Source organism: Cervus canadensis, chromosome 6, assembly GCF_019320065.1.
Source record: "Cervus canadensis isolate Bull #8, Minnesota chromosome 6, ASM1932006v1, whole genome shotgun sequence".
In the NCBI taxonomy this organism is placed as follows: domain Eukaryota; kingdom Metazoa; phylum Chordata; class Mammalia; order Artiodactyla; family Cervidae; genus Cervus; species Cervus canadensis.
This window is the reverse complement of record NC_057391.1, coordinates 28874977-29019155: the sequence shown is the minus strand read 5'-3', so window position 1 is coordinate 29019155 and position 144179 is coordinate 28874977. Positions and strand designations below refer to the sequence as shown.

The 144179-nt window shown below is 36.9% G+C and overlaps 2 long non-coding RNA genes across 2 annotated transcripts; one reads left to right on the top strand and one right to left on the bottom strand.

The window, feature by feature from the left end:
* Positions 1–34631: 34631 nt before the first annotated feature.
* Positions 34632–132043, top strand: LOC122443352. The gene is made up of 3 exons (XR_006269987.1): positions 34632–34736; positions 122247–122385; positions 131984–132043. It is a non-coding gene; the product is annotated as an uncharacterized LOC122443352 (long non-coding RNA).
* On the bottom strand, positions 107852–125451 carry LOC122443353. The gene is made up of 2 exons (XR_006269988.1): positions 125408–125451; positions 107852–107951 (listed from the first exon to the last, which is right to left on the bottom strand). It is a non-coding gene; the product is annotated as an uncharacterized LOC122443353 (long non-coding RNA).
* Positions 132044–144179: the final 12136 nt, after the last annotated feature.

Genomic DNA, 144179 nt, shown 5'->3' with positions numbered 1-144179 from the left:
AACTTTTCTGAATTGAGGTATAATTGAAATAGTATACATTAGTTTTAGGTGTATATTACATTAGGTGTATATACATGTATTGATTCAGTATTTGCATATATTATGAAATAATACCATAATAAATCTAGTTAACATCCAACACCATGCATAGTTAGAAAATTTCTTTCTGGAGGTGAGAATTTTTAAGATCTATTGTCATCACAACTTTGAAATACACAATACAGTTGTATTAAGTATAGTCACCATGCTGTGAGTGTACCCCCTGACTTATTAATCTACCTGAGAGTAAGTCTCCATTATCAATGAGCTCTATTGTTGTTGTGGGAGTGGTGATGATGATTGTGAACTTGTGTTTTAGATTCCACCCATAAGTGAGTTCATACAATATTTATCTTTCTCTGTCTGACATTTCATTTAGCATAATTCCCTCCAGTTTTATCCTTGTTGTAAATGGCAAGACTTCTTGCTTTATTATGGCTGAATAATAAATGTGTGTATCCCACATTTTCTGTATCCATTCCTGCATTGATAGACACATGTGGCTTCCATAGTTCGTCTATTGTAAATAATGCTGTAGTGAATATAGGGGTGCATATCTTTTTGAGCTAGTATTTTCATTTTCTTTGGATAAATATCCAGAAGTTGATCATACAGTAGTTCTATTTTTATTTTTCTGAGGAATTTCCATACTGTTTTCCATAGTGGCTGCTTCAGTTTACATTTCTACCAGTGGTTGAGGGTTCCATTCCTGGCACATCCTTGCCAACATATGTTATTACTTGACTCTTTGATAATAACCATTCTAGGTTGTAAGGTGATATCTCACCGTGGTTTTGATTTGCATTTCCCTGGTGATGTTGAGCATCTTTTCATGTACTTTTTGGCCATCTGTATATCTTCTTGGGAAAAAATGCTAATTCAGATCCTGTGCCCATTTTTTAACTGGATTGTTTCTGCTATTGAGTTATATGCATTTTAATATATTTTTGATATTAAGTTCTCATCAGATATAAGATTTGCAAATATTCTCTCCCACTCCATATTTACCTTTTCATTTAGCTGATGGTTTTGTTTTCTGTGAAGAACTTTGAAGTTGTCCCACTTATCTATTTTTGCTTTTGTTGTCTTTGCTTTTGATGTCAAACCTAAAATATCCTTGCCGAGACCAATGTCAAGGAGCTTACCACCTTTGTTTTTTTCTAGGAATTTCATGATTTCAGGTTTTACACTCAATTCTTTAATCCATTTTTTTGTATACATTTGGTGTGAGGTAGTAGTGAAGTTTCATTTCTTATATGTAGTTGTCCAATATTCCCAACACCTTAATTGGAGATACTGTCCTTTCTGCATTTTGTATTCTTGATTCCTTTGTTATAAACTGATTATGTATGTGGGCTTATTTCTGAATATATTCTTAATAAAAAGTTAAATTTTTATTTAACATTTAAGTTAAGCTTTTAAATTTCAAACTCCTTAAGTACGGATAGTTCTTATAACAGCTTGTAAGTATGGTTCTTAGGAAGTGGTATGCCTGCTTTACAGATAAGTAGGCACAGCAAATGTCTGGGCTTCTGAAACTTTTATCTGCAGACCATATTTAATATCAATTTTTATTACATAATCAACAGTAGGAAGTTCTAAAACCAGTAACCACGTTGTGCTTTTTGTTCTTTTGACAAGGTACAGAAAGCGCTGCAAGCTGAATAAAAAAATTGGTGGAGGGTGGTACTCAGTAGTCAGGCAGAATTGTATCTGAGTCCTGGAGTGTATATGCCTTTGCTCCCCCCTACGGAGTCCGCCGTACTCTCTGGTGAGGTCTGGCTATCTGATTTCCTCTTTTAGTCCTGATCGTCTCGCTGTGCGCTCTGGCTCTACTATGGCCTAAATGTTTTTGTCTCCCCCAAAGTCATAAGTTGAAATCCTGATGTCCAATGGGATGATATTAAAAGATGGGACCTTTGAGAGGCTCTTAAGTCATGAGAGTGGATCCCTCCTGAGTGGGGTTATTGCTTTTATAAGAGAGATCCCATGTCACTCCCATCCCTGTTTTTAACCACATGAGGTCACGGAGAAGTTGAGAAGTTGGTAGTGTGCAACCTGGAAAAGGGCCTTCCCCAGAATATGACTATGCTGGAAATCCGATGTAGACTTCCAGCCCCCAGAACTATGGGAAATAAATTTCTGTTGTTTATAAACCACCCAGGCTGTAGCATTTGGGTGTAGTAGCACGAACAGAATAAAGAAGACTCACACTTCTAGTTATCCTCAGTTTAGATAGCTGCCAATCTTGACACTCAATTACTGGGCTCTTGGGCACAGGCTTTCCAAGTGTTAACCTGTATCTGTTCTCAGCTGGAGCAAATGCATTCCTCTCCTATCAGTACAAGGTAAGACACTTAAGTAGGCAACAAAGTAAATCTTGTATAAAACAACACTAACTGGTCATTTCATTCTTTTATAATACATTTAAAATTCTAAAAGTTTGGAAATTGTAAAAATCTGAAGGAGTCAACTTTAAATCAGTACCATTTAACATCTCTGTTACCTAAAATGCAACTTCTTTGAGCACAGAGACTATGGATATTCTGCAAGGTGTGTATAGAAATATAAATTAACTGGAACTTATAAGTGTTTTCTAATGCTTATGATAATATATGATCAAGAGCTGAGTAGTAAATTTCAAAACTAGTAACTAGACAGTAAAAATTAAAGATTTGCATTTACAACTTAAAAATATATATCAAAGGAAAAAGAGTGAAGTCTTTAAACCTCTGTGGTCTTCACTACTAGTACTTATATGGGATTTTAGTTATACATTTCCTTAACTGTATCCTCTATTAAAAAATTAATGAGAATTTGGGTTTGTGTCATATTTGTATTGCTAGAAGATAGTGTAACAACTAGAACACCAAAAGCAAGATTAAAAATAAAGCCAGATAAATGAAAGTATGTATGGATTAAAGAATAGGTGAATCAATAACATATTATTAAGAAATAGGAAAGCTCAGAATGGAGATGAGTAACTAATAGCGATCTCCTTTTGTGTTCATTCACTCAGTCATGTCCAATCCTTTGTGACCTCATGGACTGCAACATGCCAGGCTTCTCTGTCCCTCACCATCACCTGGAGCTTGCTCAAAACTAATGTTCATTGAATTGGTGATGCCATCCAACCATCTCATCCTCTGTCATTCCCTACTCTTCCTGCTATTGATCTTTCCCAGCATCAGGGTCTTTTCCAATGAGTTGGTTCGTTGCATCGGGGTTGGCCAAAATATTGGACTTTCAGCTTCATCAACAGCCCTTCCAATGAATATTCAGGACTGATTTCCTTTAGGACTGACTGGTTTGATCTCTTTGAAGTCCAAGGGACTCTCAAGAGTCTTCTCCAATACCACAGTTTGAAAGCATCAATTCTTGGGTGCTCAGCTTTCTATACAGTCCAACTCTCACATCCATACATGACTACTGGAAAAACCATAGCTTTGACTGTATGGACCTTTGTTGGCAAAGTAATATCTCTGCTTTTTAATACACTGTCTAGGTTTGTCATAGCTTTTCTTCCAAGGAGCAAGCATCTTTTTTCATGGCTGCAGTCACCATCCACAGTGATTTTGGAGCCTAAGAAAATAAAGTCTGTCACCGTTTCCACTTTTTCCTCTTCTATTTGCCATGAAGTGATGGGACGGGATGCCATGATCTTAGATTTTTGAATCTTGAGTTTTAAACCAGATTTTTCACTCTCCTCTATCACTTTTATCAAGAGGCTCTTTAGTTCCTCTTCACTTTCTGCCATAAGGGTGGTATTATCTGCATATCTGAGGTTGATACTTCTCCTGGCAATCTTGATTTCAACTTGTGCTTCATCCTTTCCAGTATTTCTCATGATGTTCTCTGCATATAAGTTAAATAAGCAGGGTGAAAGTATACAACCTTGACATACTTCTTTCCCAATTTGGTACCAGTCCATTGTTCCATGTCTGGTTCTAACTGTTGCTTCTTGACCTGCATACAGGTTTCTCAAGAGACAGGTAAGGTGGTCTGGTATTCCCATCTCTTTTAAGAATTTTCCACAGTTTGTTGTGATCCACACAGTCAAAGGCTTTAAAGTAGTCAATGAAGCAGATGTTTTTCTGGAATTATCTTGCTTTTTTATGATCCAGTGGATGTTGGCAATTTGATCTCTGGTTCCTCTGCCTTTTCTAAATCCAGCTGGTACATTTGGAAGTTCCCAGTTCATGTACTTAAGCCTAACTTGGGTTTTGAGCATAACCTTGCCAGCATGAGAAATGAATGCAATTGTGTGGTAGTTTGAACATTCTTTGGCATTGCTCCCTAATTGATCTTAAATTTGTCCTGTACATCTGTAAGCTGGTTGTCCATAACATGCCATAATGACCTACACCAATTCTAACTTGCTTCCTCATTGGTTAGCATAAAACTTACCGGCCTCAACAAAGATAATTATTTAGATATCAGATCTAGGTTTTAGGAGAATATTTTTTTTAATGCAGGTAGAGTTGAGTTACAATGTTATATAAATTTGAAGTGTACAACATAGTGATTCCCAATGTTTAAAGGTTATACTCCATTTATAGTTATAAAATATTGGGTATGTTCCTTGTACCTTATAATATATCCACACAGTTTATTTATTTTATATGTAGTACAGTTCAGTTCAGTCGCTGTCATGTCCGACTCTTTGCGACCTCATGGAATGCAGCACGCCATGTTTCCCTGTCCATCGCCAACTCCCGGAGTTTACTCAAACTCGTGTCTATTGAGTCAGTGATGCCATCCAACCATCTCATCCTCCGTCATCCCCTTCTCCTCCTGCCTTCAATCTTTCCCAGATTCAGGGTCTTTTCCAAGGAGTCAGTTCCTTGCATCAGGTGGCCAAAGTATTGGCATTTCAGCTTCAACATCAGTCCTTCCGATGAATATTCAGGACTGATTTCCTTTAGGATGGACTGGTTGGATCTCCTTGCAGTCCAAGGGACTCTCAAGAGGCTTCTCCAACACCACAGTTCAAAAGCAGCAATTCTTCAGCGTTCAGCTTTCTTTATAGTCCAACTCTCACATCCATACATGACTACTGGAAAAACCATAGCCTTGACTAGATGGACCTTTGTTGGCAAAGTAATGTCTCCGCTTTTTAATAAGCTATCTAGGTTGGTCATAACTTTTCTTCCAAGGAGCAAGCGTCTTTTAATTTCCTGGCTACAGTCACTGTCTGCAATGATTTTGTACTTTAATCTCTTGCCCCTATCTTGCCTGTCTCTTGTTCTCTATATCTGTGAGTCTGTTTCTTTTTGTGAAGTTTGCTAGTTTAATTTTTTTAGTTCCACATGTGATATCATGCAGTATTGGTTTTCTCTGTCTAACTCATTTCACTAAGCATAATACCTTCTGAGTCAATTAATGTCTTTGTAACTATCAATTTTATTCTTTTTTATGTCTGAGTAGTATTTCAATTCTAATTATTAAGGAATCAGATCTAGGTGTTAGAAAAATTTTAAAAAGCTATTCAATCAGTAATATCCTTTTCTAAAAGTGCTTTTAGTATGTATACCAGAACTTATAATATTGTTGTGAAAATAGTGTTGCAACAGAACTAAATATACATTATGATTTTAGTTACTATATACTATAAATTAAATCTGTAAGATTTAACCACCAGAAATAATGTAGTGTATAGTTGTTCCCTTGCTGTGTGCTGTGCTTACTCACTCAGTCATGTCCAAGTCTTTGCAACCCCATGAATTGTAGCCTGCAAGGCTCCTCTGTCCCTGGGGATTTTCTAGGAAAGAATACTAGACTGGGTTGCCATGCCCTCCTCCAGGGAATCTTCCAAACCCATGGATCGAATCCAGGTCTCCTGCATAGCAGGCGGATTCTTTACCATCTGAACCACCAGGGATATCCAGGAATACTGTCACAGCTAGCCTATATCTTTTCCAGAGGATCTTCCTGACCCAGGAATTGACAGAATTGAGTATATACAAAAACTTTATGCACATGTATAGGAAAGGAAAAGGAAAACTACTAACTAAACTACTAAACTACTAACACTAAACTACTAACAGTAGTTGCTCTGAGATGGTGGAATTATGGATAATTTCTGTGCTTTCAACACTAAGCACATAGTCCTCATAATCAGTTTAAAACTTAATTTTAAGAAAAATTTTGAAAATGCAATGTCACATAAAGTTCTAGTTAGTTTGGTATCTGCTGACCACAGGAAAACTGGCTTCCAAAATAAAGCAATGATGAAAATGATAGATTTTAGTCTGCACAGATGAGAGACTTCTAGTGGAAGTGAGTTCACGCCTTAATGAGAAGGCAAGAGGGCCATTCAATATGCACCAGAGTTTTTGGCTGGATTCACTCCCTTGACTTATGGTCATGCTGGCATGTCTATTTGCTTTGTATAACATGGACCAATTCAAGCAAGTTACTTGAATTTGGTCTCACATTTCAAGCTTGGGAGATGCCACACAGAGAATAAAACTTACATTTCTTGTTTCTCTTGAAAATCAAATACATGGCAATACTTAATCCATATCTGTGCATGGCAATAACCTAGAGCTCTTAAGTAACATTAGTTGCTCACTCTTTCTTTGTTTTGGTTTCCCCTCTTCATCTAGCTCACTTCACCCTTTTATTTAGCCTGCCTGGGGCCTGGGGAGGTGTCTGAGGATATGACTTTATTCTACTTCTTTTTCCTTTTCAAATGAAGAAACTGAAATTTGGGGGAAAATATAGATTTATTTTGCCTTTCTTTTCTTTATATGGTTTCTTTTCTGAATTTTATGTGAAGAGTGGGCATGAGAAGGGAAGGATGTTGATCTTTAAGATTTAATCAAAATATGTATAGTTGTTTCCCTAAAATTGAGTATGTACAAAAACTTGAAATTCCACATCATAGACTTTGTAAGTGGCTGAAATTTTAGCAAAGACATAATTTTTGAAACTAATTCCAAATTCACCTTTTTTGGATATTAATATTCTAAAGCAAAAGTGACAAATTTGAGGGATGATTTCTGAAATGACTGATTATATTTAGAGGTCCTTTGGGGCCAAGATGGGTTAAATATAACTATTAAAGACATACATTTAAATTATGCCAGATTGGAAAATTGAGGCGTCCTTCCCAATGGAAAAGATGAATTTACCAGGGAGTAATCTGAACTTTACCTGGGCACACTCAAAAATAACTCTGTCTCCCGGATAGTGGGAGTGAAGGAGGAGAGGGAGAAGGCTGAGCAAAATTAATGGCCTCTGGAGCTCCCAGATGTGTATGACTCAGTTTTCTTTAATATTTGGAGAAGGACAAATACAGGTGAGATGAAAATAGCCAACATATGTGTCTCTTCTCTCTGGGGGTGTTCATCTCTCACGACCCTCCAAAGATGCTGGCGTTGCACATGTGCAGCTGGAGCCCCGGCCTGAACTGCCGTGAGAATCTAACTCAAACCTTATGATGGGTGTTTCTGATCAAAAGCAAGGTAGCTTCATTCTAACTGGCCTCCATCCTCAAACATAGTGATGGAGAAAAGTAAAATCTTTTCTTATTTTTAACATCATGATATGTTCAAAGGGTTTTTTCTTTCCATTTTCCAATTATGGTTAACTCGCATTTTATTTTTTTTCTTATCTCCTTAGTCTATGTCATGATCATTAGGTCTCCTCCCATGTATAAATCTGACACATCAGACCGCAATTTGCACTGTCAGCTCCTATGAGTGAAATCTATTGCACTTGCTGAGCTGTCCCGCTTTTGCCTTTGTAGCAACTTTTAGACCACAATAACCATCATCAGTTTAAAGCAGGCAGATCCATTACATTTCCTCTGTTCCTACAGCCCCACATTAAGCTAATATTATCTATTTCCCAAGTGAAAAGAGTCCTTCCAGTCCTATCAATTATTAATTCCTTGCTTGCAGCTAATGTTTTCTTTGAATTATTTAAATGCATCTTCATTTATCAATAAACATAAAATGTTAAACAAAGAATACTGATGAAGGGCATTATTTAAGCTATAACATTTTATGAGATTATTTCAAGCGCCTTTTCTGATTTATTAACACAATATGTTTTATAATTATTTTTCCATTTCTAAAAAAAATTATTCTGGGTATTATCCAGAGATTTGGAAATTTTGTGAGTGCTCTCTTCAACTTCTATTGTGATTTTGACAAGTTTCTTTTAAAATATTCTCAGTGTATGTATATGTCTGTATGCCTTTCTCTCTCTCTATATATATATGTACGCACACACCACATACAAATGTGGATGTGTAAAATAACAGGAGTGTTTTTGTTTACTAATATGCAAGTTCATTATCCCTGATAATGTTCTTAAAGTATTAAAGACACCATTATGTTTAAATTTTCTGTTGTGAATTCCTATAGCATTATATTCAGCAAAGTATATTTACAGGTTTTACCAGAATATACACACATACATGTATTAGGCAAGTAGACAAAGAACAATAGCTTTTTAAAGATAAAACCTTAGGTATGAGACAAATAGACAACACAATTGCCTATTTTGTTGGCTATTATTTTCTTTTAAAATCTTGGCAGTAACACCCAAATGTGCACACACACACAAATCAATCCTACTTACCAATGTTCTTTTTCTCTTCCAAATTTTGTAACCCAAAATAAAATGCAGGCTATTGAGAAATCCAGCTTTAATATGAGTACACTTTATCCTGTCATCTTCTGAGATAGAGTAAAACTGAGTATTCTGAAGTAAATGTTCCAAGTACAACAAGTGTATACTTGAAAAAATTAAGCAATTAATGTAACTGTAATATAATCCAATCCATACCACTCTTTGGCCCTTTTCACTGACATTTATTTTTAAACAATGGTATTCTTCAGACTTTATGAAGGTGGTATCAGTGGATTCAGTCATTCTCCAATTTTGAGAGCTCTGAATTTTCTGCTGATCCAAATTATCCAAAAAAGAAAATATCTCCATAAGCTTGTAATAATGCTCTGTGATAAAAGACAGATGTATTTTAATGATAGTTATAAAATTAAATATTCAACAATATGCTTCAAAATATCCAAGATTAATTCATAATCCTCAAGAATTCAAATAATTCATCATATATTATCCCAGCAATTCATTTTGGAAGCAGAAAAAGATCTTGGAAGTCATATAATCCAAGCCTTGCTCTCTAAAAGTGAAGAAACAGAGATCTAGAAATGTTATGGGCTTGCCCATAATCATAAACCTAGTTACACTCAACTGCTGAAGTTCAGAGATACATGTTAAGTTTTAAAGGAAAACTGTGCATTTCAAGTGGTGTTTATGGTCTATCGAATTTGTTTTAAGCTGAGATTCATACATTTTTAAAATAGTCGATGGCAAGAGTTACCTCTCAATAGATAAGGTTGTAATTTTGTGAACAAATACTTGCCTAGGAAAGTGTATGAAAGTTCAGGTATTGTTAGCAAATCATGGACTTCATTGTGATCATTCACAAGTTTTAAAATTATATGTAACATAAGGTTCTGTAAATTATTAAGTGACATAAACTCAGAATGAGCCCTAGGCAGAATGTGAACTAAGGAATGTACAGTAGTTCTTTATGCCCTAGTCTCTTCTTTTTAAACAGTGACAGGTCTCTAAGGCAATCGCTGATGATTGTTTACACTTGTTACCTCGCATTTAAGGTATTTTAAAAACTAGATATCATTTACTATCCTAGACACTTTAAATAGGATGTTATAACTTCTTGTGAAAACAATCATTTCAGCCAGACATTATGTCTGCTCTCTAGATGGGAGAACCCATACTCAAAGAAGTGAAAGTGATTTAGCTGGTAGGAAAACCTTAAAGCCCATTTTTTTTCCCACTAAAATCCTTGGATTTTATCACATGAGAACTATGGAGAGCCATTGGAGAGGTTTTTGTAATTTTTTTTAAACAGCTTTATTAACGTTATTAGTGACTTGTAAAGAAGTGAAGTGAAAGTCACTCAGTTGTGTCCAACTCTTTGTGACCCCATGGACTACACAGTCCATGGAATTCTCCAGGCCAGAATACTGGAGTGGGTAGCCTATCCCTTCTCCAGGGGATCTTCCCAACCCAGGGATTGAACCTAGGTTTCCCACACTGTAGGCAGATTCTTTACCAGCTGAGCCACAAGGGAAAATTTTTTCAATGCTTTTTCTATGCCTAATAAGAAGATCATAGTAGTTTTTCGTGTCTAGCCTGTTAATACAGTAGATTATGTTGATTTTTTTTTTTAGTATTAAACCACACTTGCATTCCTGAAATAAACCCTACCTTTCATGATTCATTTTATCCCCTTTATATATTTTTTGGATTTGAATTGCTAAATTTGTGTTGAGAATATTTTTATATCTTTGTAATTTTAGATCTATGTAACTTTAAACATATCTTCATGTAAATGAAGTTATTGGTATAATTTTCTTTTCTCATACTGTTTCTTTCTGGTTTTGGTATAAGGGCAGTGATAGACTCATAAAATAAGCTGGGAAGCATTCTTTTAATTTTCTGGTAGAATTTGTGTAGAAATGGTATTTTTATCTCCCTTAAATATTTGATAGAATTCATCAGTGAAGCCATCTGGGCCTGAAATTTTCTTGAGAAAAAAATATTTTAAACAGAAAAACCGATTTCTTAATGGATATACAGGTGTTCAGGTTATCTATCTCTTCTTGTATGAGCTTTGGTAGTTTGTGCTTTTCAAAGAATTTGTTCATTTCCTCTGAATTATTGAATTTACTGGCATAGAATTATTCACAACCTTTCCTTTGTATCACTTTAATATGTCAAATATGTAGTGAACACCACTCTATCATTCCTGATATTGGTCATTTGTGCTTCTCTCTTTTACTCCTGTTCATTTTGACTCAAAGTTTATCACTTTTGTTGATACCGCAGAAAGAGAATTTGGTTTCATTGATGTTTTTGTTTTCTATTTATTTGATTTATGTTCTGATCTCTGTTATCACTTATCTCCTCTTTGGTTTAAATTTGCTTTTATTTTAATGGTTTTTTAATTGAAATATTCTTTAAATTCTGTAATGCTTTACCGTTTTCAAAAGTTGCACACACATGATTTCATGTAATCTCATAATAACTCTTTTTTCCCCCTAATCCTGTACTGCCCTCCTTTCTTCTCCCACTGGTAATCGTGTCTGTCCCTTACATCTGTCAGCTGGCTTTTCTTTGTTTTATTCACTAGTTTGTTGTATTTTTTTAGATTCCTCCAGTTCTGTTCTTTATCAAGATTGTTTTGACTTCTCTAGGGCTTTTGTGTTTCTCTTTTTATGGTTTATTAAAGATGCAGTCATTAATTTGAGAGTGTTCTTCTGTTAGAATATAAGTATTTAGTGTTATATGTTTTCCCCTCAGTACTGTTTAAATGACATCCTACAAATTGATAATATTGTGTTTTTATTTTCATTCAGTTTGAAGTACTTTCTAATTAGAAGAAATTCATATACTGTTTCATCTGATATGTATGTAGTCATCCCTCTGCATCCATATAGGATTGGCTCCAAGATCCCTCAAATACCAAAATGTGTGGATGCTTAAGTCCCTTAAATAAAATAGCATGGTATTTACATATGACCTACACACATCCTCCTGTATACTTTAAATCATCTCTAGATTACTTATACCTAATATGATGTAAATGCTATGTAAATAGTTGTAAATACACTGTAAATACTATGTAAATCATTGCCAGGCTGGCAAATTCAAATTTTGCTTTTTGGAACTTTCTGGACTTTTATCTGAATGTTTTATATCTGTGGTTGAGTCCTTGGACGTGGAACCCAGCAATACTGAGGGCTTACTGTAATTAGGTCTCAAATAGTGGTGGTGGTGAAAATGAAAGTGATTACAGATTCAGTAGGATTTACTGACCTGCTTTGAAGGCCTTGGAAAAGTAAAAAAGAAAAAAAAAGTTAATGAGAATAGAGTTTGTTTGGGTGGAATGATACTTTTGGTTTTAATATGTGAGTTTCCATGTCAGCAAACACTTGGAAATAGTTTCAGCATCCATTTGGAAATTTGAACTAGTATTTAGAAGAGCTATCAGAGATAAAATGTCTTGAGAGAAGATACTGGATTAGGTACCTAAGGAATACAGTGACGGAAGTGTTGACTTAGCCATGTATGGAGCTAACTATTTGCCAGGCATTATTGTAAGGACTTGGCATACATGAACTAAGTTAGCAGTCACACAGCCTCATGAAGAAGGTGCTATTATTATTTGTATTTTATAAGTAGATGAATAAAGACACAGATAAGCTAGTTAAGTAATAGAACAGGAATTTGAATCTAAAGTGCTGGCTCCAGAGTTCATGTTTAAACTATTACACTGGACAGCCATTCTCCCTCAAATGATATACAACATAATATCTAAAACAAGTGTATAGACATTGTGGCAGGATATGTTTTTAAGATATGAACTTGTGCTTTCACAGTTGAGAGGAATAAGAAAGAATAAGTGCTCTCAGACATCTATTCCCTTTTCCCTATTCTCTCATTTAAAGAAAGTAGCTAAGGCCTGTGTGTTCGCTTTCCTCATGCAGTGGTTGTGTTCTGGGGTCTAAAGCAGAAGTCAGCTGAACAAAACTTGACTCTTGCTTGCCTTTTCGTTTTCTGAAAGTGTCAGCTCATTAACTCTATGAAAGGGTTATGTTGAGGGGAGTGGTAGAGGCAAGTTCTAGCTTGACTAGGGAGGAGATGGGCTCTGAAAGAGAGTGTGTATATTCCCCAAGAACAAGTGTTCTACAGGGGCAGAAACTCAGAGGGGGATGACCAAGTCCTGCATATGGTGCGTGACTCTGGGTACTAGATTTCTCAACCTCAGGAAAGCTGCCCTGTTGAGGCTTGACACAATTAGCAGGATGACCTGTCCACATGGACATGTAGGTTGGACAGTGGAAAAACCTAAGGCAGCCATAACAGAGTTTAAAAAGAGAGTTTATATTCTGTCTGCCAACTTTTGTGCACCTCATAAAATTTGTAGATTTGAGGACTTCCAAAATGACGAGATTAAATTTATCACCAGTCCAAAAGGATGGAGACTTGGAGGAAGATTTAATATGATCAAAATTGATTTAGAAATATAATAAATGAAATTTACATGTCTTTTACATCTGAATTTTCAGAGAAAGATATTAACCTCATTTTAGAAACACACTCATTCATTCACACTTACCTTAAAGTATATTTAAAGCTCTTATGTGCCAGATGTTTATATAAGGTATGGGATTCCAAATAAATGTTTATAAGATATTCTCCTTGACATTGAAAATGGCACAGTTTGGTAATTACAATTGCAATTGAATGGAATAAGCAATAGGACAGATTTATATGTGAAGCATTAAGAGAGAAAAGAAAATGAAGCAAATTTCATAAAAAGAATTGTATGAAATATAGGTGCTAAAAGCTAAATATAAACAGATTAACAGGTAGAATAGGAAAAACGGACACAGATATTACAGAAAGAAGAAAATCCCCTTGAAAAGAGCATACCAGTGCTGACAAAAAGCACTTTTGAGGAACACCAATCAGCATGGTATCATGGAAAGACCGTAGAGGCAGGTAGATCTCAGGTTGAATGCCTCCTCAATCATTTAGGAAATATGGAATGGAACTCTTCTGAGCCATGGTTTGTTGTTGCTGTTTCATTGTTAAAATAGAAATTAATAGCCTCTTCATGGAGTTCTTGTAGAATAGGAGGAGACAAGACACACAAGACCCTGCATAACCCTTGGCCCTTTACAAATATTTAATTCCTGCCTTCCCAGACCATTCTCAGTGTAAACTTTTGTTATTTGTTGTTATTTAGTCACTCAATCATGCCTGACTCTTTGGTGACCCCGTGGACTATAGTCTTCCAGGCTCCTCTGTCCATGGGATTTTCCAGGCAAGAATACTGGAATGGGTTGCCATTTCCTTCTCCATGGGTTCTTCCCCACCCAGAGATCAAACCGTGTCTCCTGTACTGGCAGGCAGATTCTTTACCACTGAGCCAGTATAAACTACTGAAACTCCAAATGTGACTAGAGGAAAGAGAATGAGTTTCAATGCCATGATATGAACTTGGAAGTGTGTTTGGGGGATGGATTGGAAAAGACCATGAGTATTACCCTAAGGACTTCAGAGTTAATCCTATGCTGAGCAACTTAAAGATCCTAAGCAGAGGTATGATGTAATTAAATAACTGTTTTTGGGTGGGGAGGACATGAAAGAGGGAGGGGAGCCTGGAAGGCAGGGCTAATTCAGGAGCTACTGGATAAGATGAATAAAAAAATGAGAAGACAGAGGCCCTGGAGGTGGGAAAGAAAGGAAATATTCAAAAGGGATTTTGCAAGTGGAAGTGATAGCACTCCAGATGCTTACAGTTAGGAACTGAAAGGTAGTCATGATGGAATAAGACCTCTAGCCTTGCATCACTGGGACAGTGCCACCATGGAGGACTTTCATAGGGAACAGAGGAAAGTGTTTGAGGATCTCCAGTTTTTAGAGGTGTCAAATTTGAGGAGCCTAAAGAGGATCCATGAAATTATAAACTTTTGGGAAGTTATACATGTATATAATTGAAAATTAGGAGAACACTGACCCAAAGGAGAAAAATATTTTATCCCTCTCTTTTATCCCTCCTTCTATTTTGTTCCTTAATATATCAAAATCTATTAGAGGTATGAAAAGGAAGAGGCCTGATGTTTAGTAGCATGACTTTATAGCAACACCTCTGGTCTGTCACATCATGTCACAAGCCTTAGTTCTAATTATTATTAGTTTTTCAGTTTTATAGATGGAGAAATCATAGATTATATCAGGAAGAAACATGCATAAGATTTTTCTCCTAAACATAACCATCAGAAGAAATACTTTTTTTTGGAAAAGATGAAATTAATAGTAGTGTAACCTTACACTGGGCTGCAGAGACTTGTCTGAATTAGAAAAAGGGTGACATTAGGGATTACTAAGAAAAAAAGATGAAGAAATTGTAAAACAGTCAACAGATTGAAGACGTATGCTGGAAAATATTATGTGAGCACTTACTGTTGTGCCTAGTATGACATAAATCTTAAAATGAAAGATTTATATTCAAGCATATTGTTAACATACTTGTTCATGTATTCAAGTAATTTGCTCATTTAACATTTTTGAGTTCTCTACTATGTGGCAGGTGTTCAGTTAAGTGCTGAGGTTAGAAAGAATAAATAAGAAATACACCTAAGTGTTGAGTAACTCATGTTTAGGGGAAGAATGGAAAAACGGTCATTTGAGACATTCCAATAAACTTGCACCCAGAAATTTCAGAGGGCATAGAAATGAGTCAGGGGGAGGAAGTAGCAGAGAAGACTTCCTGGAGGAAGGGATGCTGGACTGGAATTTTAAAGTAGGAGGAGGAAGCTAGTCTGTGGATTGGAAAGAAGGGGGTTCTAGGCAGAGAAGTTGACATGAACAAAGCAAAGAAGAGAGAAACAATGTGATTCACTTGAGGAATTCTGAGCTGCTCCTTTAATGCAAGCAGTTAAGAGATAAGTGAGGTGAGTCAGATTGTGCTGGACCTTATTCGCTTCTACAGCCCCAAGTGTTTGCCAGATCAGCCAGCTGTTGAGTTTTTCCAATAAGATGGTGGCCTGCCCTAGGGCTAAGACAGCAGGAATGGACATTGATCACGTTTTCCTTGATTTCTGAAGCACTGACTCTATTGAATTGAGATTGTTTTTGCCTTTTCAGAAGTGAATCCTATTACACATTTGAAGAGATTGGACTAAAGTCATTCCAGAAAAGGTTCTCAAATTCAAAATTGGAAGTCAGGCTTTATTGCCCTACTTGTTCATCCCCCTCGAACTCCTTTCAAGAAATGACAGGCACCATTAGGGATTAGATTCTATTCCGAGAAACCTGACCGTGCTGCCACGCTGCCCCAGCAGTACGTATTTCCTGGAAGAACATTTCAACGTCAGAAGTGCTGACTGACTCAGACAGCCCTTGTGCCAACCAGGAAATTTATGAGTGAGCCCTCAGTATAATTCCCCCTGGTTCCATACTCAGGTCGAGAGCATGTCAGATGTTTCCTTCTTCCCTTAAAATCTTTAAAAAGCACTTGTTAGGTAACTAAGTTAGAAAACAAAATCTATACTGTGTTTCTATTCTAGAGTGAAATTCTTGTTGAAGCCTGCATTACAGTCACATTAATAGCACATTAGCTCTTCATGATTAATATTAGTGCAATGAATGAATTAATAATGATTAGCCGCTAAGGTTTTTCCTTTTCCCCACCATGACATGAAGAGCATCTAGGGCATTGATTATCACAAATATAATGGATTGATTTATCATTTATGGGAAAAGAGTTTCTCTTCCCATAAAGCTTATTTTTTGCTCCCCCATTCCCCTGTCTCATGGAAATATATCTTTGGCAGCAACTCAAAAATATCCACAGATTATTCACTACAGCCAACAATTATAATTAAGAATGATGATTTGAATACTAGTTCTGAATGAGTAACTGGATCTCACACAAATGAATTGTCCTGTAGAAGTGCTACCCAGAAGGAGGCTCCTTTCCTCCCCTCCCTCTCCCCCTGAATAAAAACCATTGGATAGCATGGTTGTCTTCTGAATAGGATAAGCAGTTACCCTGTTGGCCTAATTGTAAGGGAAATATTATCTACTGTATTGCCTACTGGAAACCTCAAAACCTATTTAGGAGGCAGTATCTTTACATACTTGATTCTATGGCTACTCATCTTTTCAGCAGGTGTGCATTTACTGAATTAACTGTCCAATTTATTCCTTGAGTTTCTTCTTGGGCTTGATATTCAACATCCTTGTTGGAAAGAGTTATTATGCTTTTGTCCTCCTAATAGAAAAACATTTCTCTTCCACAATCTCTTGTGATTAAAAGCATAGCTTTCAGGATTGCACTCATACTAGGACCTTTTGATAAGATGATACAAACTGAATTTTCACTATTATCTAACTTGAGCTTACTGCAGCAATTTGACACAATTACATCTTTAATTGCATTTTAAAGATATGGGTTCATTCTTTCCTATTGATATTTTATCCATATATTAAAATCCAGCATTCACCTCAAAGTTTCTACACCTAGGCTATACATTAAGATGATGTCTGTATATTGCCACACTTCACATTGTATTGTTGCCTTTTAAGTATCCTCCAGTTGACTAATGAGCATTTATGGTTTCATAAAGAAATGGTCCATATTTTTCCCTAGGACTTTGGGTAAATGGTCTACAAAAGTGGCTGTGTTTTATACATGCATAAGTGTGAAGCAGCGAAAATTCAATGTGAGCACACACTAGTTCATTTTGACAAGCATCTATTGAGGGCCTGCTGTATGCTAGGCTCTGCATTGTTCAGGGCATTGAGATTTACAAAAACAAAAGACAACCTCCCATTTTTTTTTTAGGGAAAACAGACATATAAAATCATTTCAGTGCCATATGACATATTGAATAATGAGTATTTTTATACATATGATATAGAACCAAAGTAGGGTCAAAAAGGAGGTGATAGCTGAAGAAGCTTTAGGCCAGGAGGGACCCATGATAATCCTTATTTTCCTTCTACTCTAGAAATAGAGAAGCTGGTAGAAATTATACTACCACCAAGTACCAGCAGGCTTTAGTTTTGTTTATCCAGGGTTTTATGATTTGTGTAAAGGCATTAGGCCTTAATGATTTATTAGAGTCCTTTTATTTAATATATACCTCTACCAAAGAAATCCACGTGATATATATCTTAGTTTTATGACATCATAAACTCATCCCTTATTGTCTGTGAGCTAGTCATAATCCTAAACTTGAAAAATTAAAATAACTGACAAGAGAAAGCTCTGTGAAAGGCAGTCTTCCTCTGTTGATAGTCTCTAAAGATGTAGTAAGAATTGAAATAGAGCACCCCTTGTTTTGGGGTTTTTGTAATTCAGAAGTGGCCTACTCATTAGAGATTAAAACAAAGCACATAGATTTTCCTTGAAGAGCAAGTTTATGATCAAGTCAAGGAAAAGAGTTTGTTAGTAATTACATGGTATGCTACAGGAGAATTATTGCTTATGTCATCTGGCTTTTATAAGCTAGAGTTGGATTCACGATTCTGATTTTTGTTTATAAACTTATTTTTAGATTCACCTATATATAATGATATCTCATTTCACATATTGCTTTTAAAGAACTGATGGAAAAAATTTATTCCATAGTATTTGGGACGTGCAAAGCATGACAGTTTGTATGTCATTTTTTACATGTAAAGATCACTCTCAAATTAATAAGTACATACATTTTCTTTGGCCGAAATATTGAAAGTAAAGAGAGTGATATTCGTTATTACTACCACTCCTGTGGTAGACAAAGAATTTTTCATTTATGATACAGAGCTAAAGGTTTTTTAAAATTGAAAGAGAGGGGGAGAGAGATGATTTGAAGGCCAAGGAAATATATAATCTCACTCTTTCTGTTGTTTAATCTGTCTGCCTACTATTTATTTGTTTTTGAAAGGAAAAAAGTTGAAGCTGATATACCTCTGCGCTGTGATTTCTAGCTACATTACATCTCTCAAACTCAACATTTCTAATCTACATCTTTGTTAAAAACCCCTTATTTAAATTTTCCTTATTTTTCATACGTTCTTCTACCTCTTCTTTCCTTATAACAGTCTCTTCTTCAATCTCCTGTCAGATAGTCTTTCTAAAGTTTATATCTAATTATATAATTCCCCATTGCTTACCAAATTAAATGCAGTTTCCTTGCCCAACCCTTTGAATCCAAGCAGACTGAATTCCTACTAAACTTTCCTTCATATAGCTGACAATCCTCTCTTACTGATCGATTCATTTTTCCACTGAAGCCCCATAGCCTTATCCTGGGACTTTATGTTCATTCTCTTTTCTCTGCATAGAACCTTCTCCCTACTTTCCAATCTCTGCTAATGGGAATTCTACCCATTTTGAAACCTATCCTCAAGTGTCATCTGTCACATGAGAGTTTTATTGCTTGTTGTTTGTATCCCTCTTATTTGAACTCCAATGGTATATGGTACATCTCCCATGGTGTTTATTTCCATACACATGTTGATGTAATCTAACTAGAAAGAAGTGTCGCAAGTAGTGAGAAATTAGGGTTAAGTCCAAGATTCTGACACGGTTCCCTGGAAAAGGCTGGGAACACACATAAGTGCTCTCAATACAGTGTTGATAAGTATCGTGGTGAGTCCAGAGCCCGAGGAGAAATAAAGAATAAAGGAAGAAGACAAAACCCTCAGACTCAATGATTTGGGAAAGACATACTGAAGCAAATGGTAGGACAGTGAAAGTCGCTCAGTTGTGTCTGATTCTTTGTGACCCCATGGACTGTAGCCTGCCAGGCTCCTCTGCGGTGGGATTCTCCAGGCCAGAATACTGGAGTGGGTAGCTGTTCCCTTCTCCTGGGGATCTTCCAACCCAGATATGGAACCAAGGTCTCCCACATGGCAGGTGGATTCTTTACCATCTGAGACCCTAGGGAAGCATAGGGGCGGGGGGTGGGGGTGGGGGGGGGAGGTGTGCAGGGAGGAGCTTAACATTTGTATAGAAATTATCCAGGCTGGAAGGAAAAGGGAGTTTTAAGCTATGTTAGTGCAGAAGGCATAGAGGTGGGAGCAGTAGGATGCTGAGCTGGGCTGTGCAGCCTGACAAGAGTTACTGTGAAATATTCAGGAACTTGAAGAGCTACTTGTTCAACTGTTGATTGTTTGAAAGCCATGCTGAGAGTATATATATCATGGATATTGACAAACATTACAAACCAGAGGTTTTTAATTTATTTTCAGAAATCAAGTTAACCAGGATGCCTGGTTGTAAGAGAACATGCAAGGTTCGGAGAATTGCAAGTAATTTAAATTTTACTCTAGTTGGGAATTTGCACATGAAAAAATAACCCTTGGATTAGATTCTAAGCTTCCAGAAGGGAGGAATGTTTCCTTATTCATCTTAAAATCCTCTTATTGTGCCTCTGATAAAAGTAGGTAGGTAGTCAACTTAGTCAACTTAGATTTATCCTAGCTTAGAGAAGAATGAATCACTTCAGACAAAAATGTGCTTCTTAAATTTTAGTTAAATGTATTTGCCTTTTACTGCTTACGATTACTTTCTCTCTCAATGAAAATAAACAGCTCTTAAAGTATTGGGTTTAGAAGCAGTTATCTGCCAGAAAGGACACTAGGGAATTACAGTGGTATTTATACGAAAGGTTTAGTTTTTACTTGTATCTATTTAGCAGGATTTTCTAATAATCCTTTTCTTAAAACATTTTGCTTAAGGTTGAGAAATAATCAGTTGTCCAGATTAAGAAATGTTATGACATTGAGAAAGGAGCTTTTAGAAAAGATAATTTCAAGGAGAACAGAAAGTTCTCTTACATTCAGTTCGTTTTCTGCTCATTTACTTATATTCATGCCTCTGCCAACAATTGGCCCAGTTGACTCTAAGAACCAGTTGTAATGATTGTTAAATGGATGGATAAATTATTTTTAAAATAACCAATATTTATCAAGTATTTTCTTGGTGTCAGGTACTGTTCTAAACCTTTGCATAATTATCTCATTTGGTGCTTACAAGACCTAATTTCCTTTTATAAATTAGGAAACTGAGACTATCACATTTGGTAGGTCTTAAAGAGCTTTCTAATAATGAATGACCAAATGTCTGATGTAAATAATAAATTCTCTCACACTTGTATGAATATATGCTAACCTATTTCTGTTAGGATTTAGGAACATAAAATTAGATTAACTAGAAATTTAGGGAATAGAGTTGTTGTTGTTTAGTCACTAAGTTATGCCCAACTCTTGTAACCCCATGGACTGAAGCCCACCAGGTTCCCTCTCTCCATGAGATTTCCCAGGCAAGAATACTGGAGTGGGTTGCCATTTCCTTTCGCAGGGGATCATCCTGACTCAGAGATTGAACCCACGTTTCCTGTGACTCCTGTATTGGCCGGCAGGTTCTTTACCACTGAGACACCAGGGAAGCCCAGAGGGAAGAGTAGCTTATTGCATTTTCTGATTAACTGTTAAAACTCATGCTTGAAAATAATTCCTAAAAAGTGGCTTCAAATTTTCTGAAGCAGATCTGCATCTAAATTCCTCTTTTAAAGTAATATAGATTATACATATGGTTCCTGGGGAATTTTCATTTCTTTCTATTTTTTTTTTCCCCCCACAGCTAGGTCACCACTATCTAGTGTAGTGTAGATGGAGGGAATTTAGGTGAATTTCTAATAAACTAAGACAACATGCCAATTCCTTCAACATATTTTATTACTTGCTTTTTTTAACCTGAAATTTAGGCAGAGTAAAATATATGTTTATTCAGTATTTCAATTCATTAGGTTATAGCTAATTAAGTCTTTATTATATATTTTGTTCTTTCATTTTTTTATTTTTATTTTTTATATTTCATTCTTTTAATATTAGCATAGCCTAGACTGTGGAGTATATATCATTCAACTTGACTAGGTTAAGTCAGTAGTCTGACTTGGTGACTGGAACTCATCTGAGCTTACCTGAACTTCCTTACTCTCAGAAGTACCCTTTAAATGACATAATTTCCAACAGCAAGCAAAAATTACTTGTAGATTCATCAGATATTTTCTTTGTTTTAAAGTATTTTTTAAAAAGTTGTTCCTAATATCTCGGTTGTTTATTTGCCCATCTCTATCTCCATAGCCTGTTTTGAAATTTGTGTGTCCAGTTGTTAAAGTCAAGATGATTCTTTCTTGTTCACATCCAAAGTTTCCATTGTGGAAGATTATGTTGCTATCCCCCAACACTCTCTCTCCTCCTTGTGAAAGCATTACTCATCCCTGTCCATTGCTGTGTGATCCTTAGTACCTGCTGTGAAGATGCAGCTATATGTTGACTAAATAAGATGCACACCATGACAGTTGTGAGTTAAGTTAAGTTGTGAGTTAAGTTTTATTTGGGGCAAAGTGAGGACTGCAGCCCGGGAGACAGCGCCTCAGTTGGTTCTGAGAGACTGCTCCAAAGAGGCAGTGGGGGAAGGTCAATATATATAAGATTTTGGTGAAGGGGGAGTTCAATACAATGAAGTGCTCATTTTACAAAAGATTTTCTGCTAGCCATGAGGAGCTGATGTCATCATGAAGGGATTTAGTGCTTTTCTAAATATGAAGAGCAGCAAGGATTGGGATTATGATATCAGTTCCTGAGAATAGCTATCTAAAGTCAGGTCACACCGGATTCCCTGGAGCACAGAGTGCCTCACTCCATCCTGAACCCCCTCAGGAGGTGCTGAAGGTCAACAGCTGCAGCAGTACCAGGTCCAGTCTCCATCCAGGCAGATGGCAAATGCCCTTGTTGTTCAGTTGCTGGCAATTCTCTTGACAAGCGCCAGTTTGTAGTTGACATATATGACTTACTTGGACAATGAAATGAAAGCAGAAACCTCAAGAGCCACCACATGGTTTTGCTAGTCCTCTGCAATAAGAAGGCTTACCTCCAACAGAAACTGCTCTTTCAGCACAGACCCAGAAGGAAGATACTTCTCTGAATAGAGTTGCTGAGCAGAGATCGTCAGCTATCTCCAGCCAACATCTAACCTAAGCAATCACTGTTTTGTTGGTATAAATCTCTGATATTTGAGAGGTTTGTTACTTCAGTGTAACCAAGAAAAGCTGAATTGTACATCATGTAACATGTCAAGAAAAGCTACATGAAATTAATCAAGGAGAGCAGGTTGATTTCTCTCTTTGATACTTGCCATGTATACTTGGTCACGTTGAGCCATAATTAGAGTTTATGATTCTTTCCTGGTATGAACTTTTTGCTGATTCTTTGCAAATATGTTTGTAAGTTCCACAATGATGGTAGAAAATATTCCATGTCCCTAGGAATAGATGGAATTGTCTCAAAGTCCTTAGGGCATAAGCTTTCTCATGAGACCTTCTTGTTTCCTTCAGAGACCTTATTGCACACACCCCAAGAAGGCAGTGATTCCTCCTCTTGTCTCATTTCCAGAATAGTCCCTTAGTAATATATTGGCCTTAATTTCATGAGTATAGACTTCTTGCTTCTACTGACTCTAGATCTAGTTACTGCATCTACTCCCTAAGATATTTACCCCTTAAGACTATTTTCCTGTTTGGAAATTATTGCTATAAACTGATTAAGGAAGCCACCCTCTCCTTTCTTAAAGATAGGCTTAGTTATTACTTCAGAAGCAATGTGATTACACAAGATTAGTTAGATTAATCAATGCTTTACAAGGTTAGTGAGCTCTCCTAAATTGGATAGTGCCTTAGCCACTTCCTCATTTTGACCACTGCCAAGATAATTCAAATGTTTTGCTTTTTTTTTTTCTCCTCCTAAGAGGATCCAATCCTTATTACTAAATGTGACACCCCCCCTACCCCCACACCCTGCCACCAGTGCAACTTGTGAATGAGAAGGTTGATATTTTCCCTGTTATGTCCTGAAAGAATTGGTGATGTAGTTATTTTGTCAGAAGAATGAATGCCATTCCTCAAAACTTGGAGCTTTCTCTTGGTCATTGGAAGACTTTTTGTTTTGGTTTGCCGTCACTAAACTTTCAGTCACAATCCAAGCTGATAGGTCTCAGGCAGAGTCAATACTACAGCTTGTTAATGACACTCCATCTATTGACCTATGAGGGTTTACCACAGAGTAAACTCTGCTCTGTGAAGCAAATTTTGATCACCCTTGAACTTAAGAAGGGTCAGAAACTGCTAGAATAATAACAAACAAAATGAGATCCATTTTCAGCTTTGGTCTTCATCACCCCCCACCCCAAGCATCTGACCCAGGAGTCACTTTTTACTAATAGGATTTTCTCACACATTTCCCTTTGAATATACATTGTACTTTGCTTATGATTGTGATCTGCTTCAAGAAGCCACTTGTAAGAACCTGTTACAATACGCTGCCTATATAAAGACACATTTTATTTGATAGAAGTATTGCTTAATTTTTAAGAGGAGGTTTCTTTCTTTCTTTCTAAGACATTTATCTTTTATTTTTATTTATTCTATAAACCAGGCAACTTATTTTGGGAAATACCAGCAAAGCTGGATTTTGGAATCCTATTCCTTCACATATGGTATTAATATATCTCTGTCTTTGCGTTCATGCAACACAGCAACAGATGTCTAACATTTCTGGTTTTTAATAGTCATCTGATCTTGGGAAGGTCCTTTTTTGGAATAGGCAGTGGTATATGTTTTTAAAGCTACAGCTCATTTACAAGATTGTGTTTTACAGAATTTGTTTTTACTAATGATATAGATTTCACCCTCATTCTGACATTTTCATTAAACATATAAGCCAGCAGTGAATTTGCTTGGTGTGCAGATGAACACTTGCATCATTAATATCCTTAAAAGGAAAGATTGGCTTTAACTCTACCTGGAAGTAGAATACTATGACCTGTGGTCATGTGCCTTTAATTGATACAGCCTATTTTAACTTTTCACAGATGTGCTATTGGCGCAGCTCTTTAACATACGTTCTGACAGCTTTGGTCAAATAGTTCTGGTTTAGAATCTGTAGAGGAGATAGTGGAAGGGTAAAGAGACTTGTTTAGTGAAAAGTTGAATTTCATTTTCACCATGGGACGTCACAGTGAAGACTATCACTAATTTTTAAATTTTTTTATTATAGCATTTCAGACCTGGTTGAAAAGATTATGAACCATGCAGGGAAACTTTAGTTCACATGTGGTCTGAAGGGTTAGTCTATAAGGGGCAACATATTTGTTTCTATTAGTAAATGCTATAAGGAGCTTTATTAGCCTGATGATAATTTTATGGTGATATACTCTTTAATCTAGCTTTCTATGATTATACTGGGTTGATCAAAAAGTTTGTTTGGGTTTTTCCATACCATCCCTCAGAAAAAAACCCAGACAAACCTTTTGACCAACCCAGTATCATATTAAAACAACAACAAAAAATGCTACCAGTATTGGAAAACATTTTGATTAACCAATACAGTATTCAAACTTGAGATTATTTTATAGTTGTATTCAAAATGTCAACTACAGAGAACAAATGAGAATACATTTGAAATTCATCATAATGACATGTGAGATAAATTTACTGGCACCTGTAATTTCTATATGAGGATGAATTGAAAAAATTGTAAGGTAAAAAATCTAATCAATGCCTCATACTCAAAACATTTTAGGGGAAAGACTAGCTTTTCAGAAAGATACTCTTTTAGACTATTTACTCAATGTTCCTTAGTTTTCCAGTTTTTAATTAAGTAAGAGAAGCAATCAAATTTAAGTCTTTTGCACTTAATATTTCGATGCCTACTTTAAATATGAAATTGCTAGTTTAATAGAATGTGAAATTTTGGACAATGAGGAAAAAAGATTGAGTGTATGTGTGTATGTGTATTCTCCACTATTCACCTCAAAACAGGAATACTATAGGAAAATCAGCATAATAATTTCTTATTGCAGAAAATCATGACAGTAGGGGGTGTAGAATATTTGTATTTCATTCAGGAGAAAAATTGCTTAATCGAGGATCAAACAGTGTAGAGCTGAAAGAATAGCCAGATTCAATCTGTTCTAATTTTTAGACCTCCTATCATCAACCAAGATTTTAAAAAATGAATTAAATAAGACTATAAGGGAGATAATTATATCAATCTACCTTGGTGCAGAAAGCAATAAAATAACCTCACAAAGTTTATATGTTGGTTTGTAAAATTCTATTTGCCTTTATTAACAAGTGCTTAAGGCTAATTTCTCAGCCTAGATCATAATTTTATCCATTTCTCATGCTGTGCTTTCATCAGGGTTACACTGAGAGGCTGAGAAACCTCATTCTTGGGAAGGCTATAAGGAGGCTGCTATTTTGATTGTTTTTGATGGAGTGCCTTAATTAGGTCACCAAAAAAAGTGTATTTTAATAACCTTTGTCATTATCACACAAAAGGGATTTAAATTCTACTCTAAAGAGCTTTCTTTAGTGTCAAACATCTGTTCTAAAACTTATCATGGCAATATAGTCACTGAATTGCATGAACAAATTCGATTAGCATCAACTTCTGGGAATGGTTTCTAGCTGATTGACCTGGGGACCCTATCTTTAAATATTGGCATTGTATGGATTAACCAAAATCCAAGAGAATGTCAGATATTAAGACACATAATTGCAGGTTAATTGGAAGATAAAGATACTTAATCTAATGTTGAGCTGGGGAAATATTGATGGTATTAACTTATTAGCTTGGCTGAGTAGAATAATCTTATTACCATAAGGAGAACTAAGGTAACATTGTCTTTGTGTAAATGTTTCTTTCCTGAAATTTCTGTAATAAACAATTTGGGGTTCTGACCCTAAGTGATTGTTTTTTTAACTGGTGCTCCCTGCCACATAGTAACCAGCTGTATGAATAAAGAAATTTCAGATAAATTAGAATTTCTTAATTTTTAGAGAAACACAAATAGTGGTGCCTGTACAATGTAATAGCTCCCTTTCTAGTTGATATTTAAGGAACATAGTATATATTACAACGTCTAAGAAAAATATTTTGGATATATTCACAAATTTATTGAATCCCAAATGGCAAAAGGATTCTAGTTTAGGGAAATGGGAAGAGACATGGAGACAAAACAGTAACTCTTGAAATGTAGGGGAAGAGGTTCACTGTTTTAAATCTTCTGCTATGTTTTTGATGCTTTAGTTTTAAACTGCCTTCAAAAACCTGCATCCAAAGCTAAGATTTATTTATACAAGACTGTTGCTCAGAGGTAAAGGGAGGTTCCCAGAGGCTTCCTAGGTGACTCAGTGGTGAGGAATCCGCCTGTCCATGCAGGAGATGTCGGAGACCTGAGTTTGATCCCTGGAGAAGGAAATGGCAACCCACTTTAGTGTTCTTGCCTGGAAAATTCCATGGATAGAGTAGCCTGGCAGGCTACAGTCCTTGGGACCTCAAAGAGTCAGACACAACTGAGTGAGTGAGCATAAAGGGAGGGTTTAGAGAAAAAATCAGCTTTTTCTAAGCACCTGATAGAGTAGCCACTTTATGACTTGGGTGGGTGAGGAGTGGAGTGTCATTAAAGATCTTTTCAGGCTTTCAAGTTTCTTTCAAGTCAGGTAACTCCCTTGAGGTCACACAAATGTAAATGTGAAAGTGATGTGGAACCCAGGGTTTCCTGGTTTGAGAATTCATGATTCCACTTGTTATGTTACACCTTTATGTGTAAGAATAAATTGCTTATGTGTCCAAGACACATCATCTCCAAATTCCTTTCTCTATCAGGTCTGTTCACTCTTGTTGGCTTCTATTGGGACATAAATGACAAAACAGAATAAGCAGTGCTGGTAAAGTGATGATCAAGGAAGCCTTATAGTAATGGCCCCAAGTGAGGAAGGCAATTCTATTTCAGTTTTAATAGGTTTTTCTTATGATTATGGCTCTGATGTGAACTAGTGATGTGAAGTTAGACAAATGTAGTAACTTTATTTCATGTCCTATAAAATTGTAGAGGTGGTAATAGGATGGGCAGTGGGCTTTAGTGTAATCAGAGGAGAGTGCTAGAATTGGGAGGATGATTCTCTACCAGAACCGGCCAAGTCCCCAGATGATGCTGAGGCACCAGTGGTTTTATATAACAATTAAGAAGGATAATTTCCTAGATCAGCTTGATGTTAAATCATAATTCTAGTTTTCATTTTTTGTAACAAAATTCTTTGTACCAGATTCAATGCATCAGCTCAGCTCTGGCTCTTGTCAGTCTTAAATCCATGGCAAGGCCACACTGGTAAGAGGAGGAAGGAGATACAAGGTGACTATTCTGGATTTATAATACTTCAAAATCTGACATAGCTAAACCACTTCAAAAATGCTGGAGACTCAATGCACCTAACTGTAATCGTATAGGCTTTTCTGATATGTCTCCATCATTTTTGAAAACTTCTTTTTCTCTGCCACAGTGAGACATTTTAAGTTCATTTTGTACTTCCTCAGCCCTGAAATCAGCCCATCCTCAAAGACAGCCTCTTTTCTTTAGTGAAGAGAATGATACTTGGAAACAGCTCTGAGCACAAGGAATGCTTTTTGCTACCAGTTACTATTAGGACTCTTGGTGAACAGAACTAGGAAATATATGTGTGTATACACACATATACATATGTATATCACATAACCACCTACACAGCCCTTTCTCTCCTTATGTGTGTGCAAATCCATATACACACATCTATTTCGCTATCAATCTATATATATAGTGGATAGGCACATAGGTAGATTGATAAATAGATATGTATGGATAGACATAAGTGCAAATGTAGTTGCACAATTGTGTCCAACTCTTTGTGACCCCATGGACTATAGCCCGCCAGGCTCCTCTGTCCATGGAATTCTCTAGGCAAGGATACTGGAGTGGATCACCATTCCCTTCTCCAGGGGATCTTCCCAACCCAGGAAATGAACCTGAATCTCCTGCATTGCAGGCAGAGTTTTTACCATCTGAGACACCAGGGAAGCCCCAAGGATGTATATGGACATATATAATTCAGTGTATATGCACAGATATGTAGTTCGTTATGTATTATATGTATACACACACATATAATCATGAGTTCATTCAGATAACTCTAATCTCAACCCAGTTCTGCTGGGTTTATCTCAGCTTCTCCCCTTCCATACATATATTTTCCTTTGGACAATGAGCTATCTGTCTTTCACTGTCCACAGTATATTTACTTATTTTACTAAATCCTAGATTATATAGAAAGTAATTTCAAAATCGCTTATTCATAACTCTGTAGGAGAAAAGAAGATTACCAAGAGGGTTTAACATTTGTTTATAATTCTTTTGTTAGCAAATACTATTGCAGAAATTCTTGTGTCCCTCCCCCCCTTCACTGTAGTTATACTATTAACCTGAGATTGCGTTTGGTCCATTTGGTCTGTTTGTTTTATTTTTCATTTTGGAGATTTCTCCCTCATCCTTTCAGGTTATATATATTTATGTTAGTTATATTTGTAACATGATTCCAAAAATAAGAACTATGTAAAAATGTATACTCAGAGAAATGTCTCTCATCCCCTCTTCATTTCTTCATGCCAATACTGCCCATTCCATCCATCTCATGTAGGTCATCTATATCTTTAGTTTTTAATTCACCCCTCAGTTTTGCATATATGAGCAGACATAGGCATATTTTCTTATTCCACCTTTTTTTCTTACATATCTTCTTTCCTTTATTATGTTTTTTCTTATCGTAGCATTATAAAATAATACAGATATTTCTCATTCTTTTACACAGTTGCATAATGCTCTCTTGAGAAACAAAACACAATCATGTTTATTCAACAACTATCCTATGTATAGGCAATCACATTGTTTATAATCCTTTGAAATAACAAATAATGCTCAATAAAGAGCTTTGTACATGCAAGTGTGTGTGTGTGTGTTTGTGTGTTTAGCGATGTATCTTTAGGCTGAATCCCAGAATTGGCACTAGTAGATTAAAGTTAAATAGTTTTGATGGTGGTGGTGGTGGTGGGGGTGGTGCTTTAGTTGCTAAAGTGAAGTGAAGTCGCTCAGTCGTGTCCGACTCTTTGCGACCCCATCGGCTGTAGCCTACCAGGTTCCTCAGTCCATGGGATTTTCCAGGCAAGAGTACTAGAGTGGGTTGCCATTTCCTTCTCCAGGGGATCTTCCCGACCAGGGATCGAATCCAGGTCTCCCGCATTGTAGTCAGACGCTTTACCGTCTAAACTACCAGGGAAGCCCTGGTTTAGTTGCTAAGTCGTGTCCAATTCTTGCGAACCCACAGACTGTAGCCTGCCAGAATCCCTTTCCATGGGATTCTCCAGGCAAGAATACTGGAGTGGGTTGCCAGTTTCTTCTCCAGGGGATCTTCCCAACCCAGGAATTGCACCCAGAAATGGCAACCCACTCCAGTACTCTTGCCTGGAAAATCCCATGATTGGAGGAGCCTGGTAGGCTGCAGTCCATGGGGTCACTACAGTCGGACACGACTGAGTGACTTCATTTTCACTTTCACTCCTGCATTGCAGGCAGATTCTTTACCAACTGAGCTATGAGGGAAGCCCATGTAGTTTTGGTAGATATGGCAAATCTTCTATAAGAAAACTTGATCTTTTCACTAGCAAATTATGAGTGCCTGTTTCTTCACAGCCTTTCTCTCGAAGAGTGTATTTTCATACTTTGAAATTTTTGCTAATCTGATTGTTTCCTTGTGATTCTAATTTACTTTCTCTTGTGAGGGTGTTTGTATCTTTTCATATATTGAAGAGCTATTTTAGTAGCTTTTAAGATATTGTCTTGTTTATATCTTTGGCAGATTGGTCTATTAAGGTTTTTAGTTCTATTTTCTTCTATTTTAAAGTTTTCTTAAAATGTTAGAGGTCAGTCCTTTACCTATAAGATATATTACAAATATTTTTATTTTTAAGTCTGTTTATAGTAATTTTGGCATGAACATAGCTTTTAAAATTATTAATTCAACTTTATCATTGTTTCTTGTATCTGTGTTTTGAGCAGTTAGGTATGGAATGTTCTCTCAAGCCTTTTGTGTGTCCTTTGTCCCTTTGGTGTTCCTCCTCTGTTCCAAGTCCTCTCAACCATGAAATAATTACTATCCCTTTTTTTGGGGTTAATGTAATCATTTTTTGTGATTTTTACCACACATATTACTAACCTAAACAAGGTATTATTTATTGTGTATTTTTGAACTTAGGATAACTGTAAACACACATTGTACCATGTATATCTTTATCAATCATATTTTGTGATTTACTGTCATTCAATACTATCCTGCTGAATTATTTATCTTGTTTCCCATAGCTTTGCTGCTGTATAGTATTCTATTGCATAAATATTTTAGAGCATTTGAGTCATTTCTAGACTTTATTTTCCTACTATAAAGGAATATGAATTATATGAATGTTTCTTACACATACAGAAGTTTCTCTATATTCCTATATCTATATTCTATATATATTCCTTTATCTAGGAATGGAATTTCTAAGTCAGAGGTGAGAGTGGTTTTCAATTCCAGTATATATGCCAAAGTGCTTTTTATTATAAAATTGCTAGTACCCATTTATACTCCCACCAGCAGTGTATAGAAATTTCTCCTCAATCACATCAGAAACAATATTTTCTAGTTATTTATGAATTTGTTCATCTTTTTAAAGCATGTTGGCTTTTTTGCCTTTCCTTTATAGGGAAGTGCCTGTCAAAGTCTTTTGCCTTTTTTGGATTGCCTTTTTTCTTAATGATTCACTAGCGTTCTAGATCTGAATCATTTGACTGTTTTGTGCTATTAATACAAGTTATTTCCTCCAAGTCTACTCACTTTTTAATATAATTTGATGAACTAGAAGTTTTTAATTTTCATGTTGTTCAAAATATCACTTTTTCCTTGCCTTGAACACTTCTTGTATCTTGCTCAAAATATACGTCCCTACCTTGAGGACAGAAAAACATTCTCTTATTGTTTCCTAAAATTTTCATCAATTTTGCATTCAGAATTTAAGCTTTAATTCACCTGTAGTTGATTTTTAGTTATGGAATGACATAGGAATCAAGTTTCTTTTCATTTGTATAGCCAAATGTCTCTCAAGTTATTTATTGAAAAATGTATGTATCTCATATTTATCTGCAGTACCAGCTCTGCCATAAATCATATATTCATAGCTCTACCCTATTGCAAGATTTTTTGTTCTGTTTAATTGTATACCCCTGCAAAAGTACCACATTATCTGAAATAGTACAGTATTATTTTAAGGTTGTATGTCTGCTAAGACAATTCCCCTAAAAGTCATCATCTTCAGGAACAGTGTGTTATTTTTGTCCCTTTACTCTTCCTCATAAATTTTAGACCAGTTTTCAAGTATTTCCCAGACTCATTCTCTCTCTCCTCTCCCCCACACATACACCTTATTGGCATTTTGATTGGATCAACTTGAATCCATAGATCAATTCGGGGAAAATTAACATTTTTCCAATATTAAGTGATGTAATTTCAGAATATATCTCTATTTTTAGAACCTCTTACAGTAAAATGTATATTTTTCCATAATGGGTTGCACATTTTAAAAATATTTATCCTTTTGTTTATTTTTTATCTTTTATAAATACTTGCTATTTTGTGAATTAATTCTTTGCATTTTGTAAACAAATGAAATTGATTTGAAATCTAAGAAATTTGTTATATATAAATTTTAATTTTTACAAATTATCTATTGATTCCTTTGGGACAGTCAGTGTTGACAATCAAATTATTTGTCAATAATATTCTTTTTCTTCTTTTCCAATACTTACCTTTTATGTTTCTTTATTTTCTGCATCAAGTTTGTTCTAGTTTCATAAAATATGGTGGAAGTTTTCTTTTTCTGTATTCCTTAATTGTGTGTGTAACTTTAGAATTATTTGTTTCTTCATTACTAGATAGATTTAGAAAAATCTGAGCCTAGCGTTTTCTTTTTTGGGAGGGTTTTTTTGTTTATTTTTGCTTTACTAGTATTTACATATATGCTAAACTTGACCTCAGTCTTAATATCTGGTTAAAAGTCACTATTTAGCTTCTTCCTCAACCTCTGGAAACCTGAGAAGACAAATACTACTTTGAAAAGAAATGTGCAAAGTAGAATTTATGCATGATCAATGATCATGTGGTCATGCACCATTTCCATGCATCTAGTGAGGAAAAACTGTCTCAATACAAACAAGTTGATATTCAATTTACTATTAAAGTACAAATCTTCATGTAAATAAGCATTCTAGAAGTAGTATATATTTCTTCCTTGTATATTAGCTATTTTTTCTCTTAATATGTTTATATCTATTTGAACATTTATATTAATGATGAATGCTAAAACAACTTTTAGACCCATCCTAGCATTCACCATCAATATAAACATTCAAATAGTTAAAAACTAACATATATTAAGATATAAACATATATTAACATATAAAAAAAAGCCACTATATAAATTTAATCAGACCATTTTGAGCCAAATTATGCTTCTAAAAAGTTAAGTATTAATATAAGGGGGAATAGTAGATATTGGATTACATTTTAATCCTAAACTTGGAAAGTTATTTATTTTGTCATAATTCCCATCAACAAATGGATTATTAAATAGAATATAAATGTTATAAGCTAAATACTATGAAAAAGAAAACTTCAATATAACACAACATTTAATCCATGAGTCATTAAATGTACACATAAATAAACATAAATAATATGAAGAAAATAATATGCTAGAGAAATTTTATTCTTGCTAATAAAACTTGGCTTGGATGTAATTTAAGATGATTCTTAGGGTTTTAATGGAATCTAAAAATGTAAAAGAAAATACCTGTAAAAATGACAGCCATGGATTCATAACAAATTTTAGCAGCTAAAAGTATAAGAACTTCTTTAAAAGAAACAAAAAGATTTATCCAATTTTTAAATTCCACATGTGAATTTACTACTAGAAAATATTTTATGAAAAACTTTTTCCTCTATTGTATTCAGCGAGCTATAAAGAAGTTTGTTATGTTTTTAAATATGCCAGTTGAATAAAAAGCATATTTGGTATCACTACTATACAATAGCTTGGCTACATGGCCACTGACCCTAAAAAGAAATTACTGTTCTTTAGCCAATTATGAAAGTTAGACACTGTAATTGCTATCAGAAACAAATATTTCAAATAAACTTTAGATTTACTACTGTATTCCAGAAATTTATTCTGTGATAATTTTATTTGAATTTGGCCTTGGCTTTGATTGAATGTTTAATATTTGGCAATAGCATATGACCAAAGTGAACTTTTAGTACAACTCTAATTATATAATTCTTCAGATTTTCTATTTCCTCATTAGTTTTTCTAAAAATTAATTTCATCTATGTTCTCAAGCATATTGCTAAAAAGTTATATTTAATGTTCACATTTTCTCTTTTAAATACTTACATCATCTAAGTTGTATACTCTTTTTCTTTTTATCTTAAAATTGCTTTATTTGTTCTCTCATTTTTCTTGGTCAATCTACTTTAATGCTTGTATATTTCATTAGTCTGTTTAGAAAAACGTAACTTGTGGCTTTACTGTCTCCATTCTAGATTCATTTTTAAATTAATTTTTATTGGAGTATAGTTGCCTTGCAGTGTTGTTTTGGTTTCCACGGTAGAGCAAATGAATCAGCCGTCCGTGTGCATAGACCCCGCCCTTTGGACTTCTTTCCGTTCACCAGAGTGGACTGAGTTCTCTGTGCTTTGCAGCATGCTCTCATTAGTTATCTGTTTACCCGTAGTCTCAGCAGTGTGTATGTCTCAATCCAAAATTGTCATTGTTTTCTTAAGCCTTTCTGTTGAGGTATAGCATGTATACTGTAAAGTGCACAAGTCTAAAATGTGCAGTCAAATGAATGTTACAAATGAATGTATCTGTGACACCACCATCCAGGTCAAGAGACAGAACATTTCAGAGTTCAGTTCCCTTGTGCAGTTAACCTTTTCCAGTTAACCTCCTCAGAGGAAATTTCTGTCATTTTTATCACTGCTCATTCATTTTGTCTGCTCTTGAACTTCATGGAATAAAATCATACAGTATATAACCTTTTGCACCTGGCTGCTTGTAATCAACATTGTGTCTATGAGAGATATCCAGATTGTTGTGAAGTGATAGTAAGTAGTTTGTTCTCTTTTTTATTGCTATGTATTATTCCTTCTTTTAATCCCCACCCCCACTTCTTTTCCTAAGATTTAAAATGTAAGTAATTAGCTCACTGATTGAGACTTTCTTCTTTTCTTTTATGAAAAAGTACTAATTCGGCTGTATTTCATTAATTATATTAAGTATTTTCAGTATTCCATTCTGAATTTTTTTAAAATCCAGTGATCTAACTCATGAGTTATTTAGGAAGGCACTCATTAATTTTCAAAAGTACAGTGTGGGTTTTGTTTTATTACTATCATTTTCTTATTAGTTCTAATTTCCTTGTACTATGGTCAAACAAGTTTGTTAAGATTTCTTTAAGGCTACGTTTATAATCAGTTTTCATAAATATTTTATGTGCTTAGAAGGAATATCTGTTACTGGTATAGTGTATAATTTTCTTCTAGTTTTCTTTTTCTATTTTTAGTATATAATTTTTTTATGTGTCTGTAAAAATCAAGGTTGCTTGTTTCTTCAGATTCTCTATATTTCTGATTTTTTTTTGGCCTATTTTATCCATAAATTAGGGCTTCCCTTATAGCTCAGTTGGTAAAGAATCTGCCTGCAGTGCAAGAGACCCGGGTTCGATCCCTGGGTTGGGAAGATCCCCTGGAGAAGGAAACGGCAACCCACTCCAGTGTCCTTGCTTGGAAAATCTCATGGACAGAGGAGCCTGGTGGACTGCAGTCCATGGCGTCTCAAAGAGTCAGGCATGACTTAGCAACTAACACACAACAACAACATCCATGAATTACTAAGAAATATGTGTTAAAATATCCAACTATGATGGTGAACTAATCAGATTCTCTCTGTAATTCTGTCAGGTTTTACATTATATGATTTGCTTCATAAAGCTTAGAATTCATACACATTTTTAATAAAGTGAATTTTTATCATTTGTCTCTGCCATAAAGTTTCTTTTGTCTGATACAACATATCTAAGAGGAATTTATTTGGATAATTATGTGTTTTCTATGCTCTTTAACGCTTTCATTATTTAAATTAATCTTTATTGGAGAATAGTTGATTTATTAATGTTTTTCTGTTGTACAGCAAAGTGAATCAGTTATATATATAGATGTATCCACTTTTTTATAAATTCTTTTCGCCTGTAGGTTATTACAGAGTATCGAGTAGAGTTCCCTGTGCTATAGAGTAGATTCTTATTAGTTATTTATCTTATATTTAGTACTGTGAACATGTCAGTCCCAATCTCTGAATTTATCCCTCCCGTTTCTTCCCCCTCGGTATGCGTAAGTTTGTTTTCTACATTTGTGACTTCTTCTGTTTGTTAGTTTTAACACTTATATATTAAAGCATTTTTTGTATAGATTGCCCTTCTGTAAATATCATATAGCTTTTTATTTTTTCAGTCCTGTTAGACTTTGTATATTCAGGCATTTTGTATCCTTATATTTTAGATTGACCTCTATAAATATCATTTTTTAAAATATTTTCATTTCTGTTAGACTTTAAATATTAAACTAAATAATCCTTATAATAAATGTTATAGTACTATAATAAACAAATAAACAAAGCTCTTTGAATATTTAAATGTAAATGTAATCATATATTTTATATGACTGATATTTTTATTTTGTGCATTCTATTTGATCCACTGTTTTTATTTTCTCCTTCTTGCCCTTTTATGAGTAGGTCAAATCCATTATATCATTCCATTTTTAAAATCCTCTAATTTTAATAAACTGATTTATACCATCAAATTTCTATGTTTTAGAATGCATTAAGTCAAAGTTTACTTATTTCCTGTACCATACAAGGACCTTAAAACATCTTTTCTTTATTTAAGATGGCCTGTTTGTTAACAGTATTTTAATTTCTCTCATATGTATTTTTTATTGAGCTATAATTAATATATTGTTAGTTTTAGATATACAATGTAATAATTTAGTATTTTTATCTATTGTAAAATGGCCACCACAATAGGTCTAGTTAACATCCATCCATCTAGTTAACAATCCATACAAAATTATAAAATTTGTTTATTCTTGTTATGAGAACTTTTAAGTTCTAATCTCCTGCAACATTCAAATATACAATAAAGTATTGTTAGCTCTAGTCACTATGTTGTGCATTAAATCCCCATGCCTTATTTTATAATTGAAAGATAGCAGTTTTTAACCCCCTTCACACTTTTCAGAAACCGCAAACCCCTGCCTCTGGCAACCATCTATCTGATTCTCTGTCTCCAAGAGTTCATTTAATTGTTATTCTAGATATAAACGAAATCATATAGTATTTGTCTTTTTCTTTCTGATTTATTTCATTTAGCATAATGCCCTGAAGTTCCATCCATATTGTTGCAATTAGCAACATTTACTTCTTATGGCTGAAAAATAATCCATGGTATGTATAAACCATAATTTATTTATTCATTCATCCACTGATGGACACTTAGGTTGCTTCCATATCTTTGCTATTGTAAATAATTCTGCAATGAATATGGGGATATATATATATATTTTTGAGTTAGAATATTCATTTTCTTCAGATATATACCCAAAAGTAGAATTTCAGAATAATATGGAGATTCTATTTTTAATTTTTAGAGGACCCTCCCTACAATTTTCATGAAAGCTACACCAATCTACATTTCTACTGTCAGCTACAAATTGGCACTTACCAAGAGCATTGCCAACAACTGAACAACAAAGGCATTTGCCATCTGCCTCTGTGGAGATTGAACCCCATGCTGCTTTAGATGTTGACTTTCAACAATCCCTGAGGGAGTCCGGGGTGGAGTGAGGCACTCTGTGCTCCAGGGAATCTTTAGGTGGTTGGATGTTTCTAGTAACAGATCTTATGATCTCAATCCTTGCATCTCCTCATATCTAGAGAAGCACTTGTATTGACTTTCTCCCACTGCCGCTTAGGAGCAGTCTCTCAGAGCTCTCTGAGATGCTGCCTTCTGGGCTGCAGTCCTCATTTTGCCCCAAATAAAACTCAACTCGCAGCTCTCAAGTTGCACATCTTTTCTTTTAGTCGACACTACCAACAGTGCAGAGGGTTTCTGTAAATTCTTACAAACACTTGTTATTTCCTATATTTTTGATGATGGCCATTCTAACAGATGGGAGGTGATACCTTACTGTGGCTCTGATTTACGTTTCCCTGATGATTTGTGATGCTAAGCACCTTTTCATGTACCCCTTAGCCATCTGTATGTCTTCTTTTGAAAATATCTATTCAAATCTGCACATTTTAAAATTAGATGGTTTATTTCTTGCTAATGAGTTGTATGAGTTATTTATATAGATTTGAAATTAACCCCTTATCAGATATATAATTTGCAAATGTTTTCTGCCATTCAGTAGACTGTCTTATCATTTTCTTTGATGGTTTCCTTTATTGTGCAGAAGCTTTTAAGTTAAATGTAATCCCACTTGTTTATTTTTGCTTTTGTTGCCTTTCCTTTGGTGTCAGATACCAAAAAAAATCATCACCAAGACCAATGTCAACAGTTTACTACCATGTTTTATTCGAGGAGTTTTATGGTTTCAGATCTTATATTTAGGTTTTAAATCCATTTTAAATTAATTTTTCTGTATGGTGAAAGATAGTGTTTCAGTTTCAGTCTTTTTCTTGTAGCTGTCCTGTTTCCCAAATATTGCTGATCAATAACAACAAATTGTTACTAATAACAAATATTATTGAATAAACAGTCCTTTACCTATTATATATTCTTAACTCATTTGTCATGAATTAATTGATCATATATGTGTGAAGTTTATTTTGGAGCTCTATATTCTATCCCATTGATTTAAGTGTCTGTTTTTATGTCAGTATTATACTGTTTTGATTTCTATAGCTTTGCAATAGAGTTTGAAATCCAGGACTGTGATGCTTCCAACTTTGTTATTCTACCTCAACATTGCCTTGATTATCAGGTTCTTTTATGGTTCCATGAAAACTGTAGGATTATTCTATTTTTGTTAAGTGTTATTGAAATGTTGATAGGGATTGCATTGAGTCAATCAATTGCTTTGGGAAGTACGGACATTTTAAGAATATTCTTCCAATCCATGAACACAGACTATGTTTCCATTTATTTGTTTCTTCAGTTTCTTTCATAAATATCTTATGGTTTTCAGTGTGCATGTCTTTCATCTCCTTGGATAAATTTATTCCCATGTACTTTATTATTTTTGATGCAACTGTAAATGTGATTGCTTTCTAAAATTCTCTTTATGATAGTTTGTTACTATATAAAAATACCACAGATTTTATATATTGATTTTGTATCCTGTAATGTTTTGGAATTTGTTGATTAGTTCTTACAATTTTGAGTGAAGCCTTTAGGGTTTTGAATATATAACGTCATGTCATTTGTAAATATTGATTGTTTGACTTCTTCCTTTCCAGTTTGGATGGCTTTTATTTCTTTTTCTTCCCTGTTACTCCTCCTAGGACTTATAATACTATGTTGAATAGAAGTGGTGAGAGTGGGCCTCTCATCTTGTTTCTGATCTTAGGGGAAAAGCTTTCAGTTTTATATCATTGGGTATGATGTTAGCTGTGGCCATGTGATATATGGCTTTTACTATGTTGAGTTATGTTCCCTCTGTACCCACTTTGTTAAGAATTTTTTTTGTACATGAATATCAAGTTTTGTCAATACTTTTTCTGCACCTATTGAGATTGTATGATTTCTACCCTTCATTTTGTTAATGGGGCATATAAAATTGATTTGCAAATATTGAGCTTTCCTTGAATCCGTGAAATGAATCCCACTTGATCATATTGTATGATTTTATAATACTTTATCATATTCAGCTTAGTAATATTTTGAGGATTTTTGTCTCTATTTTCATTGGGGATATTGGCCTGCAATCGTGTGTGTGTGTGTGTGTGTGTGTGTGTGTGTGTGAGATCCTTGTCTGGTTTTGGTATCAAGAAAATGCTGGCCTAGTGAAATGATTTTGAACTGTTCCTTCTTTTATATTTTGGAAGAGTTTGAGAATGGTGTTGATTACTCTTTAAATATTTGGTAGAATTTACCAGTGAATCATGTCCTTGACTTTTTGTTGTTATTGGGAGGTTTCTGATTACCAATTCAATCTCCTTACAAGTAAACAATCTGTTTAGATTTTCTATTCATCATTTGGTCTGGGTATATTGTATTTTTCTAGTAATTTGTCTATTTATTCAAAGTTGTCCAATTTGTTCATACTAGTCTCTTACATTATTTGTATTCTGTGGTTTCAGGTGTAATGTTCATTTTTTAATTTTAAATTTATATGATTCTTCGCTTTTTCCTTGGTGAATCTAACTAAAGATTTGTCAACTTTACTTACCTTTTCAAAGGACCACGTCTTAGTCTTTGACCTTTTCTTTTGTCTTTTTAATCTCTATTATATTTACTTCTGCTCTGATCTTTGTATTTCCTTCCATTAACTTTGGTTTTTATTTCTTTCTTTCTTTTTCTTTTTTTTTTTTTTTACTAGTTCCTTGAGATGTCAGTTTAGGTTTCTTATTTGAGATTTGTCTTGTTTCTGGAGGTATTAAATAGGCATTCATTATTATGTTTGTCTTATGATTACTTTTACTGCATCCCACATGTTTTGGTAAATTGTATTTCCATGTTTCCAAATTTTTAAATTTCTCTTTTGATTTCTTCTTTTACCTGTTGATTGTTCAATAGTATGTTTTTTGAGCTCTACAAATTGGTGAATTTTCCAGTTTTCTTCTTGTAATTGATATTTAGTTTCATACTATTGTGGTTGGAAAAGATACTTGATATGATTGGAATCATCCTTAATATATTAAGACTTTTGTGTGACCTAATATATAATCTATCTTAGATAATGCTCCATGATTGCCTGAGAAGAATGTGTATGCTGTTGTTTTGGGATGAAATGTTCTTTATATATCTGTTAAGTTCTTATAGTCTGAGGTATGTTGTTTAAGGCCAATGTTTTCTCAACTAATGGCTTCCCTGGTGGCTCAGACGGTAAAGCGTCTGCCTGCAATGCGGGAGACCTGGGTTCGATCCCTGGGTCAGGAAGATCCCCTGGAGAAGGAAATGGCAACCCACTCCAGTATTCTTGCCTGGAAAATTCCATGGACTGAGGTAGGCTACAGTCCATGGGGTCACAAAGAGTTGGACACAGCTGAGCGACTTCACTTTTCTCAACTAATATCTATGTGATTGAGCTATTTATTGATCAAAATGGGAGTATTATCCTATTATAATTGTACTGCTGTCTATTTCTCCCTTTAGGTCTGTATTTGCTGTAAATAGTTAAGTGCTCCTTTGTTAGATACATAAATATTTTAAGATCTTATATCTTCTTGTTTGCTTCCTTTAGCATGTTATAACTTCTTTGTCTCTTATAACTCTCTTTATTTCAAAATCTCTTTTGTCTGATATCAGTATAGCTACTTCAGCTTTCTTTGGTGTCCGTTTGCATGAAATATCATTTCCCATCCTTTTACTTTCAGTCCCTGTGTTTTTACATTTGAAGTGAACCTTTTGTGGGCAACATATAGATGACTTAGATGTATCCGTGGCAGCAGCTACAAATATCAGGGTGCCAGATGAGATCCAAGCTCCTTCCTTGGAGGTACCAGAGAGTTGCAGTACATCTGAGGGAGAGTACAAGATGGCACCTACCAGCCTTCATCCCTGGAGAGGACCACAGTTTGTTTTGTTAAATTAGATGCAGCCTAGAGTTTTGTTCAATGAGATGCCTGGCTCTCAGGATGGTGCTTTAAGACAAGCCAATACCCTTCATTCACATACAGTCTTGATGCTTTTTAAACAGTCTACAGTGGGCCCTGGGATAGATGAATCCATGTTGTGAGCCCTTTAAGAATGCCTTCTCAATTCACCATGACCTTGTAAATCTTGTAGATTCAAGCCCATTGGCTTTCAGAGCTAGATGTTTTAGGGGTTCATCTCTCAAGTGCAGTTCTTAAAATATGAAGTGCCCAAAGTGGAACTCAAACCTTTCACTCCTCAGGGAGAAGCTCTGTGATTTGAATTCCTTCTTATAGTGGTCATGGCACTGGGGGTAGAATTATAGCAAGATTTTATCTTTGCCTCTCCTATGCACTTTGATGTGGATTTCCGCCCCCCCCCCCTCATTTTCCTGATGTGTAGGAGTCACTTACATAGTTTTTAGGTTGTTTCAGAGGGAAACCATTCATTTCCCTAATATTTTTTATGAAACATGTTTTTATGGTTAGAGTTATCATTTAATTTTAAGTTCAACAATACCAAGGTAGAATTGTTACTGATTAGAAAAGCAAAAACATTCTCCAGAATGAATCTAGCAAATTTGGACTTTGGACCTTGTCAGGAAGCATTTAACAAGAGGTTTTTTGTGTGTTGTTTTGGATCTGTCAGAAACCCTCTGGCCATTATTGATTCCTGAATATTCAGGAATTAAGAGGAGAGGCACACCTTTCCCGGGGCTGAGGAATCCAGGCATTTCTCATTACGGTGATAAGTACCCTCTTCCTTTTTATGAGCCACACAGTAAAAGGTGATTGTATGCAACTCTTTCTCTTTGATAGGGGTCAACTTATGTTTTGTAAGTCTGGAATTTTAATCCTCATCTTTGCTGAGAATAACTACAGTATATATGCCCATGCCATGTTGATTAAAACAATTTTGCTCCATCAGAGCTTTGGTCCCGGTGTCTGTCTTTCTTTTCTTTCTCTTTCTCTCTTTCTTTCTTTCATCTGTCTGTTTTTCTTTCTTTCATCTGTCTTTTTCTCTCAATTTCTCTATTTCTGGCTAACTCCTTGGAGCGTGGAGGCCAGCTGAGCTCACTCTCTTACCCGGGCTTCTAAGACCCTCTCGAGAAGGCACACTGCGCCTTCACCCACTCGAGAGGGCGCCTGGTGCCTACCTGCAGCGGCGTGAGCCCTAAGAACAGGACTCTATTGGCTTTCCGCGTAAACCAGGGGATATCAGCCTCTTTCTCTCTCTTACTTTTTTATCGTTGACTCCGGACCACCAGGTTCTGGTCCATTAAAGGACCAACAGGACCTCTTTTTATTTTAAGGAGAGGATTAGCATGATTGTTTATGATGCAAGGGCTAGCTGTATTATATAAAATAAGAACATGTTGCTTTCACTATTATTTGAAAGGTATTTAAAAACAGTTTGAGTGTAGAATCAACATACCTGAAGTGCTTGGCACTTAACTATCCTTTTCCAACTTTCTAATAACTTGTATTCACTTGATGATGGTAAAAGAAGGCAGTTTATTTCCCATTATCCTTACATTGAGCATATACCTTGCATGGTCTTAGATCAATGTGTTCATCTGAAACAAGCTTTGGTTACCGTCCTTCCGGTCCTTTGAAGGCCTGAAAACTAAAGCTCAAGATGACCCAGGTTTAGTAAGACCCAGAGTAAAAGTAGGCTTCTGTTCTCTGCCTGCCTCTCTGGGTTCATATTTCCATTTTCACCTTTGAGAATTCTTTCCAGCTGATCAATACATTAAAATAGCAAAACTATCCATCTGTTTAGGAGAAAATCAGTAGAACAGTAGTTTCAGGGTATTTGGCTTGTCAGGTGGTAGTGGGGAATCTGTGAATGGTAAATATTTTGGTCTTTGTGTGGCTGAAATATATGTGTGTGTGTATGTAGGTATGTATGTGGGCTTCCCCGTGGCTCAGCGGTAAAGAGTCAGCCTGAAATGCAGGAGTTGCAGGACAGATTCAATCCCTGAGTTGGGAAGGTCCCCTGGAGGAGAGGGCATGGCGACCCAGTCCAGTGTTCTTGCCTGGAGAGTCCCATGGACAGAGAAGCCTAAGAGGCTACAACCCATAGAGTCACAAAGAGTCAGACACGACTGAAGCAACTTAGCATGAATGTACATGTATGTATGTATGTGTGTGTATGTGTATATATATAAATATATGTTATATATATACACAGAGAGAGAGAAAGAGAGAGAGAGAGGAGAGAAACATCTGACAAAGCCACATCTGAACCAGGAAGTGCCCATTTGTATGGTGTTGACTAGGGGTTCTCTGCCACCCTGCCCCCTACTTCAACTTCCTAATAAATGATCTAAGACAATGTAGAGTCAGTACTCCTGTGCTGGAACGCTCTCCATGGTGCTTCAAGAAGTGTCTGACTCAAGTCTTCCTATGGAATAATGGGCTTTGAGGAGAACACATTTATTGATGTTACTAAGCTTGTAATTTTTTTCTATCAGCCTATGCCTCTGTATCATATCTTGCTGGTGCTATGCACTCATGGCCTTTGCATGCAATGTTTTCCCTCTATAGTATTAAATAATTAGTACCCTCAGAATTTTGATATCCTTTCATTATCATCTGATCTCTATTACATTTTACTTTTTATATAGTTGATTTACAATGTTATGTTAGTTTTAGATGTGTATATATATATATATATACTTATATATATGAGTTCAGAGAAGGCAATGGCACCCCACTCCAGTACTCTTGCCTGGAAAATCCCATGGGCAGAGGAACCTGGTAGGCTGCAGTCCATGGGGTCACGAAGAGTCAGACACAACTGAGCGACTTCACTTTCACTTTTCACTTTCATGCATTGGAGAAGGAAATGGCAACCCACTCCAGTGTTCTTGCCTGGAGAATCCCAGGGATGGAGAAGCCTGTGGGCTGCCGTCTATGGGGTTGCACAGAGTCGGACATGACTGAAGCGACTTAGCAGCAGCTGCAGCAGTTGTATATATGTATAACTAACTATATAACTATATGAGTTATATATATGAGTTACTTTGCTATATATGTATGTATATGCATTAATGCATACAGATTCTTTTTAAATTCTTTTCCATTATAGGTTATTAAAAGGTATTGAATATAGTTCTCTATGCTGTACAGTAGGACCTTGTGAGTTATCTATTTTATAAATAATAGTGTATATGTATTTACTCCCAAACTCCTCTAATTCATCCCTTCCCACTTTTCATTCATCTTTGGTAACCATAAATTGTTTTTCTATGTCTATGAGTCTTTTTCTATTTCATAAATAAGCTCATTGGTATAATTTTCTTTAGATTTCACATACAAGCAATGTCATATGATATTTGTCTTTATTATGTTTGATGAAAAGTTTTCTGTCAGTTCAAATACCTCTCCTTTGTAGGGTATCAATGCTTTCTGTCTTCTTGTTATTGTTCACTAAGTCGTATCTGACTCTTTGCAACCCAATGAACAGAAGCACACCAGGCTTCGCTGTCCTTCACCATCTCCTGGAGCTTGCTCAAACTCATGTCCTTTGAGTCAGTGATGCCATCCATTCATCCCATCCTCTGTCGCCGCCTTCTCCTCTTGCTCTCAATCTGGTAGCTTCTAAAATAATTTTGTCTATTCTGCAGTTTAACTTTGCTGTTCCAGAGTTTTTTTACTTTTAATCATATACTTATATTTACCCTGATTATTTCTTTGAATCCACTTTTGATCTTAGGACAGTTGGTAAATTCTCATTTCTTCAAAACTCTCCTCTGTGCCATTTCCTCTGTTGTCGTCTTCTGAAACTATAATATGATAGAAATGAGGACTGCACATTCACAGTCTGTCCTCCATTACTTTCCCATCTTCTACCCCCACCTGCCTTCCTTTTTATTGTTACTTTGCATGCTGCATTCTGGGTGAATTTCTCTTTTAATTCACTAATTTTTTCCAGTGCCAAGTTACTACATCATTTAGTGTTTGATTATGAAGGCTGCATAACTCCTTTCTAGCATTTTTCATAGAATTTGTTTCATATTTTGTTGATTGCTTCATGTCTGCCTTTTTGTTTGTTTCATGTTGTTGCTTTTTAAGATAGAAATTATACTTCACTTATATGTGGGCACTAAACATTTATTTTAAAGATTTTCAGACTGTTTCATTATATTAACTTCTTCTTGAGACAGTATAGGTTTTTTCAGCTGATATTTGTAGCTTAATCTTCTCAGCATCCACTTTAGTTTGTATTCTCCATAGAGAAGACATTGAGAGGAAAAAAAAAGAAAAACTGAATGCAACTAGTTTATTTGGAAAGTGAAGTCACACCAAAAGACAAGAGAATAATGGAGAAGGGAGACAGGGAAGGAAACAGGCAATAAAATGAGGCATCGCCAAGTCAGTACCCCTGTGTGTAACTAGAGGTCACTTCTATAAGGAAAATTTTGGGATTGAGTGTACAGTAGACCTCTCAGAGTTATCTTACTCACATTGGGAGGACATTTATGCACAAATTTCCTTTAGTCAGTGTAAAGACATGCCTAGAAGGCATTAGCCTTACACCGCTTTTAGTTTATCAGACCAATGGGCAAAGCAGGCTTCAGAGACAATAGGGAAACTAAAATAATAAAATTCAGGGGTTCGCTGGTGGTCCAGTGATTAGGACTCCACGCTTTCACTGCTGAGGGTGTAGGTTTGATCCCTTGTCAGGGAACTAAGATCCTGCAAGCTGGCAGGGAAAAGGAAAAAAAAAAATGCAAGTGTTGAAAAGTCATACCAATGGACACTCAAGCAGTGAGAGGAAGGAGATAGAGGCAAAGCACCAACGGCATCTCTTGCAGGATTAGGTCTTTTCCTGTTTTGGGATTTGGTTTGTGAGAGAAATTTCACTTGTATTTTGTTCTGTCCCTTTATCTATGTCACAGATGTTTTAGCATAGCATTTACCCAGCCTTCCATCCTCAGCCCATATGCGTCTAAGAGTTTGTGATGACCTTAGGGGGCTTCTATCTCACTCACAGAGGATAATATAGTTTCAGTCAGGAGGCTGCTATCTAGGCTTCTCTGACCACTGCCTTGTTGCAAGAATGCAAGAATGTATCTACCTTCTCACTCCCAACCTGCCTTGTTTATAAGCCTTCAGTTCAGTTCAGTTCAGTTCACTCAGTCGTGTCCGACTCTTTGTGACCCCATGAATCGCAGCACGCCAGGCCTCCCAGGCCATCACCAACTCCCAGAGTTTACTCAAACTCATGTCCATTGAGTTGGTGATGCCATCTAGCCATCTCATCCTCTGTCGCCCCCTTCTCCTCCTGCCCCCAATCCCTCCCAGCATCAGGGTCTTTTCCAATGAGTCAACTCTTCGCGTGAGGTGGCCAAAGTATTGGAGTTTCAGCTTCAGCATCAGTCCTTCCAATGAACACCCAGGACTGATCTGCTTTAGGATGGACTGGTTGGAACTGCTTGCCATTCAAGGGACTCTCAAGAGTCTTCTCCAACACCACAGTTCAAAAGCATCAATTCTTCGGCACTCAGCTTTCTTCACAGTCCAACTCTCACATCCATACATGACCACCGGAAAAACCATAGCCTTGACTAGACGGACCTTTGTTGGCAAAGTAATGTCTCTACTTTTTAATATGCTATCAGGTTGGTCATAACTTTCCTTCCAAGGAGTAAGCGTCTTTTAATTTCATGGCTGCAGTCACCATCTGCAGTGATTTTGGAGCCCTAAAAAGTAAAGTCTGACACTGTTTCCACTGTTTCCCCATCTGTTTCCCATGAGGTGATGGGACCAGATGCCATGATCTTAGTTTTCTGAATGTTGAGCTTTAAGCCACCTTTTTCAATCTCCTCTTTCACTTTGATCAAGAGGCTCTTTAGTTCCTCTTCACTTTCTGCCATAAGGGTGGTGTCATCTGCATATCTGAGGTTATTGATATTTCTCCCGGCAATCTTGATTCCAGCTTGTGCTTCTTCCAACCCAGCATTTCTCATGATGTACTCTGCATATAAGTTAATAAGCCATAGCTCTAGCTATGTCCAGCAACATTTTTTCAGTCCTATTTTATCCAGAAAACCTTGTCTCTAAGCAGTCTTGTTTACAATGCAGAACGTTAGAATGCTTATCATCACCTGTTTCTTACCTTGGAGCAGATCAAGACTGGGAGTTCAGACTCTCATTGATTTGCATTTTTTAAGCTTTTACTTTGCAAAGTTATTTTCCTTTTTAATCTGGCTGTGTATTTTGGTGTGTTTATATTTTTTCTGTGTTTATATTTTTTCTATCATTTATATATGTATTTGGCCAGAGAAATACTACAAAATGTAATCTTACTGTGCTATAGTGGCTAGATGCTTACTGCTTTTTATTTTAGATAAAATCATATAATTTTTAAAATTTAGATGATGTGTTCTTGAATTCTTATCTAAATTAAAGGGATGGTGCCTAGTGGAAAGTTGTAGTTACACAAAGCTCATGGAAACCATTTTCCTCTGACACTTTACTTAGTGTGTTTTCAATTAATTTTTTCTATATGTGAGTTTTTGGGGGGGGAAGAAGGGAGGATCTTCTCTTTTGTATCCTCTTGTAGTTCAGTTGGTAAAGTATCTGCCTGCCATGCAGGAGACCCGAGTTCGATCCTTTGGTCAGGAAGATCCCCTGGAGAAGGGAATGGCAACTCACTCCAGTATCCTTGCCTGGAAAATCTCATGGACACAGGAGCCTGGTGGGCTGCAGTCCTTGGGGTCGCAAAGAGTTGGGCACAACTGAGTGACTAACACTTACTTACTTACTTACAAACACTAAATTGCACTGAGAGAGTCTCAGTTTGGAGTTTTCAAATTCATTTAGAAAAAGTTATAACTATAATCTTTTCTGTGTCCTAAATATGTCATCTTAAAAATAAAGCTTCTGAGAGTCACTGTTGGCTTAGATGTGCTAGATAACTTAGAAATGGTCCCAATAGAGTAAATGAGACTAGTAAAATTTTGAGAAATGAAATATCCAAGAATGGAGGATTAAGAATTGCAGAGAATAATTCAGAAGGACTTTACCACTTTCCACAACTACATCAACATCTGTAGTGTGTACTTACTCCAGAGTCTTCAGAGTTGGGACAGTTCCTGACCTCACATGGGACCAGAGTTCCTCATGACTGCTGTGTATTAAATGTATGAAAAAAGACCAGAGGAGACTACACAGACTTAACCAGGATTGGGGATGATAGCTATAAGAACAAGAGAAAAAAATATTCTGGACAAAAGTAATTATGATCAGAAAAAGAATTTCATAGTAAGACCTAATTAAATTTTTTTAAATTTTATTTATTTTTTGTGTGTGCATGCTTGTATACTAAGTTGCTTCAGTTGTGTCCGACTCTGTGACCCTATGGACTGTAGCCCACCAGGCTTCTCTCTCTGTGGAATTCTCCAAGCAAGAATACTGGGGTGGGTTGCCATTCCCTTTTCCAGGGGATCTTCCCAACCCAGGGATTGAACCTGAGTCTCTTATGTCTCCTGGATTGGCAGATGGGCTCTTTACTGCTAGCATGACCTGGGAATCCCATTTATTTTTTATTGACGTCTAATTGACCTATAATATTATATTAGTTCCAGATGTAGAACACGATGATTAGACATTTGTGTGTATTGGTGTATGTGTGTTGAGCTCTTTCAGGGAGAGGCAAAGAACTGCGGGGAGCTGAGACAGCGTGCAGAGCTGGGCTCCCCGGGCCCCAGCGTGCACCTGTGCAGGCCCCAAGCTGTGCGCCAAACCAGAAGCCTTCCTCTCAAGCCAAAGCTCTTGGACAAGCAAAAGGCCTCTTTTGCAAAAATACTGAGGATGTGTTTCGGTGTGCTGTCTGTGCAGGGCCCCAGGACTGATAGCTGGCTGAGACTCGCTGTCTAATTGTTACAGCCCCACGGGGCACAGGAAGGCAAGCTTACCTAGAGGCGTGTAAAACCCCCTCCAGAGATATCAGATATACGTTCTCTGGATCCCAACAGAGGGAGATGCAAAAAAATAAAACAAATCACCTGCACTTGGAGATTTCTGCAAAGGATTAAGTCAGCCAAAGTAAAGTGGAAATCGCTCAGACATGTCGGACTCTTTGTGAATCCATAGACTGCAGCCTGCAAGGCTCCTCTGACCATGGAATTCTCCAGGCAAGAATACTTGAGTGAGTTGCTATTTCCTTCTCCAGGGGATCTTACCAACCCAGGAATTGAACCCAGATCTCCTGTATTGCAGGCAGATTCTTTACCATCTGAGCCACCTGGGAAGCCCCACCTATGTTTAATCAGAAGCCTCCCACTATGGAGATAAGCTATTATAAGTCCTTTCACAGAGAGACTAGGGTCCTGAGTCTGTTTCTTCTTGGGGTATCCTGGGGGGTAGTCATCACTTAAGAATCTTTCTCTGTTGGTTATTCTCCTGTGGGACCCACGAGCGTAGGCTCCACTGGCCATCAGAACCAGGTGGTCTAGAGGTATCACTAGTGGAAGACACAAAAGTTGGGGCACCAAAGGAGGGCCAAGCTCCTTTCTGGCAGTACTGGTGAGCAAAGAGGACAAAACTGGTCCCTGCCAGCCTCCGTCCCCAGAGGGTACCCCAATAGGCCCCTAGGTGTGTGCTAGATTAGATGCCTGCCCACCAGGCCAATGCTTTGTGATAAGCAAGTAAGCCTCTGACACAAGTCTGGGTACCTCTCAATAGGCTGCTCCTGTGCTGGGCTCTGGAGGAGAGAGCCTGAGCACACGGCCCCTTTCACAGCCATTTCTGCAGTTCCCTATAGCCTTCGGTCTGGTGATTATCAGCTCCGTTGGTTTTCAAAGCTGGATGTTTGAGGATCTCATCTCTCAGGTTCAGGTCTTAAAAGTTGGGGTACCCAGTGTGGGTTTCAAATCCTTCACTCCTCAGAGAGAAGCTCTGGGTGGGAGATTCTTAACTGTTTTTTGTTTTGTTTTTTTTTAGTTTTTTTTCCAGAGGAACATTTTCCACGTGTAGCTCTGGATTCAGTTTGTCTATAGGGGGAGGTAGGTTCAGGATCTTTCTACATCACAGCCCGACCTGGAACACCTACATTGAGTTAATGTTGAAATACACTTCTTTTCAGTTCAGTTCAGTTGCTCAATTGTGTCCGACTCTTTGTGACCCCATGAACCGCAGCATGCCAGGCCTCCCTGTCCATCACCAACTCCCGGAATCCACCCAAACCCATGTCCATGGAGTCGGTGATGCCATCGAACCATCTCATCTTCTGTCGTCCCCTTCTCCTTCTGCCCTCAATCTTTCCCAGCATCAGGGTCTTTTCAAATGAGTCAGCTGTTCGCATCAGGTGTCCAAAATATACCCATTCCCTATTTTTATTCACACACCATGGTAACTAGATTAAGAGGTGTTCTAATTCAGGGTACCCTGGTAGCATTCCAAATGAGAGAAACGCTGACTTACTTAACATAATACAATGATTTCTTTCACATGATGCATATTTTTGTATTGGGTAGAACAAAAAACTATAATATAAAATTAATTAAACACTGGTAGGAACTACTACTAGTGGAGAAATCCCCAAATCCCAAAATTCCCATCCTTAGAGAATTTTTTTCAAAATAATATTAAGACCCAAATAGTCTTCCTGAAGACTAAGATGGAAGCTAATATTGTGGAACTCCCATTGCTACTTTGTGCCAGATAATGTGTTACAGAGGGGTGTGTGTGTGTGAGAATATATGTTGTATGTGTGCGTGTGCATTACTTTATGCACAGTCTTTATGCATTACTTAGAACTTGCCAGCCAAATAGTTTAGAAAGAAACAGATTCAGAGAGCGAGAAAGGAACTGAGCCAGCATTCAAGTCATTTCCATCTCATTTAAAAACTTACACACTCTGTGCCGCAGTGTGGTGGTACAGTGTGAGGGCTGGACGTACTATATGCATATTTAGCACATAGCAACGTGAAATAGATGTTCACCATTGTTACCGTTATTACACACTTCCTCCAAATGGATTAGCACAGGTCCTGTGCTACTTCTGTAGAGGTATTTTACAGAATGTTTGCTTCCCACTTTTAGAACACATTGTGGCCACTGAGTACTTGAAGGCAAAATAGTCGTTGTTCAGTCGCTCAGTCATGTCTGACTCTGAGACCTCATGGACTGCAACATTCCAGGCTTCCCTGTCCTTCACCCTCTCCCAGAGCTTGCTCAAACTCATGTCCTTTGAGTCCATGATGCCATCCAACTATCTCATCCTCTGTTGTCCCCTTCTCCTCCTGCCTTCAATCTTTCCCAGCATCAGGGTCTTTTCGATTGAGTTGACTCTTTGCATCAGTTGGCCAAAGTATTGGAGCTTCAGCTTCAGCATCAGTCCTTCCAAGGAATATTCAGGAATTTCACTTAGAATTTTCTATGCTTGAAGTGGTTGGAAAGAGGCTTGGCAAAATTGGAAGGAGAGACTATTCCACAGGGGAGCTTTCTCCCTCTCTTTGTCAGCCTTTTCCTCTCTTTTCAGCTACTCTTAGCTGCCTACTCCTTGCCACAGAGTATTTTATTCCTTTACCTTTTTTTAAACAAAAGACCAGAGGACCTACTTGTGTAGTAAACTCAGTGAAATAGCTAGGATTGACTGGTTTGGTCTTCTTGCAGTTCAAAGGGCTCACAACAGTCTTCTCCAACACCACAGTACAAAAGCATCATTTCTTCAATGCTCAGACTTCATGTCCAACTCTCAGATTCATACATGACTACTGGAAAAACCATAGCTTTGACTAGATGGACTTCTGTCAGGCAAAGCATTTTTCATATTTGTATGCAAAATAGAGACAGCCTAATTTGCTGGGGCGTTCATAGAAAGTTATTCCTCCAGAGACTCAAAACCCCTGACCCACTCCTCACAGCTGCATACAGTGAAGCTTAGGAGCTGTGGATGGGTCTCCTGGTTAGACTCTCAATGTTGAATTTGACACTGTCAGCTCTTCAAGTTTACTCAGTATTAGAGAATTGCCAGGGAAAAGTGCTTCTCCAATGGCTCAGACGGTAAAGAATCTACCTGCAATACAGGAGGCCGGGGTTCAATCCCTGGATGGTGAAGATCCTTTGGAGAAGGGAATGGCCACCCACTCCAGTATTCTTGCCTGGAGAATCCCATGCACAGAGGAGCCTGGCGGGCTACAGTCCATGAGGTTGAGAAGTAAGGGTAGAAAGGATCATTTAGCTATTCGGGAGAATGAAATGCCAAATGAATCCCTACGGAGTAGACAAGTATCTGCTTAGGCTTCCCTGGGGCTTTCTGAATAAACAACCAAGAAGGGCTGAAAAATGCACTTGTGATTTTCTCTGACTTGAAGTGCTTGGAAAGAGGCTTGGTGACTTTGGAAGGAGTGACTATTCCACAGGGAACCTTCTCCCTCTTTTTCAGTCTTCTCCATCCTGCACTCAGCTGCTTTTAGCTGCCTATCCCTCACCACAGAGTATTTTGTTCCTTTAACTTTTTTTTTTCTTTATAGGCCAGAGGCCCTACTTGCATAGTAAACCCAATGAAATAGCTACATTTTAATTAAATTTACACAGCTTTTATGACACCAGTGAGTAGCCTTCACTGGTACCCAGAGGAACCCCAGAGCCATCAGATATACTTCATATGTAATTAATCTCTAATGTTCGATTTTGTAAGATATGTAATAATGCTGCCTGGATAGAAATGAGAGCTTCAGAGAAGAGTCATATTAAAGATGAAGAGAGAAGCTTTAGGAGGAATTGGTTTTCAAGAGAGCAACTAAGTGTGAACTTTATTAAAAGGAAAAGAAATAATGGGGATATCTCGCATTAAGTAAAAATGCTTGACATCTTCAATTTTTCAGTTTCTTTTATTTTGCCCCAGACAAATGTTTCAGGGTTTGTTTTTATAATGTATACCATGTGTAATGTTACTTTTGTAGCCTCATAGATTTAATATTTGAGCAAAGGAAAGATTTGCTGTATTCAGAAATTACAGAGAGAAAACCCCCACTGTGACTAAAGCTTCGATAGGGTTTAAATCCCTTTCCCTGCAAATACTTTGAGAAATTTTCAATCAAGTCTTTTTTTTTTTTTTTCATTTTTAAAGCTTTTTATTTTGTATTGGGGTATTGTTATTGTTCAGTTGCTAAGTGGTGTCTGACTCTGTGATGCTGTGGGCCGTAGCATGCCAGGTTCCCTGTGCTTCACCATCTCCCCGAGTTTGTTCAAACTCATGTCCATCGAGTCAATGATGCCATCCAACCATCTTGTCCTCTGTTGCCCCTTTCTCCTCTTGCCCTCAATCTTTCCCAGCATCAGGGTCTTTTCCAATGAGTTAGCTCTTCATATTAGGTGGCCAACTTCAACATCAGTCCTTCCAATGAATATTTAGAGTTGTTTTCCTTTCGTATTGACTGGTTTGATCTCCATGCTGACCAAGCGACTCTTGGGATTCTTCTCCAGCACCACAGTTCAAAAGCATCAGTTTTTGGTGCTCAGCTTTCTTGATGGTCCAACTCTCATATCTGTACATGATTATAGGAAAATCCATAGTTTTGACTATATAAACCTTTGTTGGCAAAGCATTGGGGTATAGCAGATTTGCAAACAATATTGTGAAAATTTCAGGTGAACTGCGAAGGGATTCAGCCACACTTATACATGTATCCATTCTTGCCCAAACTCTCCTCCCATCTAGTCTGCCACATAACATTGAGCAGAGTTCTATGTGTTTCAAGTCTTTATTTTTAATTATCAAACTAACAAATGACAAAATATTATCTAAATCACTTGTTCTACACCTTCTCTCTCTCAGTACATACTCAGATGTGTCTGACTCTTTTCTACAACTTGTAGTTTTCACTAAAAGTTCACCATCTCACTTAATCCTCACACACAGTGGAAGAGGGAAGAGACAGCATTGTTACTCTTTCCATAAATTACAAAATAGCTGCTTGTGGAGATCACGTTATTTTTCCAAGTTTAACCAAGTGGCTGATGAAGACTATGAGTTCTGATTTACAATCTAATGTCTTCAATTCTACCATCCCGATCTTTTAAAATCTCTATGTATATCCCAATATAAACTTCATATTAAAGTCATTATAATGATGCTTAAGCTTGGGAGATAAATTACCTAGAAGAGATCGTTCCATCACTTTCTAAAAAACACTTCTGTTGTAATCTGTGTAGCTTTTGTGACACAAGACTTCTTTCTTATACCTCCTTTGCAAGTTCACCCTTTTCTTGGATTCTCTATGTGGACAAATAGTATCTCCATCCACTCTGGAGGCCATGCTGCAATTTCCTTGACTTTCTTCACTCACTCAGCCTGTTTAGTTACCAAGTTCTTTAATCCTGCCTTCAAAATGATCCCAAATAGCCTTCATTCTGCTCATTTACACTGTCACTGCTAAGATTTAAATTCTTATCGCTTTTCTGAAATTTGCCTATAAATCATGATTCTAATTTTTCCTCACTTTATCCTCCTTACTGTGACTAGAATTATTATTGGAAAATTTTGCTTCAATCATGATTCTTCCCCACCTAGAAATCTCTATTGACTCTATATTTACAGGCAGAGTAACATGCAAATATGCTAACGAGTTATGTGAGACTCTCAGCATATCTTTCTGCTCATTTCCTTCCCATCATTCACTGTATGCTATTCCCACAGTAGACAAGTCCCTGACTCACCATTCCTTGAATGTTTCATGATGTCCAAATGCTTGTGCCCTTGTTTGTGGCCGACTTCTTTCCCTTTACAAGCCCAGACCCATCTATAAAGTCCTAATCAATTTCTGGGAATCAGCTCAAATGAAAGTTTCCCTGACAGCTCCCACAACCTCAAGGAATTTCTCACCAGCTTCTCTCTGCTTCCCATCATGTTAAACATTCCTTTATTTCAGCCCTTTCAAATTACATTTTAATTATTCATTTTTTTTTATTAATAACTGGTAGTTGGGAAACAGATTAAATGGACTTTGTGGGAAGAGTCAAGTCCCCATAAATTAACCCTAAATTATTTGATTAAATGTAATAGAACAAAAACCTGCATAGCCCACACTCTGAATTAGTAACATTTAGATTTCTTTCTCACCTTTCAAAAAATACCTTCTAGGCCTCCAAGGGTGAAAGGGCAAACTTAATTGTGACTTCACGGACTGTAGCCCACCAGGCTCCTCTATCCATGGAATTCTCCAGGTAAGAATACTGAAGTCATTATCCATTCCCTTCTCCAAGCAATCTTCCCTACCCGGGGATTAAACCCAGATCTCCCGCATTGCAGGCAGATTCTTTACCATCTGAGTTACCAGGGAAACCCTTTAAAAAAGGCAAGAGGGAGTAAAAGGAACCAGTCCGGTTCTATTTATATCCAGCAGAGCTTAGGTGCTGGCGTCTCATTTACAGTCACTCACGTAGACGAGGTAGAGTAATAAAGGGTTAACCTGAGTGATAGAATTGCATATGCTTTGGTGAGCCATTCCAAACTCTACCTGCTCTCCCACTATTCTAAGAGCAGGTGTGTGTGTTATGCGTGAATATCATGTTCTCCTTCTTTAGTCCAGCTATTCTAACCTTTTCCATTAACTGATACTGTTAATAGATGATGAATAAATATCCCGACACCTAAAAATACTCGTGCACAGGAAAACCCAAGCCTGTTGGACACTTCCTTAGGCACCAGTTCAAACTCTCTATGTTTCAACTATAGTTTCAGCCACTCGTGTGGTGACCAACAGTGAGGAGGCTCCAGTCATAGTCCCCATGAATCAATTATATTGTTCTGTGGTTGGAGAACATGCTCTCTATAATTTTAAATCTCAGAATTTTTTGAAGACTTGTTTCATAGCCCAGAGTACGATCCATTTTGGTAAAAAAAAATTCCATGTGAACTTGAAAAGAATGAATACTCTGCCATTTGTTCAGGAATGCCTTATGGGTGTTAGTAAGGTTAATTTTGTTATTTGTTATTTTCTATTTTCACGTGAATTGTTTGTCTGCTTGTTGTGGCATGTTTTCAGTTACTGATAGTCTTCTAATAGGATTGTAGATTTTTCTATTTCTTCTTCTGTTTTTTTGCCTTATATATTTTGGAATTGTATTATTAAGATACATAAAAACATAATTTTTATCTTTTCCTTGGAAATCAAACTCATTATAAAATATTCCTGTTTTTATTTTACTGTTGAATCTTGCCTAAATATTTGGGAGCTACATTATTAGGTACATAAAAATTTAGAATTGTTATATTTTTCTTATAGGTTTAGCTGTTTTTTTTTAAAAATAGGTTTAACTTAATCATTATGAAATATTCACCTTTGATATTGAATCTTACCTAGGATATTTGTCTGATTCAGCTTTCTTTTGGATATTGTTTTCATGATATTCTTGTTTTCAACACCCTATTTTCATCCTTGTATTTAAGATGCACCTCTCACATGGACTATATATTTTTTAAAGTTAAATCTACTTTACTATTTATTGTCCAGTTACATTTGATATAGTTATTAATTTTTTAATCTATCATTTTAGTTTTCTGCTTGTCTCACATGATTTATATATTAGTAATTTTTAGCCACTTTTCAGGTAATGTTAAACCTTTAGGGTACTCCTCTCATCCCTTTTTTGTGTCATGCACTTCAATTCTATTATTTATAAATACATCTCAAATCTCACAAGACATCATTATAATTATTTTGCACAGTCATTATATCACATTTTAATCATATATGTTTATTGTCATCCCTTCCTGCATCTTGGAGTTTTAATATAGGAACGTTTTTCCTTTTACTTCAAGAATTCCCTTTAGTATTTACTTCAACTGGGATATATTGGAGATAAGCTCTCTTTGTACATGTGTGCCTAGAAATTTATTTTTGTCTTCCTGTTGAAGATTATCATCATCAGATATAAAATCCTAAACTTGAAGTTTTAATTTGTTCCAGTACTTTGAAGATATTACTCTGTTGTCTTCTGGATCACATCATTCCTGTTGAGAAACCAGCTATAAGTCTTAATGTTGCTCCTCTGAAGGCATTGTGAATTTTTCCCTCTAACTGCAGTTAAATCTTTGATTTTAACCATATATATATATATATATATATATATATATATATATATGGCTTCTCTTGTGGCTCCCGCCTGCAGTGCGGGAGACCTGGGTTCAATCCCTGGGTTGGGAAGATCCCTTGGAGAAGGGAAAGGCTACCCACTCCAGTATTCTAGCCTGGAGAATTCCATTGCAAAGAGTCGGACATGACTGAGTGACTTGCACTTTCACTATATATATATATATATATATAGTGAAGTCCATATATATCTGGACTTCTGAATCTTTCACATAATGACTTCTGTTAGGTCTGAAAAATTCTTGCCCATTCTCTTTTAAAATTGATTCTGTCCATTTTCTGTCTCCTACATTTTTGGGACTATAATTGCACATATTGATAAGTTAGACCTTTTCTTACATGGTCCATCTATCTCTATTGAGGCTTTCTGTACCTTCCTTCTTTTTTACTCTCCATGTGTGAGCTTGAATAATTTATACTCATCTCTTTTTCTTTGTCCAATCTGATATTAAAGCCAAATGTTAAATCTGTAGTTTCAGTGACTACATTTTTCAGTTTCAGAATTTTCACTGAAATATTTTTATAGATTATATATATACAAATATATATAGTGAAATTCTTCATCATTTTACCCATTATTGAATGAATTAACCACAGTCATTTTCAACTAGTGTCTTAGTTGTAGGTCTGTTTCTGTTGTCAATGTTTTCTTTGGGTCCTCTTTACTGGTATGTTAGGTAATCTTTGTTGAATGACAGACTTTGTATTTGAGAAATTACAGACACTGGGTGTTATCTCTCACTACAGAAGATTCCCCTTTTTTCTGGTAAGCAACTAGAGTAGACATCTAAACACAGTGGGAAAATGATTTGATTTCAGACTGAGTCTCAGAGCTCCTAATATCAATCCTAACTCTATTTCACCTCAACTCCTAGGGCGAAGGCCCCCAGGGACCCCAAATGAGATTCTAGAGTGTTTATTAGGGCCTTTCATATTTGCTGGGTCCTGAACTCACATTTTTCTCTTTGAAGCACTGAGAACAATCACAAGTTTTATTGAGTTTTTTGGTTGCCTTTTGAACCACACAACTAAGAATTATCAAATTATTCAAAAGGGAAACTAGTGTGGAATGTCAAGCTTGCTTCCCTATACCTCTCTTTCTCCAAGATGCCAGTCTCTCAAATCCTGGGTATTTTAATTCTAATTTTTGTCTCCTTAATGCCATGAGGTCATCACAACTTTGCTTACACTTCTCTTAGCAGTTACTTTTTTACTGGCTTCTTAACCTTCTGTACTGCTTAAAAACCGTCATATGTCTCAAGGAGAAAAGGAGTAAGCAGACTGTTGGGATCACCTCAGTGAACTCTAGAATTTTGGTCCCTCAAGTTATGAACTCCCTGGAAGCTCCCTGCTGACTTCAAACAATTTTTTTTCCCAGATTTTATTCAGATTTTCTAGTTACTAGCTGAAGTAGAAATAGATTAACTTTACCAATCACAATTTTTTGCATTGTTTCTCTTTCCACTCTCAAATGAGGCTGTCTGTTATAAGAAAAACTGTGGTTTTGAAGGAATAATATAGGTGTGTAAACTCATTTAGTTATGCGTATTTACTGAGTGTCATTACTGTCCTGATGCTTTGCTAGTTGCTAAAAATAGAGCGGTAGCACAATCTTCATCCTCTAGGATTCCCAGTTTGGTTGGGTGATAAGAAGGTAAACACATGATGAGTACAGGTGTTAAGTGCGGTCTTAAGATAGGTGCACGGGATTCTCCAATAAACAGGACAAGGGGGCTCATTTAGCCAGACAGCTGGGGAGGGAAACAAATCTTGTCACCTTGGCACATTCTGATTTTCCCCATTTAAAAGGGGCCAAAGAACTAAACTGACATTTCTCCAAAGAAGACATACAGATGGCTCACAAACACATGAAAAGATGCTCAACATCACTCATCATCAGAGAAATGCAAATCAAAACCACAATGAGGTACCATTGCAGGCCAGTCAGGATGGCTGCTATCCAAAAGTCTACAAGCAATAAATGCTGGAGAGGGTGTGGAGAAAAGGGAACCCTCTTACACTGTTGGTGGGAATGCAAACTAGTACAGCCACTATGGAGAACAGTGTGGAGATTTCTTAAAAAACTGGAAATAGAACTGCCACATGACCCAGCAATCCCACTTCTGGGCATACACACTGAGGAAACCAGATCTGAAAGAGATATGTGCACCCCAATGTTCATCGCAGCACTGTTTATAATAGCCAGGACATGGAAGCAACCTAGATGCCCATCAGTAGATGAATGGATAAGGAAGCTGTGGTACATATACACCATGGAATTTTACTCAGCCGTCAAAAAGAATTCATTTGAACCAGTCCTAATGAGATGGATGAAACTGGAGCCCCTTATACAGAGTGAAGTAAGCCAGAAAGATAAAGAACATTACAGCATACTAACACATATATATGGAATTTAGAAAGATGGTAACGATAACCCTATATGCAAAACAGAAAAAGAGACACAGAAATACAGAACAGACTTTTGGACTCTGTGGGAGAAGGTGAGGGTGGGATGTTTCAAGAGAACAGCATCGAAACATGTATATTATCTAGGGTGAAACAGATTACCAGCCCAGGCTGATGCATGAGACAAGTGCTCGGGCCTGGTGCACTGGGAAGACCCAGAGGAATCGGATGGAGAGGGAGGTGGGAGGGGGGATCGGGATTGGGAATACATGTAAATCCATGGCTGATTCATGTCAATGTATGACAAAAACCACTACAATATGGTAAAGTAATTAGCCTCCAACTAATAAAAATAAATGGGAAAAAAAAAAAAAAGGTCCCTACTGCTATATGGGATCAAAGAGTACAGCTCCCCAGGTAACACAGAGATGGGTCAAAGTATTTTTAGCTCTTCACTGTCCACTGCAGATTGGTTTCAAAAACACTGTGGGAAAGAAATGAAAGTAACCTATATATCAGCTGGGGCCTTCCTGCCCTTTGGATTTCAGGGTATAAATTGGCCTGGGATCCAGAAAATTTCCACGGCTTACATTATCTGCTAGTTTTGAAAATTTATAATCTCAAGGTCCCATGGCTTCTGCCTACCACAACCTTGTTCTGTGTATAGTTTTATTCCAAACATATGTCAGTTTGGGATCTTTATGTTGCAAATAATAAGAATTCCAACTCAAACTATAAGAGGCTTAAATATTAAAGGTGTTTTCCTGAATTACCTATCTGGAAAACTAAATTGAGAAGTGAAGGTTAATTAACCCAACATCCCCACATCATTACTTCTGTGCTCTGCTAGTCAAGTATAAGCTTCATCTAAACCTGACTCCCTCATGGTCATAGGACACACCCAGAGCTGTATTATCATTTGTTCAAGCCCATGTGAGAGGGTTTTCCTCTTAGAATTCCAGCAAAGTTCCTAAACCTCCTTCTGACTGTACCAGATGAGGTGGGGAGGAGGAGGAGCGCATGCTCAGTTGTGTCCAACTCTTAACAACCCCAGGGACTAGCCCACCAGACTCCTCTGTCCATGGAATTTTCCAAGCAAGAATACTGGAATGGGTTGCCATTTTCTACTCCAGGGGATCTTCCAGAACCAGGGATTGAAACCACATCTCTTGTATCTTCTGCCTTAGCAGGTGGATTCTTTATCACTACTGCCACCAAGATTACATGCCCACTATTGAAGCCACAACTATGGGCAGGAAAACAGAATGTACTGTGTGAGTGGAGTTATTCTTCCACAAGCACAGGAACTGTGATTGAAGGATGGATGCCAGAATGAAATCTGGATATTGTTAAGAAAGGAGAACAAGAGATTACTGATTTTTGCTACATAAGCAAAAATGTCTGCTATATCCACTGACATACAAGTTCCCATTGGAGTTCCTTCCAAAGGAACTACCTACACACAAATCTTACTGAAATATGTAGGTGTCACCAAAGAGTTTCTGAGTGATGAAGTCAGCATATCACAGTGCATAACTTATTTAAAAATTTCCATCTTAGCTATGGTTGCCTTCCTCTCCCAATTTTCTTTTCAACCATCCCTTATCTGGTGTTTCAACTGTCCCTTACCTGTCCCTCACACTCTTCCCAGAGAAAGTGTCCAGATACTCTGATTTCTTTTCTTTTTGGGAAGTCTTGATACTAGGCAGCAGTGGATTTAAAGTAGGAAGTTTGAACAGACCTCTACCCTGACTCTTATTCACATGTCTCTCAAAAACTACAGTCTCCTTGAAAGGAATTAATGGAGAATAAAAGTTTCCCCATTTTACTACATTATTAAATGCTTCTTTGTATTAATAAAAGGGAAATATTTCCACACAATAATTTGTATACAAAGATAGCAGTATTATTCTTGATAGCTAAAAAGTGGAAACATTCCAAATGTCAATCTATGGGTGAAAGGATACACAAAATGTAAAATATTAGTATAGTAGAATACTACTCGGCAATAAAAAGGAACAGTTACTAATACATATCATGTTGTGAATGCACTTTAAAAACATACTAAGTGAAAAAAAGCCAGATGAAAAAGGCCACCTATTTTATTCTATTTATCTTTAATGCCTAGAGAAAGAAAATCTGTGGAGACTGAAAGGAGACTGTTTGTTGCCTGGGCCTAGAGTGAGAATGGGGAATTGGCAAATGAATGTGCAGAATCTTTAGGGGATGAGAAATATGTTCTAAAATGGGATGAGGTAAAGGGCATGCAGGTCTATAAACTTACTAAAAATCATTGAGTGCTTAAAATGGGTAAGTTTTACGGTATACCAATTGTACCATAATAAGCCTCTTTCAAAAAAAAAAAAAAAGTAGGTATGATTTGTGCTTTGGTCACCAAAACGTGAGTAAACTGAACATATCACTTTAAGGTGAAACATCGACAGCCTGCACATGAGTCTTATCATCTCTTTCCTCTGATGCAGTGATCATGGGGGTAAATGTATCAGTAGAGCTTCCATCAGCCCTTCCCTGCTTTCTGTGTGGTGACAAAGAGCAGAGCCCCCATCACCCCATGGACATGGCTGTGAGCAGGAAACAGACCCTTGTTTGATAAAGCCACTGTGGTATATATATATATACATACATATATATATATACACACACATATGTGTACATTAAAAATACACAGAATAAAAATGAGAGGTATTAATAACACTGCAATGCTTTTCATTAAAAACTCAGATTTTTTGATACCATACATGGAATGGCTTTAGACAGCTCCTCCTATGCCACCAGTTAATTAAGGCTTTGAGGATTCTACGAACAGGGGGGAAAAGCCTATTTTGCCCCATAAATGCCACAAACCCAGGATGTGAGACATAAGTTTCACCTGCTTCCTTGATTTTTCCAATCTCCAAGTCTCATGGCGATGAGAGCGAGCCATGCAATACTTTGAGCTTCGAAAAATAATTAGAAGCTGTCTTACTCTAAAGTCAAAATGATTTAGGCTACTTATTGTTTAATGACTGATGCTTTGATGTCCTCATTTCGCGGCTGCAAATGAAAAATATCACATTGTGATATTTATGTTGTTGAAGGCAAGCATTTTTGTTTTTATACTTTGTATTTAATTCATTCAACATCCTTTTCACTTCATTGCTCCCTGTCTCCCTTGGCAAGAACAAACTCATGCACAGAGCTCAGATCAGCTGTCAGTATCTGTGAGCTCTGAGAGGGCCCTAAATTTGGCAGGATACCCTCCCCTTTGCAAGAGATATTCCAAATGAACCAGCCAAATGCTGGGCTTTCCTCTGCTTGCAACCCACATTTTTCAAAAGTCTTTAAACTCCTTCTTTCTCCCTTCAACTCTCAAGGGGAATTGCACTGATAAGGTTTCTGTTCATCAAAAGAATGGAATGGCAGTGGCTCTGCTCTTCCCAGGACACCTCCTTCTGGAAAAGGGCTGCTTCTCCCCTGAGAGGCTATTATAAAGAACAGGAGTTCTCCAGCTCCCATCATGAATGTATCACTCCACTTCAGTTATTGTTTCTGTGGATTCCTTTTCCTCCTGTCTCTCTCCCCCACCCTCAAGCAGTTTTTAAAATCCATTACCTAGGGAGTTTCAAATTGTATCTGACCTATTGATTCCATGAGATGGCCGTGTCCAATGGGCATGCAATGCACTATACAGCTTGGAGCCCAGGAAAAGGCAACTCACTGATGAAATAAGGAATACAGAACAGTAAACCACAATTTGGAATTTCTAGGGAAATGAAAGAAATGTTTATTAAGTATCCTGAGATGGAGTTGGGAAATGAAATGGTATATGTAAAGAATCTATGGAAAGCATTATGCAGATATAAGATGTTGCCTTTGTTAATAACTAGAAAATCTAATCTTAGTTCATTAGGGGCTACATGTGTTTCATCCACATCTCTCTTCTGGATTTTAGGATGTTTGTTGCTGGCGTACACCTGTAATCAGATGATGTTTAAAAAGGAGGAGGGAATTTTATTAAAACTTTTCGGTTTTTACCCTTCTGCAAATCAGGGAAAGTTTTGTGGGAGGTAACAACACCTCAGAAGCAAACACTGTCAAACGACCCTGATGCAGGGCATCCATCAAAAGAAGGGTCTGCTAGAAATCTGCCGCTTTTGCTCTCATAGTGGATATGACTGTCTGGTCTGAGATAACTGCTATGCCATGGACCAAGATATTGGATAATTTCATTCTGTTTAATTCAACCAAATCTTTATTTTGTGCTAACCTGTGACCCAATTGCTATGTTCGTCTCTCTGAGGATATTAAAAATACGTAAGACATGGCCCATAACCTCAAGGAGTTAAGATTATAATTGAAGGAACTTACTATCAAATTGGTTTTAAAATGGAGGAAGCATTACAAATGGTTAAGATTGATTCTTCATTTTCTTTCTCTAACATATTAGCTTGAACAATCAAGAGATAGTCATGCTTTGGAGGAAAAATGAACATATTCAAATAAAATGGAAACATGAGCTTTTTATATTGTGCCTCAAGTAACAAAGCTTCTTTTTTTTCCATTCGGCAGAATGAGTGGGGGGACCTACAGGATTAGATATATAATGTGTGGCCACTCTTCAGTAACCACTATTGAACTTCAAAATGAGTTTAGTCATTAGCTTTGACAAATGAGGAGTCTGTTATTGATTTTTACACATGTCTATCATGGGATCTATTTAAAAAGATCAGTCAGTTCCAAGAAAGATTATGTTAATCTTACCGGTTTGATTTCCTAATGGGAGGAGGCAGAGCAGGAAGTCAAAGGAGAGGTCCAGAAACTGGGAGTATCTGTATCATTTTCTTAAATCAATTCAAAAAAGAAATTGGAAAAAAAAAAATCAAGTGTCTCTATCTTATATAAAAAAGTGAAGAAGTTATTGATAAATCATTCCAGACAATGTTAACCAACAGCTTGAGAAGCTCACAAAAAAGGACAATGACAGGAGGGATACAATTACTAATTTATTTGTCTTTTTATGGTTCAGTTAAGAGTATCTTAGGTAGTTGAGCACATGGCAGCCTGTCAGACTTCACAGGGCAGCTGTCAGAGTTTTGACTGATGTACAAACACTACTTGCTCACGTTTGCCCTTCCTTTCAGTGGAGTGCACTGAAGACGGCTTGTTGGTAATTTTTATTTAATGCTCCCAGCATCTTGGCTGTGCTTTTATCGAAAGTTCTGACAATAAAACTCCACTCCCTGAAATTTCCAAGGTTTCTGCTATAAGCACTTCTCCACTTAAACAAGATCTTCCTCTGGGATTAGACAACTGTTTAGGGTCTTTTCTGCTGCTTTCTGATGTCAGAAACAGTTGTTTAGCATGTTGGAGAGCATTTTATTTTGTTTTGTTTTTGATTAGCTACCTAAGAAAGGCTAAAATAAAAATAAAACTCAAGGAATTAGCAGTGCAAAGACTCAGCAGGGCTATAGGGAGGCCTTCATAATTCTGAATTGGCAAATGACAAGGTGCACCCACTCTGACAATTTTCAACCTTCTTATTCCCTCTCTTCATTCCTCACCTTCAGTCTAATCCACTCATTATGGGAAACTCTTGATGTCATAACAGTCTGTGATGTACATCTAAAATTTTATCTTAGTTTTTTGAAAATTGAGTCTTCTGGTCCAAAACCTCTTTCAAACAGTCTTGGACTATTTGGTATTTGATCAGAAGCCTTTTAATTATATAGAAATTATAGACCATTTTTTATACTACTTAAAATCCTTGGGCACATGTTTGAAGGCAGTGAGTTGTAATATGGCCTTGAAATCTCTTTACATAATAAGGCAGCCACCTAGTACACATCATCTGATAACCTCTTCCATCCATAGAAGATCCTCTCAGTGAGATATTCAGAGACTGTGTTTCTAAAGCTATCATGATTCCCAATGCAAAACCCAATTGAGTTGTATTCTCATATAAAAACTGTGAAGTGCTATGACATAGGCTTAATGAGCAAATCTTTTGAAGGCATACTTTGGCAGTAACCGGGATTAATCTCTCCTAAACTGGCAGTCATATGGTATATTTTTATTGTATTTATTTAACTTTTTGTATTAATATTTGCCTTCCAACATTTTGGAATTCTACCCTAACAGTGATAATCATTTCATACAGGAAATGATATTTTATCACAGAAAAAAAAAAATGTAGGAAGAATATAAACTCAGAATAAAGTTCAGTTCTTTAAATTGAACAAATTTAGCTTTATGAAAATATCATTTCATTGTTATATCAGTTAAGTTTGATTATTCTGTGGAAAAAAAATCCTAAAACCTTAGAGCCCTTAAAACGCATTCCTTGATCAAGCCATGTACACTGGGTCTTTTTTTGAGGGATCTCTACATTTTTCCATAATGTGAGAAGCATGGAAAAAGTAAGAGAGTGAGAGGCAACCTACATGCTGAAACAACATTTCTGTGAGGAAGAAATAATACACTCTCCATTCATATTTTATTGTCCAAAGCAAACCACATGGGTTCAGCCCTGACTCAACAAGGTAGAAGTGCATACATACTTTTGCATGGAGTGACTCTGGAAATTCATGAGTATTATGTAGTCTATACTTTTCACCTTGAAGAAGCCGCAGTAATTTCTCACCTCTTTATCCTAAATGCCTATCACTCCATCTGACCCAGAGTATTATTAATTGATTCAAAACTTAAACCCAGGTGTTTTGACTCAGTTTCTTCCCCACCTCAAGACCTGTTCCAGCAGTAGCTGATACTGTTAAATATGTACAAAGATAAAGATCATGTTTATAGAGAAGTCCTGAGGAATGTTCCCTTGTCATTATATTTTTGTTTCAGAACAATCCCCCAAGATAATTATGACAGTTGTTTTAATCCCGATTATGGATTTAAGAAAACTGAGGTTTAGAGGGATGGAAAGTGGCTCACCCGAGATCCTATAAAAAATGGTGGAGTGGGAGCTCAGGTCAAGATTCCTGCCTGAATCCCTGAATCCTACTGAGTTGGCAGGGATAATGTGTGTCCGCAGCCCGGTGGCAGCAAGTCCTGGGATTAGAAGTGCCCCTGTGACATCTGTTGCCCAGCATCTGTTTCAAGGTCAGTTCTCTTCAAACTTTAGCTTTGTAAATTTTCTTTTCATCAAGTTCTGATTCACTTTGAATGGAAAACTCTAGCCTCAGTTTCTGCACATGTGCTGAATCAGTCCTTTGCTGTGACATCTCTCCCTAGACTCCTTTGGCAGGCAGAGAATACCCATCTCTACGGGGAGGTAAAAGTCACTCAGTTGTGTCCGACTCTTTGCGACCCCATGGACTATTACAGTCCATGGAATTCTCCAAGCCAGAATACTGGAATGGGTAGCTGTTCCTTTCTCCAGGGGATCTTCCCAACCCAGGGATTGAATGCAGATCTTCGGCATTGCAGGAGGATTCTTTACCAGCTGAGCCACCAAGGAAGCCCCGTGGTGAAGCACTAGAGCTCATATCAAGCTGAAGATGTAGCATACATGTTCCCTTAGGATATGAGCCAGACACTGCAGTGTAGGCAAAACAACGTAAGATGACAAGTTGCTTGTAGAAAAATGCCTCCACAAAATCTGATTTCAAAATTTTTTGAGATTTACTTACAAAAATGTTTCAGAATATTATTTCTGATAATAATCAAGTATTATATATAATTATAGTGATTTTTTTTGTTTTAGTAATTCTTTGATTTTTTTTTAATCATAGAAGCTTTTCATTTGTTCCTATCATACTCCTGTATACTTTCTATGTTTTATTGGCTGAGGAAATTTCAAAATTATCTCCCTTTGACTGTGAGACACCAGGAAGATACAAGAGGATACTATTTGTAACTCTCAACTGAAAAGAAACCTGTTCTATTTTCTAAATTTTCATTGATATTCAGCTATACCTATATGCGACCAAAAGATTGTCTCTCTTGTCAGCCTATTACATTCTCACTGAGATTCTCTCTCTAGGTTGAAGCAATTTTGACTCTTCAGAGAATGTTTGCCTCAACTCCCACAAAAGTATAAAAAGATCAGATAGCTACACTAAGAACAAGGCTGATATATTTATATTTTAATTGTAGTTACAGAAAGAAACATTTTCTTAGAAAATTATTTTATTCTAAAGGGAATCTGGTTGGTTTAGGTGTTGAAGGACTATTCCTTTCCCTGTGGTTTCTGGGAAGTTCGAATGTTTTCAAGATGTTATTATGTATGAAAACTGTATATTTAGGAAGATCCAACCTCTCAGACTTTCCCTGGAGGTAAATAAGTTTAACATTTTGATGTTCTTATGTGAATATAGGAATATAATGAGATTTTGCAGTGTCTTAGAAATTAAATATCATTTCAGTTATGTCCATATAATTTCTTTAAAGTTATTATAATTTGCCAGTAAATCTCACTTAACACATATTTAGGGACTAATGTGATAATCAAAATGTCAATTTATTGAATGAAAACTAAAAAAATGTTAAAATTGATTTGTTCTGAGAAGATTGTGAAGTCCTCTCAATATTTAGAAAAATAGAGAATTTACTTTAAAATGAGATAAAATTTGTATTTTTCTTGTTTGTAAAATGGTGTGACAATATCTTTCAAACTAATATGAGTATTAGATATATTAGCATTTAAAGTGAAAGTCACTCAATCATGTCCAACTCTTTGCGACCCCATGGGCTATATGGTCCATGGAACTCTCCAGGCCAGAATACTGGAGTGGGTTGCCATTCCTTCTACAGGGGATTATCCCAACCAAAGGATCGAAACCAGGTCTCCCTCATTGCAGGCAGATTCTTTACCAGCAGAGTTATGAGGGAAGCCTTTAAGACAATGGCAATTTTACAGACATTGGTTTAGAAACTTTTTTCAGCAGTAACTTTATAAATGAAGTGCTTACATATTTGCAGGTCTATCTGGACTCTATTCTGTCTCATTGGTCTGTTTATCCTTGTACCGATTGTTGTTGAGGTTCAGTCACTCATTTGTGTCCAGCTCTTTGTGACCCCATGGACTGCAGAATGCCAGGCTTCCCTGTCCTTCGCTACTTCCCAGAGTTTGCTCAGACTCACATCCATTGAGTCGCAGATGCAATCATCTTGTCCTCTGTCACCCCTTTCTCCTCCTGCCTTCAATCTTTCCCAGCATCAGGGCCTTTTCAAATGAGTCAGTTCGTCACATCACATGGCCAAAGTATTGGAGCTTCAGCTTCAGTCCTTCCAAAGAATATTCAGGGTTGATTTCCTTTATGATTGATTGGTTTGATCTCCTTCCTGTACAAGGGACTCTCAAGAGTTTTCTCTAGAACCACAGTTCAAAGGCATCAGTTCTCTGGTGCTCAGCATTTTTTATTGTCCAGTTCTCACATTCATACATGACTCCTGGAAAAACCACAGCTTTGACTAGACAGACCTTTGTTGGCAAAGTAATGTCTTTGCTTTTTAATATGCTGTCTACATTTGTCAGAGTTTTTCTTCTAAGGAGCAAGTATCTTTTAATTTCCTGGCTGCAGTCACTGTCCACAGTCATTTTGGAGCCCAAGAAAATAAAATCTGTCACTGTTCTTATTGCTTCCCCATCTATTTGCCATGAAGTGGTGGGGCTGGATGCCATGATCTTAGTTTTTTGAATGTTGAGTTTTAAGCCAGCTTTAAGCCAGCTCTTTCACCTTCATTGAGAGACTCTTTAGTTCTCCTATGCTTTCTGCCATAAGGGTGGTATCATCTGCATATCTGAAGTTATTGATATTTCTCGCAGAAATCTTGATTCCAGCTTATGCTTCATCCAACCTAGCATTTAGCATGATGTACTCTATATATAAATTAAATAAGCACAGTGACAATGTACAGTCTTGACTTACTCCTTTCCTGGTTTTGAACCAGTCCTTTGTTCCATGTCCGGTTCTAACTGTTGCTTCTTGACCTGCATACAGGGTTCTCATGAGGCAGGTAAGGTGGTCTGATAGTCCCATCTCCTTAAGAATTTTCCACAGTTTGTTGTGATCCACACAGTCAAAGGCTTTAGCATAGACAATGAAGTAGAAGTAGATGTTTTTCTGGAAATTTCTTGATTTTTCTATGATTCAACAGGTAATTTGATCTCTGGTTCTTCTGCCCTTTCTAAATCCTTTTCTATATCTGGAAGTTCTTGATTACATACTGTTGAAGCCTAGCTTGGAGAATTTTGAACTTTGCTAGCATGTGAAATCAGTGCAATTGTGTGATAGTTTGAACATTCTTTGTCATCGCCTTTCTTTGGGTTTGGAATGAAAACTGATGTTTTCTAGTCCTATGACCGTTGCTGAGTTTTCCAAATTTACTGGCATATTGAGTCCAGCCCTTTAATAGCACCATCTTTTAGGATTTGAAATAACTCAGCTGGAATTCCATCACCTCCACTAGATTTGTGTGTAGTAACTTCCAAAGGCTCACTTGACTCCACACGCCAGGATATCTGGCTCTAGGTATGTGATCACATCATTGTGCTTATCCAGCTCATGAAGATCTTTTTTGTATAGTTCTTCTGTGTATTCTTGTCACCACTTCTTAATATCTTCTGCTTCTGTTAGGTCTTCCTGATAGCTCAGTTGGTAAAGAATCTGCCTGCAATGCAGGAGACCCCCGGTTCGATTCCTGGTCAGGAAGATCCGCTGAAGAAGGGATAGGCTACCCACTCCAGTATTTTTGGGCTTCCCTTATGACTCAGCTGGTAAAGAATCCACCTGCAATGTGGGAGACCTGGGTTTGATCCCTGGGTTGGGAAGATCCCCTGGAGAAGGGAAAGGTTACCCACTCTGGTATTCTGGCCTAAAGAATTTCATGTACTGTATAGTCCATGAGGTCTCAAAGAATAGGACACAACTGAGTGATTTTCGCTTTCACTTTTCACCTGTTAGGTCTATACTGTTTCTGTCCTTTATTGTGTTCATCTTTGCAAGAAATGTTTCCTTGGTATCTCTAATTTTCTTGATGCGATCTCTAGTATTTCCCATTCTACTTTTTCCCCTGATTTATTTACCTTGTTCACTTAGGAAGGCTGTCTTATCCATTGTTACTATTTGGAACTCTGCATTCAGATGGGTATATCTTTCCTTTTCTCCTTTGCCTTTTACTTCTCTTCTTTTCTCAGCTATTTGTAAGGCCTCCTCAGACCTTTGCCTTTTTGCATTTCTTTGTCTTAGGGATGGTTTTGATCACCACCTCCTGTACAATGTTATGAACTTCATCCATAGTTCTTCAGGCACTCTATCAGATGTAATCCCTTGCATCTATTTGTCAATTCCACTACGTAATCATAGCAGATTTGATTTAGGTCATACCTAATGGCCTAGTGATTTTCCCTACTTCAATTTAAGTCTGAATTTTGCAATACGGAGATCATGATCCGAGCCACAGTCAGCTCCTGGTCTAATTTTTGCTGCCTGTATATAACTTCTCCAGCTTCGGCTACAAAGAATATATTAATCTGATTTTGGTATTGACCATCTAGTGAACCTTCTAATTTGTGTAGATTTAGAAGTCTTATGTATGGTAGTATAAATTGTAATGCAAATCTTCTGAATATGTTCTTGAGTTTATTTTAGTTATTTTTGGTCCTCTGTGCGTCCATAAAAAGTTTAGAATGTCAATATCCACAAAATAAAATTTTCTAAGATTATAATTGGGTGTCAGTTTCCCCAAAATATAATCTCCATCTATAAATGCATCACATCTCCTACTTTTTTAGTCCTCTTTAATTTTTCTAAGAAATTTTTCGTCGTTCTCTGTGCAGAAAACTTTCATGTTTTTTTACTTTCATGTTTTTCACGTGGATTTATTCCTAGTATTTTATTTTATGCTCTTATAAGCAGTGTTGCTTTTAAATTCCATTTTCTAAATGTCTGCAACTGGTACATAAGAGAAATGTACGTTGTGGCCAGGGATCTTGGTAAATTCACTTGAAATTAGTCCTGTTGGTTTTCATGTTTTGTGTTGTTTTGATTTTCAGGAAAACAAACTTTTTTTGTGAATAATTACTGTTTTACTTCCACATGTCCATTCCATATCCCTTTATTTTTTTCCAGCTTTATTGAGATGCAATTGACATATAACACTGTATAAGTTTAAAGTGTATAGCGTGATTTGGTATCTTTATATGTTGTGAAATGATCACGGCAGTAGGGTTAGTAACACCTATATCACCTTATATAATTACTATTTTTTCAGTAGTGAGAACATTTAAGATATTTCTTAGCAATACATTACTGTTATATTACAACTCAAACTTTTAAATGAAAGTTTTGCCCTCCTTGTACCTTTAGTTTCTATTTCTTGACTAGGACCTCTAGTATAGCATTGAATAGAAGCGTTATGCTTTTAGGTTTTTTTTTTTTTTTAATAGTAAAAGAATTTCCTTATGATTTCTCAGATTGCTGAGTTGGTTGATGTGTGTGTGTTTAAATCATGAAGAGGTCTTGGATTTTATCACAAACTTTTCTGGATCTATTGAAATTGTAGGATTCTTTTCCTGTAATATGTTAACAGGGTTATATACCAGTTTTTTTAATGTTCTGTCAGGATTTGGTGACCCTGTTGTACTATTCTCGTGAGTTAGAAAGCATTCTTTTTCTATCCTTGGGAAGAGTTGTATTAGATATTTGAAATTATTTATCTGTGAAGATATTTGGGCCAATTTTCCTTGTGGAAAGTTTGTAAATTCAATATTAAATTTCTTTAAAAGATATCAAACTATGAAGTTTTCTCATTTTATCTTTTGTCCATTTTGGCAATATGTTTTTCAAGAGAATTATGCATCTAATTTTTCAAATTTATTGATAAGTTGTTCATCATATCCTTGAATAATCTTTGTAATGTCTGTACATCTAGAGGAATACCCTATTTTTCTTTCTTATTAAAGCTATTTGTACTTTTTCCCCTTTGCAATAAAATCTGTATTTCAGATGATTATTACTTTTATTAATCTTTCCAAAAAACTTTTTAAAAAATTTCTTCATTAAGGCATGCTTTTTTTTTAAACAAAATATTTTGGTTATTTTGTCATTGACATTTTGCTACTGATTATAATTATGGTCAAAGAATATGCTCTATATAATTTGAATATTTTGTTTTGGTATATTTTCTGTTTACTCCTGAAAATAATGTGTATCTTGTAAGCTATTGGATATAGGATTCTATATCTATCAATTAGAACAAATCTTAGTATTCAAAATTTGCATTTATTTTCTCCTTTCATGTTCTATCACTTATTGAGAGAGATGTGTTAAAATTTCCTATTAAGATTGTGGATTGTTTTTTTCTTCTTTAGTTCTATCAGGTTTTGCTTTTTAAGTCTATATTACTTGTGTATAAATATAGAATTATTATTCCATCCTAGATTATCTAGGACCCCTCATCATCATTAAATGCTCCTCTTGTACTATATCTTACCTTAAATTCTACTTAGAATGACACTAAATTGTGTAGTTATACCAACTTTCCAAAAGAAAATGTTTGGTAAATTTTTCATTCTTTTAACTTTTCTTTGTTAAAATTTAAGGTATGTTTCTTGTGATTAGCATATTGTTAACTTGCAGTCTGACAGAATTTGGTTTTTGAGTGTGATGTTTAGTATTTATATGAAAGGCAATTAGTAATATTTGTGAATTGAATTTGATTGTCTAAGTATATTTTTCATTTTTTCTTCCTGTCCTAATTAAGTCTAGTAGCAACTTGTAAATAGGTAATACATTGTTAACTTGAATCACCATACTGTACACTATATCCCCGTGACTTATTTGACAACAGGAAGTTTTGATCTCCTTTACTCATTTCACCAAATCTACACTCTGTCCCCCTAAACCACCAATCTGTTCTGTTTCTATGAGTTTTCTTTTCAAAACTGACATAAAATTCAGATCATATGGCATATGTCCTTCTCTGACTTAATTTTACTTACCACACTCTCAAGTTTATCCATGCCATCACATGGATAAGTTGTCAACTTTCCCTCCTTTTTATGGCCAAATAATATTCCACCACATGCATATGCCACACTTGCTTTATCTATTTATTTATTGACAGGCTTTAGGTTATTTCCATACATTGGCTATTGTAATAATTCTACAATGAACATAGGCAAACATAAGGCTTTTTGAGTAAGTGTTTTTCATTTTCTTTGAATAAGCATCCAGGAGTGGAATTGCCAGATTATGTTGTTGTTTGGTTACTAAGTCATGTCCAAATCTCAGCAACTCCATGAACCGCAGCATTCCAGCCTTCCCTACCCCCTTCACTATCTCCTAGAGTTTGCTCAAATTCATGTCCGTTGAGTTGGTGATGCTATCTAACCATCTTATCCTCTGCCACTGTCTTCTACTTTTGCCTTCAGTATTTCCCAGCATCAGGGTCTTTTGCAATGAGTTGGGTGGCCAAAGCATTGGAGCTTCAGCTTCAGCATCAGTCCTTCCAATGAATATTCAGGGATGATTTTCTTTAGGATTGACTGGTTTGATCTCTTGCAGTGCAAGGGAATCTCAAATCTTCTCCAGGATCACAGTTCAAAAGCATCAATTCTTCAGCCCTCAGCCTTTTTATAGTCCAACTCTCACATCCATACATGACTACTGAAAAAGTCATAGCTGTTACTATACAGACCTTTATTGGCAAAGTGATATCTCTGCCTTTTAATATGCTGTCTAAGTTTGTCATAGATTTCCTTCCAAGAAGCAAGCATCTTTTAATTTCATGGCTGCAATCACCATCCACAGTGTTTTGGAGCCCAGGAAAAGAAAATCTGTCACTGCTTCTACTTTTTCTCCTTCTATTTGCCGTGATCTCAGTTTTGCTTTTTTTTTTTTTAACTTGAGTTTCAAGCCAGCTTTTTCACTCTACTCTTTCACCCTCATCAAGAGGTTCTTTAGTTTCTCTTCACTTTCTGCCATAAGAGTGATATTGTCTGCATGTCTGAGGTTGTTGATATTTCTTCTGGTAATCTTGATTCCAGCTTGTGATTCATCCATCCCAGCATTTTGCATGATGTATTCTGCATATAAGCTAAATAAACAGGGTGAGAATATACAGCCTGTACTCCTTTCTCATCTTTAACCAGTTGGTTGTTCCATGTAAGGTTCTAACTGTTGCTTCTTGACCTGCATGCAGGTTTCTCAGGAGATATATAAGGTGGCCTGGTATTCCCATCTCTTAATAGTTTTCCACGGTTTTTGTGATCCACACAGTCAAATGCTTTCACATAATCAATGAAGCAGGAATTCCCTTGCTTTCTTATGATCCAACAGATGTTGCCAATTTGATCTCTGGTTCCTCTGCCTTTTCTAAAACCGAGCTTGTACATCTGAAAGTTCTTGGTTCACATACAGCTAAAGCCTAGCTTGAAGGATTTTGAGCATAACTTTGCTGGTATTGAAAGGAGTGAAATTGTATGGTAGTTTGAATATTTTTGACACTACCCTTCTTTGAGATTGGAATAAAACCCGACCTTTTCCAGTCCTGTAGTCACTGCTGAGTTTTCCAAATTTGCTAACATATTGAATGGAACACTTTGACAGCATCATCTTTTAGGATTTGAAATATCTCAGCTAGAATTCTATCACCTCTACTAGTTTTGTTTGTAGTAATGCTTCCTAAGGCCCACTTGACTTCACACTTCAGGATGTCTGGCTCTAGGTGACCGACCACACCATTGTGAATACCTTGATCATTAAGACCTTTTTTGTATACTTCTGTTGGATTATATGATAGTTCTATTTTTAATTTTTTGAGGAACCTCCAACTGTTTTCCACTGTGTCTGCGCAAACTTACAATCCCACAAACAGTGCATAAGGGTTTCCTTTTCATGCCAACACTTGGTTCAGTTCAGTTGCTCAGTCGTTTCTGACTCCTTGCGACCCCATGAACCACAGCACGTCAGGCCTCCCTGTCCATCACCAATTCCTGGAGTCTACCCAAACTCATGTCCATTGAGTTAGGGATGCCGTCTAATCATCTCATCCTCTGTCGTCCCCTTCTCCTGCCTTCAATCTTTCCCAGCATCAGGGTCTTTTCAAATGAGTCAACTCTTCACATCAGGTGGCCAAAATATTGGAGTTTCAGCTTCAGCATCATTCCGTCCAATGAACATTCAGGACTGATTTCCTTTAGGATGGACTGGTTGGATCTCCTTGCAGTCCAAGGGACTCTCAAGAGTCTTCTCCAACACCACAGTTCAAAAGCAGCAATTTTTCGGCTCTCAGCTTTCTTCACAGTCCAACTCTCACATCCATACATGACCACTGGAAAAACCATGGCCTTGACTAGGTGGACCTTTGTTGGCAAAATAATGTCTGTGCTTTTTAATATGCTGTCTAGGTTGGTCATAACTTTCCTTCCAAGGAGTCAGCGTCTTTTAATTTCATGGCTACAATCACCATCTGCAGTGATTTCGGAGCCCCCAAAAATAAAGTCAGCCTCTGTTTCCCCATCTATTTGCCATGAAGTGATGGGACCAGATGCCATGATCTTAGTTTTCTGAATGTTGAGTTTTAAGCCAACTTTTTCACACTCCTCTTTCATTTTCATCAAGAGGCTCTTTAGTTCTTCTTCACTTTCTGCCATAAGAGTGGTGTCATCTGCATATCTGAGTTTATTGACATTTCTCCCAGCAATCTTGATTCCAGCTTGTGCTTTTTCCAGCCCAGCATTTCTCATGATGTACTCTGCATATAAGTTAAATAAGCAGAGTGACAATATACAGCCTTGATATACTCCTTTTCCTATTTGGAACCAGTCTGTTGTTCATGTCCAGTTCTAACTGTTGCTTCCTGACCTACATACAAGTTTATCAAGAGGCAGGTCAGGTGGTCTGATATTCCCATCTCTTTCAAAATTTTCCAGAGTTTATTGTGATCCACACAGTCAAAGGCTTTTGCATAGTCAGTAAAGCAGAAATAGATGTTTTTCTGAAACTCTCTTGCCTTTTTGATGATCCAGTGAATGTTGGCAATTTGATCTCTGGTTCCTCTGCCTTTTCTAAAACCAGCTTGAACATCTGGAAGTTCACAGTTCATTAATTGCTGAAGCCTGGCTTGGAGAATTTTGAGCATTACTTTACTAGCGTATGAGATGAGTACAATTGTGCAGTAGTTTGAGCATTCTTTGGGATTGCCTTTGGGATTAGAATGAAAACTGACCTTTTCCAGTTCTACGGCCCCTGCTGAGTTTTCCAAATTTGCTGGCATATTGAGTGCAGCACTTTCACAGCATCATCTTTTAAGATTTGAAATAGCTCAACTGGAATTCCATCACATCCAATAGCTTTGTTCGTAGTGATGCTTTCTAAGGCCCCCTTGACTTCACATTCCACATATTCTTTTTCATATTCTTTTCCATTATGGTTTATCACAGGATATTAAACATTGCTCCACATGCTATACAGGAGGAGCTTCTTCTTTATCCATTCTGTACATAATAGTTTGCATCTGCTAATTCCAAACTCCTGAACCGTCCCTCCTCCACCCCTCTTCCCCTTGGCAACTACCAGTTGATTCTCTTTGAGTCTGTTTCTATATTGTAGATAAGTTCATTTGTGTCATATTTTAGATTCCAAATATAAGTGGTATCATATGGTATTTGTCTTTTTCTGATTTATTTCACTTAGTATGATCATCTCTAGGTCCATCCATGTTGCTGCAAATGACTTTTTTTTTTTTTAATGGCCAAGTAGTAATACTGTATCATTGTGTATGTGTGTGTGTATAACCACATCTATTTTTATCCATTCCTCAGTTGATAAACATTTAGGTTGTGTCTCTGTCTTCGTTATTGTAAACAGTGCTGCCATGAATGTAAAAAGTGAAAGTGTTAGTCGCTAAATTGTGTCCGACTCTTTGCAACTCCATGGATTATTGCCCACCACATTCCTCTGTCCATGGGATTTTCCAGGCAAGAATACTGGAATGGGTAGCCCTTCTCTCATCCAGGGGACCTTCCCGACCCAGGGATCAAACCCAGGTCTCCTGCATTGCAGGCAGGTTCTTTACTATCTGAGCTACCAGGAAAGTGCATATATCTTTTCAAATTCAAGTTTCCTCCGGATATGGCTAGAATTGAGATTGCAGAGTCATATGACAACTGTATTTGTATTTTTTTAAGGAAACTCCATACTCTTTTCTCTACTGGCTGCACCAGTTTTCATTCCCACAACAGTGCTTGGGTTCTCTTTTCCCAATACCCTCTCCAACATTTGTTATTTGTACACTTTTAATAATGCCCATTCTGACCAGTGTTAGGTGTTACTTTATTGTTTTGATTTTCTGCCCACTTAAAAAAGTTTTTTTCTTAGTATTCAGTTCTATCAGTTTGTTACATATTTTGCATATTAACCCTTTATCAGATATATGATTTGCAAATAGTTTCACCCATTCAGGAGTTTCCCTTTTCATTTTGTTGATAGTTCCTTTTGCTGTGCAAGCTTTAATTTGATACAGTCCTACTTGTTTATTTTGCATTTTTTGCCTTTTGGTGTCAAATTCATAAAATCATTCTCAAGATCAATATCAAGAAGCTTACCACCTATTTTTCTTCTAGGAATTTTATGGTTTCAGGTATTAAATTCAAATCTTTGATGCATTTTGTATTGATTTTTGTGTAATAATATAAGGTAATGGTCTAGTTTTATTCCTTTGTACATGGTTGTCCAATTTTCCAAACACCATTAATTGAAGAGACTCTCCTTTTCCCCACTTTATATTCCTGGCTCATCTTAACAATATTAAACCTTCAATCCATGAACTCAGAATATCTTCCCATTTTTTTCCTGTGATTTCTTCTTACAAATTTTGGTGTGTAGATCTTACACCTCCTTGGCTATATTATTATTACATATTCATTATTTTTGATGCAATTAGCTTTAATTTCTTTGATAATTCATTTTTAGTATATAGACATAGCACAGATTTCCATATATTGCTTTTATATACTATGAATTTAAAGTGTTGATTAGTTCTAATAGTTATTTTGGTGAAGTCTTCAGGGTTTTGAATATATAATAAGTCATCTGCAAAATCACCAGTTTCACTTCTTCACTTCCAACCTGGGTGCTTTTTTTTTTCCTAGCCTAATTGCTCCAGCTAGTACTTCTAACGTTAAGTTGAATGGAAGTGGTCAGAGTTGGCATCCTTGTCTCGATTCTAATTTTAGAGGACAACCTTTTAGCTTTTCATAGTTGAGTATGATGTTAGCTGGGGCCTTATCATATGTGGGCTTTGTTGAGTTACATTCCCTCCATACACACTTTGTTGAGAGGTTTTTATCATAAATGGATGTTGAACTTTGTCAAATGCTTTTTCTGCATCTGCTGAGATGACTATGTAATTTTTATACTTCATTTTGTTAATGGGGTAAATAACATTAATTCATGGATGTTGAACCATTCTGTCATCCCTGGGATAAATCCCACTTGATTATGGTGTATGATTTTTTAAATGTATTGTTGAACTGATTTGCTAATTCTTGCTGAGGATTTTTTCCCCCTATACTTCACAGGGATATTAGCCTATAATTTGTGTGTGTTTCATCCTTGTCTGGTTTTTGTATCAGGGAAATCTGGTCTTGTAACATGAGGTTGAAAATGTTCTTTTCCTCTTACATTTTTTGGAAGAGTTTGAAGAGACTCTGGTAGAATTCAAACAGATTTAATACAAACAGTTAACCAGTGAAGTCATCTGGTCCTGAGCTTTCATTTGCTGGGAAGTTTTTTTTAATTTGATTAAATCTTCTTGCTAGTAATCAGTCTGTTCATATTTTTTCTTTCTTGTTGATTCAGTCTTGCCAGGTTGTATGCATCTAGAAATTTAACTATTTCTTATAGATTTTCCAACTTGTTGATGTATAATTATTCTCTCTCATCCTTTGTATTTCTGTGGTTTTGGTGTAGTATCTCCTTTCATTTCTGAGTCCTTTATTTTGTTTGGTGAGTCTAGTTAATGGTGTCAATTTTGATGCTCATTTCAAAGAAACAGCTCTTAGTTTCATTGATCTTTTTAATGTCTTTTCAGTCTCTATTTACTTCCATTCTGATCTTTCTTATTTCCTTCCTTCTATTAACCCTGCATTTAATTTGTTCTTGTTTCACTAGTTCTTGAGGCATTATGTTATTTGAGATGTTTCTTATTTCTTAATGAAGGCATTTATCACTATGAACTTCCCTCTTAGAATTGCTTTTTTTTGAATCTCATATGTTTTGGTATGTTGTACTTCCATTTTTGTCTTAAGGTATTCTTGGTTTGTCTTTTAATTCTTTGACCCAGTGGTTATCAGTGAATTTTAATCTCCACATATTTGTATATTTTCCAGTTTTCACCTCATAATTTATTTCTAGTTTCATACTATTATGGTTGGGAAAAGAGGCCTGATATAATTTCAATCTTCTTAAATTTATTAAGGCATGTTTTATGGTCTTAAATATGCTCTACCTTAAGGATTGTTCCATGTGCACTTGAAAAGAATGCATTCTATTGCTTTGGAATGAAATGTTCTCTATATGTAAATAAAATAAATATATGTTTACATATATAGAGAAAAGTTAAAAGCTTATTATTAAGCTGTTCAATTCTTACCATTTGTTTCTTACCATTTATTCAATAAATCCAATGACTATTTTTCTCAATTCTTAAGCCTGACTTTTTTAGAATGTTTGACACTGCCTACCATCTATTTCTTGAATATTCCTCTTACATAAACCACTGCAGAAATGAACTAGTCTACTGGTGTTCTCACAATCCTGATTCTTCATATTCTTCTCAAATTTATCTTTTCTCCCCACATACAATGTACCTAATTGATTTTCCCACTTTTCATTTTCTTTCTATATTGTCTTAGTAATCTTATTTATTCTAATTGCAGCAATTATTTGTAAAACTACATTTATAATTTTCTCTTGCCTGTTGGATATTCTTTGTAAAAGATACCTGAACTTCCAACCTTAACTGTCCAAAGAATTGTCATCATTCTCACTACTAAATTCTAAAGCAAAACACCTGTAGGTTTTCACAGTTCTGTCACTGTTAACCAAGGACAACATTCTCATAATTATGCAAGTTTGAAATTTTAGTTATTCTTTGATTGCACAAACTTTCAGCCTGACAGTGTTCAAACTAAATTACTAACTTAATGTTTTAACTCTAAACTCTGATGAATTCGTCTTGAATTCATTGTCTTTTTACCTTACCTATAAATTCATTTTTTCACCTAAACTTGGACTATTGAATAGGCCCCTAAATGATCTTCCTGCTTTCAGTTTTTCCCTTTCCTAACTATCCATCAAGTCACTTCTATACTAACCATCTAATCATTCTGTCCTATTGCTTAGGGGAAAACAAACAATTAGAGGAAGAAAAAATGCTTTATACTGCCTAAAGACCAAAGCCTGAAATTTCTCACCTGCTTTATTGATCCATCTTTTCTTTAGTCCTCATTTTCTCATTCTCTTATACATTAAAAAATAGATTATCTTGTACTATTATACATATACTTCAAGTTCTGACTAGGAAAATGTAATCCATATTTTCTGAATGTGACCTGAAATCTTACACCTTTGATAATTTTGTATGTAGCAGTAGTACAGAGTTGAGTGAGTTTTAACCACTTCTTTAACCATGTCCTCTGGCCAGTTAGCCATGTCAAGTGTAACCCACATTTTCTAACCCAAGTGAAAATACGGAACTGGTGCTGAAAAGATAATTTCAAGACAAGGCTCTGTCATTGAATCTCCTGCCAACCACATGTTGCTGCTAAGTCTGTCCCGTGTAGAAATATTAAAACAACCACTCTGTTGAAACTCTCCCGTTCTATTCAATCTAAACTCAAATTTTAACATATCCATTCCTTTTTTCTTTTATGCGTTAAGTTGGAAGAATTTCTCCTGGCACTTATTTTAGCATTTTCTTTAACTTCTCTAATGAGCTATTTTCTGTACAGTGTTATTTGCTTTTATGTACCTACCTTACCCCTGCTTAGTTAAGACAAGATGAGGAGAGGGTTTATAGTATGCATTTCTGTATACTCCATATTATCCATAATAGGCATTCAAATATTTGAGCTATTTGTGTCTGCCAGCCAGATTCCCCCCCCCCCCTTTAATTGGGTCCATTTATGTGGCATTTGGTCTGACATCAGAGGTCTATATTTTTATATGACAACAGATGTTGTACCTGTTGTTTGACCTATTTTCTATTGGTCAAGTTTTATTTTCCTTTAAAATTAATTTCTGCTTCCTTTAATATTTTTGTGGAGAAATATGTAGTACATCCACATTTATATGAATATACCTGAATAAACATGTCTCTATATACATTTAAGTTACAACTGCTAGGACTTCTTCAGATGATACATTTCTTTAATCTATAACAATGACTTGTGTTTAACATTTTACATCCTGTCTGTATCTTGCTCAATACCAGACACATAGTGCTAAGTAACTGTCCAATGCCTGAATGTTTAGTAAATTGATTTTTTTTTTTGAAGACTCAAAATATAGAGCATTGATTTGTATATTTGATTATTAATTGCAGGAGAAAAAGATTTAAATGTTTTTGGGAGGGAGACAACATTTCTCCTCAAACTCAAACTGAAGAATCTGTAGAATGCCATATACATTTATGAATTTGAAGTTATTCTGAAACTGGCAAACATCTGCATCTTCCACATCTGGGGCAGCATCTGTTTTGTGTTGATAGAAGAAAAAAAGACAAGAAAATTGGGGTAAACACCACAGCACAATATCAAATTTTACAAATCTAACAAATATATTCATTTGTTGTTGATCAAGTGGCCAAGAAGTGGTGTGAGGCCCATACTAACATGCTTGATAATTGCATTTTTCTCAACTCCCTTTAGAAAGTGCCATACTCTAGGCCTGGGAATAACAAGCTTTTGCATAACAGCACAGGGGCCTATAAATAAGAAACTCATTAAGCTACCTGTAGCAGGCCTCTGCCCCAGCCCTGCACTGGCTTGGGGAGCTTAATGAGGTGATAATGAGGAGAAAATGGTTTAGCTCCTTTTGGCCTGGTTTGCGATGGGTAGGGAAATCCCAGTCTTCAGTGAAACAGCCACCATAGAGCCCAATTCATCATTCAAGGTCAGTCTATACCAGAAAAATAATTTGCTTCTAGGCCCTGAAGTTATTTGGCTTCCCTGTCTATGGAAACAAAGCAAGCTATTCATTCACATTTGAAGGGACTGTCCGAATAACACCAATAAAGGATGTTAAACTAGCTGGTCATTAGCATTTGAAGGGACTGGCCAAATAACACCAACAAAGGGTGTTAAACCAATCCACATTGGGGTGGGTGGAGCACTGTGCAATTCTAAGTGGATTAATGCCAGCATTATTTTCTCACTATGAGTCCAGCCTCCCAAGATTTCATATTCATTCATGGCTTGCACCAAACCTTCTTGGCCAATCTCTCTCCTTCTTTTTCCCTATAAAGAAACTAAAGCAGTACACTGGGATTGAGAATATAACATTTAGCATATTGGAAATGAGACAGAGATCAGACCACCAAACTGTTGGTCATCCAGGCCACAATGCCAAATTCAGTAGATATTCTATGTCAGTCCCGAAGAGGGGTCCAAAAAAATAGATGAATGATTAGTTTCATTTGATTTAAGCTTTTCTTAGTTATGTTAAATGCTGCTGTTGATAATCCTCAAAGAAAAAACAAAGGTGGGTTCATAATCTCAAGAGGAAAGTGCCTCAGTGTTTCAAATTCTCTATATTGTGTCCCTTAGAGAAGGACATTCAATCTCTAATTGAAAGCAGCACAGAAAATTCAGGAAAAACATATAGCAGATTAATGTCAAGGTGTCATCATACTGTAGGTGCTACTACTACCCTACATGGTGGAAATGAGAAGGTAACACACATATGCTACGGAGCTCAGCAATTTTACTTATGTTATTTGTTCTTAAAATATTTTTGTGGGTTATACAGTAAGAGCCTCATTTAGTAGATAAGAGCATGTCAGCTAAGAAATTAAATAGCTTATCTTGCCTAAAATAACTAGTAAGTGCTAGAGCCGAAATTCACACGCAGAGATCACTGTTTGCAGTAATAGCACAAGATTGGGGCCCAGAGAACCTACAGACCTCAGCTGATAGGGCTAGTGATAATTCAGATATAACTTTCAAGTAGAGGGTTTCAAGGAAATTATGGCCTATTAGAGATATGAATTTATCTTAACCCTTTACCAAATCAACAACAAAGGATAAAAAATATTGCCAGCTAATGGGAGAGAAAAAAATAGCATATGAGAATGATGCACAGTATATAACAAAGCAAACCATTTCAAAGTTGAATTCTTATTATCCACTAGGGATGAGGGAAGGCAAGGTCAATGAGAAGCAAGTCAGTTCATGCTGCAAAATGGGGTTGGGTGTGTAGGAGTTCGGGAGTAGGTGGAGGCAACAGATCTGTGAAGCAAGATGCAAGACAAGGCCGAAACACGGAGACTGATTTAATCACTGTTCAGCTACCTGACACTCTCCCCCCAACCCAGGTTAGAAAGCTTAGCGAATGTCCCCTTCTACAACCTTCATCCCACAATTTGTGGTCTATTGGTCAGATTGATTCATAATGTCTACTTATAACCTTGAAACTCAGCAGGACCCCAAACTTCATTTTCCTCTTAAAACTAATTTCCCTTCTGAAATTTAACATTTTGGTGAATTTTACTATCATTATTCTATTGGGATATTTTATTAATTTTAGTAGATTTTGTGATAAACTGATATGAATCCTTGATTATGTATTCTCCCAGTTTGTGGTTTCTCTTTTCATGTTTGTATTTTAATAAGCAAATTTAAAATAAAAGTATATTAAGATTTATTTTTTAGTTAGCATCTATGTGTATTTTTCTGAAGAGAAAACCTTTGTAATTCTGAGTCTTTAAAGATATTCTCCTAAAGTTTATTCTAAAACTATAAAGTTTTGAATTGCACATTTAATCCTAATTTCAAATCTACTTGGGGCTTATTTTCTTATATTTTACTGTGTGAGCCTATATGTTGCTATTTCTATATGGATTAACAACTGTCACAGCACCATTTAATAGAGTTGCTCATTTCCCCATGATCTGTAAAATCACCTTTGTGGTACCATCATGTTTCCACACATGCATATATCTGTTTATGGTTGTTCTTCCCTCACATTTATCTATTCCTGCACTAGTACCATACTGCCCTAATTACCACAGCTTTATGATGAATTTTGGTGTCTGGCAGAGAAAGCGCTATCATTTCTTCAGGAGGAGTTCCCCTCTCTTCAGTCTTACTAAAAAGTTACTAAAATATATAGGAAAGGAGTAATTTTGAGTTTTTATAAACCATGAATATGGTACTACCCTTATTATTTTTTTAGACTTTTTTTTCCATTTATTTTTATTCATTGGAGGCTAATTACTTTACAATATTGTAGGGGTTTTTGCCATACATTGACATGAATCAGCCATGGATTTACATGTGTTCCCCATCCCGATCCCCCCTCCCGCCTCCCTCCCCATCCCATCCCTCTGGGTCTTCCCAGTGCACCAGCCCTGAGCACCCGTCTCATGCATCCAACCTGGGCTGGTGATCTGTTTCACCCTTGATAGTATACTTGTTTCAATGCTGTTCTCTCAGAACATCCCACCCTCGCCTTCTCCCAGAGTCCCAAAGTCTGTTCTGTACATCTGTGTCTCTTTTTCTGTTTTGCATATAGGGTTATCGTTACCATCTTTCTAAATCCCGTATATATGCGTTAGTATACTGTATTGGTCTTTATCTTTCTGGCTTACTTCACTCTGTATAAGGGCTCCAGTTTCATCCATCTCATTAGAACTGATTCAAATGAATTCTTTTCAATGGCTGAGTAATATTCCATAGTGTATATAGACTTTTGTTTAATCAATGAAGCAGAAGTAGATGTTTTTCTGGAATTCTCTTGCTTTCTCTATGATCTGGAGAATGTTGGCAATTTGGTCACTGATTCATCTGCTTCTCTTATTTTTATTTTTTTCCCTTGGAGGATAATTGCTTTACCATATTGTGCTGGCCTCTGCCATACATAAGCATGAATCAGCCACAGATATATATATGTTCTCTCCTTCCTAGACCCCTTTCCTATCCCATCCTCTCCACTGGCTTCTCACAGAACTTTGGGTTGAGCTCCCTGTGTCACACAGCAAATTCCCACTTGCTACCTATTTTACATATGATAATGTATGTTTCCATGTTATTACCTCAATTTGTCCCACCCTCTTCTTCCCCCACTGTCCATTCTTCCTTATTGTCTGCATCTCCATTGCTGCCCTGCAGATAGGTTCATCAGTGCCATCTTTCTAGATTCCATACACATGCAATAATATACATGTGTCTCTTTCTGACTTACTCCACTTTGTGTAATAGGCTCTAGGTTCATCTACCTCATTAGGACAGACTCAAATGCATTCTTTTTATAGTTGAGTAATATTCCATTGCACATATATACCACAATTTCTGTATCTCTTCATTTGTCAATGAATATCTAGGTTGCTTCCGTGCCCTAGCTATTGTAAAAAGTGCTGCAACATTGGGGTACATATATCTCCTTCAATTATGATTTTCTCAGGGTTTATGCCCAGTAGTGGGTTGTTGGGTCATATAATACTAGTTCTATTCCTAGTTTTTTAAGGTATTCCCATACTGTTCTCCATAGTGGTTGTATCTTATTTACATTCCCACCAACAGTATCCCTTATTATTGAGATTTTCTATCTGTATGTATTTTTCATAAAAGTCATCCATTTTAAGACTAGTTACCATCCGTTTTTTGTTGTACTTTGTAACTATTCTACTTCTTCCTATTGTGTACAAACTTACTGAGTTTTTATATAATCTTATATCTAGCAACCTTACTAATCCATCTAATCTTCCAAAAATTGTTTTGTTTTGCATATCCTCTGTAGTTGTCTATATTGAGAAACTTTTTAATGAGTTGTTTATTGATTGTTCTGTTTCTTCTTTTCCAAACCTTGTAATTGTTTTCCTCCTCTTATTATGTGGGCCAGGAACTCTAGGACAATGTTGGTAAAAATCAATGTTAGTGCTTATCCATCCTCATAGTAAGTTATGATTATGTTTCATCATTAAGGTATTATTTGCCTAATTTGCTAAAAGATTTTATTAAAACATTAATAGTGAATTTCATAAGCTTCATTTTACTAACTAATAAAATAATTTTCTTAGAATCAATCCCCAGACAAGGTGGCAAAGTATAAGGGCCTGAGTTAATCCTCTCATGCAAAATCACAATTAACTGAACAACTATTGGCAGAAAGCCTGCTGAAGGACAATACTTCCAAAGACAAAGCCACAAGACAGTAGGAAGAACACATTCACAATACAATCAAATTCCAGACATACTGAGTGGGTGACTCACAAACTGTAAGTAATTATATCACAGAGGTTCTCCCACAGAAGTGAGAGCTCTGAGCGCTGTGTCAGGATTCCCCCAGTCTGGGAGTTTGGCATGAGGGAGAGGGGGCCCCCAGAGTATTTGACTCTGAAGGCCACTGGAGCTTGATCTCAGTGACTCCACAGGACTGGGGGAAATAAATGCCACTCTTGGATGGTGAATATAAGATCTTATGCAGTTACTTCATATGAACCTGGGAAAAACCTACCTTCTGGTCTTGGAGGTTGTCCTGGGGAGGTGAGGGTGGCCGTGGCTCACAGCAGGGACAAATATACTGGTGGTAGAGGTTCTGGGAAGTACTCATTAGTGCGAGCTGTCCTGGAAACTGCCATTTTGACATCACACCAACACCTGGCCCCACCCAACAGCCCAAATGTTCTAGTGCTGGGACACCTCAGGCTAAACAACCAACAGGGTGGGAACACCTGCCCTCCACCAGCAAGCAGACAGACTGCTTCAAGTATTTCTGAGCCCACAGCCACCTCTAAACACAGTCCTGAACACCAGCGGGCAGGCCCCAGTCCCTCCCATTGGGAAACCTGCGTAAGCCTCTTAGAACAGCCTCATCCACCAGGGGGGAGGCACCAGAAGCAAGAACTATAATCTTGAGCCTGTTCAGGACCACAGACACAGAAAGTTGGAAAAAATGAGATGGCAGTGAGGTGTGTTCCAGACGAAGGAACAGCATGAAACCCCAGGAGAACAACTGAGTGAAGTGGATGGAGATAGGCAATCTACCTGAAAAATAATTCACACAAATGATACTAAGGATGAGCTAAGATCTCAGAAAAAGAATGAAGACAAAGACCAAGAAGATACAAGAAATATTTAACAAAGAGAAAATTTAAAGAACAGAGATGAACTCTACAATAACTGAAATGAAAAATAAACTAGAAGGAATCAATAGCAGAATAACTGAGGCAGAAGAACAAATAAGTAACCTGAAAACAGAATGGTGGACCTCATTGCCACAGAACAGAATAAAGAAAAAAGACACAGTAATCAAAGCATTACAGTACTTGCACAAAACAGAAATATAGATCAATGGAACTGTATAGAAAGCCTAGAAATAAACCCGTACACCTATGGTCAATTTATGACAAAGGAGGCAAGAATATATGATGGAGAAAAGACAATCTCTTCAATAAATGATGCTGGGAAAACTGGACAGCAACATGTAAAAGAATGAAATTAGAACATTCTCTAATACCATACACAAAAATTAACTCAAAAGGTATTAAAGTCCAAAATGTAAGACTGGATATTGTAAGATGGAGGAAAACATAAGCAGAACTCTCTGAAATAAATGTTGGCCATATCTTTTTGGTTCCACCTCCTAGAATGAAAATAAAAACATAAACAGATGGGACCTAACTAAACTTAAAAGCTTTGCACAGCAAAGGAAATAAAATGAAAAGACGTCCTACAGAATGGAAGAAAATGCAAACAAAGCAACTGACAAAGGATTAATCTCCAAACTATATAAACAGCTCAGGCAGCTCAATATCAAAATAACAGCCTCATTAAAAAATGGGTGGAAGATCTAAATAGACATTTCCCCAAATAAGGCATACTATGCGCCAACCAGTCCATCCTAAAGGAGATCAATCCTAGGTGTTCACTGGAAGGACTGATGCTGAAGCTTAAACTCCAATACTTTGGCCACCTGATGCGAAGAGTTGACTCATTGGAAAAGACCCTGATGCTGGGAGGGATTGGGGGCAGGAGGAGAAGGGGACGACAGAGGATGAGATGGCTGGATGGCATCACAGACTCGATGGACATGAGTTTGGGTAATCTCTGGGAGTTGGTGATGGACAGGGAGGCCTGGTGTGCTGCGATTCATGGGATCACAAAGAGTTGGACACGACTGAGCGACTGAACTGAACTGATGCTAAGTCGCTTCAGTTGTGTTTGACTCTTTGTGACCCCATGGACTGTAGCCCACCAGGCTCCTCTATCTATAGGATTCAGATGGCCAAAAAGCACATAAAAATATGCTCAACATTGCTAATTATTAGAGAAATGCAAATGAAAACTACAGTGAGGTATCACCTCACTGGTCAGAATGGCCATCAAAACATCTGCAAACTGTAAATGCTGGAGAGAATGTGGATCAAATGGAACCTTCCTACACTGCTGGTGGGAATGTAAATTGGCACATCCACTATGGAGAACAGTATGGAGATTCCTTAAAAAATTAAAAATATGATCCAGCAGTCCTACTCCTTGGCATAGATCTGGAGACAAACATTTGAAAAGATGCATGCACCCCAATTTTCACTGAAGCATATTTACAATATGTACAACTAAATCACTTTTCTGTACGCCTGGCTGCCTCAGTTATCCTGAGCCACCTAAATATCTATGGATGAATGAATGGATAAAGATGGGATACATATCTACCGTTTGCATCAAAATGGATGGATCAAGAGATTATTATAGTAAGTTAGACAATTATGTGATATCATTTATATGTGGAATCTTAAAAAAAAATACAAATGAACTTATTTACAAAACAGAAACAGATTCACACTCTCAGAAAACAAACTTACAGTTAACTTATGGTTACAAAAGGGTAGTGGGAGGGGGGATAAATTAAGAGGTTGAGGTTAATATATACACACTTCTAGATATGTAAAATAGATAATCAACGTGCACCTACTGTATAGCACAGGGCGCTCTATTTAATGTTCTATGATAAGCTATATGGGAAAAGAATCTGAAAAAGAATAGATTTATGTATGTGTATAATTTGGAGAAGGAAATGGCATCCCACTCCAATATTCTTGCCTGGGAAATCCCATGGACAGAGGAGCCCGGTGGGCTACAGTGCATGGGGTCACAAAAGAGTCAGACAAGACTTAGCAACTAAACAACAGCAATAATATGTATAGCTAAATCACTTTTCTGTACACCTAAAACTAGCAACATTGTAAATCAAATGTACTCCGATATAAAATAAATAAACCTTTTTCCTCTAATCTGCCTATATGGTAAATTATAGTTGTAAATTTAATAGCATTAAATCACACTGAAATTCCTGTAATAAATGTAATCACACCTTTTTTTTTGTTATGTTTTTGTGGAAATTTTCATATAAATCCATGAATGAAATGGGCTTGTGATTTTCCTACTTTGAACACCCTTTTTTATTTCAGAATTATACTAGTCTTATATTGTGATTTATAGTGCCCTTTATTTTTATGTCCTCTGAAGAAATTTATATAAGATTGAAATGGTGTGTTCCTTGAATGGTAGAATTTTCCAGGAAAATCATTTGGTTCTGGTTTTCAAATCCTTTAATGAATATAGAATATGTAGTTTTTCAATGTCTTTTCAAGTCATGTGTAATAAGTTAGACTTTTCTAGAAATGTGTCACTTTTCTAATTTTCAAATGTATTGTCATTAAGAGATTCACAGTTCTTAGTTACATTTAAATTTAATCTGTGTTAAATTTAATATTTTCCATTTTATTACTATTTATGCATCATCTCCATTTTTCTATTTTTTTTTTCTTTTTTTATTTTTATTTTTTTTATTATTATTTTTTTTTCCAGTGGGTTTTGTCATACATTGATATGAATCAGCCATGGATTTACATGTATTCCCAATCCCGATCCCCCCTCCCACCTCCCTCTCCACCCGATTCCTCTGGGTCTTCCCAGTGCACCAGGCCGGAGCACTTGTCTCATGCATCCCACCTGGGCTGGTGATCTGTTTCACCATAGATAGTATACATACTGTTCTTTTGAAATATCCCACCCTCACATTCTCCCACAAAGTTCAAAAGTCTGTTCTGTATTTCTGTGTCTCTTTTTCTGTTTTGCATATAGGGTTATCGTTATCACCTTTCTAAATTCCATATATATGTGTTAGTATGCTGTAATGTTCTTTATCTTTCTGGCTTACTTCACTCTGTATAATGGGCTCCAGCTTCATCCATCTCATTAGGACTGGTTCAAATGAATTCTTTTTAATGGCTGAGTAATATTCCATGGTGTATGTACCACAGCTTCTTATCCATTCATCTGCTGATGGGCATTAGGTTGCTTCCATGTCCTGGCTATTATAAACAGTGCTGCGATGAACATTGGGGTGCACATGTCTCTTTCAGATCTGGTTTCCTCAGTGTGTATGCCCAGAAGTGGGATTGCTGGGTCATTGGCAGTTCTATTCCAGTTTTAAGAAAATCTCCAACACTGTTTTCCATAGTGGCTGTACTAGTTTGCATTCCCACCAACAGTGTAAGAGGGTTCCCTTTTCTCCACACCCTCTCCAGCATTTATTGCTTGTAGACTTTTGGATAGCAGCCATCCTGACTGGCGTGTAATGGTACCTCATTGTGGTTTTGATTTGCATTTCTCTAATAATGAGTGATGTTGAGCATCTTTTCATGTGTTTGTTAGCCATCTGTATGTCTTCTTTGGAGAAATGTCTGTTTAGTTCTTTGGCCCATTTTTTGATTGGGTCATTTATTTTTCTGGAATTGAGCTGCAGGAGTTGCTTGTATATTTTTGAGATTAATCCTTTGTCCGTTTCTTCATTTGCTATTATTTTCTCCCAGTCTGAGGGCTGTCTTTTCACCTTACTTATAGTTTCCTTTGTAGTGCAAAAGCTTTTAAGTTTCATTAGGTCCCATTTGTTTATTTTTGCTTTTATTTCCAATATTCTGGGAGGTGGGTCATAGAGGATCTTGCTGTGATTTATGTCGGAGAGTGTTTTATGACAAACCCACAGCAAGCATCACCCTCAATGGTGAAAAATTGAAGGCATTTCCCCTGAAATCAGGAACAAGACAAGGGTGCCCACTCTCACCACTACTATTCAACATAGTGTTGGAAGTTCTGGCCACAGCAATCAGAGCAGAAAAAGAAGTAAAAGGAATCCAGATAGGAAAAGAAGAAGTAAAACTCTCACTGTTTGCAGATGACATGATCCTCTATATAGAAAACCCTAAAGACTCTACCAGAAAATTACTAGAGCTAATCAATGAATATAGTAAAGTTGCAGGATATAAAATTAACACACAGAAATCCCTTGCATTCCTATATACTAACAATGAAAAAACAGAAAGAGAAATTAAAGAAACAATACCATTCACCATTGCAACAAAAAGAATAAAATACTTAGGAGTATATCTACCTAAAGAAACAAAAGACCTATACATAGAAAACTATAAAACACTGATGAAAGAAATCAAAGAGGACACAAACAGATGGAGAAACATACCGTGTTCATGGATTGGAAGAATCAATATTGTCAAAATGGCTATTCTACCCAAAGCAGTCTATAGATTCAATGCAATCCCTATCAAGCTACCAACGGTATTTTTCACAGAACTAGACCAAAGAATTTCACAATTTGTTTGGAAATACAAAAAACCTCGAATAGCCAAAATAATCTTGAGAAAGAAGAATGGAACTGGAGGAATCAACCTGCCTGACTTCAGACTCTACTACAAAGCCACAGTCATCAAGACAGTATGGTACTGGCACAAAGACAGAAATATAGATCAATGGAACAGAATAGAAAGCCCAGAGATAAATCCACGAACCTATGGACACCTTATCTTTGACAAAGGAGGCAAGGATATACAATGGAAAAAAGACAACCTCTTTAACAAGTGGTGCTGGGAAAACTGGTCAACCACTTGTAAAAGAATGAAACTAGAACACTTTCTAACACCATACACAAAAATAAACTCAAAATGGATTAAAGATCTAAATGTAAGACCATTTTTCTATTTTTAAAATCAATTTTACATTAGGTTTTCTTCAAAGAAGCATTTCTTTGTAGATAGTCTTTTGCACTTAATTTTTTTTTTAAATTTTATTTGTATTATTTCATGGGCCTAAGGCATAGTTTCCTTTTCTTATCCCAGTACTAATATTAGCATTTACCCCACAGGTAGAATTTACTTTCTTATTGCTTTTATCTTGCCAGTCTTATTTCACTTTCAGATCACTGTCCTTTTTCTTATGTATTTATTGGTTTCTAGAAATGTTTTGGTTTCTTACACATGATTTTGGCAATTCATTAAAGCATAATTGTGCTAGTGTATCCAGAATGCAGTTAGTGTCTAATAGTGAAGCCCTGGTTAATACCTAGTAAACTCTAAGAATCTTCTCTAACTACATGTTGGCAATTTTTACTCACAAAATGAAATGAATATATGGAGCATTCAAAAACCTGGAACAGTGTCCTATATTTTCACCTATTCAGAATACTCAACTTTTATGGTTCCCCAGTTGCATGCCAAGTAAAGATAGAAACAGAACTAGTAGTCTAAAAAAAAGGTTTGCGTTAGATAAGTTTGCTTAATTGCAGGCTCACACCATTTCTGGTGTACGTAATTATGTATATTAAATTAAAAGATCTCCCTCTCTGGCTCTTAGTGAAAAGCAAGTAAATAGAATAGATGGTGGTGTCAAATTTTCTTGACTATATAAAAAGGTGATTGGAATAGATGTGCTCTAAGATGGCCTTCAGTTCTAAAAAGATATGCCTGTGTCTAAAAAACAATAAAATAGTGTTTCCTGTTAATTACATACCAGTGAATAATTGAGAGTTAAGTAAACTTTGTATTTTTGCTCTGTTCACGGAGTAGTAACTTCTAAAGTACCTTTTCACCCTGTAGTCCTTACATTCAATCTAATGTTGCCTTCAAGTAACTAATAATTATTGCTGTATTTACCTGTTCTTTATGAACTGAGATCTAGAGCAGTCTTTATTAGTAAATGGAGATGGGAAATCCATCCCTAAAATCGAAGTAATCAAAGTTCAAGTATGTGCCCTTGGAACAGGACTCCAGGGACAGAGCAATAGCTTGTCTCACAGTCCAGAACCAGACAGTTCAAAAAATAAAAATAAAAAAGCAGGCTTATTAAACTTAGGCAAATTTGACCCAGTGATATTTATGAAGTAAGAAACCAGGAAGAAGAAACCGAGTTTGTAAGAAAATATAAGGAGTGTCTTTGAGAACAATGGTCATGTTCTGTGAAAACAAGTACTAAAAGAATATTTATTAAAAATACAGGTAGTATGTATATGTGAAAATGAAAGTGTTAAGTCACTCAGTCATTTCCGACTTTTTGTAACCCAATGGACTGTAGCCCACCAGACTCCTTTGTCCATGGGATTCTCCAGGCAAGAATACTGGAGTGGGTAGCCATTCTCTTCTCCACAGGATCTTCCTGACCCAGAGATCAAATGAAGTTCTCCTGCATTTCAGGCAGGTTCTTTTACTGTCTGAGCTACCAGGGAAGCCCACATGAATTCACACACACACACAAATAAACTTTTAAGAATATACCATTACTTTCTCTGTAAAAGTCCTCAAAAATGAGACTTTATTTTACTCAGAATAATTTGAATTTAACTCAAGTACTGAAATACAAGGGTCCTTAATGATCTTTGGGGGGGGGGGTCTCAAATAAAGATCTATAAATAAAACTTTAGAAAATAAAATTTGAAAATGTTCATTCCTGAGATCAGATTCATAGGAAATCTGTACATGTAACCACTATTGGCTTTAATTGTTACATAATAATACAATGTAAAAATAATAAATATTACTATGCAGAATGGAGATAATCACATAGGCGATAATTTCACTTTATAATAGTAAAAGGATTCAAGATTGATAGATTTGTATGAATCATACTACTGTAAAGTATAAAATTTAACATATATTTTTCAACTTGAAAGGTTGACAGTTGAAATATATGTGAAGGAATGACTAAGCAGCATAAGGAATTAAATTAGATAACTCAATAAGTCAAAATCAATCTCTGCCATTAATTTTTTGGAAGTAAATTAACTTAGTGTCTTGTTAATTTTTCAGGGTTGAAATTCCTGCTTATTCTCTAGTTTTCAAGTGTAAAAGATGAAAAATAATGTGTAATTCATTTTATGGTATTAATGGATAAAACAGAAGCCTCTACATAGTCCTTTTAAGAAGCAGCTCATTCAAAAATGGATTGGAATATTCTCCTCTCACTCTCAGAATTTTCTTCTTGTGTATCAGTTTTCTTATGAGAAGTGAATATAGAGTAACAGTAGCATTGTTTGTCAATATCTTCATGTGATTGTTAGCAATACATCCTTGCACACATTGTTTCAGGCAAAAAATTAGTATTTTGCATTAGAAGTGGATAATTAGGCAATAAGATACAAAAGCGAGTGTGGTTATCATGAGATAAACACACACATGGGGTGTTATGAGGCACAGCCAAGTGTCTGTAATCCCTCTAGGGTATGATTATCTCGTGATAACCACACACCCTGGAGTTGCCTTATTGCTATTATAAAATATCTTTATTATAGGAAGAAATGTGCATTTTTGTGCAGAAAGGAGATGGAGCTGGCAATTTAGAATGCAGAACAGCAGTTTCAGCTGAGCTATGTGGTTTACATAGATTAATCTATCCCATTGGAATGTTTCCCCAGCCAAAAAAATGTTCCCTAAATCCAAGCAGTCATAATCTGTAGTGATGTGCAGTTATTTGGAGCATTTGAGAAATTCCCTGCCTGGTTCTTAAGTTGTTGGTTTGATGGTTGCATTAGGTGAATGCGGAGATGCACAATGACAAGAGAATCTACACAGTGTTCTGAGAACCCAAATTGTGATTCAGGGAACTGTCAAAATTCTGGACCATAGTTTTTTCTGGTTTCTTCATCTGGATAAATGGCTTAAATTTCTTGAGGAAACAGCATCTGATAACAGAAACATTGGTAAGGGAGAGAAATCACTAGGGTGGAAACATGAAGACTGAATTCAGAACTCAAAATTGTGAGAAAAGAGTTAATGAATGTCCCACAAGACATTACAAACTTGAGGTCAATAGACTAAAGAAACCTAGGGCTTTAAGCCTAAAGAAAGTCAAGGCAAAGAATCATATACATCCATAAATGCCTGAGTTATAATCATACAGACTGGATTCATTCTCTATGGCTCCAGAGACAGAATTAACTTAAAAAATCATAGGGGAATTTCATTTTCCCATAAGAACCCACTTCTAAAATTTGAGTGGTTATAAAATATACCTGTTTTTCCTTAAAAAAAAAAATCAGCAAAGGCTGTTATATTGAGAGATTGCTCCATTAGAGATTTCCCATATCTCAAAAATTGATTCTAAGATAAAAAAAGTTATGGATATATATATAAATAAGTCTGAGAAGATTCAACATCACCTGATATGTAAGAACTGAAAAGAGACTAAATCTAAAGTATTTCTTAGATATTTTCTATTAGGAATAGAAATAACTAGTTCTTCTATGTATCATGAATTTTTAGGTATACTAAATATATTAAAATAGGATTCAATTGTATTGAGATACTCTTGTGTATAAGTATAGAGGATTGGCTACATATATCCTATTTGATTTAAAAGTTACAGCTCACTTTTCTATGAATTTGGTTGTTAACCTAATATTCTAAAACTGTGTTGAAATCAGGATTGGCAGTAAACATTTCAATAAATTTCTATTGTTAAATTGTGAGGTAAAATCAGCAATGGACCAATCTGTAAATTGTGTGTAAAATAAAGATCAATATTTATATTCTTGTATAGGCAACCAAATCCTTGCGGAAAATTCAGAGAATTTAGCCCAGTTTGGGTACTTTCACAGTACTTACCAAAATGTGTCAACTCTAATGTAAGACTGTTGCTTAATGTGGGATATAAAGTTGATGTAACTGATTTGATTGAATTTTTTTAGAAACCTAAGAATATATGTCACATTTTAAAAAAATGAAGTAAAGCCAATAATTGGTTTAAGTGTAAAAATAAATTGTATCTAGAGATCTCCTACCCAGCCATGGTGATGCTTTATTGGTTTCTGCATTTCACTAACTGATATGCTTTCATGTAAAATCAATACCTCACAATCTAATATATTTTGCATTGTCATGGTGTGGGTACTATAGGTTAAACTACATTTTTGATGCATAACTCCAAATCTTTATTTTACAATAAAACTTGCCATAGGGAAAATTTAAAGGGGGCACCATTTGTTTTCTAAATATGCAACAGCATCTTTCACATAAATGACAATTGTTTCAGCGGAATGCTATCATTTCTAGTCTAAATCCTCATCTTTTAATTTAGCCCTAGGCCATACCTTTCAAAGAAACTGCCATCCATGAAATATCAGATGCTCCAACAGGGCCAGACTTGTGTACCCCCCTAGTAGAGCTGTGTGAAAATTTCACACCTACACTGTAACTGCCAAAATATGCTTCTTCACTCTTTTCAGTACCAGTGGGAAAACATATACTTTTTCCCTTTGGGCAATTTTGACAGTTTTAATACAAGTGAAAAGCAGGTTTTGCCAGCATAAAAAAGGGAAAAGGGAGAAATCTTGAAATTAGAATGTGAGAATGTCAAGAGTGTTAGCGGGAGGTGAAGGGGAGAGGAGAGTGAAAATCTAATACTTGGTCTTATCCAAGGCTGACCACATGATCAGCAATGTTCAGTGTTTGCTAGGGAGGATCACAGCAAGTGAAAGATGCTAAATATTCTAAGGGCCGGGCTCCTCGGTCCATGGGGTTTTCCAGGAAAGAACACTGGAGTGGGTTGCCATTTCCTTCTCTAGGGGATCTTCCTGACCCAGTGATCAAACCTGGGTCTCCCACATTGCAGGTAGACTCTTGACCTTCTGGGCCACCAGGGAAGTTGGTAAAGCCAATACTAAGTAAAAATAGTGGCAATAAAACTTGAGCCTCCTGGAGCATTTTCCCTCAGAGTTTGATCCTAAGTAAAGCCAATTAGTTCTAACAATCTACTACACACTACCCAAGCTTACTTTCTCCCCTCTAGCCCCCTCCCTGTGTACTGTCAAGATTTAGAAATCTTAAAAAAAAAAAAAAGATTTAGAAATCTTCCTTGGCTTTAAGGAGAGAAATAAAAATATAAAAGGCAACTAATATATCCTTGAGCCATCTTACTGCCCTATGGAAAAATCATTTTCCTTTTCATTTCTTTCTCTTGAAATTTTTGGGGAAGCCTGTACCTGTATAAAAGAAAGCAGCTTTTTTTGCTGAAAGGTTTTTAAGTAGAAAATTGTCATTTACAATGACCACTTTCCTCAATCACTGCAATCCCAAAACACTCAAAAGGCTCGGAGAAAAAAAATAATAGGTCTAGAAAATACATATAGATGTAACTCAGGGAATTCAGCCAAGCAGAGAATTCTTCTGGACCCATGGATTCCTATAGCGTTTTCACACTCTTTAGTCATGCTTTAAAACAACTGAATACACAACATAAATATCAAGTCAGTGGAAAATCAAATGTGCTGAACCATTTTGCTTCCACCCAAACTCATCTGTTAGAGTACTGTACTTTTAGAACACGTGGAATGAATTTTAACTTGACTCTTACGTGGAAGTCTGCACTACATATAGTTCAAAGCATTTACATAAAGACGCCTCTCGTCACTATGAAGATAGGGTTACTGTGGACTGAGAGACAGAAATTGACATTTTATAATGGACATTTTATAAATATATGAAGAGGAGAAGTAGCTCTTGTCTTGTTTAGCTTTTTTTTTTTTTAACAATTTTAGAATGGGGACAGTTCTGAGTCCTATATTATAGAGAAAAATAGAAGGACTAATGCTGAAGCTCAATACTTTGGCCACCTCATGCAAAGAGTTGACTCATTGGAAAAGACCCTGATGCTGGGAGGGATTGGGGGCAGGAGGAGAAGGGGACAACAGAGGATGAGATGGCTGGATGGCATCACCAACTCGATGGACATGAGTTTGAGTAAACTCCAGGAGTTGGTGATGGACAGGGAGGCCTGGCGTGCTATGATTCATGGGATCACAAAGAGTCAGACACGACTGAGCGACTGAACTGAACTGAGCTGAATGTATTTGAGGAATGCACTTACCCTTTGGGTTATTTTGTATATTTTCCATTAAATAATGAAAATAGTCATGAGTAAATGCTATTATTTAACTTTTCTGTACCCAATTACTATAGACTGTTGAATTTGTGAAACTAAACACCTAGGCATAAGATAAGCAGAAACTATATCATATGTCAACATTTCTGCAGGGAGGTAGACAGGGGTGTAAATTTGTTTTACTGTTTTTATAGTAAAACAAAACAAAAAACAAAACAAAACACGAGACTTTTCCAATGACATCACAGTAACCTTTTACTGTTATTCATAGCTGAGAGTCGACTTTCTCTCCCAGGGATTCCTTCTAATCAACCATCTTCCAACATGGTGGTTCTGGGAATGGAAGCTGAGACCAGATCAATTCCTGGGTCAGGAAGATCCCATGAAGAAGGGAATGGCAACCCACTCCAGTATTCTTGCCTGGAGAATTCCATGGACAGATGAGCCTGGCAGGCTACAGTCCATGAGGTCGCAAAGAGTTGGAACGACTGAGCGACTAACGTTTACAGTGCCTAGTCACTGCCTCGTGTGCCTTCCATGGCGTTGTTTCCTCTACTACTATCCTCTGCTGAGGTAGGACCTCCAGGTGGCCCCGGCCCCACGACTGCTAATGCCGACTCCCGTCCAACAATCGAGTCCTGCAGCCATTTATGCTGCCCCAGCACCACTGAGGCAGGTGTCACCATTGGAACTACCTCTCAATATTGCCTTGTCTCGAGACCCTGGAAGGTTGCATCCAACTAACTCTGCATTGCTCTTTCTGAACTGACTTTGGGTGAAAAGTGTTATTTCTTGTTAAAAACTTTTTAGTTGTCTCTTTCCTGAGGACTCAGATATATGTGGATGAGGCCACTCAAAAAGATGTGCAAGTGGCCTACCCCATGTAATCCTCAGCCCTTCTCCTTTCCTTCAACAATGGAAGGAACACTATGGGACAAAGCTCTTACCTTTGGTTTCCTCTTAGGAATTTTTGTTTGTTTGTTTTTTTTCTAGATTCCTCCCCTGCTCATCCTGACTCCCAAACAAGAAAACGTACCCCAAATACACTGATAGTTTGGCCAAACTGTGACAGACACTACTAATTTTCTTCCAGTGTCCATTTGCCCCTTCTTCATTTTAGTTATAGAACCTCCCCATCATACCTGGGTCTCAGCATGGCATGTAGCAAGTCAGCTAGACACCACATTTCCCAGTTTGCCTTATGACTTAATGACTAAGTGCTTGTAGTAGGTTTGTCAAGAAGTGGTCTTTTGAGGTTTTGACCTTAAACACTGCCCTACATGCATTCTTTCCTTCTCCTGACTAGGAGATAGCAACACAGGCACAGCTGCCTTGGGTCAGCTGAGGATGACAGAGTGAATCCAGCAGCCTGAGCACTACATTTCCTATGGAGAAAGGGAAGCTTCCAGCTCTGGACTGTTTAGCTCTGAGTTGTAACGCAAAAGGGAAATAGAGTTCTAATTCATTTGTTCCACTCAATTGCTGAGTCTCTTTATTACAGCGTTCTGATCTGTATTTGAACCAATATACTAGGGTTGAAAGAGAAAGGGGATATTCTACATGTATTTTATCATATATCAGAAAGTGCAGTAAATTAGTGAACTCAATCAGCTTTCTTTGATATTTTGGAAGTAGGTTTCAGGAACAATAATTCCACAATTACATCTTGGAAGTGGTTAAAAAAAAAAAAAGATAACTGGATACTTTTAACATGAAGACAAATATAGCTTGCAAAAAATTGAATCACTATCTCGAGATGAAAAATGAAACTGTACAAAATTGTATATGTAAGAATTTTGTGAGCCATAAAGTATTAGCTACATAATTATTAATGATTAATAATTTAAATTATTTTTACTGATATAATCATTATTACTTGTGTTCTAGCCAGTTCAGATACCTAAACAGAACATATTTCTACTAATATTTAAACTATACTTTAAAAAAATCATAAAACGGTATGTTTCAATCATCGTATTCATTCATTCAGCATATATTTGTGGACCACATGCAGGAAAGCCTGACAATATATATCATAGAAGGTCAATGTAACAGTGACCCTACAAAAACTAAAGTTTCATATATGTTTGAATTCAGGTAAATATTCAGACAATATCCTAAAATGTTTCTAATGAGAAAATTTCCAATTGCATATTTGAGTTGTGTTTATGAATATAGAATATATGCATATAGAAAACTATATAGGACAAATGAGGACAAGGTTTAAAAGAGTTGGATAGTGGAATTTTTTAATTGTACGGAAACAATAACAAAGTGAATGACTGGTTTAAAGAAGAATTGAATGAGATAAGGGTATTTCTATGGAATTGCATAAGGTAGGAAACTCACATTTTTTCCTACTTAAAATTTGTGGGAAGCATTTTTTAATGTTGCATACATCTTTGTATGTGTGGTTACATAATGGCCTTGTCTTCTGTTGAAGATAACTGGTTAAGCCTGTGAAATGTTCATTGATCTAAGTGTATGGGTCTGAGGGGAAGGGCTTGTCAGCTGAGACAGCTTATCAGAGGAGGGTTGTTCTTCTACCCCCCTTTTTATTTATCCCTAAACCACGGAAAATTCCCCTGGGAGCATAAAGGCCTCAGTGGGAACATTGCAGAGACTCGAGAGAGGAGAAATGGTTTGTAAATGAACATTTAAAACAAGAAAACACTTTTGTTTTTAAAGCCAATGAGTATAAAGTACCAGTGGGAGACGTGAGTTGACAGCTGGGACTCTGCATCCGTCTGGCCGAGGGATTCTGAGTCAATCTCTGACAGGTGAAAAGTGGAACTTGGAGAATTCGGGACTGTCAGAACCTACTCAAAATTCCTGGGCTTGCCATTTCAAACCAAATTCAAACCTTCCAGAGCTTGAGATTAAAGAGAGTGCTTACAGAAAAATAAAGAAGGTTTGAAAATGCTTATTAAGAGGCATCTTAGAAATCTTTATAAAGCATCATCTGTGATGATTTACATGCAAATGAATATGAATGTGCTTGGCATACATTATGTAGGGTTTTCAGATTTGATCAAATCCAGACTGATTATAGAGAAAGAAACACACAGACTAGAGCCACTAGAGAGACTAAAGGAAGGATGGCTTGCCCATTCCTGGTTTGTAGCAGAGGAGAGATGAAACAGAACACACTTTTATTCAGTCACTTAAGGACAATTCTTGCTCCCAGGGCTACAGTCTGAGACCAAAGATAACTCAAGAGGTTTCTGGGAGCCTGAGATGCCCTCAGAGCTGCAAGTGTGTATCGAAGAAGCCTTTACGCCATACTCCAAAATGCCAGAGGCTATAGTCTCATTCCAGTGTTTCTTGGGGGCCTCATTACTTCCATCATGAGTTTCTAGGTTTCCCAGGTGTCTGAAGTGACCTCTCTCTGTGACAGGAAGGAACCAGGACCCTAGGCCTTTGCTAATCAGTCTGAATTATTAAAGAGGTTTCCCAAGTTCAGAAAGTTGCCACAGAATGTAAGATGTAGATAAAATGTAAAAAGAGACAAAAAAAAAAAAAAAAAAAAATGCCACCAGGTCCTCAAACTGCCATAAGCAGAAAAGTCTGACAGGGTTATATAACAAGCTAAAATAGGTCTCTTGAAAAACTAATGGAAATTCTGAGTTCTTATTTAATGATAAGTGACTTATTTTTTTCACAGAAGATTTGAGTCCTAAAAATTACCCAAAGCAAACAAGTAAGGAAGTGTGTGTTGCTCCATCAAACAGAATCATCTGCTTAGTGCATTACATAGTACAGAATCCATGGACTATCAGGCAGTCACTAGCCCTGTGCTCCAGCCAGGTTTTCCTGATTTTCTCCCTCAGTCTCTTCTAAAATCAACAACTCAAACTCTAGGTAAAAAATGGCACTGAAGAACAATATGAAGTAGGCCCAGGTTGCTTTGATGCCTATCCTTTCTTATTTTCCCACCCTTGTTCATGTCTCTATACCAAGTCACCTCCAATCCCCGGTGTGGTCCTTACACTTAAAAATAAGAGTAAAGATGACCACTAAAGGTTTTTGTCCTCAAAAAAATATCAGTATGTTTAAAAGTAAATAAACATGTATTAGATAATACAGTACAGTACAGTCGCTCAGTCATGTCTGACTCTTTGCGACCCCATGAACCACAGCACACCAGGCCAACTCCCGGAGTCCACCCAAACCCATGTCCATTGAGTTGGTGATACCATCCAACCATCTCATCCTCTGTCGTCCCCTTCTCCTCCTGCCCTCAATCTTTCCCAGCATCAGGGTCTTTTCAAATGAGTCAACTCTTTGCATGAGGTGGCCAAAGTATTGGAATTTCAGCTTCAGCATCAGTCCTTCCAAAGAACACCCAGGACTGATCTCCTTTAGGATGGACTGGTTGGATCTCCTTGCAGTCCAAGGGACTCTCAAGAGTCTTCTCCAACACCACAGTTCAAAAGCATCAGTTCTTTGGCTCTCAGCTTTTTTTAATTTGGTTTATTTTCTATAAATCTCTTATTTACCCATTATTGTTTCATTGGGTAAGTCTGGTTATTGATACAAAACAGAATTTTCCCCAGATCATTCAAATGAAGACACTCTTATGAAAGGTAACCTTTTAGAGGCATAGGCATGGCCAAAAGAAAAAATGAAGAATGGTGAGGAACCCAGAAACCAGCAATAGAAGAAACAATTAACGTTCCTACTTCTTAAGGAGCAAGTGAGAAAACAGCTTTACTGAGCTCATAGAGCTGGAGTCATAGAGGGAGGTAACTGTTTCTAGAGTAGTGATGCCAAAGTGGGCAGAGAGCAGGAAGATATATCCCAAACATGTTATCCTCCTGCTGATACTTCCCATTGGTTGAACTCAGCCAGAAATCAGAGTGCAAGGGAGCCCAAGTGACTGACACTTCTATAGAGGTCAGCCAACTAGGGCACCAAGCAGAGCAGAGGATGCCATGTGGAGTGGTGCATGAGTAGAAAGTAGAAGAAAAATCAGCACATTAATCTGCTTTTCTTTTCTTATAGCTCCATGAGGATGTTCCTAACACCCCACATTCTACATGGTTTTTATGTCATTCTAACTTCTGGTTGTAGGGATTCAGATAAGCTCAGTTTCAAAATCTCTTTAGTATCACAAAAATTTCCTATTTTTTTTCTATTCTATTCACCTTCTCAATAATCTAATTAATCTTCTTAAAATACCACACAACTCAGTTATTCTAAAAGCCAGCTGAAATGCTACCACTTTACGATGATTTTCTTAGTTGCCCCAGATACAGATGAAGCCTCCTGTTTTTGAGTTCTTAAGTATACTGTCTTAACCACTTGCATGGTATTTATCACATGCCTCCTGGTGCCTCAGAAAATTATGTACATGCTTTCCTCCTATATCATACCAAATCTTCTTAAAAGCTGGGATGGTTTCTTGGATATGTCTATATCCCATACTAGGTCACTGTATTCACTTGCTTTCTTTTTACATAGTAATCACACCTTAAACATTTATTAGATGTCAACTTACAGATGAATATTCCCTCCACCTCTCCCTTCTTTGCTTGACAGTTCCATTTGATCTATAATTATCAGCTTAAATGTCATTTTCTCAAGGAAGCCATCCTTGACCTTTGCTCCCAAGGATATGTACTCCTCCTGGGTACGCTGTGCTTTGGCCAGCATAGCATTTAACATAGTCATACAGCTTATAAACGATAGAGCCGTGTTTCAGTTAAGTTCTGTGTGATTCCAGAAGTCATATTTTTATGACTTACCATACTAATTCTCAAAGAGAATGTAGGAAGGAAAAATTGCACTGGGGTAATGAGATAAAGAGACTTCATGAAAAAGGTAGTGACTGAGATAAATTTTGAAATGCAGTTGATTTTAGCAGGTAGATACAGCTAAGGCAGGCATTATACACACAGAGAATAAAAGGCATAAAGGCATGGGCCTATTGTGATACAGACCATGTTTGAAGCATTGTGGGAAATAAGGCTGCTTATGGTTGATGCCATGTTGTGGAGGACCTTTGTTGTAGGAGGCTATGGCTGCAATTTGTGGACCCTAGGACAGAACAGATTAGTGAAGAGTGGGAGAATGAATCTAGCCACATAAAGGAATATAACTGATGGAGGGTGGAGACAGGATGGCAGAATAGGGGGACTTGAACTAACCTCCTCTCATGAAAACACCAAAATCACAGCTCTGAATAATTGACAAAAAATTTTGAAACTACCAAAAACTGTATCCTATATCTAAAACAGCAGCAGCAATGAGACGCTAGGATAGGCATTTTTGTGATATAATTAACTCCCATACCCATGGGGAGGGTGACCCACAATCTGGAAAATAATTCTATCACAGAGGTTCTCCCACAGGAGTGAGGGTTCTGAGCTCCATGTCAGTCTCTCCAGCCTGGCAATCTGACATCAGGAGGAGCCCCCAGAGAACTTGGCTTTGAAGGCTAGCAGAGCTTTTTGTGCAGGAATTTTATAAGATTAGAGGAAAGAGACCTTTCCTAAGGCCTTCAAAGACCCCTTGGGCTGTATTCATGGAGGGCATCATGGGGTCTCCGGTTACCACCCCCTGGGCATTTTATGTGGACCAGGGTGTGACGTAGCTTCGGAGAACCTCAGGCTTTTCAGGGTCACATGTCTTCACTGAGTGGAAAAATGCTGACTGTGTTTGGGAGGTCAGAGTTGTGAAGCCCATGGGGCAGCCCATCCCAAGTGTCACACCTGCATGGGGACAGCCCTGCTGGGGGCTCCTGCAGGGTGGAGTCTCCAGAGAATAAAAAACTATAAGTGGTGTTCAAACTGCAGCACTTTGGAAATTTTTTATTAAAAAAAAAACACCTGCTGTAATAACAGTGCTGTATGGGATCTCTATTTTAAAATGGTTCCAGAAAGAATTCACTTCCATGACACTTCACACCGAACATGGTGACCCATGCTCAAAAAACTTGAGATTTAACATCCAAATGTTGTTGAATATGTTGTCTTCACTAAAGCAGCTTCCTTCCTAGAAAGCAGAATTATGGGGATCTCATCTAAGAACTGCATCCAAGGGTGTGTCTTCCCTCAAATGTAAAATGTCCTTAGGTGATAGGCTTTGTAACATGAAACTGGAGACCAGACTTGTACTAAAGTCAGGTAAGGATGGGCTTCCCTAGTGGCTCGGACAATAAAGAATCCTCCTGCAATGAGGGAGACCTGGGCTTGATTCCTGGGTTGGGAAGATTCCCTGGAGGAGGGCATGGCAACCCACTCCAGTATTCTTGCCTGGAGAATCCCAATGGACAGAGGAGCCTGGCGGCCTACAGGCCATGGAGTCACAAAGAGTCAGACACAACTGAGTGACTAAGCACAGCACGTGGGAAAGAGACCCCATTCCTAGAGGGCTCACACAGGTGGTATGTGCGCTGGAACCCAGAGCAAAGCACTGACTCTAGGATCATGAGCTAGACCACCTGTGGATCTTAGAGAGCCTCTGGGGGAGGCAGAGGCCAGCCATGGCTCACCATGGGGGCAAGGACACTGCTGACAGAGGACCCAGTGAACATTCATCAGTGTGAGTTCTTCTGGAGGCCACCATTTTGGCACTGAGACCTAGCCCCACCTAACAGCCTGCAGGCTCCAGTGCTGAGATGCCTCAGGCAAAACAACCAACAGGGTGGAAATACAGCCCCACCCATTAGCAGAGAGGCTGCCCCAAGTCCTCCTGACCCCACAGCTAGCTCTAAGCACACTCCTTGACATGCCATTGCCAACAAGAGGGACAAGATCCAGGTCTTCCCACCAGTGGACAGGTACCAGTCTCTCTCACCAGGAAGCCTGCATAAGCCCCTAAGTCAACTTCATCCAGTTGAGCTATTTCAAATCCTAAAAGATGATGCTGTGAAAGTGCTGCACTCAATATGTCAGCAAATTGGGAAAACTCAGCAGTGGCCACAGGACTGGAAAAGGTCAGTTTTCATTCCAATCCCGAAGAAAGGCAATCCCAAAGAATGCTCAAATTACCGCACAATTGCACTCATCTCACACGCTAGTAAAGTAATGCTCAAAATTCCCCAAGCCAGGCTTCAGCAATTAGTGAACTGTGAACTTCCAGATGTTCAGGCTGGTTTTAGAAAAGGCAGAGGAACCAGAAATCAAATTGCCAACATCCACTGGATCATCGAAAAAGCAAGAGAGTTCCAGAAAAACATCTATTTCTGCTTTATTGACTATGCAAAAGTCTTGACTCTGTGGATCACAATAACTGTGGAAAATTCTGAAAGAGATGGGAATACCAGACTACCTGACCAGCCTCTTGAGAAACCTGTATATACAGGTCAGGAACCAACAGTTAGAACTGGACATAGAACAATAGACTGGTTCCAAATAGGAGAAGGAGTATATCAAGGCTGTATATTGTCACTCTGCTTATTTAACTTATATGCAGAATACATCATGAGAAACACTGGGCTGGAGGAAGCACAAGCTGGAATCAAGATTGCCGGGAGAAATACCAATAACCTCAGATATGCAGAGGATACCACCCTTATGGCAGAAAGTGAAGAAGAACTAAAGAAACTCTTGATAAAAGTAAAAGAGGAGAGTGAAAAAGTTAGCTTAAAGCTCAACATTCAGAAAACTGAGATCATGGTATCCGGTCCCATCACTTCATGGCAAATAGATAGGGAAACAATGGAAATGGTGAGAGACTACTTTTTTGAGCTCCAAAATCACTGCAGATGGTGACTGCAGCCATGAAATTAAAAGACACATGCTCCTTGAAAGAAAAGCTATGACCAACCTAGATGGCATATTAAAAAGCAGAGACATTACTTTGCCAGCAAAGGTTTGTCTAGTCAAAGCTATGGCATCCAGTCCCATCACTTCATGGCAAATAGATGGGGAAACAGTGGAAACAGTGGCTGACTTTATTTTTGGGGGCTCCAAAATCACTGCGGATGGTGATTGCAGCCATGAAATTAAAAGACGCTTACTCCTTGGAAGGAAAATTATGACCAACCTAGACAGCATATTAAAAAGCAGAGACATTACTTTGTCCACAAAGGTCTGTCTAGTCAAGGCTATGGTTTTTCCAGTAGTCATGTATGGATGTGAGAGTTGGACTATAAAGAAAATTGAGCACCAAAGAATTGATGCTTTTGAACTGTGGTGTTGGAGAAGACTCTTGAGAGTCCCTTGGACTGCAAGGAGATCCAACCAGTCCATCCTAAAGGAGGTCAGTCCTGGGTGTTCATTGGAAGGACTGATGTTGAAGCTGAAACTGCAGTACTTTGGCCACCTGATGCAAAAAGCTGACTAATTTGAAAAGACCCTGATGCTGGGAAAGATTGAGGGCAGGCAGAGAAGGGGACGACAGAGGATGAGATAGTTGGATGGCATCACCGACTCAGTGGACATGAATTTGGGTGGACTCTGGGAGTTGATGATGGACAGGGAGGCTTGGCATGCTGTGGTTCGTGGGGTCTCAAAGAGTTGGGACATGACTGAGTGACTGAACTAAACAACTTCATCCACTATGGGGCATACACTAGAAGTAACAGGAACAACAATCTTACAGCCTGAGGAATGGAGGCCACAAACACAGAAAGTCAGACAAAGTGAAACAAAATGAGAAGGCAGGGAAATATGTTATAGAAAGAGGAACAAGATAAAAGTTCAGAATATCAACTAAGTGATGTGGAGATAGGCAATCTTACTGAAAAAGAATTCAGAGTAATGATAATAAAGATAATCCAAGATCTCAAGAAAGAATTGAGGCAGATTGAGAAAACACATGAAATGTTTACCAAAGAACTGGAAGATTTAAAGGGTAAACAAGATGACAAATACAATAACAAAAATAAACTAGAAGGACTCGATAGAATAAATAAGACAGAAAAATGAATACGTGAGCTGGAAGACAGATTGTTAGAAATCACTGCTATGAAATAAAATGAAAAAATAATGGAAAGGAATAAGGACAGTCTAAGAAACATCCGGGACAAAATTAAACATACCAACATTCATATTACAGTGGTGTTGGAAGGAGAAGACAGAGAGAGATAGGCCTGAGAAAATGTTTGAAGAGGTAACAGGCGAAAAATTCCATAACATGGGAAAGGAAATACTCAAGTCCAGGAAGCATAAAATGTCCTATACAGGATAAATTCAAGGAGGAACATGGTGAGACACAGATTAATCAAACTGATAAGAATTAAAGACAAAGAGAAAATATTAAAAGCAACAAGAGAAAAGCAACAAATAAGGGAATCTCCATAAGGTTATCAGCTGAGTTATCAGCTACCCAGCAAGACTCTTATTCAGATCTGATGGAGAAATCAAAAGCTTTACAGACAAGCAAAACCTAAGTGAATTCAGCACAACAAAACCAGCTTACAACAATACTAAAGGAACTTCTCTAGACAGAAGAGAAAAAGCCACAACTAAAAACAAGAAAATTACAAATGTGAAAGCTCACTCATAAAGGCAAACATAGAGTAAAGGTAACATCCATACACAAATGTGATATCAAAATCAGCAATCGTGCTGCTGCTGCTGCTAAGTCACTTCAGTCGTGCCCGACTCTGTGTGACCCCATAGACGGGAGCGGGGAGTACAAACACAGGATCCTGGAAATGCATTTGAAATTAAGACACCAGCAAATTTAAACAATCTTGTATATATATATATGTGTGTGTGTGTGTGTGTGTGTGTGTGTGTGTATACATACACACTGCTATCAAAACCTCCTGTTAATCACAAACCAAAAATCTACAATAGATACACACACATACACAAAAGAAAGCAACCCAAATGCAACACTAAAGATAGTAATCAAATCACAAGAGAACAAAATAAGAAGGGAAGAAAAAAGACCTATAAATCCAAAACAATGAACAAAAATGGCAATAAGAACATATTTATTGGTGACACCATAAATGTAAACAGATTAAATGCTCAAACCAAAAGACATAGACAGGCTGAATGGATAGAAAAACATACTCTCTACATATGCTGTGTACAAGAGACCCATTTCAGATCTAGGGACACATACTAACTGAAAGTAAGAAGATAGAAAATGCTATTCTATGAAAATGGAAATCAAAAGAAAGCTAGAGTAAGCTAGAGTAACAATACTCATATCAAACAAAATATAATTTAAAGACTGTTACAAGAGACAAAGGACACTATACAATGATCAAGGGATCAATCTAAGAAGAAACTATAGCAAACATATATATATATATATATATATATATATATGGACCCAACATAGGAGCACCTCAATATGTATAATGTAAATACTAACAGCCATAGAAGGAGCAATCAACAGTAACACAATAATAGTAATGGACTTTAACACCCCACTTTCACCAATGGACAGACGATCCAGACAAAATCAAAGGGAAACATAGGCCTTAAATGACAAATTAGGCAAGATGAACTTGGTATTTATAGAGCATACCATCCAAAAGCATAGAATAGACATTTTCCTCAAATGTACATGTTGCATGTTCTCCAAGATTGATCACATGCTGGGCCATAAAGTAAGCCTAGGTAGATTTAAGAAAATTGAAGTCAAATCAAGAACCAAACAACTCTATGAGATTAGGAATCACCTACAAAAAAACTATAAAAATCACAAACACATAGAGGTGAAATAATACACTACCAAGCAACCAATTGGAGAAGACTCTTGAGAGTCCTTGGACTGAAAGGAGATGAAACCAGTCAATTCTAAAGGAAATCAGTCCTTAATATTCATTGAAAGGACTCACACTGAAGCTGAAGCTCCAATACTTTGGCCACCTGATGTGAAGAACTGACTCATTTGAAAAGACCCTGATGCTGGGAAAGATTGAAAGCAGGAGGAGAAGGGAATGGCAGAGGATGAGGTGGTTGGATGGCATCACAGACTCAATGGACATGAGTTTGAGCAAGCTCCAGGAGATAGTGAGGGACAGGGAAGCCTGGCATGCTGCAGTCCATGGGGTCACAAAGAGTCAAACACGACTGAGTGACTGAATGGAACTGAACTGAAGCAACCAATGGATCACTAAAGAAATCAAAGAATTCCTACAGACAAATGAAAACAAAAGCATGAAAATTCAAAACCGATGGGATGCAGCAAAAACTAATTCTAAGAGGGAAGTTTGTAGCAAAACCATCTTACCTCAGGAAACAAGAAAAATCTCAAAGAACCTAACCAATCTAACCTTACACTTAAAGAAACTAGAGAGAGAAGTACAAATAGCACCCAAATTTAGAAGGAAAGATACCAAAAAGATCAAAGCAGAAATAAATGAAATGGATATGAAAAAAACAATATAAAAGATCAGTGAAACTAAAAGCTGGTTCTTTGAAAAGATGAACAAAATTGATAAACCTTTAATTAGACTCATTAGGAAAAAAAGAGTGTGTCAAATCAGTAAAATTAGAAATGAAAAAAGGAGAAGTTACTACTGACACCACAGTAATACAAAGGATCATAAGAGATTATGACCAACAATTTTATGTCAATAAAATGAATGATCTAGAAAAAAAGGACAGAATCTGAGAAAGGTACAAACTTCCAACCTGAACCAGGAAGAATTACAAAATATTAATAGACCATCACAAGTACTGAAATTGAAACTATGATTTTAACATCTGTCAGACAAAAGTGCAGGCCAGATGGCTTCACAGGTAAATTCTACCAAACATTTAGAAAAGAGATATCTTTCTGAAACTATTTCCTTTTCAGATATCCTTCTGAAACATTTAGAAAAGAGATATCCTTCTGAAACTATTTCAAAGAATTGCAGAGGAATGAACACTTCCATACTCATTCTATGAGGCCACCATTACCCTGATATCAAAAATCAAAGATATCACAAAAAAAGAAAATTACAGGCCAATATATAGGAAGAATCAATATTATCAAAATGACTGTACTCCTCAAAGCAATCTACAGAGTCAATGCAATCTTTATCAAACTGTCAATGGCATTTTTCACAGAAATGAAACAAAAAATTTTTAAAATTTGTATGGAAACAAGAAAGACCTTGAATAGCCAATGTAATCTGAAGAAAGGACAAAGGTCTGAAGAAATCAGACTTCCTGACTTCAAACTACACTACAAAGCTACGGTAATCCAAACAGTGTGAAACTGGCACAGAAATTGACATGTACATGAATGGAACAGGATGGAAAGCCTGGAAAGAATCCCACACACCTGTGGTCAATTAATCTACAACAAAAGAGGTCTTTTCAATACACTGTTCTGGGAAACCTGGAGAGCTACATGTAAAAGAATGAAATAGAACATTCTCTAACATCACACACAAAAATAAACTCAAAATGGATGAAAGATCTACATGCAACACTGGATACTATAAAAACTCCTAGGAGAAAACATATGCACATCACTCTTTGACATAAATTATAACAATATCTTTTTGCATCTACCTCCTAGAACAATGAAAATAAAAACAAAAATGCACAAATAGTACCTAATTAAACTAAAACCTTTTGCACAGCCAAAAAAATCATAAGCAAAACGAAAAGACATCCCAGAAATTGGGAGAAAATATGTGCAAATGATGCAGTTGACAAGGGATTAATCTCCAAAATATGCAAACAGCTCATGCAGCTCAACAGAAAAAAATAAATTAAAAAATGGGAAGAAAATCTAAATGGACATTTCTCCGAAGAAGACGTACAGATGGCCAAAAGCACACACAAAGATGTTCAACATCACTTATTATTAGAGAAATACAAATCAAAACTACAATGAGGTATCACCTCACACTGGTCAGAATAGCCAACATCAAAAATCTATGGAAAAAAAAAAATGCTGGAGAGGGTGTGGAGAAAAGAGAACACTCCTATACCATTGGTGAGAAAATAAATGGACACAACCACTATTGAGAGCAATATGGGCGCTCCTTAAACTAAAAACAGAGCTACCATATGATCTGGCAATCACACTCCTGGGCATATATGCAGACAAAGCATAATTTGAAAAGATACATGCAGCCCAATGTACACTGCAGCTCTATTTACAATAGGCAAGATATGGAAGCAACCCAAATGTCCATTGACAGAGGAATGGGTAAAGAATATGTGGTGTGTGTGTATATATATATATACACATATATGTGTGTGTGTATACATATATGTGTGTGTATATACATATATACACATATATATATAAAATATGGTGGAATATTACTCATCCATAAAACAGAAAGAAGTAATGCCATGCCATTTGTAGCAACATGGATAGGCCTAGAGATTATCAGAATGAAGTAAGTCATAGAGAAAAAGATAAATATCATATAATATTGCTTATATGTACAATCTAGAAAAATGGTACAGATGAACTTTTTTTGAAAAGCAGAAACAGAGTCACAGATGTAGAAAACAAACTTATGGTTACCGAGTAGGGAAGGGGCGTGGGATGAATTGGGATTGATAATTAGACACTACTATATATAAAATATAAAATGAACTCTACTCAATATTTTGTAATAACCCATATGGGAAAAGAACCTGGAAAAGACTGGAATATGTATATGTACAACTGAATGACTTTTCTGTATACCTGAAACTAATGCAAAAAGAGTAGAGAAATAGCTCCAAAGAGAATGAAGAAGCAGGGCCAAAGCAGAAATGATGCTCAGTTGTGGATGTGTCTGGTGTGAAAGTAAAGCCCAGTGCTGTAAAGAATAATATCGCATAGAAACCTGGAATGCTAGGTTCATGAATCAAGGTAAACTGGACATGGTTGAAGAGGAGATAGCAAGAGGGAACATTGGCATTTTTTGAATCAATGAGCCAAAATGGATGGGAAAGGGTGAATGTAATTTAGATGACCATTGTACCTACTACTGTGGGCAAGAATCCCTTAGAAGAAATGGAGTAGCCCTCATTGTCACCAAAAGAGTCTGAAATACAGCACTTGGGTACAATCTTAGGACATATATATACCTGTGGTTGATTCATGTTGAGATTTGACAGAAACAACAAAATTCTGTAAAGCGATTTTCCCTCAGTTAAGAAAAACAGAATGATCTCTGTTCGTTTTCAAGGCAAACCATTCAACATCAGAGTAACCCAAGTCTATGCCCCAACCACTGATGCTGAAGCTGAAACTGAATGGTTCTATGAAGACCTCTAATACCTTCTAGAACTAATAACAAAAAAAAAGATGTCCTTTTCAACATAGGATATTGGAATGCAAAAATAGGAAGTCAAGAGATACCTGGAGTAATAGCCAAGTTTGACCTCAGAGTACAAAATGAAATAGGCCAAAGGCTAATTGGGTTTGCCAAAAGAATGCACTGGTCAAAGAAAACACCCTTTGCCAACAACACAAGAGAAGACTCTACACAAGGACATAACCAGATGATCAGCACCAAAATCAGATTGATTATATTCTTTGCAGCTGAAGACAGAGAAGATCTATAACAGCAAAAACATGAACTGGAGTTGACTGTGGTTCAGATCATGACTTCCTCTCTGCAAAATTCAGGCTTAAATTGAAGAAAGTAGGGAAAATCACTAGACCATTCAGGTTTAACCTAAATCAAATCCCTTATGATTATATAGTGGAAGTGACAAACAGATTAAAAGGATTAGATATGGTAGATAGTGTTTGAAGAACTGTGTTGCAGTATCTGAAGAACTATGATAGAGGTTCATAACACTGTATATGATGTGATGACCAAAATAATTCCCAAGAAAAAAGAAATGCAAGAAAGCAAAGTAGTTGACTGAGGAGGGCCTATAAATAGCTGAGAAAAGAAGCAACGTGAAAGGCAAAGGAAAAGGGGAAATATATACCCAACTGACTGCAGAGTCCCAGAGACTAGCAAGGAGAGATATTAAAGTCTTCTTAAGCGAACAATACACAGAAATGGAGGAAAACAATAGAATGAGAAAGACTAAAGATCTCTTCAAGAACTATCCCATCAGCAGATGAATGGATAAGAAAGCTATGGTACATATACACAATGGAATATTACTCAGCCATTGAAAAGAATACATTTGAATCAGTTCTAATCAGATGGATGAAACTGGAGCCCATTACACAGCATGAAGTAAGCCAGAAAGATAAAGACCAATACAGTATACTAACGCATGTATATGGAATTTAAAAAGATGGTAACGATAACCCTATATGCAGGGCAGAAAAAGAGACACAGATGTATAGAACAGACTTTTGGACTCTGTGAGAGAAGGCGAGGGTGGGATGATCTGAGAGAACAGCATTGAAACATGTATATTATCAAGTGTGAAACAGATCTCCAGCCCAGGTTGGATGCATGAGACAAGTGCTCAGGGCTGTTGCAATGGGAAGACCCAGAGGGATGGGATGGGGAGGGAGGTGGGAGGGGCAATCAGGATGGGGAACACATGTAAATCCATGGCTGATTCATGTCAATGTATGGCAAAAACCACTACAATATTGTAATTAGCCTCCAACTAATAAAAATAAATGAAAAAAAAATTAAAAAATAAAAAATTTTAAACAGGTAAAAAAAAAAAGAAGAAAATTGGAGATACCAAGGGAATATTTCATGCAAAGACAGGTGCAATAATGGGCAGAAATGGCAAGGACCTAACAGAAGCAGAAGAGACTGAGAAAAGGTGGCAAGAATACATAGAAGAACTGTAAAACAAACAAACAAACAAACACGGTCTTAATGACCCAGATAATCAAATGTTGTAGTCATTCACCTGCAACCAGACATCCAGGAATTTGAAATCAAGTGGGCTTTAGCAAGCATTACTAAGAACAAAGCTAGTAAGGGAAATGAAATTCCAGCCAAGTTATTTCAAATCCTAAAAGATGATGCTGTGAAAGTGCCGCACTTAATATGCCAGCAAAGTTGGAAAACTCAGCAGTGGTCACAGGACTGGAAAAAGTCAGTTTTAACTCCAATACCAAAGAAAGGCAATGCAAAAAATGTACAGACTACCGTATATTTGTGCTCATTTCACATGCTAGCAAGGTAATGCTCAAAATCCTTCCAACTAGTATGTGAACTGAGAACTTCCAGATATACAAACTGCAGAGAAAAGGCAGTTAGAAAAGGCAGAGGAACAAGAGATCAAATACCAGACCACCTTACCTGCATCCTGAGAACCCTGTATGCAGGTCAAAAACTACAGTTAGAACCTTACATGGAACAAGGGACTGGTTCAAAATTGGGAAAGGAGTATATCAGGGCTGTATATTCTCACCCTGCTTATTTAACTTATATGCAGAGTACATCATGGAAAATGCCAGGCTGGATGAGTCATGAGCTGGAATCAAGATTGCCAGGGAAATAGCAACAACCTCAGATATGCAGATGATACCATTCTAATGGCAGAAAGCAAAGAGGAATTAAAGAGCCTCTTGATGAATATGAAAGAGGAGAGTGAAAAAGCTGGCTTAAAACTCAACATTCAAAAAATCAAGATCATGGCATTTGGTCTCATCACTTCATAGCAAATAGATGGGGAAAAAATGGAAAGAGTGACAGATTATATTTCCTTTGGCTCCAAAATCACTGTGGATAGTGACTGTAATCACAAAATTAAAAGACACTTGCTCCTTGGGAGAAAAGCTATGACCAACCTAGACAGCGTATTAAAAAGCAGAGACATCACTTTGCCGACAAAGATTTGTATAGTCAAAGCTATGGTTTTTCCAATAATCATATACTGATGTGAGAAATGGACCATAAAGAAGGCTGAGTGCTGAAGAATTGATTCTTTCAAACTGTGGTGCTGGAGAAGACTTGAGAGTGCCTTAGACAGCAAGATCAAACCATTCAATTCTGAAAGAAATCAACCCTGAATAGTCATTGACTTGTGCTGGAGCTCTAATACTTAGGCCACCTCATAAGAAGAGGTGACTCATTGGAAAAGTCCCTGATGCTGGGAAAGATTGAGGGCAGGAAGAAAAGGGCAACAGAGGATGAGATGGTTGGATGACATCACAGACTCAAGGGACTTGAGTTTGAGCAAATTCCAGGAGATAGTGAAAGAGTGGGAAGCCTCATGTGTTGCAGTCCATGCAGTTGCAGAGTCTTATATCACTTAGTGACTGAACCACGACAATAGTCCAATAAAAATTAAATTTAAAAAAGTATATTCCTGGCAAACTAGATAGTTTTGAATATGAAAATACTAATTTGTCTTTGTTGCTTTTTTTTTTTAACATGAACCTTCTGAAACCTTGTTTTAACTCTCATAAGTGACTTTGGACTCTAAAATCTTACCACTAGATATATCCTTTACATATGTCGGTATAGAAATAGGTAATGTAAAAAATGGGTTGCCATAGACTATCAGTTAAGAAGAGGCAGCCTGTTGAAAAAGTTCTCACATGAGAAACAAGAGACTTCAGGAAAGAGGCTTTGGCTTACAAAGTTAAATGTTGTTTAGGTTTCTAGGATGGTTTTGTCTGTGTGTGTGTGTGTGTGTTTATGTGCACTCTGTCATGTCTCTTTGTGACCCCACGTAATGTAGTCTGCCAGGCTCTTCTGTCCCTGGCATTTTCCAGGCCAGAATTATGAAGTTGGTTGCCATCTTGTCCCCCAGGGTATCTTCCCAACCCAGTGATCAAACCCATGTGTCTTGCATCCCCGGCATTGGCAGGTGGATTCTTTACTACTAGCACCACCCCAGAAAGCCCCTAGGATGGTTAGAATTAATCTTCCCCTAGGTGATCTTCTCCTGTGGTTCAGCTGGTAAAAAATCTGCCTGCAATGCAGGAGACCTGGGTTTGATCCCTGGGTTGGGAAGATCCCCTGGAGAAGGGAAAGGCTACCCACTCCAATATTCTGGCCTGGAGAATTCTAAGGACTGTATAGTCAGTCCACTGTGTTGCAAAGAGTCAGACACAACTGAACGACTTGCAGGTGACCTGTTGCTTTTCCTCGCATACATACAGGCTGTTACTAGCTATTAGAAAATTACTTTAAAATGTCCCATGTACTGTTTCATCAAATATTGTATATGTTCTTTCTCATTTATCCTACTTGGGCTCCAATTATAATATGTTCTTTATTTTTCAGTATGTCCTATGTGTTTCATATGTTCTTTAATCTTTACATTATTGTTTTTCTTTGTTCTTTAGTTTAGTTATATTCTAACCAATATAATTATATTGGTTACAATTATATAATTATAATAAGTTGGCTTAAAACTCAACATTCAGAAAACTAAGATCATGGCATCTGGACCCATCACTTCATGGCAAATAGATGGGGAAACAGTGAAAGAATTTATTTTCTTGGGCTTCAAAATCACTGCAGATGGTGACTGCAGCCATGAAATTAAAAGATGCTTGCTCCTTGAAAGAAAAGTTATGACCAACTTAGACAGCATATTAAAAAGCGGAGATGTTACTTTGCCAACAAAGATCCATCCAGTCAAAGCTATGGCTTTTCCAGTAGTCACGTATGCATGTGAGAGTTGGACTATAAAGAAAGCTGACTGCTGAAGAATTGATGCTTTTGAACTGTGGTGTTAGAGAAGACTCTTGAGAGTCCCTTGGACTGAAAGGACATCCAACCAGTCCATCCTAAAGATCAGTCCTGAGTGCTTATTGGAAGGGCTGATGCTGAAGCTGAAATTCCAATACTTTGGCCACCTGATGCAAAGAACTGACTCATTTGAAAAGACCCTGATGCTGGAAAAGAATGAAGGCAGGAGGAGAAGGGGACTACAGAGGATGAGATGTTTGGATGGCATCACCAACGCAATGGACATGAGTTTGAATAAACTCCAGGAGTTGGCAATGGACAGGGAGGCCTGGAGTGCTGCAGTTCATGGGGTTTCAAAGAGTCAGACACGACTAAGCAAACTGAACTAAACCAATATATATTCTATATCTTTGTACCAAGTCACTAATCTCAATTTCTTCTGTGTTTAATCTTCTATTAGATCTATCTATTGAGTATTTAGCTTTCAGTTGCAGTTTTCATTTCCAAAATTTTCATTTGATTCTATTTCATGGTTCTAACTTTCTAGTGAAATTCCCCCTTTTCCATTCGTTTTTATCCATCTATCTTAATATACCATTATTAGTTTATTTCAGTCTTTGCTAATATAAATACTTAGATTACCTCCTTTTTTTGCCTTAAAAAAAACATGTTTAATTTGTTGGGGGCAATTGTATAGTTCTTTCTCTTAGCATGGCTATTTTTGGCTGAATGTCAGATACGGTATATATGAATATCACAGGAACTAATATTCAGCTGATATTATTCTCTTTTAGAGAACATTACCCTCTCCCCTACTAGGCAGATAGAGTATAGGCTTATCATCTTGGGCAAATCAATTACTTTGCTAAGACAAGAGTGCAAGCTTAGTTAAGTTCTTAGTACTTAGCTCTTGTTTTTAGGGTGTAGTTCTACTTAGTTTTTCATTTTAGGAACTGGTATGTTCACCATTAGTTTGCCAACAAAGGTTCGCCTACTTAAGGCTATGGTTTTTCCAGTATACATGTATGGATGTGAGAGTTGGACTATAAAGAAAGCTGAGCACCAAAGAATTGATGCTTTTGAACTGTGGTGTTGGAGAAGACTCTTGAGAGTCCCTTGGACTACAAGGAGATCCACCCAGTCCATCCTAAAGGAGGTCAGTCCTGGGAGTTCATTGGAAGGACTGATGCTGAAGCTGAAACTCTAATATTTGGCCACCTCATGTGAAGAGTTGACTCATTTGAGGCCCTGATGCTGGGAAAGATTGAGGGCAGGAGGAGAAGGGGACGACAGAGGATGAGATAGTTGGATGGCATCACCGACTCAATGGACATGAATTTGGGTGGACTCTGGGAGTTGGTGATGGACAGGGAGGCCTGGTGTGCTACAGTCCATGGTGTCGCAAAGAGGTGGACACGACTGAGCGACTGAACTGAACTGATGTTCACTAGGATCCCCACCCACTCCTCCCAGATGGTGGGGGTTCCTTCTATACTCAACACTCCTTTTTGTAGTAGAGCAAGGCAGCAAAAAATTCTCCTCTGCTTTTTATAGATGTTCTGCTTAGTTTCATATTCTCCTGTTCTTTGCAGCTTTGGAACTCAGCAAATAACCTGAAGGGGAAACTAGCTGTGTGTCAGGCCGTTTTTTATCCCTTCCTTCTCACTGTGCTCTTAAGCCCTCACGTTTCCAATTTTATCTCTCCAGTCTCATAAGACTGCTGGTTTCTCTGTGGCTCATCAGTGGTTCTCTGTTCACATGAAATCCGGATTCTCAAGTTTTCTTCATTTGATAGAATCAATAAATGCTTTCAAAGGAAAATGACTACATGTAAGCTCATAGCTGAAGCTCTTTCTCTCTGTAAATATTTTCCTTTCATGTCATAGTTGCTTCGATATTCTCTGATGTCTTTAACATATTTGTGTGTGTGCGCGTGCAAGTGGTATGGATGACTTTTCAAGTGACCCTCAATGGGACTGCTGGTCTGTTAAAAGCTACTCTATTCTCCAGAGTCATCCTAAATATCATTTAAAAAGAAAAGAAGTAGGTATAAAGTAATTGAAATACTTGGACAACACAGGTTTGAACTGCATGGGTCCAGTTATATTTGGATATTTTTCAGTAGTGAATACTGTAGTACTACATGGTCTGTGGTTGGTTGAATCCATGAATGCAGAGGAACTATTGATATGGAGGACCATCTATAAGATGTGTGTGGATTAACCCCCAAATTGTTCAAAGTTCAACCGTAGTGTGATCAAAAATTTGATTTGTTAACTGAGAATTAGGGCACATGGGATAGATCTCTGGCTCTGCAATTAATAAACTATATATATCATTGGGCAATTTATTTTGATTTCCTACAGCTTTGTTTTCCTATCTGAAAACATTAGATAAGTTCTATGGTACTCTCTTTGATTCTATGAGCTTGTATTCTCATGATTTGAACACTTTTATTGGCTTATAAGTAGAACTTGATATATTGTCATAGACCATCCTATAGAATCATCATCATAATAATAACAATAATAATAATATGTAACTAAATCATAGATGTGCCTAGAAAATGATTGGTCTTTAGGGTTCCATTTTCATTGTAGTTTAGTTAATATAACCAAAGACTTTTAAAATTACTAAGCTAACAAGTTTTTGTAAGTTTATTTATATTAACTGTTACAATTAAGGTGATCATATGTACTTACCTGGGACATTCCCAGTTTATTTTTACTGGCCCCAAATAATTATGACCAGTTTCTCCATTTACTCTAAAAGTATTTCATTTTGCCTAAAAAGTTATATAGTCATTCTAGTTAAAATTACAAATGAACGAGAAGTTCAAGATTGATTACATGAATAACTTCTTTTATTATTGTTTAATTCTAATTAGAATATTGAGTGTGCCAAAAAACAAAAATGATTATTGATAGAAGCTATATATTAATTTCAGACATAATATTGGTAATATCTAGAATATTCAGGCAATGTTTGGGTCCTTAGATACACAGTGGTTTCCTAAATGTGTTCATGTTTCTCATAGAAGAGTAAGAATCACTTGGACAAGATGTTATTTACAATAGGCCAATAAAATATCATTCAGTGACTATCAGGGCTTTTAACAAACATAAATAACATAAAGACAAGATATCATCTGTAGTGCAAAAGTCAGTGATGGAGAACTATAAGGGGACATGTACCTCATACTAATGACCTCTATAGACCTATCTACCTAGATAGATATTCCATAGTTTAGTTATGAGGTTACAAAGACTTTAATGAAGATATTTCAGTTTATCACTAGATTTATATACAAAAAATATTTTACTAGTTGCCTCTCTTATAGGCAAAATATGTGCGAGAGAAATATTTTGAAAATACTCTGGAAATTAAAAGAAATTTTCTTCATTCGTAGGATTCCAGTTTATGACATGCCTTAGGAAGATCATGAACTCATCTCCTCCCATTAACACACTGAATCTACAGCTACATGTGGAGCAGTTTTCTCTGGGAAAAAACCTAAAAACTAGCTGAATGTCTTCTCTACACATCAGGTAAATGAGAAAAAATCCATATCAAAGTGGGAAGGAGAGGTTGACACATAATCTCACTATAAAACCTACTCCCAGCACAGCCACCCACAGTTGGGAGGAAACTCAAAGTCAAGAGCTTGATTTGACCTCCACGTCAGCATTCCCAGAGTTAAGGACTGCATCTGAAAGAGGAGCATTCAAAACATCTAGCTTTGAAAAGCAGTGAGGCTCAAGTCCCCAAGACACAAAAGGCTATAGTGAACTGAGAAATGGCTTTTAAAGGGCTCGCAAGCTCAGACTCACTGCCCCAGGGCCCAGTGCAGAAGCAGCCAATTGAGGCACCTAGACTTTATGTGAAAGGGGTTGATATGATTATCTTAAAGTGTTGGCCTGAGGGGCAGGCATCTAATTTAACACACATCTAAGGGCCAATTGCAGTAATCTCTGGGGATACAAGCTGGCAGGCACCATCATTACACTCTCCCTCTGCCTTTGTCTATATTGCTGACACTCCAAGAAAGGAACTTGTACTCTCTTAGGGGGACCCAATTTTTGTAGCTGACACCCTCAGGACACATCTAGATCTTCTGACTCTTGTGGACAGTAGGGATTACACATGAGAGTCCCACAGGACTCTAGTCAACTGAGAAAGAGTTTTAAACATTAATGACTACCATCTCCAGGACACAGCAAGAGGAAATAGTCTGAGAAGCCTAGTCTTTCTGGGAAAGAGACCTATTAGCATATATTCATAGCTGTAACACAAGGGATCTCCTCAGACCTCAGAAGATGGGTACCATCTTTACAGTCTTCCTGTCATGCTCCAGAGTGCAAGTATCTCCTGGAGAAAAACTTTTACATGCATTTGCAGCCCCAGTTTTTAGATCTGGTGACACAGATTTAGTGGGTGCTGCACAGGGGACTGCTCTTGATCACATGGGTCTGTTGGCCATTCCCAGGTCCCAAAGGACTGTGACAATCAGAGAGATAGTCCTTGACTGAGCAACACTCCCAGGACACTGCACACATAGCAGACTGAAACACAGACCATCTTTCAGTGAGAGGCCTTTTTATTTGTCCAAGTGCTTTAGCTCAAAGGGAAGGTTTCTACTTTGGTCTACATCTGGAAACTGGAGGAGATAGTCTCAGGGAACAAGGACCAGTGATGCAATCTTTGTGCTCTCCCTCTGCCTTATTCCAGCTCACCAATATCTCCGAGAAAGCAAGTTATGCCCTTGCTGGTGCCTTGATTTTTCTGTTCACAGCCAGTAAACACCTACAGAATGCCAACTCTGGTGGCTAGTGAGCTTATACTTATGGTGCCACAGAATTGTGTGTGTGTGTGTATATATATATACACACAAGTTGAATGGTTGTATATGAAGTTGAATGGTTCTGTTAAGACATACAAGACCTTGACCTTGGAGTACAAAATGAAGCAGGGCAGAGGTTAACAGAGTTTTGTCAAGAGAATGCACTGGTCATAGCAAATACCTTCTTGCAACAACACAAGAGACGACTCTACACATGGACATCACCAGATGGTCATACCAAAATCATATTGATCATATTCTTTGCAGCTGAAAATGGTGAAGTTTGATCCAGTCAGCAACAACAAAACTGGGCGCTGATTGTGGTTCAGATCATGAACTCCTTATGATAAAATTCAGACTTAAATTGAAGAAAGTAGGGAAAATCACTAGACCATTTAGGTATGACCTAAATCAAATCCTTTATGATTATACAGTGGAAGTGACAAATAGATTCTCAAGGGATTAGATTGGGTAGACAGAGTGCCTGAAGAAATATGAACAGAAGTTCATAACATTGTATAGGAGGCAGTGACCAAAACCATCACCAAGAAAAAGAAATGTAACAAGGCAAAATAGTTATCTGAGGAGGTCTTACAAATAGCTGAGAAAAGAAGAGAAGCAAAAGGAAAAAAGGAAAGATATATACTTCTGAATGCAGAGATCTAAAGAATAGTAAGGAGAGCTAAGAAAGCCTTCTTCAGTGAACAATGGAAAGAAATAGAGGAAAATAATAGAACGGGAAAGACTAGAGATCTCTTGGAGAAAATTGGAGATACCAAGGGAACATTTCATGCAAAGCGGGGCACAATAAAGGGCAGAAATGGTATGGACCTGACAGAAGCAGAAGATATTAAGAAGAGGTGGCAAGAACACATAGAAGAACTGTACAAAAAAGGACTTAATGACCTGGATAACAACCATGGTATAATCACTCACCTAGAACCAGACATCCTGGATTTTAGTCAAATGGGCCTTAGGGAGTTACTATGAACAAAGCTAGTGGAGGTGATGAAATTCCAGCTAAGCTATTTCAAATCTTAAAAGATGATGCTGTGAAAGTGCTGCACTCAATATACCTGCAAATTTGGAAAACTCAGCAATGGCCACAGGACTGGAAAAGGTCAGTTCTCATTCCAATCCCAAAAAGGGCAATGCCAAAGAACTTTCAAACTGCCACACAAATGGCACTCATTTCACATGCTAGCAAGGTAATGTTCAAAATCCTTCAAGCTAGGCTTCAGTAGTAGGTCAACCAAGAACTTCCAGATGTACAAGCTGGACTCAGAAAAGGCAGAGGAACCAGACATCAAATTGCCAACATCATTTTGATCACAGAAAAATCAAGGGAGTTCCAGAAAAACATCTACTTCTGCTTCATTGACTACAGTAAAGCCTTTGACTGTGTGGATCACAACAAAATGTGCAAAATCCTTAAAGAAATGGAAGTCCCAGACCATCTTACCTACCTCCTGAGAAACCTGTATGCAGGTCAAGAAGCAACAGTTAGAACCAGACATGGAATAATGGACTGGTTCAATATTGGGGAAGGAGTATGTCAAGACTGTATACTGTCACACTGTTTATTTAACTTATATGCAGAGTACATCATGCGAAATGCCCAACTGGATGGAACTCTAGCTGGAATTAAGGTTTCCAGGAGAAGTATCAACAACCTCAGATATACAGATGATACTACCCTCTTTGCAGAATGTGAAGAAGAACTAAAGAACCTCTTGATGAAGGTGAAAGAGGAGAGTGAAAAAGCTGACTTAAAACTTAACGTTCAAGAAACTAAGATTATGGCATCTAGTCCCATCACTTCATGGCAAATATGTGGAGAATCAGTGGAAACAGTGACAGACTTTATTTTCTGGGACTCCAAAATCACTGTGGATGGTGACTGCAGCCATAAAATTAAAATATGCCTGTTTCTTGGAAGAAAGACTATGACAAAACTAAACACCATATTAAAAAGCAGAGACATCACTTTACTGACAAAGGTCCATATAGTCAAACCTATGTTTTTTCCAGTATTCATGTACAGATGTGAAAGCTGGGCCATAAATAAGTCTGAGCACTGAAGAACTGATGCTTTCAAACTGTAGTGCTAGAGAAGACGCTTGAGAGTTTCTTGGATAGAAGGGAGATCAAGCCAGTCAATCCCAAAGGAAATCAACCCTACACTTTCATTGGAAAAACTGATGCTGAATCTGAAAAGCTCTGATTGTTTGGCCACCTGATGCAAAGAGCCAAGTCACTGGACAAGATGCTGATGCTGGGGAAGATTGAGGGCAGGAGAGAAGGGGTGACAGAGGATGAGATGGTTGAATGGCATCACCAACTCAATAGACATGAGTTTGAGGAAACTCTGGGAGATAGTGAAGGACAGGGAAGCCTGGCATGCTGCAGTCCATGGAGTCACGAAAAGCTAGACAAGACTGATCAACTGAACAACACCACCCACACAGACATATATATTAATACATTCTTTAAAAGTTACTGCCTGAGAGTGTGACTTCCAATCAGTCTGAATCTAGGTGCTGACTGAGATCCTCCCCTTTGGGACACATGCAGGTCTTGGCATACCCTCAAATACTGGGAACCATTTAAAATAAAATAGACTTCTTGGTCAATCTCAACGTTTTGAGACAACCAAGATGTAGGGCGACTTCCCTAGTAGCTCAGGCAGTAATGAATCTGCCTGCAGTTCAGGAGGCCCAGGCTTGTTCCCTGGGTTGGGAAGATCCCCTGGAGAAGATCATGGTGACCCACGCCAGTATTCTTGCCTGGATAACTCCATGGACAGAGAAGCCTGGTGGGCTCGCAAAGAGTCCATGGGGGTCGCAAAGAGTCGGACATGACTAAGTGACTAACACACACACATATTTTGTAGGGTAGGGTTAAAGAACAAGGCTCATCTCCTACTTGAGGATTAGGAGTCCTTCAAGAGTGGGAGAGGTGGCTGTTTTTAGTGTATAGAAACCAACACAGAATGAAAGAAAATATCAAAATATAAAAAAAAAAAACTTCCTAATGAACTGGAAATAATTTATTGATACAGAGTTAAAAATAATGGTGATACAAGTGTCCACTAAACTTGGGAGAAGAATAGATAAGCACAGGGGAGAAGTTCAATAAAGAGCCACAAAATATAAGAAAGTACTAAATAGAAGTCACAGAGCTAAAGAATACAAAAGGCATCCACATCAAGGCATATTACAATTAAAATGTAAACATTTAAAGACAGAGAATCCTAAAAGCAGCAAGAGAAGAAATCTTGTTATGTACAAGGGAATCCCCATAAGATAATAAGCAGATTTTCAGCAGAAACTTTGCAGGCCAAAAAGGAGTTACACAATATATTCAAAGTGCTAAAAGAAAAAACTTCCAACTAGGATACATACACTATTGATACTATGTTTAAAATAGATAACTAATGAGATTTACTGTATAGCACACAGAACTCTACTCAATGCTCTGTGGTGACCTAAATATGAAGGATATTCAACAAAGAGGGGATATATGTATAGCCAATTCACTTTGCTGTACAATAGAAATTAACAATTTGTAAAGCAGCAACAAATTGTAAAGCAACTACACTCCAAATAAATTTTATTAAAAAAAAAAATACTCTGCCAGGAATACCTGACATTCAGAATTGAAGGAGAGAGAGAGAGCTTCAGGATAAACAAAAGCTAAAGCAGTTCATCACTAGTAAACTAGCTTTACAAGAAATGTTAGAGACTTCTTAAGATGAAAAGAAAGGATACTAATTACTAACAAAAAACATATAAAAGTGTAAATCTCACAATAAAGTTAAATACATAATAAAGTCAGGGAATTAATCCCTTAGAAAGCTAGTATAAAAGTTAAAAGACACTTTAAAAGTAGCTAAAAAATAACCATAACTGCAATAATTAGTGAATAGATACACAAGTTTTAAAGATGTAAAATGTGACTTCAAAAACATAAATCATGGGAGGGGACTGAAATGTATAGTTCAGCATGCTTTCACTTAAGTTTTTATATGTAAGACTCTCAATAACCACAGATCAAAAACCTATAGCAAATACACAAAATAAAATCATCGAACTACAAAGGAAGAGAGCATGAAGAAAGAAACACAAGAGACTACAAAACAACCATGAAACAATTAACATATGGCAAACAAAGTGTCAGACACGACTGCATGCTTACACACTCACTCACACACATACAAACACACACTCTTACCTATCAATGATTACTTTAAATGTGAATGTAAAGTGTCCAAAGACAGAGTGACTGAATGGGTAAGAAAACAAGACCCTTCTTTATGATGCCTACAATAGACTCATTCAGATGTAAAGACACACAAAGACAAAGTGAAGGAATGAAGGGAGTATTTTGTGCAAATGGAAACCAAAAGAAGGTTGGGGTAGCTATACTTATGTCAAACAAAATAGAGTTAAAATAAATATTGAAATAAGAAACAAAAAAGACATTACATAATGATATAGGGGTCAATTCAACAAAATGATATAATATTTGTAAATACTTATGTGCTTAAATACATAAAGCAAATATTAACAAAGGAGAAGTAGACAGCAATATAATAAGTAGGGAACTTTTAATACCCCAACTCATAAAAGGATAGATCATCCAGATAGAAACATACCAAGGAACTTTGTCCTTAAACAAATTAGACCAAAGCAACTTAACAGAGAACATTCCATCTAAAAGGAACAGAATACACATTCTTCTCAAGTAATCATGGTACATTCCTAGGATAGATCATGTTAGGCCACCAAACAAGGCTTAGAAAATTTAAAATTAAAGTTATATCAAGGAATCAGGCATCTTTTCCAAACTAGAAATCATTAAAAGAGGAAAATTTTAAAAGTTCATAAATAAGTGGAGATTACAAATGACATGTCACTAAACAACCAGTTGGTCAAGAAATCAAAAGAGAAATTTAAAAAAATACCTTGGACAAATAAAAATGGAAATACACCATACCAAAACTTACATGGTGCATCAAAATAGTTCTAAGAGGGAAGTTTCTAAAGGTAAACCCCTACCTCCGGAAATAAAAAATCTCAAGTGAACAACCTAGAACAATAAGGAACTAGGAAAAGAAGAACAAATAAAGCCCTGCATTAGTATAAGAAGTAAAAAATGATAAGAGTAGACCTAAAAAAAGAAACTAAAAAAAATCAGAAAATATCAATGAAACTAAAAGCTGGTTCTGTAAACAGATAAATAAAAAGGACAAGCTATTATCTAGATTGACCAAGAAAAAAAAGAAGACTCAGTATCAGAAATGGAAGAGAAGATGTTACCACAAAAATACAAAGGAACAGGGGAGACTCCTATAAACAGCTATACACTAATAAATTGGACAACCTTGAACATATGGATAAATTCCTAGAAACATACAAACTACCAAGATTAAATCATGAATAAATAGAAAATTTCAACAGATGGATTACTAGCAAGGAGATTAAATCAGTACTCAAATACTTCTCACAAACAAAAGCCCAGGACCACCCAATAAATTCAACCAAACATTTAAATAAGAATTAATGCTATTATTTCCCAACTCAGCCCCAAAAATAGAAGAGGAAAGAACATTTTTAAACTCATTTTATGAGGTCAGCATTACCCTGATACCAGAACCAGATAAGGATACTACAAGGAAAAAAAAAAACAAGTCAATGTCCCTGATAAATAGAGGCAAAAATCCTCAATAAAATGTTAGCAAACTGAATTCAGCAATACATTAAGAGGAACCCACACCATGATCAAGAGGAATTTACTCTAGGAAAGTGAGAATGCTTCAATATGCAAAAAATCAATCAAGATAATATACCATGTTAAAATGAAAGATCAAAAGCAAATGATCATCTCAGTAGAGGCAGAAAAAGGATTCTACAGAATTCAACGTTCATTTATGATAAAAGCAATCAACAAAGTAGGAATACAAGGAATAACCTCAATAAAGGACATATATGACAAGTCTTTAAATATCATTCTCAATGGTGTAAAGCTGCAAACTTTTCCAGCAATATCATGACAAGGATGCCCACTTACACTACTTTTAATCAACATAATATTCAAAGTTCTAGCCTCTGCAATTAAACAAGGAAAACAAAAGATATCTAAATTGAAAAGGAAAAAGTAAAACTGTCACTATTTGTGGATGACGTGATAATATATATATATAGAAAACTCTTAAGAATCAACAAAAAAACTATTAGATTCAGCAAATTCTGTGAAGTTGAATGATAGCAAATCAATATACAAAAATCTCTTGGCTTTTTACACACTAATGATGAACTTTCAGAAAGAAAAATTTTTTAAAAATCTAATTTATAATTGCATCCAAAAAATATCCAAGAATAATTTTAACCAAGGAGGTGAAAGACCTGTGCACTGAAAACTAGAAGTCATTCATGAAAGAATTTGAAAAAAATACCAATAAATTGAAAGCTATTCATTGGTTATGGATGGGAAGAACTTTATAGTATTAAAATATCCATACTACCCAAAGCAATCTGCAGATTCAATGCAACCCCTATCAAAATTCCAGTGACATTTTCATAGAAATAGAACAAACAATCCAAAGTCTGTAGAATCAAAAAAGACTCTGGATGGTCAAAGCAACCTTAAGATAGAAAAAATTAGAGGTCTCGTGCTCCATTATTTACAGCTCTATTACTAAGCTGTAGTCATCAAAACAGTATAGTTCTGGCATTAAAAACAGAGACACAGATCAATGGAAGAGAATAGATAGTCAAGAAATAAACCCATACATATATGGACAATTAATTTATGACAAAGCAGCCACTACTATAAAACGGGAAAACAACAATCTTTTCAATAAATGGTGTTGGGAAAACTGGACAGTCATATGAAAAAGAATAAATCTAGAACACTATCTTACAATATACACAAAAATAACTCAAAATGGTTTAAATACTTGAATGTAAGACCTGAAAGCATAAAATTCTTAGAAAAAATATAGACAGTAAGCTCTCTGACATTGATCTTTCTGATGATTATTTTGACTTGACAAAGGCAAGAAACGCAAAAATAAGCAAATGGGACTACAAACTAGAGAGCTTCTACATAGTAAAGAAAGCCACCAATAAAATAAAAAAGACAACCCACTAAAAATATTGCAAATCATGTATCTTATAAGGGGTTAATATCCAAAATATAAAAGCAACTCAATTGCTGACAAAACACACAATACAAATGATAAATGGGCAGAGGATCTGAGTAGACATTTTTCCAGTGAAGACATGCAGATGGCCACAGGCGCATGAATAGATGTTTAACATCACCATCATCAGGGATTCCCTGGTGGCTCAGAGGATAAAGAGTCTGCCTGCAATGTGGGAGACCTGAGTTTGATCCCTGGGGTCAGGAAGATCCCCTGAAGAAGAAAATGGCAACCCACTCCAGTATTCTTGCCTGGAAAATCCCGTGGATGGAGGAGGAGCTTGGTGGGCTACAGTCCATAGGGTCACAAAGAGTCGGACACGACTGAATGACTTCACTTTCACTTTCATCAGAGAAATACAAGGCAAAACCTAATGAGATATCATGTCACATCACTTAGAATGGCTATTATCAAAAGGCCAAGAAATGAGAAGTGTTGCAAAGGATATGTTAAATAGTAAACGCTTGAGCATTGCTAGTGGGAATATAAATTGTTTGTGTCCATTATGAAAAATATATGAAGGTCTCTCAAAAATGAAAATAAACTACCATATTATTCAGAAATTCAACTTCTGGGTATTCATCTGAAGAACACAAAATGCTAAGTGAAAAAGATTTATGCACTACCATGTTTATTGCAACATAGTTTACAATAGCCAAGATATAGAAATAACCTACGTGTCCACTGGACGTGAGAGTATTATGCTAGTGAGATGGAAAAAGACGTTACTGTATGACCTTAATTATATGTGGTGTCTACAAACAAACCCAAATACATACAAAAAAGCAAGCTCTTGGAAACAGAGAACAGATAGGAGGTTGCCAGAAGTGAGGGCTGGGGAGTTAGGGAGTGCGAGATATTGTGAAGACAGTCAAAAGGTACAAACTTCCAGTTATAAGGATATAATGTACAGCACAGTGACTGTAGCTAATAAAACCTACATATTTGAAAGAGCTAAGAGAGTAAATCTTAAAACTTCTCATCACAAGAAAAACAATTTTAGTATGTATAAACTGGATGTGAAACAACAGACTGGTTCAAAATTGGAAAATAAGCACATCAAGGCTGTATATTTTCACCCTGCTTGTTTAACTTACAGGCGGAGTACATTGTGTGAAATGCCAGGCTGGATGAATCACAAACTGAAATCAGGATTGCTGGGATAAATATCAGAAAGAGTTCCCCTGGTGACTCAAGTGGTAAAATGTCTGCCTGGGAGACCAGGGTTCAATCCCTGGGTTGGGAAGATCCCCTGGAGAAGGAAATGGCAACCCACTCTATTATTCTTGGCTGGAAAATTCCATGGACAGAGGAGCCTGGCAGGCTACAGTACATGGGGTTGCAAAGAGTCAGATACGACTGAGTGACTGACACACGCACACACACACACACATTTGCAGATGATACCATTTAAAGGCAGAAAGCAAAGAGGAACTAAAGAGCCTCTTGATGAGGGTGAAAGAGGAGAGTGAAAAAGCTGGCTGAAAGTTTAATGTTCAAAAAACTAGATCATGCCATCCAGCCCCATCACTTCATGGCAAATAGATGGGAAAAATGTGGAAACAGTGACAGATTTTATTTTCTTGGGCTTCAGTATCACTGTGGACAGTGACTGCAGCGATGAACTTAAGACACTTGCTCCTTGGATGAAAAGCTTTAACAAACCTAGACAGTATATTAAAAAGCAGAGACATCACTTTGCCAACAAAGGTTTATATGGTCAAAGCTATGGTTTTTCCAGCAGTCGTGTATGGATGTGAAAGCTGGACCATAAAGAAGGCTAAGCACTGAAAAATTTATGCTTTAAAACTATGTTGCTGGGAAAGACTCTTGAGAGTCTCTTGGACAGCAAGGAGATTAAACCAGTCAATCCTAAAGGAAATCAACACAATATTCATTGGAATTACTGATACTGAAGCTGAAGAGCTCTGATACATTGGCCAGCTGATGAGAAGAGTCGACTCATTGGCAAAGGTCCTGATGCTGGGAAGGATTGAGGGCAGGAAGAGAAGGCAGCAACAGAGAATGAGATAGTTGGGTAGCATCACCAACTCAATGGACATGAGTTGCGGACACTCTGGGAGATAGTGAAGGACAGCGAAGCCTGGCATGGTGCAGTCCATGAGATCACAAAGAGTTGGACATAACTTAGTAACTAAACAACAGTGATGATCAATATAACTAGACTTACTATGATTTGTATATATTTTGCAATATACACAAACGTTGTATATCTGAAACACCACATTAGTGTTATATGTCAATTATGCCACAATAATAGAAGAAAAATACATATGAAAAAGAATTTTTCACTTTAGTGTAAGGCCATCAATGACTTTTTGTTGACAATGACGTGTATATAAAACTTTTAAACTGTTTTAGAATTTTATGTTAGCAGTAAAAAAAATAGTACCAAAACTTTATTGAAGACTGAAAAATATATTTAATTATTCTTTTCTCTATGCAAATTTCATTTTGGTGTTTGTCCCCAACTTGCAGTGAATTTACTATGTGATAAGTTAGTGCTTAATTTTTCTACCTCTATTGTGCCTAGAAACAATAGTGTGCCTGATATATCTGCAATCATTTCATTTAATCATTCATTCCTTCATTCATCAATACATATCTATTAAGTCACTATTTTTGATTCTGGTTTATAGTGCTTCTATCATTTAAATTTATTAAATCATAAGAATTTTGAAGCTACTGCTGGTATTTAAACCTATAGTAATTAATGACCAATACAATTCTACCAACTATATGTAAACATTTCCTTAATCATTCTATTGTTTGCTCTCTCTGTTATTTCTGGAGGTTTCCACAACTGTAATGCAATAAACATCTGCATATAAAGCATTTTGCATGTTTGGGATTATTTCCTTAGAACTGTTTATCAGAATTAAAATTACTGGGTCAAGAACATTTTTAAGGTTGTTTGTATATATTACCAAATTGCTTTACAAACTGTCTGTATCAATGTATGTTACCAGCAGCAAGCTATCAATTTGACTTTATAAATAAAACTTGCCACTTTCATTGTAGATAACACAAATAAAAATGGTAGATGGCAATAAAATCTTAACACAGGGCATTAGAAACTGACTTTTAATTTCACATATTCCTTTCAAGATAAAAACATTTTTCCTCAGTCTTTTAGATGCCAAATTTGCTTCCTTTTAAATGTGTTTTATATTTTTGAATTTATAAAATAAAAAGAAAAAAATCATTTTTAGTGTATAATAAAGAATGCAAATATGTGTAAAGTAGAATACCTTTAGGTGAAGAATTGGAACCATGCTTCTAAAAGCATAGTTTTATTTGTAAAACAAAAAGAAAAAGAGAGAGAGACAATAATATTGTATGTGAATCTCTCCTTCCTTTATAGTTTATGATCTAACTTCCTCAAATCTATTTTTTTAAAACTAATAGGAGATTGACATTCATAGACTAATAAGGTCAGAAGCATGTAACTGGGCTTAATTACGTAACTTATATTTGAGTACATACATCTATCCTTAATTCAACCTGACTGGAAATAAGTTTTATTCCAATCTTGCTTTGGAATATTTTCCATATTGAAGACTGTGATATTCATTAACTGTTCCATACTGTTTTCATTGAAGCAGCAATTCTAGTCAGTGTATGTACTTTACAATGAATGTTTATTTAGTATTCTGAATAATAATCTGACAGCACTTGGCTTCCTGAGACAGTCTTTGATGTTCTCAAATGAAGCTTGATCCCACTTACATCTATATTGCTATTTATGGCAACATAGTTCTGGAAAACCTATTGAAGAACACTCTTTCTTTAAACACACACACAGAAACATATATTTCAAGAGTTGAGTTCTAAACAATATTCTTTGAATAATGACTAGGAACAGAATCTCAACTGTTTATCTCCAAGATCTTTTTACCAACAAGAGAAATTTAACATATTCCATTTTATGATCTAACACACGCTCACATCATACTTTCATACATACACAAATTGTAGCCAAAATTGCCTTTTCAAAAGCTAAAATATGTGAAGCATACCATATAATCACCACAGCAAAACAAATTATTCAGGTGTAGCTCTCATTTGTTGACCATTAATTACATTAAATGTTCTCAAAATGTAACATAAATTCCTTAAATTTTTTCAGCAAAAAACAAATATATTAATTGATCGGTATTCAGGAGATTTTGATTGCTTACATGTAATACTTCATAGACTTTGCAATGCAAAATCCATATTGAATGTTGTGATGATTGATTTATCATCCAAGTAATTATTGGGTGGACTTAATTATTTTATGTGCATGCAACATATTTAATAAATCTTAATGTTGCATTTAGTACAGGAAACAAAGCTTCAGAAATGGAAGCCTACATTATATTTACGGTCTGTTGTTTGGAAACCAATGATTTTTTCTTCTGGGCATTTGACATTGCATTCCCATGCCTGACTTCCATGATAAATTACTCTCTTGACCTTAGTTCTCTGACTGCTATTCTCTGATTACTCTTTGCCATGAGGGTTGGTAACTCCTAAGCATATTTACAGACTTGTTTCTCTTTTTCGCTTTAGGGAATTCATATACTCAAAAGAAACACTTTACCAACTTTATTGTGTCTGCTTTCGGTTTGATAATGTATCCTTTTGCAGTTATGAAGCTTTAGTTCTGTCCTGAAAAGCATCAATTAAATACCAAAACCTAAAGGTGGTAATGTCAGAAATTAAAGTTGGCACTTCTCCTCCTCAATCTGCCACTCCCTAATTTTTCATTATTTTCTACATTCTTACCATCTTTTTTGTTTTCCTTTGGACCTGCAGTCATTTCTTGTTACCTCTTTCTTATCAGCACCTTTGCATGAGATACAACAAAGAGACCCATATCTTCTTCCCATCTCCATATTACCCACTACAAGTTAGGCCCTAACTATTACTGAAACATGGATAATCACACAGATTTTAACTTTAGAAAAGCTTCCTTGAACTTCCTTGTTCCTAGGAGTTATTTGTGCTTAAAACATTAAATAACTGTCTTGCCAAACTGTTTTTACTGTCTTTCATGTAAGTTTTGTTCAATACATATAATTTGTGTGATTCTTTTGAAAATATAGTTTTCTTCCTTCTTCCCAAACCTATTTTCAAATAAATCCTTTCCATTTGTGGTTTGTATAATTTTCAGGTGCATTCAGCATTCTGCCACGGTAATTAGACTACTAACTCTTCTGTTTCTTTCATACAAAGTTAGAGCAGAGCTTGCCAGGCTCAGCACCTACTCTTTATTCGGTCAATATTTTTGTTGACTAAACTATGCCATGGGATAAATATACAGATATAAACATCTATTTTTAATGGGGAGAGGGTGGTCTTTAAGTATGTGACAGTATCAGAAGAATATTAGGATGTATAAGGGGGCCTCTCCCCGCCTACAAGAACATAGAAACCTGAGATTAAGAGAAATGTTCAAATATTTAAAATAGCTATTTGCAGAAAATCACCCAAGACACTTTTTGTGATACATGGCTGAAAAGTCTTGAGGATGCCTACACCCAATTTACGTAATGAGAATGCAACCTCAACTTTAGCTGCAGAGGTTTAACTAAGTTCATCGAATGTAGTGAACTTAGAAACCAGAAAAGAATCAGTCATATTGAGACCTAAAGAAAGGTGTGAGCAGAGATGGGTTGGTCTGAAAGAAGTCTGGAAAACAGATGAACTGGAGACTACAAACATTTATGAACAAGTGTCAGAGAGAGGGATATTGAATTTGGAAGGACAGGAGTCTTCTGAGAAAGGAAGCATTCTCTATGCCTTTCCATCTCATCAATAAATATTCACTTAGGATTTCCATGGGCTCAGCCTCAATAGAACTGAACAAACTTTATTTGCCCCTCCAGATTCAGGTTCCATTCTTCTCTGTCTTGCTCTGTGTCCCAGGATGTCACCTTCCTCAGCCTGTATATGAGGACTTCTGTGTAATTCAGAGTTCTACCTGGTCCCAGTGGGATGGAGGTGGAAGTGTTCCAAGTGGAGAAGGGAGTCAGAAGGAGAAGTCAAGGTACAGTCCTTGACCTAGAGCTGTAGTTTCTGCCAGGTGGCCTCTCTTCAAAGGCTACAGATCTTGCCAGGTTTTGGTCACAGCTAGCTCCCTTTGACCTTCCCAGCCAATACAGGAATACTGACCATTATGCTGAGATACTTCTTGGATTCTTCTTCAGCTCATCATCCCTAAGTCCTGATCACATCTATTTGAAGAGCTCCAACTTATGTTCTTCAAGTACCCACTTTGTGTGTGTCCTTTGCTTCCTACTGGGACCCTGACTTTTATACATAGTCACTTACTGACTGCTTTCTAACTTCTTTGGAACTCTGTTACTGAAATAGGTGATAGAAGCATATTCTGGTCAATGATTTTAAACACATATGTATGTGTGTATATATAATGTGTGTGCATGTGTGTGTACACGCCCCCCTTCATTGTAAAAGAATGAGCTTTCATTCTAGCTTAAAAACTCTAAAGGGTTTGGCTTGCCTGAATCAATCTTTGAGAACATGTGCTACTTTGGATACACTGACAAGCTTGAAATGTGGGGCCACTGGGCCTTACAGAACTTCAGACTGAGTGAGGGGCACAGGGATCTTACCTATTTTGAGACTTTTTAGGAAAATATCAGAGTTGAAGCCATTGAAGACAGAAGCTAGTTCAGATTTTAATTATATAGTAGTAGTTTTGTGATGGAGTTGGGCCAAATTTGGTTTCTTCTATGGAGCAGAATTAGTGAAGTAGTCTTATACTGGAATATGTTACATGATCTTTCTGTACTTTTCAACTACTGAGTCATTTTTTTAGATATGTGATGGAAATATTATCTTTCAGCTTGGGGCCACATGTTGCATTTTGATGGCCTGCCTAAACATGATGAAAACAATTCTTTAATTTTCTAAAAAGAGATTAGCAAAAGATCAACAACCATAGAAAAAGGAAAGCTTTATATATAAAGAGACAATAAACATAAATGACATGCAAACAGTGTTTAACAATATGAAAAGATGCTCACATTTATTCATAAAAGAAGTCACAGTGATGAGTGAGAATATTGACAGTCAGAGTCTGAAATATTTCATCACTAGAAAATAAAATTCCTCATCACTATTAGGGTCATGTTAAAACAAAACAAAAACTTCAGAAACCAACTGAAAAGGCTCCCGTTTTCCTACATAGAATATTTTGAGCATCAATAAAGGGCACCATGCAAAGACAACTAATGCATAAATCTGTACTTAAATCCTTGAGACCATGATGATATTAAAACAGCTAATTTGTCATATTTGAAACATTCCAGGGAAATAATGTTTATTTTAGAAACTGATAAAAAAAATAGAAAAGAAGCATTTATCTTGTATGTCCTGTGCAAAGTTATTTGAGTTGACAAGGAAAACTTTCCTGATAGAGATGTTTCAACCAATAAATGAAGAAGGAATGATAGATTTAGAATATCACCATTTTCAACTCAATGCAAACATCAGATTAAAAAAAGTATATCAGATATTATTTTGTTTCTGACAGAAATGCACATTACCAAAAGTATTCTTCCGGGAAAAAAAAAAAGTCAAACCTGAATTCAATCAAACCTCCAGACCTAACTACCACTAATCAGGAAATACAGAGGGCAGAGAAGTAAGAGAGGTAAACTAAATGGCACCATGGGAAGCAGTCAACAAAATTCATACTGTTAGAAATACTATGGGCATGCAGAATGCTTAAATATTTTAAAAATTAGTTGTCAGCACTTAAAGCTTTAGGATATTTTATTTTTTTTATTTTTTTCTTTTATTTATTTTTTTCATTTATTTTTATTAGTGGAGGCTAATTACTTTACAATATTGTAGTGGTTTTTGCCATACATTGACATGAATCAGCCTTGGATTTACATGTGTTCCCCCCCATCCTGAACACCCCTCGCACCTCCCTCCCCATCCTATCCCTCTGGGTCATCCCAGTGCACCAGCCCTGAGCACTTGTCTCATGAATGGAACTGGAGGAATCAACCTGCCTGACTTCAGACTCTACTACAAAGCCACAGTCATCAAGACAGTATGGTACTAGCACAAAGACAGAAATACAGATCAATGGAACAAAATAGAAAGCCCAGAGATAAATCCACGTACCTATAGACACCTTGTCTTCGACAAAGGAGGCAAGAATATACAATGGAAAAAAGACAACCTCTTTAACAAGTGGTGCTGGGAAAACTGGTCAACCACTTGTAAAAGAATGAAACTAGAACACTTCCTAACACCATACACAAAAATAAACTCAAAATGGATTAAAGATCTAAATGTAAGACCAGAAACTATAAAACTCCTAGAGGAAAACATAGGCAAAACACTCTCTGACATAAATCACAGCAAGATCCTCTATGACCCACCTCCCAGAATATTGGAAATAAAAGCAAAAATAAACAAATGGGACCTAATTAAACTTAGTAGCTTTTGCACAACAAAGGAAACTATAAGCAAGGTGAAAAGACAGCCTTCAGAATGGGAGAAAATAATAGCAAACGAAGCAACAGACAAAGAATTAATCTCAAAAATATACAAGCAACTCCTGCAGCTCAATTTCATAAAAATAAATGACCCAATCAAAAAATGGGCCAAAGAACTAAACAGACATTTCTCCAAAGGAGACATACAGATGGCTAACAAACACACGAAAAGATGCTCAACATCACTCATTATCAGAGAAATGCAAAATCAAAACCACAATGAGGATATTTTAAACAGCAATCCTTAAGGCTTTTACTGAAGTTTCAAAATATCTGGTAATACTGTGTCTATAATATAGAAAGTAACATTTATCTTGGGTCAAGTAAATTATATCCCAAGACTTTTCTCCAGTGGACTGCAGAATTCACCAATCTCAGTCTCATTGTGTTACTCTAGGTCTCTAGCTTTTCCATCTCAGTTTTAACGGATTTTGTTGTCAACCATGATGACTGAACCGTCAAGAGTGGTCTGTGCTCCTACCAGACAGTGATTTATTCATTAAAGTTAGTCAGAAAACAACTTAGGAGTGTTTATTCTGCATCAGACATTGCACCAAGGACTGGGGATACAGCACTCAACAAAATCGAGATGCTTGTGGAGATTATATGTGTGTGATGGAAAATTAATATCTAATTCTTATATTTGGACCTTCATTTCTTAGGCTCCATACACATAGAACATCACATACCCAAGATTATAGGTTACTTTGTATCACTTACATAAGAAATAATATAATTTATGTTTTCTCATTTGGTTGACCATCTGTATTTCCCTGATAAACAATCTCATATATTTATATTTATAATATACATTTCCAAATGGTTCCCTTTCCCCTTCTTCTACAGAAGCATGAGAAGATTTTTCTCTAGTATTCACTGTGGGAACCTGGTCAAGCTCCTGGAGGTAAATCTCACAAAATTGTGGGAGTCTCCCCTGGAGTTTTAAACTCAGTTATTATACTGAATTTCTAGTAATTTGTAAATTCAGTAAGTTTAGTCACTCAGTCATGTCCAACTCTTTGTGACCCCATGGACTGCAGCACACTAGGCCTCTGGTTGGACCTCCTTGCTGTCCAAGGGACTCTCAAGAGTCTTCTCCAGCACCACAATTCAAAAGCATCAATTCTTTGGCACTCAGCCTTCTTTATGGTCCAGCTCTCACATCCACACATGACTACTGGAAAAACCATAGCCTTAACTAGACAGAACTTTGTTGGCAAAGTAATGTCTCTGCTTTTTAATATGCTATATAGGTTGGTTATAACTTTCCTTCCAAGGAGTAAGCTTCTTTTAATTTCATGGCTGCAGTCACCACCTGCAGTGATTTTGAAGTCCCCCAAAATAAGGTCTGCCACTGTTTCCACTGTTTCTCCATCTATTTGCCATGAAGTGATGGGACCAGACGCCATGATCTTAATTTTCTGAATGTTGAGCTTTAAGCCAACTTTTTCACTCTCCTTCCTTACTTTCATCAAGAGGCTCTTCTTCTTCACTTTCTACCATAAGGGTGGTGTCATCTGCATATCTGAGGTTATTGATATTTCTCCCAGAAATCTTGATTCCAGCTTGTGCTTCATCCAGACCAGCGTTTCTCATGATGTATGCTGCATATAAGTTAAACAAGCAGGGTGACAATATACAGCATTGACATACTCCTTTTCCTATTTGGATCCAGTCTGTTGTTCCATGTCCAGTTCTAACTGTTGCTTCCTGACCTGCATACAGGTTTCTCAAGAGGCAGGTCAGGTGGTCTGGTATTTCCATCTCTTTCAGAATTTATAAATTACAGTTCAGTTTTTCCTACCTGGCTCTCATTACCAGAGTGGTTTCTACTTATGAGTGTCTGCTTTGATTAAGTTGTCAGTCTATGTATTCACCTGTTGGTGTCTCCAATTTGGGGGGCAGCTGTTTTCCCTTTGTCCTCTCCTTTTGCGGATGCTAGAAGAGTTGTTGATTTTTCAGTCTGTTCAGCTTTTCACTTGTTAGGATGGAACAGCAATCTCTAAACTCCCTACATGTGGCACTGGAAACCCTGTCCTCATCTATACTTCATAGTACAACATTTGTTGATTCTGAATTCAAGTTTAGATGCAAAAGGAGTGCCTCTTCAGCACGGATTGATGAAAAGGGAAAATACTGCAAAGTGATCTGAAGTTTGGATACCCAGGAGATGGAGACTGCCAGGAGCTTTTAGGAAGACAATGCTTTGCTCGGTTTCAGACAAGATGGTTTTGAGATAATAAGATAATATTCGTGTGAAAGTGTCTCTTAGGTAGTTCGGAAGATGCACGTGGATGTCTACTCTCAGTACTTTCCCATATGTGATGGTTCAGAACTGGAGGTCTATCATATTCTATTTAGAGAGGAGAATGTCAAATATATTGTAACTACATGTTTGAAAAAAATAGTCATCCAAATAAAGTAATATTATGTCTTGGCACATAAATTTCTGATTAGCTCTTAAATATCTACCTACTTAGTGACTTTTCTATAGTGATTATTAATCTATGGCTAGTCCACCTTGTAGAGAAGGCGATGACAACCCACTCCAGTACTCTTGCCTGGAAAATCCCACGGACGGAGGAGCCTGGTAGGCTATAGTCCATGGGATCACGAAGAGTCGGGCACAACTGAGTGACTTCACTTTCACTTTTCACTCTCATGCATTGGAGAAGGAAATGGCAACCCACTGCAGTGTTCTTGCCTGGAGAATCCCAGGGACAGAGGAGCCTGGTGGGCTGCCGTCTATGGGGTTGCACAGGGTCGGACACGACTGAAGTGACTTAGCAGCAACAGCAGTCCACCTTGCCTCACAGCAGAGTACCTACTCTATGTACTTGTTACACCATCCCACGATTCAGCTGATATTTTTTGGGCAATGCTAATAAATATTTATATGTTTCTAAGCAAAATAGAATTAAGCAGTTAGTCTTCTTTTAACAAAACATAATATTCCCGAACTAAAAGCAAATGACCTTTGTATTGTTTGTACTTGTATTTTCTCCCATTGACATGGAAACAGGAGAGCTGGTTTATAAACTGTGTATAAGAGAGAAGAAAGATTACAGAAACTGAAATTAGTAATAATGACAGCCAGCATAAGTGAAGAGAGATGCACGGACAGAAAACAAACAGAAAACACAACCGTTTTAATTAGTTAAGAGGAGGATTTTAATTCTAAACTTTATTACATAGCTTACTTCAGCCTTCTAGAACCACATTCTTGCCCTGTGGACACACTTTCAGGAGGCAGAGCAGTGAGGAGAGGTTAACTACAGATTTTACTAAGTAAATGTTTCACTTCAGCTGCATCATTAAAAGTGACAGAGACATCGCCAGAATTTCACACGGGTGCCAAATGGAGCTCATGAGTGAAAATAAGAAAAGATCAATTATAAATATTTGCTTGATAGGAAAAAAAAAATCTTAGAAATGGAAGATATTATTTCCATGTCCAGACAGTTCAGTGCTGTCTAATTCAGCATCCTATTTACATAGTCAATTGTAACCCAAGTATACTCTTAGTCGAGCATTGCAGGTTTAAAAATAATTCTTGTGACTGCAGAAATTTGATTCGTGGCATCCTAACTGAGCAAGGTCAGATGTATAGAATATTGAGTTTATGAAAGGGTACCCCATGTGCCGAGTCTTTGTCCATTTTACCATTTTTCTCGACTCCCTGATACTTGAGGCTCAAACTCTTAGCCCTGCTTTCTTGATAAAGCCTGAACACTTGCCAAGCAGGAAAGACTCTCCAGTTGCCCTGAGATGCATTTCTTCCTTGCCTCTTTATCTTCCATTTAAAAATTTCCAGCTCTAGCCAAAATCAACTACTCAAGACTTTTGCTTTTCACCATTTATTATTTGCGCAAGTAGTGGCCTCAATCGCAATACTCACTACTTTGGGCCTATCTATATTCTCCACTTTTTCCAGAAAGCCTTTCCCAATTCCCCAGTTGGACATAATATCTTTCTCCTCTAAAGCACTTATTGGATATACAGGTTTTGTAGCCTACATCTCCACTTTTCTTCACATGAGTTAGTATTGTGTATTTTGTATAAAGTGTCCCTCACACTGTGTGTATCATTGTGTCTCCCATGATAAGTATTCATTACAGAGCATCCTACTTAGGGCCTCATGGTCTGAGAAAGTGTCTAACTTGGGCATAGGGTAGTGATGCCTCCTCTCCTCAAGTTTGATTTTTATACTGTGCATTTCCAGGGGCAGTATCTTCTTTATGCCAGGCATTGTGTTTGAATGTAACTTTGTTATTTCCTATGTTCACACACATTTCTCATATCTTCATTGTTTATAAATCAGGAAACTTAGAATTCATACAAGTTACTCAAGGTCGTGCATTGTATAAATGTCTCTGCCTGCACTCACTCTATCTCAGTTCCCACCTGAGCCACCAGGGAAGCATCCCAGTCACACCAGCCTTTATATCTTACTTGCTTTTACTGTGCACTGATATTTTCCCTACATTTTTCTTATTTGATCATTGATCTTTTAAAAACAGAAAAATTTCTTCATACAGAATGTGTGTCTAAGTTTACCTTTTAAGTACAGAAGGCTAAATTCTCCCTCTGCTTAGCCCAAGTCTCAACTTTTTCCCTAAATCTCTACCCCCAACACACAATCACTCTCTCTCTGATACACATGTCTGTTGGGCAGACATGTGTATACATGGTGGTTTCTGTATATACTTTTAAAAAAATTCTGAAATTCCTGCCTAGTGATTCTGGGAACTT